The sequence below is a fragment of the Desmodus rotundus genome, chromosome 3 (genome assembly GCF_022682495.2).
Source record: "Desmodus rotundus isolate HL8 chromosome 3, HLdesRot8A.1, whole genome shotgun sequence".
NCBI classification, from domain to species: domain Eukaryota; kingdom Metazoa; phylum Chordata; class Mammalia; order Chiroptera; family Phyllostomidae; genus Desmodus; species Desmodus rotundus.
Genome location: NC_071389.1, coordinates 35,280,931 through 35,394,928, shown reverse-complemented (window position 1 = coordinate 35,394,928; position 113,998 = coordinate 35,280,931). Strand labels below are relative to the sequence as shown.

At 38.7% G+C, this 113,998-nt stretch overlaps 2 protein-coding genes, 1 non-coding gene and 1 pseudogene across 3 annotated transcripts in view; 3 read left to right on the top strand and 1 right to left on the bottom strand.

The window, feature by feature from the left end:
* The first annotated feature begins 488 nt into the window (after positions 1-488).
* LOC112314677 (U6 spliceosomal RNA) lies at positions 489-595 on the top strand. Its single transcript, XR_002975812.1, has one exon. It is a non-coding gene; the product is annotated as a U6 spliceosomal RNA (small nuclear RNA).
* A 10,670-nt stretch (positions 596-11,265) lies between these two features.
* On the bottom strand, positions 11,266-84,915 carry ZYG11B (zyg-11 family member B, cell cycle regulator). The gene is made up of 14 exons (XM_024571034.4): positions 84,699-84,915; positions 63,124-63,289; positions 54,588-55,342; positions 47,180-47,320; positions 44,236-44,412; positions 43,063-43,127; positions 35,357-35,456; positions 35,097-35,147; positions 31,348-31,509; positions 31,187-31,234; positions 30,412-30,609; positions 30,227-30,279; positions 28,572-28,669; positions 11,266-15,922 (listed from the first exon to the last, which is right to left on the bottom strand). Exons 1-14 carry the CDS (start codon positions 84,726-84,728, stop codon positions 15,732-15,734), a joined length of 2,235 nt encoding a protein of 744 aa, XP_024426802.2. The 5' UTR covers positions 84,729-84,915; the 3' UTR covers positions 11,266-15,731.
* Positions 18,744-19,292, top strand: LOC112314460 (large ribosomal subunit protein uL23 pseudogene; annotated as a pseudogene).
* A 23,288-nt stretch (positions 84,916-108,203) lies between the features above and the next one.
* Positions 108,204-113,998, top strand: part of COA7 (cytochrome c oxidase assembly factor 7) — a 10,977-nt gene continuing 5,182 nt past the window's right edge. Inside the window, exons 1-2 of the mRNA XM_024571218.4 lie at positions 108,204-108,353; positions 110,314-110,454. Of these exons, the coding sequence (XP_024426986.2) occupies positions 108,248-108,353; positions 110,314-110,454 (247 nt within the window). The 5' untranslated portion in view covers positions 108,204-108,247. The remainder of the gene's footprint in view (positions 108,354-110,313; positions 110,455-113,998) is intronic.

Here is a 113,998-nt window from a genome sequence, read left to right as displayed (position 1 = left end):
ACCTCTGAAGCTCAACCTCCCAAAGTAAAATGGGATGAGAATTCCTCACCTCTGGAGGTCATTGTGAGGATTAAATAAGATAATGTATGTAAAACACATGACAATGCTTACAAAGCAAGTCCTTGATTAGTGGATTCAAATGTTAAAATTATTTTTCAAGTACAAATAACTCTACAAAATGCTTTTCTTTCACATTTATTATTTTATTTAGTCCTCATACAAAAAAAATTCTGGACTATAGGTATCTCCATTTTATCCATAGAGAAACTGAACACCTGAGAGGTTGTGTAGACAAATTGTTTTACCCTCCTGATGGGTGGAAAATCTGGGAGTCAAAATCGAGTTTTCTAGACTCCAAGTCCAAATCACTATTCTTTATTTTTTAAGTGGACTATTTCATAACCTCCCCTCTGTCCTCAAACTTGCAACACCTCCTCTCCCCACCAAACTCTCAACTTCCTCTTTCCCTGAAAAAAAGAAAAGCAATCGTGCTGGTTTGGGCAGCACGTATACTACTATTGGAATGATACAGAGATTATTAGCATGGCTCCTGCACAAGGATGATGTGCGAATTTGTGAAGCATTAAAAGGAAAGAAAGAAAAACAATCAAAAAGGAACATCTCAAACTTCCCTTGCATCTACCCACCAGTATAGGCTCTTTGTCTTTGCCTTCCCTCCCATTACTATGAACAATTTATGCTCTTATCTAAGGCCAACCCCTGGACTTGTGCACTAAGTCTCATCCCCTCCTGCTTGTTCGAAGACATCGTCCAGCAACATTCTTTTTTTTCTCCTGCATTATCATCTTTTCCCTCTTTTTTTGGATTATTGCCGCCGGCATATAAACAAGCTGATATTTTCCATAATTAAATAACAAAAGAATGCTTCTTTTTCTCTAATTTTCCTCTTCAGGTATTATCCCCATACCTCTACTACCTTGCTGTCTTCAATTTTTCTCCTACCAATTTCTTTCATCCCCACCATTCCACTAAACAATTCTTGCCAAGAACTGCCATTCCTCATCTTATTTCACTGATCTGCAGCATTTGACCCAAATGGTCACTTTTTTTCCCCCTAAAGTTCTCTATTTAGCTTCCAGGACACATCTTGACCTTCTCCTTCCCATCGCTTTCTCTTTCTTCTTTCTTTCCCTTCTCTTCCTACCTCATGGGCTGCTCCTTCTCACCCTCTTGACCCTCTACCACCCAGACTCTAAATCTTTGGGTACCCCAGGAATCTAACCATTCTCTTTTACTCATGGCAATTTTATCTAGTTTCATAACTTTAAAGTCAGTCTGTGTGCTCATATATTCTTATTTTATATGTCTAGCCTATAGCTCACTTTTAAACTTCAGAGTCATATATCCAGCTGTCTATTCAACATGTCCACCTTGTTATCTAAATGGCCTTAACATATCAAAAGTAGATTCCCGATGGTCTCCCCTCAACCTGCTTTTCCTACCAGTCTTTCCCAGTTTAGTGTATGGCAACTGGTATAAGGGTCCTTTCAGTGTCTTATGACAAAAACCTTGGAAATCATTTTTAACTCCTCTCTTATTCTTATATCCCATATCCTTTTAGGACATCTTGTTGGCTCTATCTTCATTTTTTAAAATTGATTTTAGAGAGAAAGAGGAAAGGGGAGAGAGAGAGAAACATCAATTTATTGTTCCACTTATTTATGCACTCAATGGTTGCTTCTTGTATGTGCACCGACTGGGGATGGAACCTACAACCTTGGCTTATTTGGATGATGCTCTAACCAACTGAGCTACCCAGCCCAGGCTTGTTGGCTCTGTCTTCAAAATATATTCAGAGACTGTCTATGTCTTATCTCTTCCATCATTGCTATTCAGGTCCAAGCTTCTGTCATTACCCACTTGGATTTTTACAGTATTCTCTTGTCTGGTTTCCCTGCTTCCGCTCTTGCCCCATTAATATGTACTCTCAACATAGGAACTAGAGTGATCAATTTAAAAGATCATGTCACTCTTCTGCCCAAAACTCTCTAATAGTTTCTCACACAGAAATCTCACACAGAATTTTTAAAAAATGACAATAATGCTCTACAAGATTCTATATAATCTGTCTTCTCCATGCCCTTCTCTCACCTCATCTTCTGTCACTCTTTCCTTTGCTTATTCTGCTCCACACTATTGGATTCCTTGCTATCCTTATGGACAGCTCTTATTTCCTTCAAGTTTTTTTTAAAAAAGATGTTATTTATTTTTCAGAGAGAGAATAAGGAAGGGAGAAAGAGAGGGAGAGAAACACTGATGTGTGAAAGAAACATCAATCAGTTGCCTCGTGCATGCCCCCAATTGGGGATCTGGCCCAAAACCCAGGCATGTGCCCTGATAGAGAATCAAACCAGCAACCTTTTGGTTCACAGGCTAGTGATCAATCCACTGAGCCACACCAGTCATGGGTTAGTTATTTCAAGTTTTGCTCAAATGTTGCCTAATCAATAAGGACTTCCCTCATTATGATGCATTAAATGGAAATCTTCGCTACCATCAACACGCCCTCCCCATATTTCTTATCCCTTTTATCCTGCCTGCATACTTAACACTATTTGTCATGCTATATATTTATTTTATTTCTGTTTATTTTCTTCCTCTTCCCACTACGAAAAAACTGTAAACCACAGGAAAGCAAGGACTTTGTTTTATTGTATCCCCAGGCCTAAAACAATGCCTAATTTATGCAAGGTGATCAATAATATTAGTGTAAAAAATACATAAAATTGTTAACTGGAACAAATGAATTGTAGCTGTTGGAGGAAGTTTCTCTCTGAAATCAGACACGGTTGCATCTATTTAGAGAGGGGCAAAAACCTGTTTTTTTGGGAAAACCTGTTCCTCTACCCTTTCCTTCCATTATCTCCATATCTATCTCATACCTATTCTCCAGTTTTCCCCTTCAATCTAACAAATAATTTCTGAGGATTTAGTTCATGCTCTTAATTGGCTTGTTACCAGACTCATTCCTTCCAATCTTCTACCTAAAACAAATCTGATCTGTTCTCCCCAGTTTAAAACACTTGCATGGCTCCCCATTATCTTTAAAAACGAGAAGTGAATGTCTTAGAATGGTTTCAGATGGGCCTTCATGATCTTGACTCCTGCATACCTCTCTAGCTTAAACCATCAACATTCTCGTTATAACCTTTCTTTTGGTCATTATGTACTGAAATTGTTTCAGTTCTAGAAATGTACTTTTGTATGTTCATTGTTGTCTGCTCTGCCTCCCCCTAATAAGTAATTCCTATTAATCCTTCAGATCTCACTTAGATGTCACTTCCTCTAGAAAGCCTTTACACACATACCCCACCCTCTTCCAGCCAACTCTCTAGAATAGGTAGATTAAGTATAGTGCAGATACAGATAAATTGGGAAGTTTAAGGAAATTAAACTTCTGAAATGAAGTTAGAACACAGTAGTTAAGATCTCTTTAAATCATGGTTAGAGTTCTTTAAGAACTTTGTATAAAATTTTTCTTTATTGATTTTACAGAGAAAGGAAGAGAGAGAGGGAAACATCAATTTGTTGTTCCACTTATTTATGTATTCATTGGATGGTTCTTATCTGTGCCTTGACCAGGAATTGAACCCACAACCTTGGTGTAGTAGGATGACACAATAAACAACTGAGCTAGCTACCTGGCCAAGAGATGAACTTCATAAAGTTTTTAAAGCTTTGTTGCCATGAAGTACAGGGAAAGATCATGAGCTTTGATGTCAAAAATCCTGAATTCAAATTTTATCTCTACCTCTCCTTTAGGTAGTTACTTAGCCTATGAGCTTCAGTTTCCTCTTCTGGAAAATGAGATAAATAATATCAAAGTTGCAGAATTTCAAAAACTAAGAGACTGTCTAACGCCTGATGTGTTATTTTTGTCTTCTCATATGGGATGCTTTCTAAGGGAGAGGGTTCTGTCTTTGTCTCTTTCTGGGCAACAAAAACACAAACACTAGCTGTGAAGATTTGTGATTTGTGTTAGCTTTGGTTTATTTCTCCCATTGTACTGATCAGCAGTAAAACCTTTATTGTAGAAAGGGCCTGCCCAGGAAATGAAGGAACTGGAACCTTACAGGGGTGTCAGCAGCCCTAAACAGGAAAGGGTTAAGAGGTCTTCCTGGAGGATTATTGGTAAAGGCAATACAATAAAGTAATGAACTTGAAGAAAGAGAAAGGGCTCCTGTGGAACCAAATTAACTAGGGAAATAGTTCCCTGAGGCTATTTCATAGATTCTTGCTGTCCTTAAGTTATCACAGGTAGGTAGAAATGAGTAAAATAAGGACAAATGATACATATAAAACTAAATGCATATACAGGTATTTAAAGGATTGTCCTGTTCCTGGCTGGTGTGGCTCCGTTGGTTGGAGAATGGTCCCCTACCCAGTCAGGTCCTGTACGGGGAGGCAACTTATTGATGTTTCTCTTTCTTCCTTCCTCTCTCTCTAAAATCAATAAATTAAAAAGAAAATTTAAATAAAATAACAGATTGTCCTTTATTCTGACATGATGTCTTCCTATCTATTGGTGTTAACAATTTTTTTTAAATGAACTTACTGTGAGCTCTGTTGGGAGGACACCCCCCCCCCTCCAATTTACCGTATTTTTTGGACTACATGACGCACCTAGGTTTTAGAGGAGGAAAATAGGGGCACAAAATTTGAAGCAAAAAATGTGGTCCTGCTCCTGCCTCCTGTGACCCTGCTCCACCCCGCCCCCCACCAAGCAAGCTAGGTAAGCTACATTCGGACTGTAAGAAGCACCCCCATTTTCCTCCCAAATTTGGGGGGAGTGCGTCTTGTAGTCCAAAAATACGGTAGGTCCAATTGGTGGATCTTAAATTAAGTGACAATAAATAAACAGGAGAAAAGTTTGTTTCTAGCAATGCCCTATAGAAACTAGCTCCAAGAATACATGGAGGTAAAGGTTTATATGCTGGTATGATAAAGTAGGAGAGTGGTTTAGAGTTTCAAAGGATTGCTAGTTCTAATGAGTGTTGTTGATACCATCATTTTGGAATGTCCCGGTGCCTGTGGTCAGTGCCTCCCTGACTGAAGATCTCCCTGAAGGTACCTGGGGTTTGTGGCAGCTGATTCACACAAAGATCGGTTCTAGTCAGGTAAGGTATGTCAGATAAGATTTCTCTCTGTAACTTCTATAACTTAGATGTTTTCACATTGAGGTGATCTCTATAAGGAGTTTCAGTTTACAGAGTTGTCGATCTCTTTGCCCAAGAAATTTTCTTCCCAAATATGTAAAATGGTATGTTTTATTGTAGAGCCAGTAGGGTCAAAAAATCGTAAATTTGGAAAGCTGTCAATGGGGTCAGTTCTTTGAGATAGGCCAATAAAGTGCATAGAAATAGCCTTAATAGTTAAATTGGGTTTTTCCCCTTTATAACACAGTGGTTTAAGAGCGTAGATTTCAGACTTGGCCCCTGGCCAGCTATCTTGGTTAGAGCGCCACGCCAATACGCCAAGGTTGCAGATTCAATCCCAGTCAGGGCACATACAAGAATCAACAAGCGCATGAATAAGTGGAACAACAGATTGATGTTTCTCTCTGTCAAATCAATAAATAAAAGGTTTTTTAAAAAAGAGCATAGACTTCAGAGTCTGACAGACATGAGTCTTCTGTGTGACTCTGACACCTCCTAGCTTGTGACTATGGCAAAGTTATTTAATAACTCACAATTTCCTTATCCACAAAAGAGAATAATTATCTTCTTTTCAAGGCTGTTGCAAAGCTTAGGTAAGAAAATATACACATTTGCACATTAAAAAGGCTTAGCATAATGCTTGCCTTGATATATTGTACTTTTTGGCTACATTGGAACTCCAAGTCAACTATTGGCATTGACTTAATATCTAGTGGTATTTGAAATTATGGACCCCTTGCAATAGTACCTGGTCCATAGTGCTAACTGATTGACCCTGTTAAAGAAAATTCAGAAGCACAAGATCACTTGTGTTAAAACTCATGATACCAAACAAGAGATTTAATATCTGACCTAATTGCTGTTTCAACCTCTCCCAGAAACATAATCCTAATCAACCAGTCTGGAGTTTTCTGGTCAACATCAATGAGGTAACCTGTCAGGTAGGCCCCCTCCATTTCCTGCCCCCTCCCCTCAAAGGAAGACCAGATAATATGCATGATAAAAAGCCAAAAGAATGTGTCCTGGTCTAAATATATATAATCCTTTCTTGGCTTTTGTTAATAACTCCCTTGCTTCACCCTTCTTCCTATAAAAACTTTACATTGTGCACAACCCTCGTGGAGTGCCCTTCTAATTGTCAGATGGGATGCAGCCTGATTCACAAATCATTTAATAAAGCCAATTAGATTTTCAAATTTACTGTTGAATTTTGTTCTTTAGCCACCCTTAATTTAAACTATAGTTGATCTATTCCCATAGGTTTTAAAAAATATATATTTTAAAAAAGATTTTGTTTATTTTTACAGAGAGGGAAAGGGAGGGAGGAAGAAAGGGAGAGAAACATATAGACTGATTTCCTCCTGCACACCCACAACCGGGCGGGGCTGCAACCCAGGTGTGTGCCCTAACCTGGAATCAAATCGGTGGCCTCTTGGTTTGGGGGAGGACGCCCAACCCACTGAACCACATCAGTCAGGGCCCCCATAGGTTTTTAAAGGGGAAGACTCTTTAAATCCACAAACAACAATGTGATTTATTTCATGAACCAGTTTCAGAGGGCTCTTGATTACACTTTTGTCTTCACATACAAAGACATCCTTACTGAGATTGAACAAAGCAGCGAAAGGTTTTACAAAGAGTGGAGATTCTGGTGTTAAAACAGGTTGTCTAGGTTGTAATCTACAAGTTCCTCTACTTATTATCTGTGTGAATTGATGCCAGTAATTTGACACTAGGCTTCCCCTTATCTGTAAAACAGGAGATAATTATCTCCCCTTATAAGATGTTGGAGGGTTAGACTGAACACAGTACTTGGTTCATTATTCATTCATATTTGTAGTTTTGAATTGATGAGAACACAAATTAGGTAGAAAATTCATTTGGTAACTCAACCTCCATATTCAAATATGATAATCACATTCTAAATATGTGTTTGAAATGGTTCCTTTTTCAAAAAATAAAAATAAAAAATTGCCCTGGCTGGTGTAGCTCAGTGGATTGAGTGTGGACCTGCAAACCAAAGGGTCACCAGTTCGATTCCCAGTCAGGGCACATGTCTGGGTTGCAGGCCAGGTCCCCAGTAGGGGGTGCACAAGAGGCAGCCACACATTAATGTTTCTCTCTCTCTCTTTCTCCTTCCCTTCCCCTCTCTCTAAAAATAAATAAATAAAACCTAAAAAAAATTTTTTTTTTAATTTCACCCTGGCCCGTGTGGCTCGATTTGGTGGAGCATCATCCCAAACCAAAAAGTTTGCCGCTTTGATTCTCAGTCAGGGCACATACCTAGGTTGCAGGTTCAGTCCTCGGTTGCGGTATGTACAGGAAGCCAACAGATGTTTCTTTTTCTAAAACAGTGATGAAAAAAATGTTCTGGCATAAGCATAACATTTTTTAAAAAATTACAGTTGACATACAATATAATATTAGTTTTAGGTATACAAGATAGTTATTAGACACTTATATAACTTACAAAGTGATCACTCCCATAAGTTTAGTACCTCATCTGACACCATACATAGTTATTACAATATAACTGACTATATTCCCTATCCTTTACTTAGATCCCTGTGACTATTTTATAACTGGCAATTTGTACTTCCTAATCCCTTTACCTTTTTCACTCAGTCTCCCAAATGCCCTCCTATCTGGCAACTGTAAGTTTGATTTCTGTGAAAAATGGTTCCTTTTATGTGTATTAATGTAAAGTGAAGGGAAAACAAAGTGTTTTTTTTGTTCTTAGTTCTTATATTTGCATCCCATTCTAGGAGAGACACTCATTGGAGATGGTCCTTGAGTGAGTCATTGCAAGATGATTAAAAAAAACCTGTCTTATTCAATGCATGGGAGAAAGCCATTCATCTGCAACTTCTAGTCGCTGGTGCCATTTCTCCAAACCTGCTCCGAAGGCTGGCTTCTGGAAGCCAAGAGCTCAATGTGGGTACTCCCACTCTATGACTTACTCTTTCATAGATTGTGTAAAGGCTGAATTTTGAGACTGCATTAGAATCAAATCAAATCATAGCCCTGGCCAGGTGGCTCAGTTAGTGGGACCATCTTCTGTACACCAAAAGGTTGCAGGTTTGACCCCCAGTCCAGACATATGCTTGGGTTGCAGTTTTGATCCCCAGGGGTGCATGTCTGAGGCAACCAATCCATGTTTCTATCTCCCTCTCTCTAAAAGTCAATGAACATATTCTTAGGTGAGGATTTAAAATATATATATATATGAGACAAAAATGACCAATATGAGTGCTCAAGATTACTGCCTTTTCACCTCCTCCTTTCAATTTGAGGAGCTATGCAGTTAGTCAGACTAGTTCATTGGAATATTATGATGCAGATTAAGAATGGGGAGTTGGAGGTGGCAGGATAATCAGAAGGAAAGAAAAAAAATAGCCAAGACAGAGTAGGTCATACAATAAAAACAGTGAGGAAGGGTAGGAGAGGGTGAAGAATGGAGGCAGGCTTTTAATTTTTAATTTTTGAAGTGTTGGCTATCAACAACACAGCTCAACAATTGGTTGGTTTAAATATTAACCAAAGATATTTGTTGTCTTCGTTGGTATGTATCACCCATAGCAACACTATGTAACTTTTGAGTGAATTATTGGTGAAATAATAAACAGTTAAGAAAAACCAACAAACTCCTTTTAAAACCACTATTACTCCAACACATCTAAGCTGATGTTTGTGTTGTGAAGTCATAGTATTTGTAGTGGCCATTCATTGACAATTCTATAGCATCTAAACACTGCCCAATCATACCATCCTTAAAGGACAGTTAATCTCCACTCTGACAATTTGGTGCACATTCTTTTCTGTACCAATGCTATCTATGTAAATAGTTGTTATACTCTATTGTTTAGGGAATAACAACAAGAAAAATAAGTCTGTACATGTTCAGTACAGATACAATCATCGTAGGCCTGATTACACAGTACACACATCAACAAAGTAATTTTTTTCCAAATATTTTCCACCCAGTGTTGGTTGAACCCGCAGATGCAGAACCTGCCATTACAGGGGTCAACTGTACTGCCTAAGTCTAAGAAATCTCATACTATTATGCAACAATATGGTGTGTGGGCGGGGGGAATCCATTGGATTGGGGGTTGGGATATAAGAATTGTGCTGGACTTTGTTACTAACTTGCTATGACACTTGGACAAGTTCATTTTACCTAAGACTTAGTTTCTTCAAATATAAAATGAAGTTTCTTAAAGTAAAATCACTAAGGATTCTTCCAGGTCATGGGGTTCTTCTATAATATTATACTTGGTTTTTTGGTAATCTGACTAAATGTACTTTAAAAATATACATACTATCAGTTAATTATCTCAATAGTTTTGTGAATGAATGTCAACCCGGACATTATGTTCCCTAGTAAGTCTTCTTGGGCAGTGTAATGGGTGCCCCATTTGGTTTAGGTGTAGTTTCTGTGCCTCTGTAACAAGCACTGTAGACTGGTCTGTAATATGACATTAAATAATATTTATTTATCTACTTATTTAATATTTCTTCTTCACAAATCTTTTAATTTCTGAGGGATTTATAAATGATACAAATTCCAACACTTACATAGTACCTAGCATACATATTTAATGAAATGAATAAATGGAGCAAGCCCTGACCAGTAGCTCAGTTGGTTAGAGGGTTTCCCTGATACATCAAGGTTGTGAGTTTGATTCCTGGTCAGGGCACATGCAAGAGTCAACCAGTGAGTGCATGGATAGGTGGAGCAACAAATTGATGTTTCTCTTCCCCGCCCCCCTCTCTCAAATCAACAAATAATATTTATTTTAAAAAAGGGAAAGAAATTATCTTTACAAACTGAAGCAGAATAAGCAGCAGCCAGGAAAATTCCTTGGCAAGTGGAATGGGGAAACTGAGACAGAGAGCTGATTCATCAGGCCTCATATCCAGCACCCTGACTGGCTTGCCTCCTTCCTTCTTGCATGACCACTTTCTTAAGCATTAACCCCTCGGGACAATGAGGTTCTGATCAGCATCAAACCATCTTTCGGAACAAAACCTGGGGTCTATTTACCATAGAGACAGAGTTTTGGTCAAACTAGAGATAACATCTAGGCTTCATTTGTGTTTCAGCTCCAGGCCCAGAAAAGCAGCAAAACCAGAGGAAGCAATGCCATGGCTGGCATTAGGACCAGAAGCAATGGCCAATAAACCTCTGTGACCAATCAGTAGAGACCACGACCCTGACCTATAGACTACCTGGAAAGTTAATGAATATTCTGTTGAGATCCTCCTCTGAGACCTCCCCTAAAACCCTGCCTTTGGAAAACAGATAAAAACCTTTAAGACAAAGGACCCAGCGTGTTCACATGTTCACTCAAGTTCTCTCTCCCCACCTCCCACCTCTCTCTCTCTCTCTCTCTCTCCCGGATGTCCAACCTGCAGCCCATGGGTCACATGTGGCATAGGATGGCTATGCATGCAGCCCAACACAAAATCATAAATTTACTTAAAACCTTTTTTTTCTTCATCAATTTTGTTAGTGTTTGTGTATTTAATGTGTGGCCCAGAGACATCAAAATGTTGGACACCCCTGTGTCTAGAGCAAGACATTTCCTTCTTTCTTCAGGCATGTATCTTTGCTTTTCTTTCTCCTAAACAATAAGGGTCCCCATAATACTTGCAACCAGGGGAGCAGGGGGCAGCAGCAACTTTCCTGGGCTAACCCCCTGAAAAGGTCTCCAAAGGTCCTTTTTTTTTGCCTCTGTCACTTGTTTCCTGAGTCCCTGCAGCACAGGTGCCTCGTTTCCTCTGCCTCTGTGACTTTCTTTCTAAAAGGCCAAGGCAGCTCTCTGAGCAGCCCGCTTGAGGCGTCTCTTCAAGTGTACTTTGGCTTTGCATGTTAAATAGACTTCCTCTTACATTAGAGTTCTTGGCTCTGAATTCTTTCTTTGCTGAACTCAAGAACCAAGAGCTGACAATGCCGGAAACAAAACCATTGGACTTTTTCAGAAAGTAATTGTTACAAGAGGATAACTCAGGAATCAGAATCTTTCATTAGTATTAAATTTTAAAGCAAATGTCTAGAATCAAAGTAGACAAGACACACTTTACATAAAATTTATAACATTTATTTAGGCAAAAAAAAATTCCGAAAACAAAAATCTGTACACACAACATTAAAACCTAAGTGATGTCCTGATTTAAAATATAGCATGATTCATGGACAGAACACTGCCATTCACCTGGCCAGTGTGAGAACGGTGCCAGCAGTCCAGAAAACTAAGAACCTTTGAAATGTATACACATTATACTTTCGAATAAATTTTTCAAATCCTTTGAAAGGAGTTCAACTAAACTCTTCCATTAGAATTCAAGCTAAAGATACTTTTATCATGCTCACAAGTCAGAATTTGACAGTAGGGTTTCTACAAAAGTCAGGGATTTTAAAATTTTATTCTTGCAGGTTATCTGAGAACACGAATCTTGATATAATATCTTCCCATTGTTAAAGGAAGAAACCACTCTGAACCCAATTTGAACAGTTTTTCCAAAAGTGAGTCCCAAACTGAGCACATACTATTAATGAACTAGATTTACAATTTCCCACAAAATAATTTTGATAAATTTGATTTTCTAAATATTCTTAATAGTCACTCTGTCTAGCTATAAAGTTAGGTTGTGCTGTCCAAAAGAGCACTGCTTCATCCAGAGAAATAAGAAACAGCATCAATTTTCTCATAGATTACCCAAAAAAACTGGGGGATGGAAGAAACAGGCAAAGAAAGCTCTTTCTTAGGCTACCTATCAGTTAACATAGAATGTCTTTCATTAAGATTTGGAAACTAAAGAATGCATAATTAGGACTGTACCATGTCATGCAAAGATTATGTAATACTAAAATAGATAAAGCAATTACTCGTTTAAAGCACATTCAGCAAATTTTCCTATCATACTGCTATTCTCATCACTGGATGAAGGCTGGATATGTGTTATTTCTAAAATAAACAGTTCATGGGTTAACACTAAAAATTAAAAATGTGTCAATACAAAGCAAACAGTCAAGATTAAACATCCAATATCCACACAATCATTTGAAACTGCTACAATGGATTTGAGAGGGAAACCATAAGTTTGCAAATCTCTCTGTAAGCTTAGAATACTGCTCTGAAGCCCTAGCCACAAAGTCCCTAAATAAGTATTCAATAACATACAGATAAAACTGCCCACAGCAGCTGACAATGTGATAGTGCCTTTAACTTACACCTTTAGTTTAATAATACTGCTTATCCCAAGATAAAAGTTGCACAATAACCAAACAATAAGTTTGTTTTCCCTGCTACTCAAGACCTCTTTTCAAACTTGGGTCCTGCTGCATATTGTTCCATGGCAGGGAAGGGGTGGAGGATGGTAGTGGGTATATGTCATCCATGCCTTTTGAAACATTAAGCCAAAACCACAATCCATTCATCTAATCTACTACCCCCATTTAGCACATAAAATATATTTTCATTAAAACATGGTTCAAAGGGCTAGAAGATGACCCAATGCTATCTTAACACGCAGCATAATAAAAAAGTCATCCAAATGAAAGTGACTGGGGAGAAAAAGGACCAACTCCAATGGTCCCACTAGTGAAAGCAACTTCCTAGGCTGGAGATATAAGATTAATGTTTTTAAATATGGGTCTCTCTTTGGATGTTCACCATCAAAAGATAAAATTACATTTTCACAGCGGCCTATAGTGATTCACCGCCACCTTGGGTAATTCACTTAAATTGACTGGAGCCACTAAATAGCATTTCTATCCAGGAGTGAGGAGCTGCAATATTAAAGTTAATTCCTGGAATTGTGGGTCTCATATGATTTTTTAAATACTCAATTAAGATCAGTAGCCACTGAGTCCTTGGCCAGAGAGTAAACTAACCTCTTATTACTACTTGATTTATATTTCTTTTCAACTGCAAAAGAAAAAAAATGATTTTTTAGAGTACAAAGATCACAGCAAAACTTACTTGATGGAAACAATGAAATGGCTTAAATATTTTTGCTTTAATTTCAGAATGTTCTTGTGTTAATGATACCAACATCCATCAATATACTCTAAAAAGCCTAATTCAATTTCCTTTAGCTCTAACTCTTGCTGTTGCTTGCGGACTGATGTAGTGATATTTTACAATATCTGAGCACACCTACAATTTGAGCAATGAGTGGTTCAACCCTAGTCTAAATTGTGCTTGAAACAGTACCTTTAAGCCATGGAAGAGGTAACCCTTGAAGGCACCAGTACTGTTAAATTCTATTACACAGATGTAAAAGGGAGGCCTAATAGATGCTAACTGTAGAGACAGGCCAGTTATGCCTTATAATTTTGATATACACATCTATCATATTTTAGCCAGATTCAAGACCTTAGAAACAATTCTGAGACTTAATTAGATATACAATTTAAAGAACCATCCCAACAATAAAGGCACTACAATTTTTATATATTTGGGATGTGATCGATTATTTTGCTTTTAAGAATCAGAGGTATCTGGCCATCACCAGTGTTCAAAGTAGTAAATTAAAATATTTTTGAGTCTTCATCTATCAACAAGTTATTCTGCATAATGAAGAGATTTATTATTTTCTGTACATTTATAGCCATTTCTAAAAACAATCTGTTAAGACAAAAATCTAGGATTAGCACGTAAAGACATGCACTTTTGTCTTGAACAGGATACAAGAAGAGCTTGAGGCCAAACTTTTCAAATAGGCTCTCCTTTAATCACACAAGCTAGGAGACCTGGAAATGGTCACTATAGCTACTAGCAACTTCCAAGCTCCTGTAGGCTGTCATTTTCTACATTTTGCCTTAAACATTAAAATTCAAAATAAAAGTGGGGGAGGGTTTTAAAGAACTTTCCATTTCCTCTGAAACAGACTTAATCTGTGAAAATTTATGCTGTACCTGTAACATTTTCTTAAACCAATTAAGTCAAAATTAACCCACAATTTAATTTGATTTTTAATGGTTCTAAAAAGCTATTCAATACTTTTTTAGTTTAAGTTTTCATCCCTGTGGAGGAGGAGCAAATAATTCAAGTGTGATTATTGTAATAGTGGTATAAAATGTATACATCAAAAATGTTATCAGCATACTAATAAACCAGCTCCTTTCTAAATTGTTTCTGAATTATCACAATAATTTAAACATACCATTTAAAATCTCTATTGAAAAAATTTTGGTCATCTATGAAAAGAAATGCAGTCATATGAGATTGTGATTAACCTTATTCACAAACTAGAATTTGAAATGGGAATTAGGTTTCTTGGTGATTTGCTGCCTCCCCACTGCCATTATTGATATAATGATAACTGATTCTTTACTATATTAAAGTTATATTACCTTTACTTTAATATACCTTTACTATATTAAAGTATATTAAAGGAAAGGCAACTGTCTAAAAAATAAAACCATCAAAAAGTATTTTCTTTCATGCACTGCACCTGCAATCACTACATTTAACAACAGTCTAATTCTTGTTATTCATTTTTGGCAGTGAGATGTGCACATTTTTTCCCAGCATGAAAACATTAAGATACACATAACTTCTTGTGGCAAAATTTACTGTTGTTAACTGTATTTTAACTGAGCAGGTAACATCTTGGGTAGTCTCCATTTCACTGAACAAAATGACTTTGAAATAGAGTTGGGACAAGAATGGTCAGTTCTAAGGAGACAGTTTAAAATTCACATTTTCACAACAATGTGACAGATTCGGACAGTCAATCTTTAACACAGAATGCTGTAATATTTTACACTGTGATGGTTAGGGAAATATTTCCAGAGAGTAACCAGCAGTCTGTGTAGGGAGCAGAAGCCCATGCTTCCAGGAATAAATATGAAGCAGCAACTACTGTTCACACCCTAGGACGACAGGTAAACTCCAGAAGGATAGCCTGCTCCAGTTTAAAAACGATACCATAAGACCAGACCTTTCCCCAATTCTTAAACTCTGTTTTCCCTTAATAGTTTTTCTTTTTAATATATTTTTCTTCCAGCCATCCAGACTCCAGCCAGTGAGTAGCTTTCCCAAGGAGAGGATTCAGATTTCCATTCTTTCACACTAAGAAGGGCATCTTAAAAAACGTACACAGATAGAGAATAAAGGCATTTTATACAGACGCAGTAAAAAATTTACAACTGAAGCAATGTCAGAAATCAGGTCAACAGCTTATCTGAAGCTGCAAACTGACTGGAAGGGTCTTTAAGATCAGAAGAGTCTGGCCTAAAGGTTCGTGCAAATTTTATCATAAAACTGTAGAATTTCAAGCACAGGTAAGTGCAAACACTGAAAGATGTGGAAAATTTCCTAAAAAGCAATGATGAAGGAAGAGACCCTTCTTACCTCATAAGTTAAAAATCACAAAACAAATTAAGAGACCATTCACATGGGCAGTACTGTACATCATCAGTCTCAAACTGATCTAAGATTCTTGTCATAGAAACCCCAAAACATCACAGAGGGTAAAGATATTCCAAATGAACCTATCACAAAAAGGATTGTGATTCAATTATCCAATTGCCTATGGCTATCAATTTAGTCTGGCCTGGGGCTGCTTTTTACAGGGAGGGGGTCTCCCATGGCGTACAATGTGTTTTTCTAAGCTGTCCAGAATGGCCACAGCAATCTGCTGGACATGGGGATCAGTCTGTTCATGTTCTTTGATGTTGTATAAATGCTGCAATCCTCCTTCCTCAATCAGCATGCTGCAATACCTTGAGGCTGAAAGAAATTAAGAGAAAAAGCTTTTCTTAAATTACTTAAAAATTATTCCACAAAAAAAGTTTTTTTCACTTAAATTTTAGCTGTTTTGTTATAGACTACTAACATATGCTACAGCTTGATAAATACCTTTGCAATGATGTTATGTCTACACTGCAAGGGTCCACAGGTCCAACTAATACACATACCATGCATACATTTACATGTATATTTTAATCATAACCTTAAGACATAGACAATCTGGAAAAAATGTTTTTAAAGACTTTATTTATTTTTAGAGAGAGGGGAAGGGACGGAGACAGAGAGGGAGAGAAATGTCAATGTGTGGTTGCCTCCCACGTGGCCCCCACTGGGGACCTGGCCAGAAACCCAGGCATGTGCCCTGACTGGGAATTGAACTGGCAACCCTTTGATTCACAGCCTGCGCTCAATCCACTGAGCTACACCAAGTTGTAAAAACTCTTTACATGAGTATATTCTAAAAACAAGTCCCTCATCAAATATATAATTTGCAAATATTTTCAATCATTTTGTGGGATATTTTTTACTTTCTTTTGTTTTAAAAAGGTTTTATTTATTTATTTTTTAGAAAGAGAAACAATGGTGTAAGAGACAAACATTGCCATGTTGCGTCTTGCATGTACCCCGACAGGGCACCAAACTAGTAACCCAGGGATGTGCCTGACCATGATGCCCAACCAACTGAGCCACACCAGTCAGGGCTTTTTGTTTGTTTGTTTGTTTTTTGTTTTTTCACTTTCTTGATGGCGTCCTTTGAAGTACAAAAGTTAAAAAATCTTTTATTACATCCAATTAAATTGCTTTTTTGGTCACTTACTCTTTTGGTTTCCTTCTAAGAAACAATTGCCTAATTCAAGGTCATAAAGATTTATGCCTGTTTACTTCTAAAAGTTTTATATGTTCATGTTTATATAAAAGTAGCTCTTACTTTTAGGCCTATAACCCATTTTAATTTTTATGTATGGTATGAGGTAAGGGTTCCAGTTACTTCTTTTACATGTGTCTATTCATTTTTTCCTGCACCATTTGGAAAAACACATTCTTTCCTCACTGAACTGTGTTGGCACCCTGTCAAAAATCCACTGACCACAGATATATGGATTTATCTCTGCATCCCAATTCTTTAAAAAGATTTTTTTATTGATTGATTTTTAGAAAGAGGAAGGGAGATAGACATTGATTTGTTGTTTTACTTACTTATGCATTCATTGGTTGCATCTTGAATGTGATTGACTGAGGATTGAACCTGCAACCTTGGCATATCAGGACAATGATCTAACCAACTGAGCTATCAGGCCGTGACTGTATTCTCAATTCTAATGCATTAATCTATATATTTATCCTAATGATGTTGAACACTTTTCATGTGCTTATTCACCATCCATGAAGGATCTGTTCAACTCTTTTACCCATTTTTATAAACTTCTATTGTTTTCTTATTACTAAGCTTTGAGAGTTGTCTATACATTTTGAATACAAGTGCTTAATCAGGCATGTAATTCACAAATATTTTGACCCAGTGAGTATATTGGCTTTTCATTCTCTTAACAATGTCTCTTAAAAAGTAGAAATCCCAAGCCTTGGACTTCCAGTCAAAGTGGAGGCATAAGTAGGCAGGCTTCGCCTCCTTGTGCAACCATAGAAAGAATTACAACTAGATCTCAGAACAAAAAACACCCAGAAAAGCGAGCTGTAAGGAAGTCTGACAACCAAGGATTTAAAAAAGCCACATTCATCCAGATGGGTAGGAAGGGTGGAGTCAGAGAGATGGGTGGAGAGGCGTAGAGACGCACTGTGGTGCAGAGAGCCAGTGGTGGCGGAACAGACAGTGCCAAATTCACGCATGGTGTATAAAAATTGGGAGGGATACCTTGGGAGAGAGGGATCCCAGCGCCAGGCCAGACTACACAGCCCAGGGTTCCAGCACAGGGAAGATAAATCCCTGTAACTTTTGGCTGTAAAAAACAGAGGCGGTTTGGGCAGCGGAAAAAACTGCTAGATTTTCAGGGGACTCCATTTAAAAGGTCTGCACAGACTTAGAACATACCCACCCACTCTGGGATTCACCACCAGGGCAACAGATGGAAGTGTGCCAGTCGCATATGGGAAGTAGGTGAAATGACTGGAAATGGTGAGTGCTGGGAAAACCTCTAGATGCTAGGCACTGGCACTGTCCCCTCTCCGAGCCCTCTTCCCACACAGAGCCACAAAGTGGTGAAGCAGGCCCTGCCCTGGTGGACCTAAGGCTCTACCTCACACAATTTACAGGTGCCTTTTCTACAACAGGCCGTGCTACTAAGACAGGAGTCAAAGAAGTTCTACCTAATACACAGAAACAAACAAAAGAAGACTGCCAAATTGAGGAAAAGACAAAGAAATATGGCCCAAATGAAAGAACAGAACAAAACCTCAGAAAAAGAATTAAACGAAAGGGAGATAGCCAACCTATCATACACAGAGTTCAAAACACTGGTGACCAGGATGCTGAAAGAACTCAGTGCGGCAACAACATAAAGGAAGAAATGAAGGCAACACTAATTAAAATAAAGAAAAATCTACAGGGAACCATCAGTGGAGGGGAGGAAGCCAGGATTGAAATAAATTATTTGGATCCTAAGGAAGAAATAAGCATTGAACCAGAATAGCAAGAAGAGAAAAGAATTAAAAAAACAAACAAAAACAAAAAACAAAGATAGAATAAGGAGCCTCTGGGACATCTCCAAACATACCAACATCCGAATCATAGGGATGCCAGGAGAAGAGGAAGAGAAAGAAATTGAAAACTTATTTGAAAAAACAATGAAAGCTTTTCACGAAGATGGCGCCCAAAGCAAAGAAGGAAGCCCCTGCCCCTCCCAAAGCCAAAGCCAAGGCAAAGGCTTTGAAGGCAAAGAAAGCAGTGCTAAAAAGCGTCCACAGCCACAAAAAAAAGAAGATCCGCACGTCACCCACCTTCAGGAGGCCTAAGACACTGCGGCTCCGGCTCTGTAGGCAGCCTAAATATCCTCAGAAGAGCGCCCCCAGGAGAAACAAGCTTGACCACTATGCCATCATCAAGTTTCCCCTGACTACTGAGTCAGCCATGAAGATAGAAGACAACAATACACTTGTGTTCATTGTGGATGTCAAGGCCAACAAGCACCAGATCAAACAGGCTGTGAAGAAGCTGTATGATATTGATGTGGCCAAGGTCAACACCCTGATCAGGCCTGATGGGGAGAAGAAGACATATGTTCGACTGGCTCCAGACTATGATGCTTTGGATGTTGCCAACAAAATTGGGATCATCTAAACTGAGTCCAGCTGGCTAATTCTAAACATAAAAATTTTATACTAAAAAAAAAAAAAAAAAGAAAGAAAAAATAATGAAAGAAAACTTCCCTAATTTGGTGAAGGAAATAAGACATACAAGTCCAGGAAGCACAGAGTCCCAAACAAGTTGGTCCCAAAGAGGACCACACCAAGACACAACATAATTAAAATGCCAAAGATTAAAGATAGAGAATCTTAAAAGCAGCAAGAGGAAAGAAGAGAGTTACCTACAAAGGAGTTCCCATAAGACTATAAGCTGATTTCTCAAAAGAAAACTTGCAGGCAAGAAGGGGCTGGAAAGAAGTATTCCAAGTCATGAAAAGCATGGACTTACAACCCAGATTACTCTATCCAGCAAAGCTATCATTTAGAATGGAAGGGCAGATAAAGTGCTTCCCAGGCAAGGTAAAGCTAAAGGAGTTCATCATCACCAAGCCATTAATACATGAAATGTTAAAGGGACTTATTTAAGGAAAAGAAGAAGGTCAAAACTATGAACATTAAAAGGGCAACAAATTCACAGCTATCAACAACTGAGTCTGAAAAAACAAACTAAGCAAACAACCAGAATAGGAACAGAATCATAGATATGGAGATCATTTGGAGGGTTTTCGGCTGGGTGGGGTAAGGGGGGAGAATAGAGGAAGGTTGCAGGGATTAAGAAGCATAATTGGTAGGTATAAAATAGACAGGGGGATGTTAAGAATAGTAAAGGAAATGGAGAAGCCAAAGAACTTACATGCATGACTCATGGACATGAACTATAGATGGGGGAATTATGGGAGGGAAAGGGTGTACTGGGTTGAGGAGGGCAAAGGGGAGGAAATTGGGTCAACTGTAATAGTATAATCAATAAAATATATTTTTAAAAAGTAAAAAAATAAAATAAAATAAAAAGTAGAAGTCCTTAAGTCTGATGAAGAACAATTCAGCAATTTTTTTCTTTTGTTCTTCACCATTTACTACCCCTGGCCACACTTTTGTCTCTTCAATTCTTCACGAGTTCAGTGTTTCTACATCTAAAAGGTATAAAAGATTCCTGCTTTGGTCACTTTTTCAGGTCTTCATTCTCTTGTGCAAGTTCCCATGGACTTGTAAAAATTCAATAAAATTTGTGTGATTTTTCTCTTATAAATCTGTGTTTGTTTGTTTAATTTTCAGACCTGTGTATTCACTTGAGGTAGCCACCTGGGTCCATGAAATAAGCGGATATGGGGTACTGCACCACTGGAGAGAGAGACTAAATCTGGACTTACTCCCCTTGCACCCGCTGAGGCACAAAGTGCTGGAGAGCCAAGAACTTTTTTCTGCCTTATAATGGGTAAGGTGATATTGTTGTAAGAGTAACAGTTTGATAAAGAATTAGAATTGGTAATTGAAATATTGGTTGTCTAAAAAGGGGAGTGGAAACCTAGCTGAGTAGCTTAGTTGCTTAGTGTGATGACCCGATTCTCCAAGATTGAGTTCGATCCCCAAACAGGGCACATACAAGAGTCAACCAATGAATGTATAAATGAGTGGAAGGGCAGGTTGATGTTTCTCTCTTTCTCTCTCTCTAAAAAAAAAAAAAAAAAGTCAGTAAATAAAAAGGGGAGGGAACGGGTAGGGGGAGATATACACCTGAGAGGCTGGCTTACACACCATCCCGAGTGTATGCTCACAACTCAATATGAGTGAGACCAAGGAGTGCCACCACTAAATATTTTTCTGTTTTTATGGTGGATCTGGGGAACAGGGAGTGGGAAAGGATGTGGGTATGACTATGTAATTCTTGCCATGGGAGAATATTGGTAATGACTTTTTTGTTTTCTTCTTCTTTATCACCCTATCACTTCAATTTTGGAAACGCCGCTACATGATGCAGTGGTCCCAGGACCAGAGCTGCAACTACAAATGCTGAAAACAGTGATGATACTGAAGAAGAGCAGAACAGGCCACTCCAAAATGTGCCGCTCTGGCATGTGGATTATTTTGAGCTGAAGGTAATCAAGACCCAATCAAGAAAAACTTTTACCTGTCCTATAACTACCAAAAGGAGTTTAGATAGGGGGTCTGGCCCAGAAAGAGAACTATTACCACAGACAACTTTTATCCAAACAACCTATCTGAAAAGGGCAAACATCTTAATAACAAACCTGAACAACCCTCCTCCCCTTTGAAGCCTCAGGCCCCTTCCCATTCCTTAGCTTAGGGTGGCACATAAGCCTCATGCAAAACTTGTCCTTGAGTCTCATGTTTTTATGGGGCTCCTGTACTTAAGAAATTACACATATTTTTCTCTTGTTAATCTGCATTATGTCAATTTGATTATTATACTAGTTAAAGGACCTGTAAGGATAGAATAAACATTTTTTCCCCTCCAACAGTTTTGGCAACTACAAAGGGACCTTCTCTAACCAGACACTGTTCACTCTAGGGCTACTGAAGCTGAGAGATCCTGGGAACTCTGACAAAAGACTGCATAAAGTAAGAATTCTGACCCTATCAGTCTCCCAGACCTCTGCTTGCAGGATCTGATGGAATCTAGGCTGGTGAGAGTTCTTTTCTTTTAAAAAATTTAGATTAGAAGAAAATATTTGTGTGAACTGTTCCTTGAGTACAATGACTTGGTAAAAACTAGTTATGAGTACTTTTGTTTTCTACTGATCCCTTTCTTCCCAGAGATGTTCATTCTTTAAAAAATTGATTTTTATTTTTTTAAAGAAGATTTTATTTATTTTTTGGAGAGAGGGGACAGGCGGGAGGGAGGGAGAGAAACATCAGTCGATTGGTTGGTTGCCTCTCACATGCCCACCAACCGGGGACCTGGACCACCACCTTGGCATGTCCCCCTGACAGGGAATCTAAATGGCAACCTTTCACCTCACAGGCCTGCACTCAATCCACTTATCTACTCAATCCACCAGGGCTGATTTTGGTTTTTTAGAGGGAGGGAGAGGGAGAGAGAGAGGAAAACATCAATTCGTTGTTGCACTTATTTATGCATTCATTGGGTGGTTCCTGTATATGTCCTGACCCTGACCGGGGATCAAGCCCGCAAGCTTGGCATATCAGGACGACACTCTAACCAACCGAGCTACTCAGCCAGGGCCTGGTCACTGTTTGCTTTTGTCTGTCTTGTTCTGTGTCATGAGAACTTGGCTTTATGACCAGTGAAAATGTTCTCTCTGGTCTCTGCCAACCAGCAGATGCAAATACCGGTATATATTTGATGGATAAATAACAGGCTGTGGCTCCAATAAGCCCTGTGACTGACTGTGCCAGCTCTCAGGGGAGTTTGTTGTACAGGGTCCTGGTCCATAAGGAGCCTTTGTTGTCTCAAGCTCCACTTGCTCGCTCTCTTTTTAAAAAAAATGTCACCAGAGGGCATGGTTATTAATTTTTTAATTTTTTTTTTAGAGAGAGGGCAAGGGAGAAAGGGAGAGAAAAACATCAATGTGAGAGAGAAACACCGATCATCTGCCTCCCATATACGCCCTGACTGGGGATCAAACCCACAACCTGGGCATGTGCCCTGATTGAGAATCGAATCCATGACCTTTTGGTATATGGGACAACGTTCCAACCAACCGAGCCACAGCAGCCAGGGCAACCCTTGCTACCTCACTGGTGCTGAAAAAAAAAAAAAGTCCCATTCCAACAGTACCTGTCTGGCATCAAAAATTAGCAGTTCTGTGACAAAGGAGTCTCATGTTCTTGTGGGAAACTAGAGATACTGTTTGTACTACACCATTCCTACCACCTGTGACAATGACATATAATTAATGTCTCTCAGTAGAGCTCTGTTGTTTTTTCCATGCACAGTCTCGCACAACTTGGTCAGATATATCCCTAAGTATTTCACAGTTTTTGACGTAGTTGTAAATGTCATTTTTTTCCATTTCTAATGGTAGTTGCTAATAAACAGAAATGTACCTGATTTATATATATTGATCTTGTATCCTGGAACCTTGCTAAACTCACTTATTAGATCTAGTTGCCCCTTTGCAGATTTCATGGGAATTCTCTACATAGATAACCATATCATCTGTTAATGGAAACAGTTTTACTTCACTCTTTGCATTCTGATGCCTTTTGTTTCTTTTTTGATCATACTGGACAGAACCTCCGTTGCAATGTTCAATAGGGGTAAGACTAGACATCCTTGTCTTGTTCCTGATCTTAGGGAGGACACATTCCCATTTAATTTTTCACTCAATTGAGCTGTAAGAATCCCTTACATGCCCTTTTTAGGACTGTATCTTGAATTTTGTCAAAATGCTTTTTACGCATCTATTGAGATGATCAGATTGCTTTTCTTTTTCTTTTTAAAGGTTTTATTTATTTATTTTTAGAGAGAGAGGAAGGGAAAAAGAAAGAGAGGGACAGAAACATCAATGTGTAGTTGCCTCTCACGCACCCCAAACTGGGGACCTGACCCGCAACCCAGGCATGTGCCCTGACTGGGAATCGAACTGGCGACTCTTTGGTTCGCAGCCCACACTCAATCCACTGAGCTACACTAGCCAGAGCCAGACTGCTTTTCTTTCCTGGTCTGGTAATAGAATGAAACACATTGATTTTCAAATGTTAAACCAACTTTGCATTCCTAGAACAACTTCCCTGGTCCATTGTGTTGTATTGTTGGGGTCCATTTGTTAAAAAGTTGCTAAGAATTTTCTCATCCATTTTCATGAGAGATATTATTCTATAATTTGCTTTTATAATGTTTTTGCCTGGTATTGATATCAGTGTAATTCTGATACCCTTTTTCTTTTTTGCCCCCCCAGCTTTCTTTCTCTGAGTTTCAGTTTGGGTAGTTTCTATTGCTATATTCAATTTCACTGACTTTTTCTTTTGTGTTATCTACTCTTAAGCTCATTCAGATATTTTAATGTCAAATATTTAAAATTTGGCTCTAGTATTTCTATTTTACTTATTTTTTATGTTTTCTTTTTTCTTCTATTAGTATTTATGGGGTTTTTTTATAGATTTTATTCATTTATTTATTTTAGAGAGAGGGGAAGGGAGGGAGAAAGAAAAGGAGAGAAACACTGATGTGCTAGAGATACATTCATTAATGGGTTGCTTCTCACATACCCCCAACTAGGTACTGGCCTGCAACCCAAGCATGTGCTGCGACTGGGAATCAAAGCAGCTACCCTTTGGTTCACAAGCTGGCACTCAATCCACTGAGCCACACCAGCCAGGGCAATATTCATTTTTTCTTTAAAATCTTGAAAATGTAGCTGTAAAAAAATGTTTTGAGGTTCTTTTTTGTTAATTCCATCATCATTATCATTTCTGGGTCTGTATTAATTGCCTGATTTTCCTCCTGGTTCTGATTTTCCTGCTGCTTCTTCTAGCAATTTTATCAGACACTTAACATGTCATTGAGTGTACAGATTTTGTTTTTTAAAAAAATGCCTAATTTTTCTCTGGCATACAGGTCATTTATTTGCAGAACAGTGTGACCATTTCAAGAATTGTTAAGTTTTGTTAAGGTTGCCCTAGAGAAGCCTTTATTTTAGGGCTAGTTTAATCTTTTCTGGCTCTTCTGACATCTGTAGTGAATGCCCTCGGTATCAGGTTTGTTGCACTTTTGGGAACTCAAATATTTCCCAACCTGTGTGAGCTCCAAGTGTTGTTCAGTTAGAAGCTCCTTGGTATGTATTCTTTCTCAGGCGTCAAGAAGTCTTACCCTAGGCATATATAACTTAGTATTCAGCCAAAGACTCAAGTAACCCTTATAAAGATTTCTACAGTTCTTTCTAGACATAGCTGGCACCTTTGCATCACTTTGCCCCCAAAATTCCAGACACCTCAGTCTCGTTGAACACTGATTTCTGTCTCCTCAGTTCAATAAAATTGTTGTGTTGTGCTTAGTTCCCCCACCCTATGCTGGGGTCTAATAAACGCCTCCGGGAAAAAAGCCAGTGAGACTGTAGAGCTCATCTCATTTGTTTCCCTCCTTTCAGGGATCGGAATCCTCGGTGCCTTTTGTATAATGTCTCAAAAGAATTGTTTCAAGTTTTCCCCCCTCTTCCCCCAGTTTTCCACTGTTTGTGGCTACAAAGATAGTCTGGTACCAGTTACTCATGACCCAGAATGTAAGCTTCTGCTTATATAATTTTCTATTAGGTCTTCTTAATGACATGTAAATATTCCATCGTCTACATTATTTCAACATTATTTACCCTTTCTATATTGCTGGGCCTCTAGGTTATTTAGAGTTATTTGCTATTACATATAATTATACAATGAGTATCTCTATAAAAAAAAGTGTTTGGGTATAGTTAAAATATTAAAAGGTAGATTACCTAAATGTGCATCCACAGGGAAGTAGCTACATATATTACCAACAAGTTCATTTAATAAGTGTACAGCCATATGTTTTGGGTTGAATTGTGTCCCCCAAAAAGACTGGTTAAAGTCCTAACCCCCAGTGCTCCAGAATGTGACCTTATTTATAAATAGGGTTGTTGTTGATGTAATTGCTTAAAATGAGATTATTAGGATGGGTCCTGATGCAACATGACTGGTGTTACCATGAAAAGGGGAGCCCTGGCTGGTGTGGCTCAGTTGGTTGGAGTGTTGTCCCATAACTGAAAGGTTATGCATTTGATTTGCAGTCAAGGCACATACCTAGGTTGTGGGTTCAATCCCTGGTCTGGGCGTGTACAATACTTGTTCTGGGTGTGTACAGGAGGCAACCAATCAATGTTTCTCTCATATCAATGTTTCTTTCTTTCCCTTCCTCTCTTTCTGAAAGCAATGAAAAAAATATCCTCAGGTGAGTGTTTAAAAAAAAAAAAAAAAAAGGTGAGATTTAGCCACAGAAACAGACACGCACAGAAGAAGATGATGTGAAGATACACATGGAGATGATGGCCATCTGACTAGAGTGATAATCTGCAAGCCAAGGAATGTCCAACAACCAGAAGCTAGAAGAGGAAAGGAAAGATTCTCCCTCAGAGCTGTCAGAAAAAGCAAGTCCCTAATCGATACCTTGATTTTTAGCTTCTAGCCTCCAGAGCTGAGAGGCAAATTAGTCCTGTTGTTTTGAACAACCCATTTGTGGTACTTTGTTATGGTAGCCCTAGGAAACTGATGTATCATATCAGAGAGATACTATGTGATTATTATAAATCACGTTGTCAAAAACTTTCTAAAATATGGAACAATGCAGCCCTGACCTGTGTGGCTCAGTCGTCCTGCAAAGTGAAAGGTTGCCCAAGCGAATGGATTCGTGGTCAGGGCACATGCCTGGGTTGCAGGTTTACATGTATGAGAGGCAACAGATCTGTTTTTCTCTCACATTGATGTTTCTGTCCCTCTCTTTCTCCCTCCCTTCCACTCTCTTTAAAAATAAATAAATAAGCCCTGGCTGGTGTGGCTCAGTGGCCAGCCTGAGAACCAAATGGTCACTGGTTTGATTCCCAGTCAGGGGACATGCCTGGGTTGTGGGCCAGGTCCCTGGCGAGGGGTGCACAAGAGTCAACCACACATTGATGCTTCTCTCCCTCTCTCTCCCTCCTTTCTCCTCTGTCTAAAAATAAATAAATAAAATCTTTAAAAAAATAATAAAATATTTTTTAAAATAGGAAAAATGTTCATTATAATGTATGAAATAGGTACTACTATTATTGCCATTTGACAAATCTGGAAACTGGGCCCACCACCTTAATAATTTAATTTGCTCAAGATGACATACAGAGAAAGTGGTGAAATATGATTTGATCTGGGTAGATTCCTGTGTGCTCATAACCACTATGCTATACTATCTCTTAACTGTTAAAAGCTATAAGCATTAAAACTTTTTATAAATTCTATTTAAATATAAACAAAATACACCAGGAAAGTAAGAAAGCGGGTGAGTTGGAGATAAAATATTCTAACATTCCCCAAATTACAGTACATTTTAGAATAAATTCTTCAGAGTGGTCATTCCATAGCATAAACTTTAAAAAAACACTGACATTTAAAAGTAGTCACAAAAACAAACACTTATATGAAAATGAACTATTATTTACTTATTAGGTTTTATTTGCTCCTATGGAACTGTGAAAAGTCCATTCCTTGAATAATAAGGAAGGAAGCCTAGAGATTAGAGGCTGAGTATAAGATGGGATAGAGTGTTCAGAAGCTAGGGAGTTCTCAGAACCTGTGTGTACAGTGAGAGAAGAAAATGTTTATAGCAGAGGCTGTTTAATATAGGCAATAAGACAGTCTTATGTTTATGAATGAACAAGTCTGCTTCTGGGGAATGTAGTAGGAGGGGTGAGAAAAGCTTCCACGTGGATGTTTGGGTGGGCACAGAGCAGTTTTTCTCTGTCCCATCCCATTCCCTAAACCATCCTCCTCTGTCCATCTAATACAGAAGAGCTTTCACTGAGCTGTCTTTCTGTGGTATGCCCTGAGTTTTCATTAAAGAATGCAAAGAGAAAGACTCTGACAAAATGTTACTGTTATTTGCTGTAAGATTATTGTTGAAAACAACTCCCACATTTCCTATATAAGGCTATTTATAATAAGGCCACTATTAAGGTCCTATGAAAGAAATTTAATTTGTAGTTAATTGCTTAGAAAAGTTTTACTTCTTTCTCAGGATATGGAATGTTTTTTTCCTCTAACACGAAAAAAGAACCATGTAGCTGATTATCTGAAGCTCAGCCATAAAAAGTATATGAAGCACTACGTACGGCCTGAGTATGCATCTATATTCTATTCCCCTCCACTCCATCCTTTATTTTCTTTTCCAAATTATTTTTCCTTGGTCCTAATTTTTAATTTAAAAACCTTTAATTTATACTTTATTATGAGCATTTCTATGTATTTCTTGTGCCATGTTTCAAATCATTTATGGATGGAGCTTATATTAATAAATAACTGACCAAGAGTTGCATCACAACCTTCAAAAAAGAGTAATATAAAACCTGATCTAAATGTTTCGCTTCCCCACAGACCATGGGTACAGACAGCAACACCTTGAACAAGAAAATTTTATGTAGATGAGGACTGGGCACTGGAATGTACCATAAACACTGGATCTCCTTAAGACCTTTTGCTCAACAAAGGAACTCACTGTAGGCCCCTAATCTTTATAGTCCCTGATGTGAGAAGAGTGTAAGTCTCATTCACCAGTGTCATTCAGTATCTACTATTATCAAGCTCATTCTGAAATAATAAATTTAGTTTATAACCTAAGATTCTCTTACATTGTATTTTTTAAAGTCTGTGTCCTTCAAAATCACTTTAATACACAATTTAGAAATGGCTTCCCTATGTAAGGAGAATATTCTGTGAAAAAGAAAACCAGTTTCTTTCTGGTACATACGATTCTTGCTGCAGACATGCTGCATGGCCCAAACTGCCCACAGCTGCACTCCTGGTGTTGTGAAACAGCCAAGTAATGGGAAAAACGGATTAAAGGACCTAAAAGTTCAAAAGAAAGCAATAAAAGTTACATCCTAGCCTTAGTGTCATTTTCTTTTTCTTTTTAAGATTTTATTTATTTATATTTAGAGAGAGGGAGAGAAACATCAATGTGTGGTTGCCTCTCACCCCCCTCCTGCACTGGGGACCTGGCCTACAACCCAGGCATGTGCCCTGACTGGGAATCGAACCAAGGACCCTTTGGTTTGCAGGCCCACATTCAGTCCGCTGAGCCACACCAGCCAGGGCTTTAGTGTCATTTTCTAAGCAATGATTCCTGAGCTTTTAATTTTAGAAATTTCATCCAACTATTTTTAAACTAGTATGAACGAGCTATAGTACATCTTTCCTTTGTCTTAGCCATTTGAAAAAGGACCATATTCTGACAAGTATTGGTAGAGAAGATGGAAGGTGACTAGAACAAGGTACTAACACAGAAATTTATTTTTTTCAAAAGTATTATTTTGGCCCTGGCAGGTGTGGCTCAGTAGATTGAGTGTAGGTCTATGAACGGAAAGGTCACTAGTTTGATTCTCACACATGCCTGGGTTGCAGGCCAGGTACCCAGCTGGGGGCCTACCAGAGGCAACCAGCTGATGTTTATCTCCCTCTCTTTCTCCTTCCCTCCCCTCTCTCTAAAAATAGATACACAAAACCTTAAAAAAAAATTTTTTTTTGTCTTGAAGATACACATTTAAAGAATAGCAGATCTTGATTAGAAAACTTAGAAAAGAAGTTAGTTGATAACTAATAGAACACCATGAAGGAAGTCTAGAATTAGCCTTTCCATTTCTACTGATCTTTTGCCCAAAAATGGCTAGAACATAATTTGGGGGAATCAAAAATGTTGGCAGCATCAGCATTTATGAAGCAGACAACAAAATTAAGTTGTAATAATATTATTTATGCAACAATATGAAATACTTCAGGTAATCAGTAGTTAGCTATCAAGTCACCTAATTTTCACAGAGTTAGGCATCCAGTATGCACTTAAAAAAATTATTACAAACTTTCCCTAAACTAATCTGGTGCTATTTGTAGTTCTCTTAATGTGTCATCTTGTTTTGGACCTCCTTGCATTAATATATTGTTTCCTGTTCCTAAGATCTTCCGTCACTACTAAATTATCTCTCAAAACTCAGCTCACTCAGTTCTTCCTCTGGAAGCTTTTAACCATTTTCCACTGCATATTTATGTACTGTCATCTTTAATTGTATAGCATTCTATGAACAAACTGGAATAATAGTGAATTATCTCTGATTCATATTTAGTCTCCCTCACTGGGCTGTAAGGTTCTTGTGTACAAGCACCACCTCTTATTCCTCTGTGTATTTCAACAGCATAGAACAAGTCCCTGGCACTCATCTTCAGTAAATGTGGAATGCAGGAAGGGCTGATGAATGAGGGGTAACAGAAAAGTATAAACACTTCGCTTCATCTAAAGCCAGTAGAAAGAGAGATGCCTGAGTGAAAAATTATAAATCTAGTAAGAATGACCTTTCTAAGCAAGCAAAATGAATACATTACCGTCTTAATATTAATTATCTTGCTAATTACCTGTATGCTACCATCTCACACTCTGGGGTTGGCCATTTCAAAATAGCTGAATGCTGTAAGACACAAGACACACAAGAAAGGATTACAGTATTTATTAGCACTGCATTATTGCATTCTAAGGCTTTGACAATTTAACCACTCTGAATATTATTTGTATGTTTCCAGAAAACTCCAAATGATCCTACCAGATCATCCAGAAGAGAATTCCTCTGGCTACGGCTCAATGTCCAAGCTTGTTCACCTCTAGATATTAAATGGGCAATAATTCCTGCTGCAAAGTAACTGACTTCCACTTCAACACTATGTAGGAGACTACTGATATGGTCTATAAAATCCTTCCACATTAATTCAGAATGCAATTCTTGTACTTCAGCTATGTTGTTCTGGAAAAAAAGATATAAAAAATTTAAAGTAACATGTATAGTAAATGCCTAATGATGCTTTATATCCTAAGAAAGAATAGAGACTGCAATGATTTAAACGTGCATCTGCATATGGACAGTAAGTGAAGACTGTTGCTCTCTTAGCATTGTGGGATTATAGGTGATTTTTTTTCCTCTCCTCTCCACACAAAATAATGAATAAACAGTAGTTAGTTCCTTTTCAGGCAAAATGGCAAAATAGATAACCTAAAATTTTCCTAACATAAAATACCTAGAAGTGCTGGGTAAAAAACAGCTGACGACCTTTGAATATGTAACTTCACTTGTTGGGATAAAAAGCACACAGAGAACAGGCCATCACTAACCTGCAGGAGCAGAGGACTGGGTTTTAATAGCCATGAAAGGGCAGAAGGTAAGGGCTAAAAATTAGAACTAAGACTTCACATACAAAGGAAGAACTTTCAAGGTGTTACACATCAGTAAAATATTAGACTGACATAGATATATGAAAAAAAAGACCCTATAAAGACAAATATAGGTTAAAAGTAAAATCTAGCCAGAAATGCTTATATCTCACCAAAAGTCCTAGGACTTTCTGTTGAATGGATGACTCAGTTGGAAAAGACTGTAAAAAGAAAGGGAAACCTATAAGCAAAGAACCAAATGAAATAAATAAATTCTTAAACCAAAAAATCAATCAATAAATGTCAAAACTGTAGGCTAAATTCCCATTCTAACCTCTAGAACCCTCATGAAGAGTTCTAACCCTTGGTTTTCAATAAAGTGTCTGCAAGTGGTTGGAGATTCATCTGTGAGGTTCCAAAGTGCACTCAAGGTAAATTTCAAAGTAGTGTCCACCGAGTTTTGATTGGTTTTCTGCTTCACTATTTGAAGAAGTTGCTGAAAGAAGAAAAATTGAATTAATTTATCATTAATGAATTATTATTGCTATTGCAATTATTAGTGGCAATAACCACAAGTCCATGAGGTTTCATCTCATGGCTTAAAACATTTCCTATTAAGGTTTTTATAAGTACAACGAACAACCTTTTGGATCAGACTTTTCCTTCAACAAGAAAAAAGCATAGGGACTTCATAAATACTTCTATATTATTTTGATGGTACCTATAGTCTAATCACCTGTAAATAAAATGAAAAGCAGAATGATTAAAGCTTAGAACCAACTATCTTACCAATTGGTCCAACATATACTCATTTCAAATTCTGGAATAAAACAGGTGAAGGAGGAAAAGGGGAGATTGAAGCAAACAGTTATTTAGCAGCAGCGAATTATATCCTACATTGTAGTAGTGCTACCCCCATTTTTAGAAGGACTTGAGTCTGAAAAGTATTAAGTAATTTGGTCATAATCAACTTACTAAGAGAACACAAGAATTGGAAATCTAATTCTAACTTCAAGTTTTCCTTAAGAAAAAAAGAATGAATGAAATATAACAATAAGAATTACAATTTATATTGGATTTAAATAAGATATCTTTGAAATTCTACTTGTAAATGATCTCTATATCAGAGCTTTAACCTAAGAAATTTAAAGTCTGAAAGATAAATATTTAAAAACCTACATAAGGCATCCATAATTCCATTTTTAGATTATATTTTGGGGGTAAGAGGGAGTTCTGCTAAAACAGATACTAGAAAACATTAATGAACATTTGAAGTTACATACAATTCAGGAAAAATTTTTTAAGAAATACAAACACTGCCCTGGCTGGTGTGCTCAGTGGACTGAATGCTGACCTGCAAACCAAAAGATTACCGATTTGATTCCCAGTCAGGGCACATGGCTGGGTTGCAGGCCAGGTCCTTGGTTGCGGGGGATGCAAGAGGTAACAGATCAATGTATCTCTCTCTTGCACATTGATGCTTCTCTCCCTTTCTCCCTCCCTTCTCCCTCTCTAAAAATAAGTAAATAAAATATTTTTAAAAAATAAAAAATAAACTAAATAAATATGAAAGTAATAGGTGATTAAAAAAAAGAAACACAAACACTTAGGCAAATTATTTAACTTAATAGCAAAGTGGCTAAGAGTGTGGCATTAGAATCAGGTTACCTGAACTTAAATATAATCTCTGCATCTGATTAATTATGTAACCTTGTTTGCCAATTCTTTGTTTCCTCATCTGTAAATTACAGGGGATAATTAAAAGCTAAAAAAAAAAAAAGCTAACTATCATCATGATTACTACTACTACTACTAATTTCTGCTAATTCCTGCTTAAACTAAGCTTAATTTTCCCCAAAGCATATGAGAGGGCTATTTCCTTAAAATCTTTGAATGTATCTCCAGCCAAAATTACTGAAATACATATACAGCAATAAAAAAATATAACTCAAATGTCATCCCTGAGAATAGTGAAAATAAATAAATCAATATTCTTTTCCACTCATCTAATATATATTGTATTTTATGCTAGGCACTTAGCATATATATTCCTTCAATTACTTTTTTCCTTTTAATTTTCTTTTTTTCAAATATTTTTTATTGACTATGCTACCACAGTTTTCCCAACATTCCCCCTTTTATGCCCATCCTCCCCGCCCTCTCAACCCTCCATCATTCCCCACCTTAGTTCACATCCATGGGTTGTAGATGTAAGTTCTTTGAGTCCTCTGTTTCCCATACCATTTTTTATCTCTCCCCATCTGCCTTATGCCTACTAACCATGCTTCTTCTTCCCTGTATCTTTCCCCCCCACTCCACCCTTCCCCTTCCCCACTGAAATCCCTCCCTGTGATGTCCATTTCTCTGATTCTGTTCCTATTCTGGTTGTTTGCTTAGTTTCTGTTTTCGTTGTTTTTCTTTTCTTTTAGGTTCATTTGTTTATAGTTGTGAGTTTGTTGTCTTTTTACTGTTCATATTTTTAATCTTCTTTTTCTTAGTAAGTCTCTTTAACATTTCATATAATAAGGGCTTGGTGAGGATGAACTCCTTTAACTTGACCTTATCTGAGAAGCACTTTATCTGCCCTTCCATTCTAAATGAAAGCTTTGCTGGATAGAGTAATCTTGATGGAGGTCCTTGCCTTTCATGACTTGGAATACTTCTTTCTAGCCCCTTCTCATTCAATTTTCATAATAACTATAAAAAGTATTTCTTATCACTCTTAAGAAAATTTATGTGACTTGTCCCAAATCACATCACTAGTAACACAATTAGTAATAAACTTAGATATGCCAACTTACAAATTCCAACCCTAGCCCTGGATGGATAGATAGCTCAGCTGGCGTCCTGATACACCAAGGTTGCAGGTTTGATTCCCAATCAGGATACAAGAATCAACTAATGAATATATAAATAAGTGGAACAACAAATCAATATTTCTCTCTCTCTTTAAAATCAATAAATTAAAAAAATTCAACTCTTTCCACTTACCACCACAGCCTTCTCTTTATATTATTTTTTTCATTCATATCTTTATTATTATACTTATTATATTATATTACAACTATGTCTACATAGCTGTTTACTATGTTATGAGTTTCTTATGGGAGGTTATTAGAGACATAATTCAGCGTGAATCCCTAACATTTTAAGATGGTAGGTGATGAGTATTATATAATTATCAAATGAATGACTTACTTTGTCATTACATACATAATTTGTAAGTCAGAGAAAAAGGGAGTCTCTCACTTGACTTTTTTTTACATATATTTTTATAAAGATTTCAGAAGTTTTGGTCTTTTTAAAGAATGTTATTTATTTTTAGAGAGAGGGGAATGGAGAGAGAGAGAAAGGGAGAGAAACATCGATGTGAGAGAGAAATATTGATCAGCTGCCTCTCACAGGGACCCTGACCAGGGACCCGGGCATGCGGCCTGACCAGGAATCAAACTGGCTACCTTTTGCTTTGCAGGACGATGCCCAGCCATCTGAGCCACATCAGTCAGGGCATCTCACTTGACTTTTCTATCTATTATAGTTGTTCAGACACCTCATGCCAGGATTATAACAGGAAGTCCCTATGTGGACTTTTTGCCTCCAATCCTCCCTCAGACACGATTGATGTTTATTCTCTTTAAAGCTTTTTGACTTTTCACTGTTCACTATGTCATTTCCTCAACTGTGTAGGCAAGCAAAATAATATATCAACCATTTAAATTATCTTCTTCCCCAAAGCATCTAGCATAATCTTATGCCTAACAATAATCTTTACATTTTTTCCATAAATTTAACAAAAAACACAGAAATTTAGAATTAGATAGGATCACCCCAGTAGTTTAGGTAATTTGTCTAAATTCACAAAATGATATACAAATTAAATCCTAGGTCATCTGTCTCCTAGTTTAGGGCTCTTTGCATCTCTATTAAGGAGTACACCTGCCTCTATGAAAAGAAACAAATACGCCCACTTAGAAGTAACAAAAAATTTTTTTTAAATATAAAACATCAGAAGATACATAACACTGCCTGAAAACAATGAAAACGAAAACTGTTAGTGGTCTGCATAGAGGAGATAACACTTACCCTGACAATGAAGAGCTCAGCACCGAGTTGTGCAGTTTGTTCTGTAGAAAGCTGCAAGCAAGCAGAGAGAGTAAATGTCCGAGAACCTACAAGTGTGACTTTACTATCATTCACTGTGTACTAAAATCTCTGATCAACCTGGAATTCTGCAATATTGAATGCAGCTTGAATAAGCAGGCTGGCAGAGAGACTTACTAATCTTTGTGGCTCACAGATTTTGGGAAAATAGTTACTATATGGTGACACCTGAATTCAGGTACCTTGGCAGCCAGGATGGAAATGATAGCAACTGCCATCCTTTGCATGTTTTGATCCTCATGGTTGCAGAGCCACTGCATGACAAGCTTGGCTGCTTCAAACCTGAAAATACACAAATGGGTTCATGAATTAATCCTGGAGGCCCAGGCACAGTTTCAGAGCCCAGGCTGGAAACTGACACTACAGTTTAAGTGGGTGAGAGGGAAAGGGAAAGTTACTGTTAAATAATAGAGAATAATAATTATACTTAGTGTTCTGGAGATGGTACCTCATTATTAACTGACAACACTTAGTAAAGAAACAGAGTCAAAACTATTTGGCATTCATCTTCTAAAATTATAACACATTTCTATTATATAGTGATTTCTATACTATAATGTTGGGGACCACTTTGTGTGGTATCGGGAATTGTAGCCCTGAGCAAGCCAGGCCTTGAATAAGGGCCTATAAGTCTTGACCAGAACACTGGGAATGCTGGGAGGCAGGCATGACTAGGATTCCTGTGGGAAATCAGGTCTAAAGAAGGCATTATACTCCTTGAGGTTTGCTTTTCTTTGCATAGTCCTGTTGCCAGTATCTGTTATCTAAATCCAAAGCAAAAGGAATGAACTCCTAATCTCATGATCCATGCATTAAGGACCCTCTGACATCAGCACGTATAACAGACCCTGACCTGAGGCAGATCCCCGTGTTTCCTCAATTGTTATCTATAGATAACATCTGTTTTATGTAAGTATGGTCTTTAGACATTGATTGATGAGCTTTGCATGCATGCTGCATACCCCTGCACATATCACTCTCAATAAGAGCCTCAGGAGAAAGGACTGTGGGGCTCTTCTCTGAGAGATTAGCCAGCCTTTTCTCCCCAAACAGATCTTGTGTTGGTAGCCTCATTTCATCCGTGACTCTGGGGGACACTGAGGGACTGGGTCCCCCACACTATAGTAATAAGTTAAGTATCTTTTGGGTTCCTCACAGTACCTAACACAATGGGAATTCATTCATACATAAACATTTATTGAGCTCCTGCTTTATGCCAGGCATTGTTCTTGGTGTTAGAGATAGAGTACTGAATAAATTAAAAATATCTCTACTCTCACAGGGCTTAAAATCTAGATGGGAAAACAGGTAATAAATCAGATAGTAAGTAAAGTATGTGGTATAATTAAGTTCTGACATATGATACAGAGGGAGAAAAGTAGGGAAAGGGAAGATATGAAATGTTGAAATTTTAAGTAGGGTGGCTAGGGATGGTTTCACTGAAACTTTTGACGAAGTAAGATCTAGACATGTAGAAATCTAGGGGAAAAGTATTCCAGGCACAGAAACCAAGAAACTCAACAAACTCAAAGTAAGAGTGTGCCTGGAGGTTTTGAGAAATAGCATGGAGGCCAGTGAGGCCAGGGCAAGTAGAACAAAGGAAAGAGCAGGACTAAGAAATGACGTCAGAGACTTCCAGTCAAGATGGCAGCGTAGGTAACCTGGCTCACCTCCTCACACAATCGCATCCAAATTACAACAAAAATATAGAAGAACCATCATTCAGAACTGTCAGAAATCAAGTTGAATGGAAGTCTGACAACCACGGAATTAAAGAAACCACTGCCCGAGGGAGTGGGGGATGCTGGGAAGAGGGTGGCAAAGGGGGAAAAATTGGGACAACTATAATAGAATAATCGATAAAATATACCATATTTTGCCAGGTATAACGCACCCCTGAGAACGGTGCATACTCATGCTTTTGGCCCAAACTTTCAGGAAAAAAGCCTTTCATTTTAATTTTTTAATTCAATTACTTGTTTATTTGTATTTAGATACTTGTTCTTTGTATTATAAAGGAATTTTAGCATTTCTTTTTTAACATATTATGGTACAAGGAATTTTATGTAACAATTACAGAACAGAAGAACAAATACAAGGTATTTGTATAATGTGCATCCTTATTTTTCCCTCAAAAATTTAGGCAAAAAAGTGCACATTACACACAGCAAAATATGGAAATTAAAAAAAAGAAAAATAAAGAAATGAAGTCAGAGATAATGGGAGAGCCATATCATACAGTAACTTTTTAAAAATCCTCACCTGAGGATATGTTTATTGACTTGAGAGAGAGAAAGAGAGAGAGAGACATTGATGTGAGAGAGAAACATTGATCCATTGTCTCCTATATGCACCTCAACCAGGGATTGAACCCGCAACTTTTTCAGTGCATGGAATGACGTTCCAACCAACTGAATCCCCAGCCAGGGCAGATCATATAGAACAAATTAACTTTTACTCTGAATGAGATGAAATGCCATGGCAGAATTCTGAGGAGAGATATGACATGAACTCACTTATGTTTTTAATTAGATTATTCTATCGGTAATATTTAGAAAACTTCACAAGGGCAAGGACAAAAACATGGATATCAGGTGACCACAGTAATTCAGTAGAAAAATCACTTTCAATCTAATTCAAGTGACAGAAATGGAAGTGAAGACAAATGGCAGGATTTTGGATATATTTTGAAGATAGAGCTGGTTTTGTCAAAGGACTGAATGTGGGGTGTGAAATAAGAGAAATCAAGGATGACAACAAGTAATATATCTGATTATCATACCCATAATTTTATCTTTCAAGACTCAGGTCAAATAGTGTCACATCCTTTGAGAAGCTTTCCTTGACAAGGCTTATCGCTGTCTTCTCACTACTCCCTAGCATTTGTTTAGAACTCTGTCAGACAGTTGTGATTATCTGCAGATTCACCTGAATCCCCCATTGGCATGTGAATTTCTTAAAAAAATTTTTTTTTAATACTCTACCTAAGGACTTTTAGAGAGAGAGAAGAAAGGAGAGAGGAAGGTAGAGAAACATTGATGCGAGAGAAAAGCATCAGTTGGGTACCTCCCATACAAGCTGGGACCAGGGATTGAATTCGCAACCTAGGTATGTGACCTGACCGGGAATCAAACCCACAACCTTTTGGCCATGGGCTGACACTCCAACCAACTGAGCCAAATCGGCCAGGACTGGCACATGAGTTTGTTGACAAAAAGGACCATATCCTATTTAGCCCTTTATATCCAAGAACCCAATATAGTGCTTTACACACAAACATTGTTTAATACATTTTGGCTGAATGATTAGAGTGAGTAAATAACTCCTCTGCAACTTTTTCAAATTTCCTGTTACCTGTTTCTATTCTGAAGGCCATCTCTGATCAAGCCCATTACTGGCATTCTTCCCCTACCCTGCCCCAGCCCAACATTACAGTACATTGACACGTCCTTTAAATGCCTTTTAATCAACAGGTTTCTTTTACAACTCCCTCCTCTCCTCCATCTCTTTGCTAATTATTTGATAAAGAAATTGGATTATTTGCCCTGTAGAAATTCCCAGTCTGGATTTTACAGATTGTAGCCCTGTGGAGCTATTTTTTGTTTGTTTGTTTATTTTTTATTTTTAATGCCATTAAAAAAAATTGTTGTTCATGTAGTTTCTGTGGAGCTATTTAACGTGTCCTTTTACCATCAGTATTTCCTATAGATTGATAGATTTAGACATTTAATCAGATTTATGCTTGATTTTGGGGGGCAAAACTACTTCACAGATTGTGTTGTACTGTCAGAAGGCACATAATGTCTAAGTTATCTTTTTGTGGTTTTAGCAGCCATTGGTGTTTATTACTTATATCCATTAGTTAATTAGGAATTATAAAATACTGATGTTCTTATCCTATCATTCTTTCTTCATCTATTAGTTGAAATACAAATAATTGAATATATCTACTATTTGATTATCTACTAATAGAGTTCATACAGGAAAGACAGGATAAATGTTTGTTCTTTCCATTTATTTGCCAGTTTTCAAAATAATGAGTGGTTTACTATAATCTTCTAATGAAGACTAATTGTTGCGGGTGTTTTGGGTTTTTTTATAGCATATGCCAGGGAGTTTCATACTGAGGCATCCCAGAAAGCTGTTTTGGACTCCTTAAATATCTTGTACTTTACTACGATTAGGGTTGGTGATACGGAACATCACAGGGCTGAGCCTTCAGGACCCCAGCTATGGGGAAAGGCAGCTGCAGAGGTGGAAAATAAGGTAGACCTTGATAGAATCAGTCCATCAACATTTAAAAAACAGTTATTTTAATTCCTACTCCTTACTCCCTCTCCTTTGGCAACCATCAGCTTATTCTATGTGTCTGTTTCTGTATTTTTTTGTTTATTAATTTATTTTGTGTTTTTTAGATTTCACATATAAGTGAGATTATATGACATTGTCTTCCAATGTGTGATTTACTTCACTAAGCATAATATCCTCTAGGTCCATCCATGTTGTCACAATGGCAAGATCTCATTTATGGTTTATTTTTAAAGATTTTATTTATTTATTTTTAGAGAGAGGGGAAGGGAGGGAGAGAAACATCAATGTGTGGTTGCCTCTCGCACACCCCCAACTGGGGGCCTGGCCCGCAACCTAGGCATGTGCCTTAGACTGGGAATCAAAACAACACTTTGGTTCACAGGCCAGCACTCAATCCACTGAGCCATACCAGCCAGGGCTCATTCTTTTTTTAAAATAAAATTATTTTATTTTTAAAATTTTTTATTTTATTTTTCAATTACAGTTGATTCAATATTATTTTATGTTAGTTTCAGGTGTATAGCATAGTGATTAAATATTTACATAATTTACGAAGTGGTCCCTCTGATAATTCTAGTACCCACCTGGCACCATACATAGTTATTTACAGTATTATTGACTGTATTCCTTATGCCGTACTTTACATCCCCGTGTCTATTTTGTAACTACCAATTTCTACTTCTTAATCCCTTCACCTTTTTCACCCAGCCCCCCAACCACCCTCCCATCGGGCAACCCTCAGTTTGTTTTCTGTATCTAGAGTCACTTTCTGTTTTGTTTGTTCATTTATTTTGTTCTTTGATTCCACATATAAGTGAAATCATATGGTATTTGCCTTTTTCTGTCTCACTTATTTCACTTAGCATAATATCCCCTAGGTCCATCCATGTTGTCACAAATTGCAAGGTTTCATCCCTTTTATTTCTGAATAATATTCCATTATATAGATAGATAGATAGATAGACGGACCACATCTTCTTTATCTATTCATCTATGACAGATATGTAGGTTGCTTCCACATCTTCGCTTTACTAGTAATGTTGCAATAAACATAGGGGTGCATATATCTTTTTTGCATTAGTGTTTTTGTTTTCTTCATATAAACTGACATTCATTCTCCTACAGTAGATTCCTAATGGGTATCTGCCTCCATTGCTTTCCCTTCAATTTGTGCCTACACATTGGTAATAAATAAATCTGTCAGAGGATTTAGGAATGATGTCACTCCATATATTAACATTATTTTAGAACTCTAGCAATAGGCCGATACACTCAAATCTTTTTTTCCTGTGTACCCTATGCTTACTGCAAAGTGGACTGCTTATTAGTCCCCAAATATACCCGCAATTATGAGGTAATACAGCTGGTATTTAAGAACACAGATTCTGAAGTTCTCTGGATCTTGGGGTTTAAATTCTAGTTATTCCTAGCATCAATGGTAATAATAAATTATTTTATCATGTAAGGCAATATAGTCAAGTCATTAAAAACATCATAAACTTGCTCTGGCTGGTGTGGCTCAGTGGATTGAGCATGGGCCTGTGAACCAAGGGGTCACCAGTTCAATTCCCAGTCAGGGCACATGCCTGGGTTGTGGACCAGGTCCCCAGTAGGGGGTGTGTGAGAGGCAACCACACATTGATGTTTCTCTCCCTCTCTTTCTCCTTCCCTTCCCCTCTCTCTAAAAATAAATAAATAAAATCTTAATAAATAAATAAGTAAATAAATAAATGATATCTTAAAAAAAAATCATAAACTTGCCCTGACTAGTGTGGCTCAGTTGGTTGAGCATCATCCTGCAAAGCAAAAGGTTGCTGGTTCAATTCCCAGTCAGGGCATATGCCTGGGTTGTGGTTTTGGACCTCAGTCAAGGTGGTGCTGCATACAAGAGGCAACCGATTGATGTTTCTCTCTCATATCGATGTTTCTCTCCCTCTCTTTCTCCCTCCCTTCCCCTCTCTCTAAAAATAAATAAATAAAATCTTAAAAGAAAATCAAAACATCATAAACTTTGGAGTCAGCCTGGATTCAAATATCACCTTCTACTACTTACTAACTTTGGGACCCTGGACAAATTCCTTAGTCTCTCTGAACTTCAATATTCTCACCTGTAAAATAATAAAATCTCCATAGGATTGTTGTGAGGATTAAATAATATCACATATCATGATTAAGACTTAGTACAGAAGTTGGCACACCCAAAGCTTTCGATAAAGGTTACTTTTTACTAGTATTACTGTTGACTTCCTCTGTGCCTTTATTTGTGCAGTTCCCAAAATATAAAGCAATTAACTCAACCAGCTTCACCGTTAAAGCAGTATATAGCATGGTATAAAAAGTAGAGGCCCTCGGTCACTCTGGATTTAAATCTAAATTCTGCTACTTACTACTTTGTCATCTTGAGCAAGTTACTAAACCTCTCTGTGCTTCTGTTTGCTCATCTATAAAATGAAGATTACAAGAGGAACAATTTCACAAGACTGTTGTAAGGAATGAATAAGCATATGTAAAATACAGCACAATGCCTGGCGATATCAGTGTTTCATACATGTTAGTTCTCTTTATTATCTCAAAGGCCATCACCAATATGAAATCTTTAATCAGATGGAATCTCTCCTTCCTTATTTGGGGGCCCAATGTATTCTGTCATCCTCTTCTAGGAAAAATTCTGTCTTCTATTATAGTCATTCATTCATTCATTCATCCTTCCAACCATTAAACACCTACTTAATCACTAGAAACAAAGAGATTAAGCAATCACAATCTCTGACCACAAAGAGACTCAATTCTAATAGAGTGCATTGGCTATAAAATAAAATTAGTAATCTACATGAGATATATATAGTTATAGTTTATCCAAACTATTTATTTAAAATGGTAAATGGGACACCTCATTCCTCAGTCAGGCCAGATAACAGTGTAATGTTAACAAAATAAATGTAAATCACAGTAAAATTTCTGCTTGAGAAATATACTTTTCATTAAATAATAAAGTATAAATTTCTGTTTCAAAATAGCATCATTAAAAAATTACATTTTAAAATAGTAAAATAAAAAAATCACCTTTTCAGGTTCCAAATTATAACATCTTAGAAAACAAAAGAACCCTTTATACTTACTGAAATCCAGTATTCCTTTAACCTCTGTTTAAAAGTTTCTTCTTAAAAAATTTCTTCTATAATTCGGTATCAAATGGAGGTATGATACAAAGAAAAGAACACTGGACCAAGAACTACAAGTCTTCTAGCCTGGCAGTTACTAGTCACAAGACCATGGGCAAGACACTGACTCTCTGTATGCTTCAGTTTTTTCAGCCCACATTATTGTGTGGACATTTTAAAAACCATAATCAATAGAAATTCTTAAGCAAAAAGCTATGAAAACAGGAACCAATCTGCTATCATGCATGTGAAGGCACTAACCTAGAGTAAGTAAATTTGGCGTTCCATTAGGCAACACGTAATCCCATCCACTTTATTAATCATACACCAGGGATATCCTAACTGGTAAGAAATGAACCAAAACAAATTTCTATAAATTGTTTTGCCCCAGTTTAACTTATAGGACTATCACTTGCCTGTTAAATGGAACATCTTGAAGGATCCGGTCACTGCAAAGTGAAAGGAGGCAATTCTTCTGTAACTAAAAGAACCAAAGGGAGAAAAAAGTCCTGAATAAAATATTGCTTTGTTATTTTTCTAAACAGGGGTAGTCTTTATTTTTAAAAAATAAAAAAGGAGGAAGACTGATGAAACACCACTTATTTCTTTATTCTGGCCACCTTCTGTTGGAAGATTGACTTCCACCAAACCCATGTAAGTTTACCAGCACCTATTCTTATTTCTTTTCCATTAGGTGAGAAATAGGATAATAGAATAATTCCAGGTAATTTCCCTTTGTTCTGGTAGACTTTGGGTGGGTCCTGCTTTGTCTTCTGTCCACTTGGCTTCCAGAGGCCATAAAAAAGAAAGCCTAAAGTTCATCTAGTTTGAGGGAAGCTGGCTTTAATGATCCACTCACAAATCTGAGTTGACATTTTTACTTGGTTTTGGACCTTGCGAGTATTTTTAATTAACTTGCCAACTCACTGCCAAATTTTAAAAGTTAAAATATCATTTAAGCAGTATTTTGAGTTTTCATCTGGAGGATAGGCTAGGACCTAGGGGTGTCAAACTCATTTTCACCGGGGGCCACATCAGCCTAGCGGTTGTCTTCAAAGGGCCAAATGTAATTTTAGGACTGTATAAATGTGACTACTCCTTAACAGTTAAGCGAGAGCTCAGCACTGCCACTGGGTACAAACAAGATGCAGGAATGGATAAAACAAGGTGGAGGGCCGGAGTTGGCCCGCAGGCCTTGTTTTTGCCACCTGTGGGCTGGGTTATGTAGCCTACCATACTCTAGAAATAGAAAATCCATGTCTTCTTCATTTCTTTATCCTAGTACTTGATAGTGTCTGGTCTAGAACAGATTCTCAATGCCTGTTTATTGAAATTATCACAAACTCAAGATCTAGGTTGAAGATGAGTGTTATATGGCTTGCACTATTTCCCTCAAAATGTTCGGATTTAAATCCTGTTTCCTACTTCTCTGTTTACCTATACTCAGTCATGCCACAAACTTATTACTTTACAGCTTCCAAAGGCATGTGAATTTCCAGCCTTGGTCTACTAAATTGAATTATGTGGAGGCAGGAGATAGATAGAAGACACTAAAAGGACTATTTGAATGGAGATTCCCATATGCTTACCTGCTGATGATTAGGAAAATGTTCCATGGCTTTGAGCAGTAAATGGGTCACATCGGCCAGGAGTCGGACAGGCATTCCTGCAGCAAGATCCTGCTTGGTTAAGTTAAATACACAGGCGCTTGCAGCAAGTTGCACTGGCAAATTCATAGGGTGGTTTCTCATCCCAGTGACCACAAGCTGGAAAAAAATTAGTTTTCTTAATCTACCTTATAAAGCCAGGCCCTCTTCATGTAACAGCATTATTTTGTTGATGTATAATAATTTCTAATATGTCTTAAGTATCTTTTTTATCCACATGTGCCAAGAGCCTAGGATATAGCAGTTACTCACTAATACTTAGTTCCTGACCACCTGGTGGAAATAGGCATCAAGTTGTTCACATCCAGAGATTTTTCCGTAAGGCTAATGAATCTTTTCTATTCAGGTCATTTCCGAAACCTAGTACAGTACCTGTCATTTGCTTAACACTAAATAAATTCTTACTGACTTGAATAGAATAAAACAGATGCAAACTTCACTTTCAGACAAGATTAGGCACATTCATCTGATATGGCAGTAGACTAAACTTCACTTCACTTTCTTTTTTTTTTTTTCTACTTTTACTTTTATTAGCATTTATTTTATGCGAAATTTACTCCTGAGCCATAGTTTTTTGTTTCTTCACTTTCTCCTGGGACATATTTTTCTTTCGTGCAACTTCCTTTTTCAGCTTAGGAACAATCTGCTCTTTTGCAATAGGATCATCTCAAGGTGGCAGGGAGAGCTCATGCTGAGGTTAATCCACCCATGAGCTCCATAAGTTCTGCACCCCATCTTTGGAGCTTTGTTTCCCTGGATGTGCTCAATGACCAGAGAATCTACATCTAAACCCTAAAGTTCAGTGCTACTCTCTGCATTTTTAAGCACGTGCAGTAAAAATTCAGCACTCCTTTTGGGCCACTGACCCCGTGTCCTGTTTTCTCCACTGTTTGGCCTGAGCAAACTTGCCAACTCCATCATTCTAATGACAGAATGACTCACATTGCATCTGTAAAGTGACATCCTTCAGATACTTGGTGGCTTTTCAGATAAGCATACCCTTGATGGCCTGGGCAATTTCATGAGTCTCCTTAAAGTGAACACAAGGATTTGAATCTCTTGATTTGCATGATTTCCTGGGGTTCTCTGGGTCAAGTGAATAGCAAACCATTTTCGGAGGTCACTTCAGACCACTTAGGGGAAGAGTTAAACTTTACTTTCAAATTCCAATATTCAGTTCCTTGAGAACACTGCTACAGGTAGCGTACAATAAAATCCATTCACTTCGCTCTAGTCTAGATAATTATTTTTCACCTTTTCCTCTCTAATCTAACCCCCAAAAAATCTTCCCCATTCCTCACTGTCAGCTGAAAACCTTGCTTGCAACTACACTGAGAAAACTGAAGCAAGCAGAAAAGAACCAGATTCTCACTATCACATGTACCCTCTTACCAGCATATACACATGCTACCTTCCTGCCTGTTAACATAAATGATTTTTGTGAGCTCCTGCTGAAAGGTAATCCTTCTAGTATGTGATAGACCCTACCTTTCCTATCAATTCAATATTATTTTAGCAGTTCTCCCCTCTCACTTTTACATCACTTTAAAATTCTGTACTAGATCATTCATATCACCATATAAACTATTTTGAAATTTATTTTCGTGTGTATCTACGAGTATATTGTTCTTTACTTTTATTGTTGACACTATTGCAGATGTCCCCATCTTTTCCCAAAACAAGCTATTCTGTTTTCCATCCTAAAAACAAACAAACCCACTTCCTAGCCAACTACTACCTTTTTTCTTTGCTCCCTTTTGCAACAAATTTCCTTAAAATAATTGCATATGTTATTATACTTATCTGTGTATCATTCTCTGAATGAATGACTAAGTATTTCAGATCAGGACTAGAGGTCTAGTCCTTTGTTGCTCCAGAAAAAAACAAACAAACAGATAATGCATATACTTACTAAGTGCCGATATCCTCTGGTATGTATGGAGGGGGTGACAGGTGTTGGGGTTAACATCCTAGGGACTGAAATGTACTTGGTTCCTATCCAAGCACTCCATTCTCAAAATTTAAGATACCTGAAGGTTAAGTCACTTCTGGTTGTGCCACTAATTTATCATTATTTAATCTCACAGACTCTCAGTTACAAAATTTATAAAATAGAAGATACAACTTACCAATTGGGATTGTTGTGCCCACTAAATGAGGTACCAAATATGATATAGTCCTCTACTCACTGGCTTCAAATATAAATGTGCATAAAGATTATCTTGGTAGGTTATTAATGCAGATTCCTGTATATAATCTAGTCTTATTGAATCTACATTTCTTGGGGTGGGGTTCACAAATCTGCTTTTTAAAATAAGCAATATTCCAGACTTCTGGTGGACAAAGACCACATTCTGAAGAACACTACCCTAAGCAATCAACAAAATTAAGAATCTTCCTTTCTTACCCTTTAAAACTGTCTTGGTTAAAATAATATGGACTAGTTATGAAACCACAGGTAAATGGCATGGAAAAGTGCCTTACAGAATTCCAATACTATATTTCTTAAAAGAGCCTTTGTAGAAGCAATGCAGGGCTAATACAAATTGCAAAGTCCTGATTCCAGTCACATACTTCCATTTTTTACTACAACTGGTAAAAAAAAAATACTACACTGGCCACTGGTCTTAGGTAGTTAAATATAATCTGGAAGGCATTTATATTGCTTAATGAGACCACTATAAAATGTCAATAACATTACGCAACTATCTTCTCTCTGTCATTTACTGCTAATAACTGAAATCACACATCATCGATCCTATTACCAAAAAAAGTCAAAGACTAAATGCAAATTTTCATCAATTTTCTTTACAAAACCATCAGGCAGATAACGTCAAAATTTTCATATCCAGTTTCTTATTCTTACCTTTAAAATTTCTGGCTTTGTTTTTTCCATCACATGTGTCAGGCTAAAAAGGTGAAACAGAGCTTCTCGGACAAAGAATGCCCGTTCGCTGTACCGCTTCAGTGCTTCTGCAATCTGAGTTTCATTGGCTTCTCCAGACACCTTTGAACACACCCAGAAAATTAGCTTTCAGGATTCCTTGCAACCCTCTAACTTTCTCTATCTTAACATCATTTGTTTAGATGCTATCCAGGACAGCTATGTAAGGCTTAAAACAAATAAGAATGATAACTTTCCAACCTACCCAGAATAGTCATCCTACAGATGTGTACATATGCTAAAGAGATATATTTTAGATAGGCTCAGACCCTACTCTAAGCCTATGGGTAAAATTTTCTACACTCCACCTAAAATAAACCTCAAGTTACCTAACACTATCTCTAAGGTCTTGCTTTAAGATCAGGCCTTTACCTGCCTCTTAAGGTAACCCTTTCCCCCAAAATACAATGTTATAGCCACACTGGTTTTTTTCCTGATTTTTCAATAAGCCAAGCTGTTTCCCAGCAAAAGGCCATTATATGTAATATCCTCTGACTAAACTTTTCCTCTCTTTCTTTGACTAATTTCTACTGACTTTTTCCAATTCCAGTAAAATAATACCTCTTTAGAGAGGCTTTCTCTGCACTACCAATCTAAATCAGGTCCCTCTGAAACATCTCCTTCAAAGCCATTATCACAAACCCCACACTAGACTGATCTATTCACCCCATATCCCAACAACTAGCACTATGTGTGCCTCACAATAAGCATTCAGTAAGTATTCATCACATAAATGTATCAATTAATTTCCCCAGATTTATCAAGCTCCCATTTAGCATTGAAAGGTTCTGTTCAAAATTAAGTCCATCTAGGAATTCCCCATTTATACAAGGCAATACACTTAAACTATGGTTCATGTACCACTGGGTAATCAAATGCATATAACAAGAAGTAGCTCTTTATAAAAGTAATCCAGTAAATGAAAAAGAAATTATTAGACTAGCACCATGATCTAATTAATGGAACTAGATATTAAGTATCAACAACTATAACATCACCAAAAGAAAACACCCAGACATTATGTACTTCCTTAATGAAAGAGCACAACACTTTAAGGGTCCTGCCAAAGATATCAAACATGAGTGTGATTAAGCCTTCAAATCCAGCTACCAATTTGCAGAAAATTCAAAGACAGAAAAATATGCACCAAGAGAAAACAATCCAGAAAATCCAGATTGAGGGAAACTCTACAAGTCCAAAAGGCTAGCTTCTTTAATAGATAAAACATAAGGAAAAGGAAAAAATAGAGAGGGAACCTATAAAGATACTCAAAAGATATAATTTTGTAAAATGGGTAAGATTAATCACCTAGAGATAAACAGGTGGGTCATAAAACTATAGAGAAAAGCAAGGACATGATTATTATCAGAGCCAGGATCGAGGTTACTTTTGTGGGGAAGAGGAGAGCTGTAATCAGGAGTGGACACATGGAAGAGCTTCAGGGTAGCTGACAAAGTTCTACTGATTAACCTGAGTGATGGTCTCAAGTGTATTCACCTTATTTTCACTCACTAAACTACACATTTGTTATTTATTATCTTCTTTTAAAAGATTTTTTAAAAAGATATATTTATTTTTAGAGAGAGTGGGAGGGAGAAAGAGAGGTAGAGAAACATCAATATATGAGAGAAACATCAATGCGTTGCCTCTTGGCCTGCAACCCAGGAATGTGCCCTAACTGGAAATCGAACCAGTGGTTCAATTTCGGTTGCAGGCCAGCCAGCGCTCAATCCACTGAGCTACACCAGCCAGGGCCATTTGTTATTTATTTTATTAGAAGGTTTAAAAACATGTAAAAAACTGTCATTCAGAGAGATGTAATCTCATTAAGTTGGAAGACTGAGTCCTTTTTGGCAGAACCATTACACAGAGGGACACAAAAACAAATATTTAAAAAATACTACTCAGCAACTAGGTTTTATATGAACAGACAGTATTCAGGTAGGAATATGCAGCTTTGAGGAAATGAAGGCCTGCATCATGACTGACATTTCAACCACTGATATGATATGCTATCAGGTCACGTGCGAACTAGAGTACAGATGTGTGCCAAGTGACACGTGGGCACATACTGAGCATTTGTAAGAATGTATAAATAACAATGTTATTTGGGGTTTTTTTTTAAAGATTTTATTTATTTATTTTTAGAGAGGGGGAAGGGAAGAAGAAACAGAGGGAGAGAAACATGGATATGTGAAAGATACATCAAATGACTGCCTCTCACACACGCCCACGTGGGGACCTGGCCCAGAACCCAGGCATGTGCCCTGACTGGAAATCGAACCGGTGGCCTTTCAATGTGCAGGCCAGTGCTCAATCCACTGAGCCACACCAGTCAGGGCACAATGTTATTTCTTTACAAATGCTTTTAAAACTATTTATGCATACATACACATGGGTTGTGACTATGTATTCAGATATATAAGCAGTAATTGAATAATAAAAATTTCCTAAGTGTTCACTTCTTTTTTAATCACCCTGAACTTTTTCTTAGATTCTCTTAGATCTGGAAAGACAGTGAAATACTATGTGAAACAAAAAGGATTGTAAGATGGAAATTATTTAACAATGATTTGTCAAACTTCATTATCCACATTTGGTTCATTCTTAAAATTTTTATAATATCTTATATGAAATAGAGCCTCAAGCCCTGGCTGGTGTGGCTCAGTGCAATGAGCACCAGCCTGAATACCAAGGGGTTGCCGATTAGATTCCAAGTCAGGGCACAAGCCTGGGTTGTAGGCCAGGTCCCCACGTGGGGGCACGTGAGAGGCAACCACACATTGATGTTTCTCTCCCTCTCTTTCTCCCTCCCTTCCCCTCTCTAAAAATAAATAAAATATTTTTAAAAATTAAAAAAAAAGAAATATAGCCTCAAGTTACCTTTGAATATAAAATTAAAGCATTTTTGTTACTGGAATGTTAAATACTCTAAACCAATTTCACTGCCTGTATGTTTTATTCAACAATACTTCTCTAGCCAGTGGTAAATCCTCAAATTAAGTAATCTGGTTCCTCAGACTGCAGCACCTTCAATTCAATCAACTTCATATGCTAGATCAAAAAAAAAAAAAACCAAAAAACAAGTGTCTGTATATACTAGTTTCTGCAAACAGTTTAAAACAGAGAAAATGTCCTTAACCACCAAATTAAGCCTTGTTAAGATTTAATATATGGATTAAAACTGAAATTTATATTCTAAGGAAGAATCTTCTTATAGCACTCTGTATATAATTTTATTGTAGCATATACACTGGGTTAAAGGTATTTTTAAATCTGCCTGTATCCTCTCCACTAGACTAGAATTCCTCAAGAGCAGGGGCACTAATTCAGACGTCTTTTTTTTTTTTTTTTAAGATTTTATTTATTTTTAGAGAAAAGGAGGGAGAGAAACATCAATGTGTAGTTGCCCCTCACATATGCCCAACTGGGGATCTGTCCCACAACCCAGGCATATACCCTGACTGGGAATCGAACCCACAACCTCCTAGTTTGCAGGCTGATGCTCAATCCACTGAGCCACACCAGCCAGGGCTAATTAAGATGTCTTTCAAAAGTGCTTGGCAGATGTTGTCTTAGAATGGATCAACTTCACTTGATGTTAATTACTCCAACTTGATATAGGAGTCTTAGTTCAAGAGAGAAGTCTAGGTTAGAGATTACATTTGGGAGTCATTAGTAGATAGGTTAAGGACTAAGGCCTGGAACACTCCAATATTTAGAGGCCTGAGACATGAGGAGGAACCAGCAAAGAAAATTGAGACTGAGTAGTCAGAAAGGTAGGAAAAAAAATACAAGACAAGTGTGATATCCTGGAGGTTAACTCAAAAAAGTATTTCAAGAAGGAGGGAGAACAAGATCAACTGTGTCAAATACCATTTAAGGCAAAATAAGATGAAGACTGAGAATTGATACTGGGTTTAGCACACTTCCAGTGATTCTCATGGGAACCGTGGCTGGGTAGACAACCCGAGTCTGGGAATGAGGTGGTCCACAAACCTAAGAGTCCTAGTTGTGGAGAAGTAGAAGATTCAGGAACTGGATGGTCACAAAAGAGCAAACTGGGTGGGGAAACAGTGACAACAGAGTTGGAAATTCTATGGTAAGGAAGCCCTCTGTGTTGGGACTAGAAACTGAGAAAAAAGGCAAGAATGAAAATACTCAAGTAGAAGCGATGAAGTGTAGTAGAAAGGACACACACTCTGGAATCAAACAGTCCAAGGGTACAGGGCAGGCTCTAATGTCATCTGGTTGTGACCCTTAATAAACCCATTCCTTTTCATTGAGCTAACAAATCAAAATAAGTTATACACACACACACACACACACACGCAAAAAATTGTTATAACCACCTCACTCAGAGTACCATATATGCACACTAGGGAGTCACGCTGTGTCTATTTCTTGCATCTTTTAGTGTGGCCTAAAAAACTCAGCAATGTAAGGCCAATAAAGCCAATCTAAACTAATGTAAAGCATCACAATACTAAGATAATCATTTCAGACAAGTTTTTCAATTTTGCTAAGTTAGACAATTCTAAAAAAGGTGACATGGCAATCTCAACTCTCCTCTCTTAATAAGACCTTTCATTTTTCAGTTGTCAAATCAGCAGTCAAGTAATTTAAAAGGAACATCAATTTTTGTACATAGTTGAATAAAGGGCAAAGATCCAATGATCTTTATTTTTAAAAATATTTTAAAACAATGATTCTCACTTTCAGCTGCATATTACAAACACCTACGTAGCTTTAAACAATACTGAAGCCTAAGTTCCACCTCCCTGTGATTCTGGTTTAATTGTTCAAGCTTCCCGGGTTATTTCTTTTTAATTAAAAACTCTTTTCCAGCTTTAGTAGGAATGACTGAAATATAACACTGTGTAAGTTAAGGTGTACCACATGGTTTGATGCATGTACATACTACGAAATGATTACAGTGGTAAGGTTAGTTAACACAGCCATCACCTCACATAATTACACTCCCGCTGATTTTGATTGTCGTCAAGGTTGAGGATCACTGCTTCAACACGTCCAGAGGAGGATATTAGATAACGATAACAAAGTGTTTGCTAGGTTCAAGATTTCAACATAATTTCAGTTGCATTTGTGAAATCAAACTTATTTCACGTAGGCATCATGGAATATGGATGCCTTAATAGCCTCAATTTTAAAATTTAGGCTAATTCACTGCTCTTGGATAACATCTTTTTAGGATCTTTATCTTAATGTACCAGTGACACATTCCTTTCATCCTTCAGGATGGAGGTCTAGCTTAACTCTTCCAGGAAATCCTTCCTCAATTCCCAGCACAAAGGGCTTTCTTCCTCTTTAAATTTTTACAATTCTTTATTATCTGATCCAGGGCCTTCATCCCTTTAATTTGTACAATTCTTAACTATCTGGCCCGTTGTTAGGCAGTTAAGTATAATATTAAAGCAGTAATTTACATTTTTGTGCTTCTTTCATCAACAAGCCATACGCTAGAAATGTAGCTTGTTCCACAGCAAGTCGTTAAGTTCCTCCTACTTCTTGTTGCCCTGCACCTGGCTGATGTGATGCTTCCAAGCCTGGCCCTGGCACCTACTTCTCCAACTTCATTTCATCACTCTCTGTCTTTTTACTGTTGCGCTCTAGCCAGTCACCTTCCTTCAGTTCCTTGGACGTACTATATTCCTTCCTACCGCACATCTATTGCATATATTATTCTCTCTGTGAAGAGACAGTAAGTTTCTTACCAAGCTACTCACCCTTAAGATCTTCACTCATTTTATTAGTTCCTCAGAGAAGGCTTAAATTAAGTTGTCTCTCTCTTAAACATTCTCATATACAGTATTGTGTATCTGCTAGATTCTTAGCACTACTAAACAGTTTAAGGTATATATATGTGTGTGTATATATATATAACATATAAATATATTTGCATATAATGTACATATTTCAAGTGCACACACACACATATGATATTTGATTAGCTGACTCCCTTGCTAAATTACAAGCTCCATAAGGCAAGATCTTGTCTCTCCGGCCTCACCATCAAATCCCCATGTCCAGCATAGTAATAAGTGTACAGAGGCACCTGATAAAATTTTATTGAGTAAATGAATAAAAAAGAGTAACTCAAAACCATTTCCTACATTCTATTTTTAAAGTCTAAATTTACAAATAACCTAGGAATTGAATGTTTATAAGATATTTATAATTAACCTTTCCTTCTCCTGTATGGAGGTCAATGACAGTTGCTCAAAAAAGGTGTCTTGCCACCTTGCCATTTAGCCACAACATTCACTTCTAGGCCATCCCTGACTCTGCTCCAGGTAAGATCAAAGAATGCTTCTGCTTAAGTTGTGTAGGTATTAAGGGGGAGGGGTGGGAAATGGGGCTCTGGAACTAGACATGTAGATCCAAATGTTAGTTCTAACTAACAGTGAATCATATAATTTCTGAGCCTATCTTTGGCATCTATAATATGGGGTTAATACCTATGAATATAAAGCATCTAGAGGACAGAATATATGTTAGAAAATATTAGTATTCCTTAAATTCGTCACATTCTATCCTTCAAGGTCTAACTCCGATACCATCTTCTCTATTAAACTCCAAATTCTCCAGCTAGAAGAAATTGCTCCTACTCTCCTACAGCAACTGCACATATTCTTAGCTTTATGGTTTTTTGTTGTTGTTGTTTCTGTTTTTTGTTTTGGTGATCATATCATTACCATTCCTATTAGACTAAGCTCCTAGGAGGCAGATCCTATATCTCATATCTTCGAATGCCAAACTGTATCACAGCTCAATAGATGTTTGCTAAACTGAATTTAAACTATGAGGCACAGGAAACCTAACAAAAGCAAAAATTGACCATTTCTGCAATAGAAATTCCCTTAGAGAACTTGATCTCCCACTAGATATTCAAATCAACAAGGAGTATCCCTAGTTTCTTTGAAGTGATTCATTAGAAATGGTTATATTTAAGTGGTTCAAAATATCTAAACATATCATCATGAGAACTATCCTATATCCAGGGTTTACTATGTGACTTATACTTTACATGTATAAATCTTCAGAAGAATTCTGCAAGTAGGAATGATATCTACTTATAAATAAAGAAATGGAAACTCAAAAAGTTACATCATAGCTTGCTCTGTGTCATAAAGTAAACAAGTCCTTAGGACTTGTAATTAGGACTTTGACTCTAAAGCAAGATCTTTCCTCTATACAATGCCCTGTTTCATGAATAGGTTCCATATATCATTACACATTCACCTCAATGTAGTCTTATACAACAAAACATTGGCCAGCCTGACAAAATAATACATTTTTAAAGTCTAACCTTCAAATGTCCTTCGCCTGTGAGGAATTCAGAGTAACCAGCATCAGTGGCCAGCAAACCTACAAACTGCATGCTGGGCCGTTGTTGTATAAAAGCTTCGACAGCTTTATCTGTCACATGCTTTCTCCCAGAAACATCCAGGGAGACGAGGTTAGGTAGGATGTCCTTTTGTTCAAGTAAACGAAGAGCTATGTCTGATGTAAACTGTTTATCATCTGAAATATCAAGATGGTTCAAATGTTTTAGTTCTCGAACAACATCCAGTATCTGGGTAGTTGTCATTTTTAAACATTTCAAGTGGTGCATGGTAAGAGATTTGAGTCGGTCTTTGCAGGCCAGCAGAGCTGTGATGTCTGTGATCGAGGTGTTAGAAATATCCAGGCTCTCTAATCTTGGCAATGAGGCAACTTCAGCCAGGTCTTCATTGTAAAAGAGAACGTTAGTGATGCTTAATGCTCGAAGGCCAGAAAGCCGGCTGAAACACCGCTCATAAGGATCTTCAAGGGACAGAGTTAATGAGTTCAGCACCAGGCACTGCAGATTTTGCTGGATCCATTTATTACTGCCAAGCCCGCTGATGATGTCTGTAATGGTGATGTCGGCATTCACACCTGTTGCATCAAGTTCCACTAACTTGTGGTGGCAGAACGCTTTCCGAAAAGCAACAGCAGAGATTTTGGCTTTGCGAATGCAAGCTCTCTTTAAGCGCATCTGGTTGCCCCTAAAAATACCTACAGTTCCATCATTCAGTAGACCTGAAAAAAAACAAAACAAAACAAGCAGCACCTTAACTTAAAAAAAAATGGTTAAAGAAAAGCTAAAATTTCCAGCATACTTTACATTTCCAAGGCACTCCCATGTAACAATATCTCATTTAATATATATAACAGTTGACTTAGGTAAAAATATTATTATCAACAGTTTACAGATGAGTAAACTGGGGCTGGGAAAAGTGGCCTTCCAAGACCACAGAGCTAGCAAGTGGCAGAATTAGGACTGAGGCAGACATTACTGATACTCACATCTGGTTCTCCCTGTCTCCCTGAACACATGGACAACTACATTTCCCAGTCTACCCTAGGAGTTAAATGGGGTCATGTCCCTAGTTCTGGCCAATAGGCTGTAAGCTGAAGCACCTGGAGTGCATGATTTTCCATGCTATCTTTTCCTGCTATGGCAAATGAGGAGCCTTCAAGTTATGGACAGTGTAGCTCTATGAGTGGAGCTTTCATCAGCCCAGGTCCTATGGTGACCATGGAGAAGAACCCTCCATGGACTTGCAGCGTTTATGCACCATGAGTGAGGTATAAACTTTGTGTTATGCTACTAGATCTGGGAGTTAATTTATTACCAAGGCCTTTCTAGCCTATACTTTAAATTCACTGTAACACATTATTATACACACAAACACATATCTACATACAAATATAGTTAGCATAACTGTCTATAGTTTATTATGAAACCACTAGCTAATGGGATCTAAAATATTATTAAAAGGATCTAGAGATTATAGTGCCTCCCTGTCAGATGAATTCAAATAAAGTGAGCACAGTAATCTTTTAAAGTCCCTAAGAGATTAAAAAAAAAATCACTCATCATACCAAGAACCAGGAAGGTCTCAAACTGAATAAAAGACAATCTACAAATGTCAACATGAGATAACAAAAATGTTAAAATTACTTGACAGCCCTGACTGGTGTGGCTCACTTGGATGGGTGTCATCCCACAAAGCAAAAGGTCACCAGTTCGATTCCGGTCAGGGCATATGCCTGGGTTGTGGGTTCTGTCTCCAGTCAGGGTGCATATGAAAGGCAACCAATTGATGTTTCTCTCTCACACTGATGTTTCTCACCCTTTCTCCCTCCCTTCCGCTCTCTCTAAAAATAAATAAATAAAATCTTTAAAAAATTATTTTACAAATATTTTAAAGGAGCCATCATAAGAATGCTTAAGTGAACAATTACAAACATGCTTGAAACAAATGAAAAATAGAAAGACTCGGCAAAAAATAAAAGATATAAAGAAGAACCAAATGGAATTTTAGCACTGAAAAATACAATAATTGGGTTCAACTAGATGGGAAGGAACAGGGGAAAGAATTAGTAAACTAAAAGATAAAACAATAAAAATAACTCAAATCTAAACAACAGAAAAAAATAATACACTGGAAAAAATTGAACAGAGCTATTTGTGTCGTTGAAATCCCAGACAGGGAGGAGAGAGAGGGCAGAGTTGAAAAAGTACTTGAATAAATAATGGGTATATACCTATTAGAATGGCTCAAATAAAAAACGGTAACAACACCAAGGACTGGCAAGTGCATGTAGAAAATGGATCAGTCACATATTGCTGGCAGGAGTGTAAAATGGTACTACCACTCTGCAAACAGTTTGGCAGTCTTCTTAAAACCTAAACATGCAACTACCATGCAACCAGCAAGAGCACTGCGGGGTATTTATCCCAGCGATGACTGGTTACACAAACCGATGTACTTCATGACATGGACTACTACTCAGAAATAAGAAGGAATGAACTGAGACACAACAATCTGGAGGAATCTCCAGAATAAATTATACTGAGTCAAAAAAAGCCAATCCCAAAAGGTTATATACTGAATGATTACATTTATATAACACTCTTGAAATGACAAAATTACAGAAGTGGTTGCCAGGGTGTACAGAGGAGGAAGGGGTAGGAGAGAAGTGATTGTGGCTATAAAAGAGCAACATGAAGGATCCTTAAGGAGATGGAAATCTTGATTACATCAATCTCAATAACCTGGTTGTGATAATGGTTTTACAAGATACTATCACTGGAGAGAGAGGATATCAACATCTGTATTATTTATTACCACTCCATGTGAATCAACAATTGTCTTAAAAATATGAAGTTTAATTTTTTTTAAAAAGAGATCACTGTAGAAAATTTTTAAATGTGTTGACATGGAATTAAGGAAATTCCATCTGATGGCTTCAATTTTCTTGCTAAGAGTAAGTGATAGGAAGTCTGAGTAGAGCAAAGAACATCTGAAACAATTATTAGGAGCACTAATGATGATCAGGGAAATACTCAAGAATTCCTGGGCTGAGGGGCCTTATCGTTATATTATTCACTTGCCTCCTTCTCATCATTCAGGTCTCAGCCTAATTATCACCTCCTTGGAGAAGCTTTCTTTCACCATCCACGCTGAAGTAGATGCCTTCTTTTTTTACCTTCTCTGAGAACCATGCTCTTTTTCCCTCAGAGGATCTATCACAATTTGTAATTCTACGTTTGTTTGCTTCTTAATTATGCCTTCCACTGGACTATACACTTAATGAGAGCAACATTTATGTTGTAGTCAATGTTGTATACTCAACACCTAACATAGTGCCTGGCATGCAACAGGTGGTCAGTAATCTCCTCTGGAACTTCCTTCTTATACATGTTACTTATATTGAACCTCTTGTGCACTTACTAGTAATTCCTTTCACACATATGTTAAGGATCTTCTGTTAAGGATGCTTGTAAAAAAAAAAAATGGGAATAGACCTTGAGTTAAGATCACTGTCTTCCTTGTTTATGCCACAAAATAAATTTTCACGTTTTTAAATGTTAATTTTATTTTTTACAGCTAAAACTTCAGACTCTTCAGTTAATTAAGACTGATTTTAATCTTAGTGACTATCGCAGCGCCTTACAAATTTTGCTCTTAAATTTTGACACTGTATACGTATATTTAATAAAATGGGTTAGTCCTGGCCTATTTTAGTCAGTCCACATCAAGTGAATTTTTCTAATAACTAAGTTTAAGTGTCTATATTTGAAAGTAATGGAATTAAAAGAGCAAAGAAATTTAAATTAAAAAAAAGAAAAAAATAGACCTGTGTTTGAGTTTTGGTTCCAATAATAATTTGTTATTTGACACTAGACAAATTAGTCCACAAGGCTGATTCCATATCTGTAAAACGTGAATAGTTATATCTCCCTCACAGGGATTGCTATGAAGACATACATAAAAAGCATTTTGCAAATTGAAAGCACTACACAAATGTCATTAACTATATTTGAAAGAAATCTTTCTATATCTTTTCCTTCTTTCAAAAATAAACACACTGAAGAATCATCTATCTTTTTCTATGACCAATAGTTGTACTTGCTACAACGTATTTAAGTGAAATCTTCCTTTGCTGTCATACAATCTACTTGGGTTGCAGCTGGCAGCCTTCGGATTACCAATTCTTAATTTGCTGTGGTCAAAGAACAAAGGTAATTAGAACTGTGTGTATTTAAGGGTCAATATTCTAAATGAAGGTTGCTCAAGGGATTCATTCAAGGAGTAAAGTACAGAAGTCTTAATGTGAGGATTTTGCCCCAAAGCATTTTTTAAAATTTCTTCCTGGTTTAGTCTATAGAGAGCTGAGGTGACCAGTAATGTGACCTCCAGGTTAAGTGACCCCACTAGACCGGGGGCATAAGCCCTCAATCATTTAGAAAGTCTATGTGGCCATACAAGGATGTAATCCATGTTCCAATTTAATCTCAAACCCGAGTATGTAAAGGTGCATCAGTTTAGGGTAGACAGACACATTATCATTAGATGGCAACATCCTTATCCTGATTCCTAGCTCTTCCATGCACATTTCCTGGAAAATTTTGAGCACTGAGACACAAATCGATAGAATGAGCAAAGGTTAGAGTAAGAGAATTATAGATCCCAATAAGTAAAACTTTCACATCAGGTTTATTTCAATAAAAACTATTACTAATATCAGTAATCCTTTGAATTGAGTAAATAAGTAAAAATTTTAAGTGTAAATATTATTTTCTAAAATCATGACACTATTAGAAAAATACAATATCACCAATTTTAAAAGAATTCTTGGAACTTTTTCCCCGTTTTGCTGAGATAATTTTTAAACACAGAGAAAAAGTTATGAAACAACTTTTTAAAAATTGTGACAAGAATTGGCAATAAGTTCTTTTTAAAAAAAGTATGTTTATTGATTTGAGAGACAGAGAAATGGCAATGTGAGAGAGAAATATTGCCCCAACCAGGGATCAAATCTGCAACCTGGGTATGTGCCCCAACCAGGAATTAAACTCGCAACCTTTTGGTATACCAGATGATGCTCCAAACTACTGAGCCACACCTGCCAGGGTGGCAATATGTTCTTTTGCACAGAATCAGTAGTGCCCACTCTTGATTATTTGAAGGTGAATATGATTTTTTTAAATTTATTTTTTTATCTTCACCTGAGAACATTTTTTTATTGCTTTGAGAGAGAGAAACATCAATGTGAGAGAGAAGTATTGATTGGTAGCCTTCCATATACACCCAGACTGGGAATCGTATGTACCTTGACTAGAGAGATCACACCTACAAGGCATATGGGAATGATGTTCTAACCAACTGAGCTACCTGGCCAGGGCCTATATTTAAATTGAATATGTTCATATATATATTTGAATAGAATATGTTAAGCATAATCATTAAATTGAGACTAGAAACCTCAGTTTCCTTATCTGGATTATAAATGGGATAATAGCTTCCTTAAGAGTTTTTTGAGAAAATTCAAGGAAAACATATAAAATGCCTGGAATGTAACAGGCAATCAATAAATGGCATTATTATTGCCACATTTTTATTCTACTTTATGGTTGTGGACAAATTATTTTTCCTACTGTAAGAATTTATAAACTCTGCCCTAGCTAGTGTGGCTCAGTGGATTGAGTGCCAGTTTGCAAACCAAAGGGTTGAAGGTTTGATTCCTAGTCAGGGTACATGCCTGGGTTGTGGGACAGGTCCCTGGTGGGGCAGGTGGGGGGGTGTGATAGGCAACCACACATTGATGTTTCTCTCCCTCTCTTTCTCCCTCCCTTCCCTTCTTTAAAAATAAATGAATAAAATCTTTTAAAAAAAGATTTATAAATCCTATCTATAAAGGTATTATATCTCTTTCAACCTAAACAGAAGTAAAAAGAATCCTTAATGTACATAACCAGAATTTCACAGATGAGACACTCCCAACATATTTTTAGAATTTGTTTTTGAATAATGGAGGAACCAAGATGGCGGCGTAGGTAGACACACTGCGCCTCCTCGCACAACCAGAACTGACAGAGAATCGAACAGCAAGGGGGACCAAAACCAAGAGGGTGGAAAATAAACATTCATCCAGACTGGTGGGGGGGCGGAGACGGGCACCGGGGTGGAGAGGACTCGCGTGGCTGTGGTGGGACTGAGACTGGCGGAGTGTGGGACAAATGGCGCAGGCAGTCTGAGCACTAGCAGACCCTGCGGCCCCACATTTGCACAGATAAACCCAGAGGGCCGGACTCAGAGTGGCAGAGAACGGGGCAGGCAGAGCAGCGGGTAGCACCCTGCGGCACCACATTCATCCACAGATGAACCGGACGACGGCAGCGAAGCAGACCATGCAGCCCAGGGCTCCAGCTCCGGGAAATAAAGCCTCAAACCTCTGATTGAAAGCGCCCCTGGGGGTTGGGGCGGCAGCAGGAGAGACTCCCACCCTCACAGGAGAGGTTGTTGGAGAGACCCACAGGGGCCTAGAGTGTACACAGGCCACCCACTCGGGAACCAGCACCAGAGGGGCCCAGTTTGGTTGTGGGTATCGGAGTGAAAGATTGAAATCCGGAGGAGAGTGAGGCGGGCGCCATTGCTCCCACTCGGCCCCTCCCCCACGTACAGCATCACAGCGCACCAGCGTTACCCGCCCCCCGGGGAACACCTAAGGCTCCGCCCCTTAAAGTAACAGACGCGCCAAGACAAAAAAAAAAAAAAAAAAAGAAAAAATGGCCCAAATGACAGAACACTTCAAAGCTCCAGAAAAAATACAACTAAGCGAGGAAGAGATAGCCAACCTATCAGATGCACAGTTCAAAGCACTGGTTATCAATATGCTCACAGATTTGGTTGAATCTGTTCGAAAAACAGATGAAAAAATGAAGCCTATGCTAAGAGAAACAAAGGAAAATGTACAGGGAACCAATAGTGATGCAAAGGAAACTGGGACTCAAATCAATGGTACGGACCAGAAGGAAGAAACAAACATCCAACCAGAAAAGAATGAAGAAACAAGAACTTGGAAAAATGAGGCGAGGCTTAGGAACCTCCAGGACACCTTGAAACGTTCCAACATCCGAATGATAGGGGTGCCAGAAGGAGAAGAGGAAGAACAAAAAATTGAAAACTTATTTGAACAAATAATGGAGAACTTCCCCGATCTGGCAAAGGAAATAGACTTCCAGGAAGTCCAGGAAGCTCAGAGAGTCCCAAAGAAGCTGGACCCAAGGAGGAACACAACAAGGCACATCATAATTACATTACCCAAGATTAAATGCAAGGACCTACATCCAAGATTACTGTATCCAGCAAAGCTATCATTTAGAATGGAAGGGCAGATAAAGTGCTTCTCAGATAAGGTCAAGTTAAAGAAGCTCATCATCACCAAGCCCTTATTATATGAAATGTTAAAGGGAGTTACCTAAGAAAAAGAAGATCAAAAATAGGAACAGTAAAAATGACAGCAAACTCACAGTTATTAACGACCACACATAAAACAAAAACGAGAGCAAACTAGGCAAACACCTAGAACATGAGGGTTGTCAATAAGGGAGTGGGAGGGGGAGAGGGGGGTAAAGGTACAGAGAATAAGTAGCATAGATGATAGGTGGAAAATAGACAGGGGGAGGGTAAAAATAGTGTAGGAAATGTAGAAGCCAAAGAACTTATAAGTATGACCCATGGACATGAACTATGGGGGGGGAATGTAGGAGGGAGGGGGGTGGGCAGGATGGAGTGGAGTGGGGGGGAAATGGGACAACTATAATAGCATAATCAATAAATATATTTTTAAAAAATTTAAAAAAAGAATTTGTTTTTGAAAACAGAAGTACTAAATTAGCTATGATTTCCCATTTCAGAAATCAAAAACAGAAACTATTTTTGCTGTAATAGCATTTATTGATTTTCCTGCTGCCAAATAAAGATGTAAGGTAATTGTTTACACCAGCAGACTTCTAAACAGATATTTTGAAAGAGAAGTTCTTTTTGTCATGAGAATGGCTTCTCAAAGCAAAAAAAAAAAGAAGAAGAAGAATGAAAAAGTAATTTGCCCAGGCTTGGCCAGATAGCTCAGGTTAGTAGGAGCATTACCCTGTACACCAAAAGGTTGCAGGTTCCAATCCTCAGTCAGGGCACATACCTAGAGTGAAGGTTCAATCCCGGGTCAGGGCGTATATGGGAGGCAACCAATAGATATTTCTCTCTCACTCTCTCTGAAATCATTAAAAATATCGAGTGAGGGTTCAAAAAAAAAGTAATTTGCCCAGATTAGAAGAAAAAATGCTTATTTCAAAATACACGAAAGTGGCAGGGTAGGCAAAGATAAATACATTTCTTTTCCTGGAATCAGGCTCACTTGGCCTTTTCTGTTATTGCTAAGAAAATAATTAAATGACCACAGTAGCACTTCAAAATCCAATGTCAGTTAACAGCACAAACTTTGTTTCCTATGTTTATATTATTTTTTACCATGAAAGGCCATGGTCTGAAGTAGTCGGTCAGCCACTTCCTGTGGGAATACTCCAGGTTCTTGCAGACACAATGTTCCATCTTGTCTTGCTGAACAGAACTTCTCAAGGTGCGTAGTCAGGAAATTCAAGCAGATATCAAGTAAGGAATAGGGAGATGCCTCCTCCTTGCAGCCCAGAAAGAAACATAAAGGGAACACAAAAGCCAACAAGTTAGTTTCCAGAAAAGTAGAGAACAAAATATTCATTTCCACAATCAACAAGTATTTTTCTTAAGTGGGTACCATATGCTAGATACTGTGCTAGGTAATACATCATGTGATCCATGTTTTCAAGAAGAAGGCAAAGAGAAACATTTAAACAAATATTTACATAAAGCCTATTAAATACTATGATAGAGAGCATATTGGGTAGTATGTAAGCATATAGCAAGGTGCCCTAATAGGTCAAGGATGGTCAGGAAAGACCTCAGAGATCACAGCAGATTAATCTTCCTAAATTACCACCTATGACCTCTCCACTGCTCAAACCTTCAAAGGCCCTCCATGGGCCTGAAGACCAAAAAACAAAAAAAACAACCAAAAAGAAAAAAAAAAAACTTTTAGATTGTTAGATTGATGCTTGAGTTTGAAAATCTAGCTTCAATTTACTTTCCAACTTGATTTCCCACAAAATCCACATCTCAACCTATAGTTCAAATATGATAAATTTATTTGGGTAAAAGAAAATTCATGATAGGTGTTAATATTCTCAAAAAACAAAAAGTTAACCTGGCCCTGGCTGGGTAGCTCGGCTGGTTAGAATGTAGTCCCAATACGCCAAGGTTGTGTGCTCGTGCTCAATCCCTGGGCACATATAAGAATCAACCAATCAATTTATTAATCAACATAAATAAGTGGAACAACAAGTTGTTGTTTATTCCTCTCTTCCTCTCTCTCTCCAAAATCAATTTAAAAAAATAAAAAAGAAAGAGAAAAGTTAACCCAGTTATCCAGTTTCAGAAATACAGACCTAATCAAATAAGCACAAAAAAGTAAGTGTAAGACTTATTTATAAACACTCTAAAAGTCCCCGACAACAATAATTATAATATAATTATGGTAGCTACCATCCATTAAGTGCTTTCAATATGACTGTGTTGAGTGTTTTACATGAATTATTAATTATTTCACTTATTCCTCATCCCAAAGTAATTCCACTCCTAGGTATATGCCTAACAGAAATTAAAACATGTCACATAAAAACTTCTACATAAATGTTTATAGAAGCATTACTCATGATAGCTAAAAAGTTGAAACAACCCAAATGTCTATCGATTGATGATTGGATAAACAAATATAGTATGTCTATACAATGGAGTGTTATTCATCAAAAAAAAAAAAAAAAGGAATCCCAACACATCACATAATATGGATGGATCTTGAAAACATCATGCCGAGTGAAAGAAGCCAGTCACAGAAGACTACATATTATGTGATTTCATTTATATGAAATGTCCAGAATAGGCAAATCTATAGAAAGTATATTTGTGGGCTCTGGCTGGTGTGGCTCAGTGGACTGAGTGCTGGCCTGCAAACCAAAAGGTCACTAGTTTGATTCCCAGTCAGGGCACATGCCTGGGTTGCCGGCCAGGTCCCCAGCTGGGGTTCTGCAAGAACAACTGATCGATGTTTCTCTCCCTCTATTTCTCCCTCCCTTCCCCTCTCTCTAAAAATAAATATATACAATCTTAAAAAGAAAAGAAGAAAGTGTATTAGTGGATGCCTAGGGCTGGGGAAAGGAGGGTTCGAGGAAAATGGAAAGTGAATACTAATGAGTACAGGGGTTCTTTGGGGGGAATGTATGATATGCAAATTAGATTTCGATAAGAATGTCAAAAATAGTTTATAAAGCTGTAAATATAAGACAAATAAATACATCAAAATGTTAATAGTAGTTACCTCTGGGTAATGTGCTATTAGTTTCCTTCTCTGAATAAATTGAACTTTCTATACAGCATGTTATTTCTATAATCAAAAAGTTAGTAAAATATTTACGATATTTTAGTTTACAAAGTACTTTCATATTGAAATACTTAATATTGTAATGACTGAGTAAGGTGGGTAACAAAGACATTACAGATGAGGAAAGACTTCATAAAAGTTAAATGGTTGGCCTCAATGTGGTAAAGACTGTTAATTATTGACTCTAATTCTGTTCTTCTCTTCTTCCACATTAACGAAATCTTTTATTTTTACCCGAGCACAAAACCACCTGTAATAAAGACTATATATACCAGTCTCCTCTACAGCTAAATGTAGCTGAGACAAAAAGGAAAAGTTCAGAGGAAATGATCAAATTCAACTTCTGCCTCATAAAACTTTGCCTATCCTAATTTCCTAAATTGTAACAATTAATTCTTTTTGCTTTTTTTACTCTTCAATGTACCATGTTCCTAAATGTTTAAAATTTATCACTCAGATGAAACAAGCTACCCCATTACCTCAAATTTCACCTAAATTTCAAAGAAATCTATTTATTTTGTAGAAGAGAAAATAAAAGTTGGGTAACTGTCTGAAGAAGATGTATACCGGTAAGTCTTCTGAGTACACAATCTTTAAAAGTCATTTTAGTAGAATAAAACCAGGCAGTAATATACAAACACTTAGAATATTTAATTAATCATTCTAAAAACTTTTTTTCCAGTTGTTAGTTTGTTCAGCAAGCCCTGGCTGGTGTGGCTCAGTGGATTGACTGCCGACCTGCAAACCCAAAGGTCGCCAGTTAGACTCCTGGTCTGGGCACATACCCGGGTTGCAAGCCAGGTCCTTAGCTGGGGGTGTGGGAGAGGCAACCAATGGATGTTTCTCATACTTCTATGTTTCTATCCCTGTCTTTCTCCCTCCCTTCCCCTCTCTCTACAAATAAATAAACGAAATCTTAAAAACAATTTTGAAAATGAATGTTCAGCAATGAACAAAGGCAGGTTTTGGGACTGTACGAACTTTTCAAAGAAACTCTCCCTTATCTCTATGTTAATTTCTATTAGGAAGCATAAGACTTTTCTTCTGTTGGGAAGTGCATCTTCCTAATAGTTAATAACCTGGGCTTTGAAGCTAGAGTGGAAATCCAGACTTCGCTTGCTAACTGTGTGACAGTATACAAGTTACCTAACCTCAATTTTCTCATCTTATAATAAAGATAATAGTAATACCTACCTCATGAGGTTGTTTTGAGGATTAAATAAGATAAAACAGGAAGCACATGGCTTATACGGGACAGAGCCAGAATTCAAACCAGAAAATACGGCTCCAGAGCCTGTGTCCTCATCCACTGCAATATACTACCTTGCAACTTTACCACCTCCGAATGTATTATTATATCACCTGATACTCAAAGCAGGTTTGTGATGTGAACAATGATAATGATCCCCATTTAAGGATAAAAAATAGACAGGTATGTATTAAGCAAGTGACAGAACTTCACTAGAACTATACTCAGGTTATCTGAGATTTTTGCTGTCAGAAAGTGGAAAACCAGGAACCTGTAAGTGTAAACACTTTAGCAGGGTATTCAAAATGTTTTGTTAATTGGCCGCAACCTTCCTTTCTAGCCTCATTTTCCACTTTCTCGCTGCAAATGTGCCACCTACCAGATCCTCTAAATTGAGTGTTCCTTAATGCGGCCTCTTCCCTAAGCACTGTTAACAGGCATGTTCACAGCTCTAAGCCTTTTTTTCCAATTAGTTCTTCTACATGGCAAAATCACACACATCCTTCAAAATTCAGTCAAACCTCACTAGCTCTGCGATGACTTTCCTAATTCCCAAGGCAGAATTAATTTTACTCTCAGCACCTGAGAAATTAAACTGCCCATTAACAACAGCTATTATGTACTGAATGACAGCTGTGTGATGCCAGGCAGTAATTCAGCCACTTTATATGTGTGTAACTTCACTTACACATTTTTTTTCAATAAATACTGTAAAGGTATTTTCTTTACAATTTTCTTAATAACAAACTCTTTTCTCTCTTACTTTAAGAATACAGTATATAATACATATAACATATAAAATAAGTGTAATTGACTTGATTTTATTGGTAAGGCTTCCAGTCAACAGTAGGCAATTAGTTAAGTCTTTGGGGGATCAAAAGTTATACATGGATTTTCAACTGTATGAGGGGTTGGCACCCCTAACCTCCATGTTCTTCAGTGGTGAACTTGCAGTCTTCAAAACAACTTTGTTTTGAACAAAGTAGGTAAACTGAGGCTCAGAAGATTAATTTACACAGCAAAGATAAAAACAGCTAGCAGATAGCAGAGCAAGAATAAAAATGACAACTGCTATCTTTCATGAAACACTATGTTTCTGGTCTTGGTTCAGAGTTCTTTAGAAACATGAACTCTTTCAATTTCTACATCTTGTGAATTAAGAACTGTCCCAATGTGCATTTTATTTATTTATTTATATTTTTAGAGAGAAGGGAAGGAAGGGATAAAGAGAGGGAGAGAAACATCGATGTGGGAGAGATAAATCAATGATGTGCAATACATCGATCCGTTGCCTCTTGCACGCCAGAATGAGGACCTGGCTTGCAACCAGGAATGTGCCCTGACTGGGAATTGAACCAGCAACCTTTCGGGTTGCAGGTCGGCACTCAATCCACTGAACCACACCAGCCAGAGTCCAATATGCATTTTAAAGATGAGGAAACAGGTTTAGGTTAAATATATTCCCCATACTCACATAGCCAGCTTGTTGCTAAACTAGGACTCCAACTCAAAAATGAGGCCAAAATCTATATTTTTAATCTCTTAACCACTATACTATAACATCATAATCATTATTATTGATCTCATACTTTTTGTTAATATATGCTATGTTCTATATATATAAACTATGCTAAGTTATCAGTGTGTCTATTCTACAAAGATGAGGACACTGAGGCTTTGAGGGGCTGAGTTATTTGCCCAAAAATGATACAGTTAATAAATGGTAGAGTCAGGATTAGACCCCAGGCAATCTGATTCGAGTTAAATCTGTGCTTTTACCAATACTATATAAGTGGCCCTTTATGTCTGACTCTAAAGCCAGTTTTCTTTTACAATTCCATGCGATACCACCGTTATTTACGACTGTATCTATCTCCCCTACTAGATCATGATAGTTTTTCAAGTTCGAGGAAACTGTCCCATGTATATTTACCAAAACACAGGTAGATATAATCACATTACACTTTGTATATAGTCCTATTAGTTATCCACTGTATAACTTTTATTTGTTGATGACTGTCTCCTCCTCTAGACTGAGTTCAAAGAAAGTAGTTCTAAATGTTTTTTGTTTGTCCCACGTAGGTGGGGCAAGAAAACCTTTTAGCTTACCCCTCTTGGTTCCCAAGTTACAGTGGAAAACATTGTTAACAACAAAGTATCACTGCAAGGAAATCTTATAGATATCTGCTCTGACAAGAAAATGAATGTTTTCTATTTGAAAAACAACACATACATTGTCAAAATCTAAATTTGGAAATTTTTATGTCAAAAGTATTACTGAGGCAAATATACATCACCCACACTAGATAAACCAAATAAACCACAATAAATGATATCAAATAAAGTTAAATTAATGATAATTCATCATTAAGATACAAAACTAGCAACGATAAAAAACTACCAACTCAAAACAACACTGCTGATGTACTGATTACAAAGCTCTCTTCCGAGAAATTAAGAGACATTCCCACAAGTTACATTTGTACCTATGTAATAGGAGCTTTACAACATTTCCAAATGTCAGACTTTATAAAAGGCTAGAGTCCTCAGTAAACTCCAGTAATCTGCTAACTTTAGCTTTATGATTACTAAGTGATAGTAATTCTTAGTAACTCACTGAGTAGTTCTCTAGATGGAGCCCTTACTAGAAGATAAAAATTAGAAGTCTGGGGAACAGCATCATTAACCGGCCCACAGGAGTTAAGGCACAGGTGGCAAACACAAGGCCCAAATCTGGCCTTCCACCTTGTTTCTACCCGGTAGCAGCGCTGAGCTCTTGCTTAACTATTAAGGAGTAATTACATTTATACAGTCCTAAAATTACATTCAGCCCTTTGAAGGCAACTGCGAGGCTGATGTGGCCCCAGTGAAAATGAGTTTGACACCCCTGAGTTAAGGAAAGGATTTTCAGGACAGTTCATCATGCATCAGGAGGACCTCTGTGTCCCAGACATTGAAAACCACTAGGGTTAGGACCCATGCCTTACATACTTCCGTATTCCCTACTCCAAACACAGCAAATGCTCAGTATCTGTTGAGCAAGTAAATAAATGAACTACCTATAAGCAGATTCCCTGCTTTTGAACCACTGCCTATTACAGAAATAAAGCAGCACACCTGGGGGCATGGAGCAAAGAAGATAGGGCTCCCAGAAAGGAGTAGAAGAGCTCCCAAAACAGCTTTTCCACTTGACTTTTTGTGGCAGGTACCAATTTCTAGGCAAGAAAATGTCCAACTCAGAGATCTATCCCCCCCACATACACTACACACACTTACAACAGTACTGTATCTTTCCATTGGCCTTCCATTTCTTCAGAATCCAGCTCCTTACCTCCCTGACAACAAAGAGGATTACTTATCTATTGTTCATTATTAATCCAGGTCCAGTATTCCTCCATTTACTAAAAACAATGCCTCTGGCAAAGCCACTTTGTTTTGTGCCTCAGCTTCCTTATGTGTAAAGTGAAATTTGTTAATACTTTTCCTTTCACTTCTTAAGGTTATTGTATCACATGAAATACAGGACATGAAAATGTTTTTTTTTTTTAAGATTTTATTTATTTATTTTTAGACAGAGGGAAAGGGAGGGAAAAAGAGAGGGAGAAAAACATCAATGTATGGTTGCCTCTCATGTGCCCCCTACTGAGGACCTGGCCCTAAACCCAGGCATGTGCCCTGTCTGGGAATCGAACTGGCGACCCTTTGGTTTGTAGCCAGTGCTCAAACCACTAGGCCACACCAGCCAGTGGGAAAATGTTTTGTTTACTGTAAGATATTGCTACCAGCGTCATCCATAAAGTATTTTTCCTTATAATTAGCCAAGAGAGACTTCATTGCTCAAATTCTAAAGGCCACAGGGTCTGTCTTTGAGGATTATCATATCGACATTCATTAGCCCTATCTAAACCTTCTCATGGCTTTCTTTTAATCTCCTTTAAAGTTTTTTTTTGCTTTTATATACTCTCCTTCCTTGAAGTATTTAGTCATCTATGCAACACTCAGCTACAGGCATTCTCAGTTATTTCCCCATAATTTCGATATCTATTTTGTTGGTTGGTTTCTTTTACATGTTTAAAAACTTCATTCTGTTACTGTATTGCCAGGGTCATGACAAAGAAGCATTTTAACATTTGGGCTTGGCCCCTCCATTTCTACCAAGTAGGGAGGAGGGGAACACTGGGAATTGACTACATATTATAATTGTATTCTACTTTTAGAGGGGACAGGGAATTCTACTGCTGTTGATATGACAAAAATGAAAAGAATCCTCACAAATCAGGCATCGTTTATACCCAGAAGTAAAGCCCCATAAAATGCATCCAATAAATTCTTTGTTCAATGAATTTGTGAGTCACCAATTGGTAACCTGCCTCAAAACTCATTTTATTTCCTTTGTACTTTATAAGGACATACCATAGAGTTTTTTCTTTTGGTTTTTAGACTTCTTTGGCAAGTGGTATTATCTTGTGTAGGGAACAATCTATGACAGTAAATAAAAGTTCAAAACTACGAATTTTAATAAGGTTTTTAATGCATCTAGTTAATCATTCAAACTCTGGTGCTTACAATAGTCTGTTGTGCGAAATAATTTATTGCTTAAGCAACTGCTATTGAAGTCCTCAATTATTTGGAGCAAAAGCATTCTAAGTAATCCATAATTATATCATTGAAGTCATGAGGGAACATCACCTACTTTTCTAATATTCCATTCTAAGTACGCTCAAAATTGCATATTAAATATTTTTAGCAAAAATAGAAACTAGATAAAACTTTCTGATTATGATTTTTTAAATTTATGATTAAAAACTCATTTTTCTTCTCCTTGTAACACTATTACATCTGATATAAAAAGTATTAAAATTGTCTTAACTCCTCAAGACAGACCTTGACTTTGTGGACTTTACAATCACTGAGTAAGGAGGTCTCTCTTTTGGTTAGTTATAAGGAAAAACACACTTTATGGATGATGCTGGTAACAATGTTTTACAGTAAACAAAGCATATTCATATCTTTTATTTCATTTGAAACTCACAATAACCTTATGAAGTAAAAGGAAAAATATTACGACTTTAATTTTACGGATAAGGAAGCTGAGGCACAAAAATGAAGACACTTGGCCAGAGGCACTATGGTTAGTAGGAAGAATATTACACCTGGATTTGAATTCTAGTGGTGTTGCACTGCAGACATCTAGCTTTGCCGACCCTAAGCTCTGTCTTTGGTAGAATGGGGTAATATGGAACCAGTACTGATCTCATGATGTTATTGTAGGAGGAAGCTCGGACATATGTGTAAAGCCCTCAGCACAATGCCTGACAGAGTAATTACTCAATAAACGTTCCCTCCCCACCTACTAGACATGACATTGAACAAGTAATATAAATGTATGTTTCAGACACAGAGGACAGCAAGTTCATGGTTCTAAATCCTCAAGAGAGATTTTTCCCACCCAGAATCTATATCAAGACAAAAAAAAAGCCTCTTTGTCTCCCCACACCATCAGGCAGATATTTTTTAGGCTACCTTTTCACTAAGGGTGTAGGCATTTAAAGATCCTGATTTTATGTAGCTGTCACAGTTCCAACTCATGAATCAGGCTTAAAATCTCATCTCCTACCTGAAAGTTTCCTAAGACTGACAAATCCTCCAATAGAAAAAGATAATGGCTCTGATAGCGCTCCATTTTTCTGTATCTGTGGATGATTTTTTTCTAAAGATTGGGCCAGAAACCAGGTGACTACAAAGATTACAAACTTAACAATTTTATGATTATAAATACATTTTTTATTGACTTCTCTCTGCAGGGCTGTGTAAATACTGTGGGTGAAAAGTGTGAGGTTGGGATTCAGACCGCCTAGGTTAAAATGCCAACTCTACCACTTACAAAGCTACCTTGGACAAAGTACTTAATGTCCCCAAACCTCAGTTTCATGATCTGTAAAATGCAGACAATAACAGTAACTATATCGTTAAGATTATTATCAGGATTAAATAAACTCTAAGTGAAAGACACATAGAATAGTGACTGGCATATATTAACTGCGAAAGAAATGTTGGCTATTATTACAAAATATAAACTCCATAAAACAAACACTATGTTTTTTTATTGCTCGAACCTAAAACAATGCCTACTACATGGTGGACACTAAATGTTTATTGAATGAATAAATGAACAAGCAAGCACAAATTTATTGTTAGGTATGTTTAAATTATTTCCCCCTAGAGAAAGAGACTGTATGTCCAGAGAGAAATATAAGCCCCAAGTCCAGCCCTGAAATTGAAGAATGGAATTGATGTGCTTGCTTCAGAGCATGTATACTAAAGAATGGGACTGAATGGCAGACAAGTGTCATTTGAGTTCATGGGTATAAGAAACTTCAGCTATTGACAATTTTTCACTCTTCATTTCTATAGTACCCCATGGGAAATCTCTCCTTTGTTTATGGGTGTTTTCCCCTTATATTTTCTGCTACTAATTCAATCAACTCAGACTTCCAGGAATAAATACTAATATGACTTTAGATATACCTAACCTTTTCCTTCCCCAAACACAATCACTTCACAAATGAGGAGGAAGGTCAAGAAGATAGTACTAAAGGCACAGATATATTGTGCTCAAGGGTTCAGAGACAATGAACTATTTGGTATGGACAAGGGGACAGTATTCTTCCTTTTTAAAAACCACCAACTACTTTCAGAGATCCCTAGATGTCAAATAATGCAAGTAAGGCAACCTTCTTGCATATTTTACTACAAGGCCTGGCCAGTGTGGCAAACGACTCTATGTGCTAAGGCCTATGAGGCTAGAGTTCCATCTATGAGAGATCAAGGCCTAGAAGGGTAAATAAATCTCCTTGCCTTTCATCATACCCCACGTAACTAGTCCAAGAAACAAAACTAAAATTCAAGTCAGTAATCACTGAGCTGATGAGCAGATCATAGGAATCACTAATTCAAAGAGATACTTTAGAATCGTTCTCCTCTTAACTTACTAGCATGAGTTTTGAAATATAATATGGTAAACAGAGAAGACAGGTTAATAATGGAAAGAGCACTGGGCTTGCAGTCAGTCCTGGCTCTGTTACTTACTAGCTGTGTGACCTTAGGAAAATAAATTACCTTCCTAGTTTTCTTATCTGTAAAACTGATGCTAAACCTCTGTCTTGACAATCACACAAAATGGCAGTGAAGAATAAATGGGATGCCTATGAAAATGCCTTTAAAATACTAGAGTACTATACAAATATTAACGCAATTGAATGAATAGTTTCTGGTATGAAAAGTTGGGTAGTATATTCATGGAGGTAAGAGCTCAAAAAATTTAAAGCTATAAAAGCAGCCTGCCATAGTACAATAGCTAGTAGGACACACCTACTCTACTATAATGCTTATCTTTAACTTACCAAAATTTTACTACACTTTTTTTAAAAGATGTTATTTATTTTTAGAGAGAGGGAGAGAGAGGGAAAGAAACATCAATGTGTGGTTGCCTCTCATGTGCCCTCTAGTGGGGACCTGGCTGGCCTGCAACCCAGGCATGTACCCTGAGTGGGAATCGAACTGCTGACACTGGTTTGCAGGCCTGCACTCAATCCACGTCAGCCAGGGCAACTATTACACTTTTTTGAGAGGCAGAAGGGATCACACAGAGGATATAAAATAACCTTTTCACTTTATAGATTTAAAAATGGAAGCATAGAGAAGTTAAATTATTTGCCAAAGTTTGCAAGTCCCATGAAATGAAACTGATACTATTACATAACCAAGTACATTCAAACTTTTAATTTTTTTATTTATGGATTTTTTTGAGAGAAAGAAATCTATTTGCTGCTCCACTTATTCATGCATTCACTGCTTGATTCCTGTATGTGCCCCGACCTGGGATCGAACCTGCAATCTTGGCATATCGGGACAATGCTCTAATCAACTGAGCATCCCAGCCATGGGTGGTCTTTTATATATATCTTCCATGTTTCTACTAAACTTTTTGAACATATAAATATATTTGTAATAACTGCTTTTACTGTCCTCTGCTAATTTTAAGATCTGAGTCAGACCCTGGCTGGTGTGGCTCAGTAGATTGAGTGCTGGTCTGCATACCAAAGGGTCCCAGGTTCAATTCCCAGTCAGGGAACATGCCAGTAGGGGGCATGCAAGAGGCAACCACATGTTGATGCTTTTCTCCCTCTCTTTCTCCTTTCCTTCCCCTCTCCTTAAAAATCAATAAATAAAATCTTTAAAAAAAATCTTTATTAAAAGAAGAGATCTATGTCAGTTCTCAGTCAGTTTCAAATGACTAATCATTCTCCTTTTTCAGAGTTGTGTTTTTCTATCACTTTGCATACCTAGTTTTTTTTAATATATTATTGTTTTTACTGATTTTTACAGAGAGAAAAGGAAGGGAGAGGGATACACAGAGAGAGAAATATCAATTTGTTGTTCCACTTATTGATGTGCTCATTGGTTGATTATACTATGTGCCCTGACCAGAAATCAAACCCACAGCCTTGATGTATCAGGACGAGACTCCAACCAACTAAGCTACCAGGCCAGGTCCAAGAACATTCAAACTTTTAAAAGGCATTTTATTTTTTTTAATTAAAAATGTTATTTATTTATTTTTAGAGAGAGGGGAAAAGGAGGGAGAAACCAGGGACCTGGCCCGCAACCCAGGAATAAAACCAGCAACATTTTGGTTTGCAGGCCAGTCCTCAATCCACTGAACCATACCAGTCAGGGCTAAAGGCATTTTAAAAATGTGTTTAGGAAAGGAGACTATGATGTTGAACAGGCATTAAGATACTGGAGAGCTAAGAAAAATGTTTTTACAAAAGAAAAATGGAGATAGGAAAAAAATAAAAACAAAAGATCTTCACATAAAGTTAACAAAATGTTTAAATGATTAACCATCCCTCTAGATTTATCTGTAACTGATTCTTTACTATCTGTTTAAATATTCTATTCTCTGGAAGGACACCTCCACACATTATAAACAAGTAATTTGCAAGTATTTATACAAAGGGATATTGTTTTGCAATTCATCTTGAAATCACTTTGCTTCCTTCTTAACTCCTTCAGCTCAACTCTTCTGGACAGAAACATGTATCCTAGGTAAAAAGTACCATTTAAGGTAGTAAGAGAAACTATCTGATCCAACATTTCTTACCCATCAAACCTCTTTTTTCCCCCTCAGGGGACCTGTACAGAGTGTTCACCTTTTTTTTTTTTTAAGGTTTATTTTATTCTTATTCAAGAAAGGTCAAGGAAGAGGGAGAGAGAGAAACATGGATATGAGAGAGAAACACGGATCAGCCACCTTCTGCACGTGCCCCAACCAGGGATTGCGCCCACAACCATAGTATGTGTCCTGACTCGGAATCAAACCGGTGACCCTTTGGTTATGGGATGACCTTCCAACCAACTGAGTCACATAGGCCAGGGCAAGTGTTCACCTTTTTTGTCCTCTTTTATAACTCACATCCCAGTTAACACCACCTTATTCAATTCTCTACAAAATACACACATTCTTTCACTGAACAAATATCTTCTTACTATGCCTCAGGCATTATGCTAAGTGCTTAAGATGTGAAGTTGATAAAACACAGTACTGTCCTTGACCTCAGGAAGCTCACAAATTGGAGAGACAGCCTTGTTAACAAACAATACCACCACCACAGAATAACTGTTGTAACCAAGACATATGCAAAGTCCAGAAAAGCACATGTAAAAAAGTAACACAAGGCTACCTGGAGGTAATGAAGGCTTCAAAAAGCAGGTAACGTTTAAGGCAGTGATTTTCAAACTTTCTCATCTCATGGCACATATAAACTAATTACTATAATAAAATTTTGTGGCACACCAAAAAATTTATTTTTTTGCTGCTCTGACAAAAAAAATAGGTATAATTTTGATTAATTCACACTGGACAGCTATTGTTGTGTTGGCTGTTGTCATTTTTTAATCTGACAAGCTAAGGGAAAACAGGTCAGTGTCCCTGACTAAATAGGTATTCCATGTTTTAAAAATTCTTGGAGAACCAAGATGGCGGCGTAGGTAGACACACTGCGCCTCCTCGCACAACCAGAACTGACAGAGAATCGAACGGCAAGGGGGTCTGACACCAAGGAAATAAAAAATAAACATTCATCCAGACTGGTAGGAGGGGCGGAGACGGGCACCAGGGTGGAAGGACCCGCGTGGCCGTGGCAGGACCGAGACTGGCGGAGTGTGGGACGAACGGGGCAGGCAGTCTGACCACTAGCAGACCCTGCGGCCCCACATTCGCGCACAGATAAACCGGACAAACAGCGGGGAGCGAAGCAGACCTCGCAACCCGGGACTCCAGCTCGGGGAAATAAAGCCTCAGACCTCTGATTGAAAGTGCCCATGGGGGTTGGAGTGGCAGCAGGAGAGACTCACAGCCTCACAGGAGAGGTCGTTGGAGAGACCCACAGGGGCCTAGAGTGTGCACAAGCCCACCCACTCGGGAACCACCACTAGAGGGGACCAGTTTGATTGTGGGAAGCGGAGGGAGTGGCTGAAAACTGGCAGAGAGCAGAGCAAGCGCCATTGCTCCCTCTCGGCCCCTCCCCCACGTACAGCATCACAGCGCAGCGACCAGCGTTACCCCACCCCAGTGAACACCTAAGGCTCCGCCCCTAAAAGTAACAGATGCGCCAAGACAAAAAAAAAAAAAATGGCCCAAATGACAGAACACTTCAAAGCTCCAGAAAAAATACAACTAAGCGAGGAAGAGATAGCCAACCTATCAGATGCACAGTTCAAAACACTGGTTATTAAGACGCTCACAGAATTGGTTGAATTTGTTCGAAAAGTAGATGAAAAAATGAAGCCTATGCCAAGAGAAACAAAGGAAAATGTACAGGGAACCAATAGTGATGCAAAGGAAACTGGGACTCAAATCAATGGTGTGGACCAGAAGGAAGAAAGAAACATCCAACCAGAAAAGAATGAAGAAACAAGAATTCGGAAAAATGAGGAGAGGCTTAGGAACCTCCAGGACAGCTTGAAACGTTCCAACATCTGAATTATAGGGGTACCAGAAGGAGAAGAGGAAGAACAAAAAATTGAAAACTTATTTGAACAAATAATGAAGGAGAACTTCCCTAATCTGCCAAAGGAAATAGACTTCCAGGAAGTCCAGGAAGCTCAGAGAGTCCCAAAGAAGCTGGACCCAAGGAGGAACACAACAAGGCACATCATAATTACATTACCCAAGATTAAACGCAAGGACCTACATCCAAGATTACTGTATCCAGCAAAGCTATCATTTAGAATGGAAGGGAAGATAAAGTGCTTCTCAGATAAGGTCAAGTTAAAGAAGTTCACCATCACCAAGCCCTTATTATATGAAATGTTAAAGGGAGTTACCTAAGAAAAAGAAGATCAAAAATACGAACAGTAAAAATGACAGCAAACTCAGAGTTATTAATGACCACACCTAAAACAAAAACAAGAGCAAACTAGGCAAACAACTAGAACAGGAACAGAACCATAGAGATGGAGATCACATGGAGGGTTGTCAATAGGGGAGTGGGAGGGGGAGAGGGGGGAAAGGTACAGAGAATAAGTAGCATAGATGATAGGTGGAAAATAGACAGAGGGAGGGTAAGAACAGTGTAGGAAATGTAGAAGCCAAAGAACTTATAAGTATGACCCATGGACATGAACTATAGGGGGGGAATGTGGGAGGGAGCGGGTGGGCAGGATGGAGTGGAGTGAGCGGGGGGGGGGGGGGGAAATGGGACAACTGTAATAGCATAATCAATAAATATATTTTAAAAAAAAGAAAAAAAATCTTGCCAGTGTGCCTCTTGAGGCACACCAGTTGAAAATCACTGATTTAAAGTAACACATAAAGGTTAAACAGTCAGGAAGGAGAGAAGAATTCTAGGCAAAAACAAACAGTGTAATCAGGAAAAAGAGCATAATGTGTGCTATCACAGAGCATAAAATGCAAAGACTTTTCCTCATAAAATGATTAGATCATTAAGTGATTAGGTTGTTGAATGATTAGATCATAAGGGTCCTAATACACTATTCAAAACACCTGCATTCGACAACTATTTGTTGAGCCCCTACTATGTGCTAGACACTGACAAGTAAGTACACAAGACACAGGTCTTTGCAGACCCACTGCTGTCCATATGCATGATTGCCACTTCAGTTGTGCAGAACAGCCTGTGTGGCCACAGCCCCCCATAAGAACACTGTAAACTAGCTGGGTCTAACCTGCAGGCTCCTTAAGTCTCATAAAAAGTACACAAATTCACATTCATACCAAGTATGCTCTCTATATAATAATATCTTGAAATATACACTGTTTTCAATGCATGATAGATGCTGTTAGAATTAAGAACAGTATCATTTAAAAATAATACTTAATTCCTACCAGCCTTTTGCTTTTCCCCCTCATTAATGTATTCTGCAAGTGTATTCCCATCATACATCCCAAGCATTCAATGTTAAAAAAGTGTTTAAATACTAAAGACAGAATGGCATCAACATCTGATATTCAAGAGCTTTATAGAAGGCAATATGGATCAAGAACCATAAAACTGTACATACTCTTTGACCAATTTTCTTTCAATAAATAGAAATTAGTTTTATAATGGAAACAATGATACAAATATTCCTACAACCTCATAAAAACCCTGGGAAGGTGTTTGAAATAGCACCAGCTTTGGGGTCAGACAATCCTGTGCTTGAATCCTTCTCTGTCACTGATCAGCTATATAACCTCAGGAAAGTTACTTGATTTCTCAAAGCCTCACTATTCTTATGTGTGCAATGAGAAAATATCATCAACCTCAGGAGACTGTGAAGATTAATTAGGACATCATCTGATACATTGTGTGCTCACTAAATGAAAGCTATTGTATGAGATCATTCTCCTCTAAATAAATGTCCCAGTATTCAAGAATTATGTTTTAACATTATTTTTCTATTTTAATTACTACTAGCATTAAAAATGTTTCATTACATTGTAAATAATGAGTATTTCTTCCACTTATTGGTTAAATGTGTTTTTAAGGGCTAGCTTTAGAACCTATGAAAAAAGTAGTGTTTTAGCCAGCATTTCCCAATTGCTCAAGTCATTAAATTCAATACTGATGTCTATCTCAAATTTGTATATTTTTAACCATTTAATAAAATAATTATTAAAAATTTCCCCCTTTAAAAACAGAATAGTTTGAAAGTATCCAAAATTTTATTTGCTGCACATAAGTTAATTAATGGAAACTAGGAGACTGGCTCATGATATAATCACTCAATTACTTTAATTTTTTAAAAAAGATTTTATTTATTTTTAGAGAGAGGGGAAGGGAAGGAGAAAGAGAGGGAAAGAAGCATCAACGTGTGGTTGCCTCTTGCATGCCCCCCACTGGGGGTACCAGGCCTGCAACCCAGGCATGTGCCTTGACTGGGAATCCAAGTGGCAACCCTTTGGTTCACAGGCCAACACTCAATCCACTGAACTACACCAGCCAGGGCTAGTCACTCAATTATTATAACTTCATCTGAACACTGAACATCGTCACTGTAGTTTAAAATTATTTTTACTCTTATTATGAACTGTTGGTTAAAAATAAGAAAACATAGGCTACACTGATGATGAAACAAATAAATGAATGCATTAGTTGATCAGGATTCTTTTTTTAAATTTTATTTATTTTTAGACAGAGGGGGAAAGAAGGAGAAAGAGAGGGAGAGAAACATGAGTGTGCGGTTGCCTCTCACGTGACCCCTACTGGGGACCTGGCATGCAACCCAGGCATGTGCCCTGACTGGGAATGGAACCGGCGACCTTTCAGTTTGCAGGCCAGTGCTCAATCCACTAAGCCACACCAGCCAGGGCCGATCAGGATTTTTAAATGGTACTATATCAAGACAGCTCAGTATTTTGAAGCATTAAAAAAAAGAAGATAGAAATGTGGTAATAATTATCTCCAATTAGGATTTTCATTTATTGGAAATAAACTACAGATACTTCCAATGTTTTATTTGTGGAGATAAGCTTTCAAGTAGCAGCCTGGAACTATTCCTTTAATTTTGTCATTGAGAAACGAAACAGAACTATTATAAAAACCTGTTGATTTTTCTAAGTACGAAAATGCAATAATTCCAAATTTAAGGTTAGAAAGTAATTTATTATCTATTTTGATACCATAAATGTAATTAATTTCAATCTACATTGTAATATATGTCCATTTCAAATATGACAAATAATGATTTAGCTCATGTTAATGTGTCATTTCTAAAACAGGAAAAAGAATTTTGTTTTAAAGTATTTTGTTCAAAGTATTATTAAATAAATTACATATGTAATTTAAAATAAAATATACTTTACTTAAAATCACTCCTTTATCATACCATACAATTTTTAAAATGTGCACTGTCTGGTGTGGCTCAGTGGACTGAGCACTGGCCTGCAAACTAAAAGGTCGCTGGTTCCATTCCCATCAGGGCACATGCCTGGGTTGCAGCCCAGGTTCCCAGTTGGGGCATGTAAGAGGCAACCAATCTATGTTTCTCTTGTACATGATGTTATCTCTCTTCTTCTCCCTTCCTTTCCCTTTCTCTAAAAATAAATAAATAAAATCTTTAATAATAAATATGTTTTTAAAATTAAACCAGATTGGGAAGTGCTGATTCTCTCTACGTGACCTCATACATGACCTTTGGGAGACCAACTATTTGTAAATAAAGGACTTTGGTATAGTAAATGTACTTGAACATTCTCATGCATCCCTAAAGGCAGTACATATGAAAACAGGCCCTAAGAGCAAAATTGCAAAGCTATTATCAATTCTTTGTTTCTTATACAATTCCATAGCAATGTCTCTATGGAGAATTCACCAAAAGTGGTGTGCCAGATCTTCATATTTCATTTCCCTATATTCTCCTTCCTCCAATTAAATCACCATCACCATAACAAGGCTAGGGAGAAAGTTCATGTACTTATTTTTTCACTAAGACTAGTGCAATAGCTCTTCCCACTCCTAATCATGCTTCATATTGATTTATAGTGATCATCCTCCAAATCTCTTAATTGTGACATCCCTTCACACACACAAAAACCTTTCAAGGTACTCGGGGTCTTTACAATGAGACCAAAACTCCAGAGCCTGTGATTCAAGTTCCTCCACAATCTGACTGTAGGCTCACCTCGTCTCATTTTCTACTGCATCCTCAGTGCTAGAGTCACATATTTCCCAGAATACATCATAACTGCTTCTGTCTCAACTTCAACACTCAGGCTGGTCTCTTTGCCAAAAATGGCTTTCCTTCCCAAATATCCAATAAAACCCCACCTTGTTAAGACCCCCAGTTCAAATGTTCCCTCCTCAACCAACCTTCCGTATCTTTCTGATCATACCTAAAGTCATTCATTCATTCAACAAATATTTACTGAGCATTTATACACAAGACACTAGGTGTTAAAGATTCAATGATGAGCCAAACAAATGTGGTCTCTAACATTCACAGAGCTAGTACTTATTTCATTAGGTTGCTATGAAGATTACATGAGAAAAGTACGTAAATCAATTAAAGCAAGGCCTATTCAGTCATATTAGCTATTAGTGTTGCTACCCAACCATCCTATCTAAAATATCTGCCACATATACACATACATCACTTTATATCTTACTCTGATTTATTATTTATTTATGATTTTTATGAGTTTACTTGAGCCAAACTGACAACATATAGTGAGAAGCAAGATCTCAAATTTTCCCTGATTTATTTCTTCTTAGCATTTATAATTACTTCTCATTACATATTTGTTTATTTATTGTCTACCTTCCTCCCTCCCTAGGGACCATGTCTTTTTTTTTCAATCATTGTAATCCCAGTATCTAGAATATCACATGGCCCTTACTTAGAGCTGGTAAAAACCCACCTCTACATCAATGATTTGTATGGTCTGGGGTTGGATACAGATATTAACCAAATAATCACATCAAGAAATATAAAATTACAGTTGATATGTATTCCATGAAAGAGGGTTATATGATAACAGGTATGTGACTAGTATTGTTTTGTTTTGTTTTTGAGGGGTAGGCAGGGCAGACGGGTTTCCTTGAATTCCTTTAGCTGAAACCTCTAGGATATGCAAAGTTAAAATGGCCAGAGAGAATAGCACCATTGGTCGTTCACATGTGCTATTGCTTCTATCTGGTTTTCCACAACGCAATTCCTATAATTTAATACTTGTTTTCTTCCTCAAAGGAAGATCCTCTAGGAAACCATCCCTGACTATCCCATACCTTGATCCTGCAATTTTTCCATTATAAGCACTCTTCATATTTAAAATACTCTTTCTACTTGATGTCTATATTGTCCACACATATAAGATACAAAAAGGCAGGGGCCATATCTGTTTTATTATTTATAATATCCCAATGACAGCAGTCAATGGCACTAAAGAAATTGTTAGATGAATAAAAAATAAGGATTACATATTAGACTAGTGGTTCTCAAAGTGTGGTTCACGGACTAGGAACGTCAGCATGATATGGGTTACTGGTTAGAAATCCAAACTCTCAGGCCCTACTTCAGACCTAATAACTCTGGATGAGGCAGCCTGAAAGCTCTCCAGGTGATTCTGGTTCACGGTGAAGTCTGAGAACCTCTGTCTTACACATGTCAACTGCAGTCATGCATTGCATAATGACATTTTGGTCCATAACGGACTGCATATACAATGGTGGTGTACCATAAAGCCTAGGTGTGTAGTAAGCTATACCTAGTTTAGAGTAAGCGCACTTACTCTATGATGTACAAACAATGGCAAAATCACGTACCGATGCATATATCCCCATTATATTTAACTGGGCACTGGGAATACCAGGAAAAAGTAAGGCACAGTTGCTGCCTAGAAGAACTTATGTCTCAGGGGGAGAAGAGGTTAACACAATTGACAGTGTGATGGGTTGTAAATGTGAGAGGTTGTTGTGGAGGCAGACACAGGAGAATGACAACCCAAAGATGCAGAATCAGTGAGTTACAGAAAGTTCACAAATAAAATTATTTCATTATAAACCACTTTCCTAAAAAACAGATGGGGAAAAATATAGAAATTAGCTGACCCTTAAGAGAACATGATTACCAGGACGTAGATTTGACTAGAATGTCTTATTTCTCCCAAAAGCCAAAATATAGATTGCTGCATATGATGGAGAAATGTGTTGCGTGACCCAACTCAATGAAAAACCACCTGAAGCCTCAACCTATTTCAAAACAGGAAGGAGAAAAATTGCAAACGTAAGGGCCACTCAACTAAATTAAAAAAGGTCAAAACCATGAAGGCATGGAAGGTATTAAAGAGTACTGTCACAATCTGACTACCAAGCTGACTTTCAGTCTTTAGAAGCCCTGGTCGCTGCCTCCAAACATACAACAAACGATTTGCTCTGAGTAATAGTCAAATCTATAAATAAATATTTTTAAATTTTCCAAATTGTACATCCACATTTAAAGTCCCGCAAGATAAAAATACATTCCAAAACATTTTAGTTATTTCTGTCAAAAGGCTACATATCTCATAAAGTCATAGTATGCATGCTGGCCTCATTCCATCACTCCAAAACATACTTTCACTCAGGTTTTGCAATGACACTAGGTGCTAAGGCTTCGAGACTCTCCTGCAGTAACGCCTTTCCCCTCCACAAAACAAGAGGGAGAAGAAAGCTAACGAATCCCCATCTGCGCCTCTCGGGAAGCAATCGCCCTCAAATTGCTCCTGCTTAGATCCCTGAAACCCGGGGAAGGCAATGGGGACGGCTGTGAGAGCCGGGGTGAGAGAGGATGGCGGATAAAGGGGAGACGAAATGTGGATGGTAGAGGTCGAAGGGGAGAAATGATACGGAAAGGAGGGGGCAGTGGAGATAAAATGATGAAAGGGGGTAAGAAGCGGGAGCATAGAGCAGGAACGAAAAATGGGGAGGAAAAGGGGTAAGTAGCAGAGATCCCAAATGAGAGATAAAGGCAAAACGGTAGAGAAGAAAGGAAGGTCGGGTTAAAGGACGAAGGGGGGCGGCAAAGGGGAACGCGAAAGACGCTGTCACTGGGGGTGATTTAAAAAAAGGGTGTCACCAGGAAGGAAAGAGAAAAGGGGGAAATGTCACCCCAGCAGGTGGCCGGTGAGCACCGGGAAAGGAGGACCGGCTGCCGAAGGGGCGGAAACAAGCGGGTGAGGGAAAGGCGGGGCGCAGAGGGGGCACCAGAGCTGGGGAAGGGCAGGCCTGCGGGAGCCGGGGTGGAAGGCGGCTGCGATTCGGGCAGGCCTTGCTCCCTCACCATGGCTGTGCCGGCCTGGTCCTCGGGCATGCAGCCTCTGTCCTGGGCTCGGCGGCGGGCCGGGCCTGAGCCCGCCCCCAGGATGAGCCGGCGCGGGGGCTCCAGGAGGCTCCGGCGAGCGGCGGCTCCGGGCTCGGCCCAGGCCTCAGCCTCCTTCCCTCAGAAGCTGGAAGTGCAGCACCCGCAGCCGCAGCCGGACCCGGAGCGCAGACTCCGCCCCCGGGAGGCCCCGCCCTCGCCCACGAGCCCAAGTTTGGCCCCGCCTCCTCTATCATTGCGCAGACTCGGCTTTGTAGCCCGAGCTCGGCTGCCTTTCTGGCTTCTCCCAATCCATTGCCCTTAAAGGACTCGCACCCCCTCAAATCCTATCCTACCTTTAAAAATAAGAACTTTAAGTATTACGTCATTACGGGAAACTAGAGCACTGTCTCATTTCAGTCACCTTTGGCCCCTAGTGCTTGTGGTTGTCATTCATTAGTAGTGTCATAATTCTTCGTGATTTCAGTTCTCTTAGATGATTCTTCTAATGCCCTGGCCTCTCAGGTTCCTTTCCTCTAGGGATTGCCCTTGCCTCAGCTTCTCATTTCCACGTTCATACCTTCGATCTCTTCATTACCAAATTGTAACCACTCTAAAATCTCAATTTGAATCATCCAACTCTCTCACCACAAACCCCTTCCTTTCTAGCTCTGTTCCTCTAATACCCAAGTCCAAAAATTCTTCAAGTCCAAAAACTCTACCAAGACTTGCAACCCACTGATCCTACCTACCACCTTTTCACTACTCCTCACACTACCCTACATCCTCACCTCATTTTGAGAACAGCTTAGATTCTACTGCCCCTCATGAAAATCATTCCTAGGTTAACCTTCCTTTCTCCAGTTCTGCTTTCCTTTCCTTGTACTCACCTGACAAAACTCTAAACCTGAACCTGCAGCAAAACGGGGTGGGAGTGGGAGTGTTTGAGGAGTGGAGAAAAATTCAAGACCATACTGACTGGACTGATTGGTCTCCCTTTAAATGTATCATTATCCTCAAATAGGCCCCTAATGCTTGGCTATACTACCACATTTTTCTAGTTCCATACACCCTTCCATCCTACTAGATAACTATTTTTTTTAATTTTTTATTGTTATTTAATTACAGTTGTGTGCCTTTTCTCCCCATCCCTCCACCCCACCCCAGCCGAACCCCCCTCCCTCCCCCACCTCCACCCTCTCTCTTGATTTGGTCCATGTGTCCTTTAAAGTAGTTCCTGTAATCCCCTCTCCTCACTGTCCCCTCCCCACTCCCCCCTGCCCATTGTTAGATTGTTCTTAACTTCAATGTCTCTGGTTATATTTTGTTTCCTTTTTTCTTCTATTTATTATGTTCCAGTTAAAGGTGAGATCATATGGTATTTGTCCCTCACCGTCTGGCTTATTTCACTTAACATAATGCTCTCCAGTTCCCTAGATAACTATTTCACACCCTCTCTTCAAACCTTCCTTCCTCCTTTATCCTCACTTAACTGATTATTTTACTACTAATTCACTGAGAAATTGAGGCAAAAAAAGAGAGAGAACATCTTCAATTTCTCACTTGCCACCATGACTTCCAACTACCTACAAGTCTGCTCTGCATGTAACTCTGCTCCTATACACTGTCTTCCTTTCTTTCCTACTAATGACTTGTCTTTTATCAGAGGTCTTCTCAAACTATGAGCTAAAAGACTTAGTTTTTTTTTTTAATTCACAATCAGTTACAAACCATATATATGTATATTTAGATTATTTATTTATTTAATTTTAGACAGAGAGGAAGGGAGGGAGAAAGAGAGGGAGAGAAACAGCAATGTGTGATTACCTCTCACCCGCCCCCTACTGGGGACCTGGCCCACAACCCAGACATATGTCCTGACTGGAAATCGAACCAGCGACACTTTTGTTCACAGGCTGGCACTCAATCAACTGAGCCACACCACACAGGGCATGAACCTATATTTTTTAAATGCAATAAAAGTTATTAGAAAATAATATTAAAAACCAATACACAAAATGTAAGCCCAGATTTTTTTTAAACCATCATAACCACTTTTCAATGTACAATTCGGTAGTATTAAGTACATTCACATTGTTGTACTACCATCACACCATGGAGCTTCAGAATTCTTTTCATTTTGCAAAAGTGAAACTTCGAACCCATTAAATAATAACTTCTTGTTGCCTCCTCTCCACAGCCCCTGACAACCACCATTCTACTTTCTGTCTCTATGAATTTGACCACTCTAGGTCAGATTTTTTTATTATTAAATCCAACAGACACAAAATTGCTATACAATATTTAAAATTTTTAAATTTAAATACTTACTCTCTATTTCTGCCATAAACTGGTGACAAATTGTTCATAGACCATCACTAGTCCATAGGTCCCACTTTGAGTAGCACAGTGCTTGGTCCGTACTGTTTCATTGTCTCAGAGACAACTATCCAGCAATTCTCCCTCTCTTCTACGTCATCATTTTTGTGTTTTTACTTCCCATTGACATACCAACGTGAATTTATTTCTACCATCTCAAAAATAAAAAAAATATACCTCTTTTGGCCCAGCTTGATCTTCCAGCTAGTGCCCCATTTCTCTGCTCTCCTTTACAGCAAAAAATCTCACAAACGTGACCTGTACTGTACAGGATGTGTTGACCTCCTGTTTCTCATTTTCTGTGAGACCCTGTCTAGTTAAGTTTTCATCTCCACCACTCCACTGAAATGCTCTTGTCAAGGCCACCAGTGATGTCCGTTTATTAACAATGGTCAATTCTCAGTGTTACTTGATCAACCAAGAGCACTAGACACACGTGATTATTTCCTCTTCCTTGGCTACATGATACTCCCCTCCCCTAGTTTTTCTGTCTCACTGGCCGATATTGGTTTCTCCACGATATCGCCCCAGTCAATACTTTCACCTTTTAACCTTTTCCATTTATAGTCACTCCTTGATAATCTTATCCCATCATATTACTTTAAATGACACCTCCATTCCAGACCTCTCTTCTGAATTTCAGATTTATATATTCAACTGCCAACTAAACATCTTCCTTTGTATGTCTAATAGATTTCTATTATTCCTGGTAGCCACCAATAAACTTCCCTTTAAGACCTGGTGGCCATGAATAAGCCAACAAACAGCAGATGGAATAAGACCACCAATATTCATTTAGACCACCCATGATTTACTCTCTGTCTGATCTGGGAGTCACCCTTCCTGAGGACCTGGTGGTAGTAAAAAAATATCACCAGAAAAAAACAAACAAACAAACAGGGTTTTGCCATCCAGAAAGAATGAAGGCACAGTTGCTCTGTAATCAGTGAGATAGAATAGAAAGTACAAAAGTACAATCAAATATACTTAGGAATTTAGTATGGTAAAGGTAAACTTTCAAGTCAGCATAAAAGAAGGTGGAATTATATTTGGTATTAGAAAAACTGGATACCTATCTAGAAAAATTTAACTTGGATCTACACCTCACATTATTCACCAAGATAAATTTCAATTACATCAAAGTCTCAAATGTAAAGAATATATACTTTAAGGAACCATAGAAGTTTTTTTGTGTGTGTGTGTGTTTTACTTTTTAAATTTTTATCTGCTTAAAGATTTATTTACTTATTTATTTTTAGAGAGAGGGGAAGGGAAGGAGAAAGTGAGGAAGAGAAACATTAGTGTGTGGTTGCCTCTCACTCGCTCCCTACTGGGGACCTGGCCTGCAATCCAGGAATGTGCCCTGACTAGTAATTGAACCGGCAACCCTTTGGTTCACAGGCTGGCGCTCAATCCACTAAGCCACACCAGCCAGGGCTATTTTTATTTTATTTTTAGAGAGAGGGGAAGGAAAGGAGAAGGGGACAGTGAGAAGCTTTGATGTGTGAGAGATACATCCATCAGTTGCCTCTCACATGCCCCCATCTGGGGACCTGGCCTGCAACCCAGGCATGTGCCCTGACCAGGAATCAAATCTGTGACCTTTCACTTCACAGGCCAGCACTCAATCCACTGAGCCACACCAGCCAGGATGGAGAAGTTTTTACGTTAAAATGAGGAATGTCTCTCAAAGTACAGGGTATAAGACAAAACCCAGGTGCTATAAAAGACTGGTAAATTCAACTATATAAAAACCAAAGAGGTCTATAAGGCATAAAATTATCTTAAGAAGAGTAAGATGGCCCCAGCTGGTGTGGCTCAGTGGATTGATTGAGCGCCGGCCTACAAACCAAATTGTCACCTATTCCATTCCCAGTCAGGGTACATGCCTGGGTTGTGGGCTGGGACCCCTTTGGGGGCATGCAAAGAGACAATCACACACTGATGTTTTTCTCCCTCTTTCTCCTTCTCTTCCCCTCTCTCTAAAAATAAATAAATGAAATCTTTAAAAAAAAAAAGGAGAGCAAGATGACAAATAACTATATGTATGCTTGCATTTTATGTCATAGGAAAGTGGATAATTTTTATATTTATATAGAGAGCTGAAAAAATAAGAACAAACACCCAAGGTGAAAAATGTATGAAAAATATGAACTGGTAGTTCACATAGAAAGAAGTAGAAATGGATCTTAAATGCTTGCTCTTACTCATAATAAAAAATGCAAATCACAATTTCTATGAAATAGTATTTTTCTCCTCTCAGATTGACAAAGATCTATAAGAATTAAGGGGTGGTGAACACACAATACCATATACAATTGGTGTATTTTAGAATTGTGTGCCTGAAACCCATATAATTTATTAACCAATGTCACCCCAATAAATTCAATTAAACAAAGACTGATAAGACACTGTGTGGTGAGGGGGACATTTGACAAGTACTCTCATATTTTGTTGGTGGGAGTGTAAATTGTAAAATGTTCCATGGAGGACAATTTATCAAGTGTTTAAACAGACATTCCCTTTGACTCAGAATTTTACTACTAAAAATTTAATCTATACATATGCTCAAGTATATGTACAAGCCTTGCAGTTGCACAAGATTGAAAACAAATGTTTATTAATAAACATTCATAACATTTTGCTAATAAACTTGTCAAATAATAGTGTAATTCTACCATGCATACTCCGCAGCCATAAAAAAAAAGGCGATAGTTCTTTGTATGCTGATATAGAATCTTCCAGGTCTGTTGTTAAGTAAAAAAACAAGGTCCTCAACAATGTATATTGCATGCTGTTGTTCTTGTAAGAAATTATGGTAGCAAAATATATTCATAATCACTTTATTTCTGCAAAAATATCCTTGGAAAAAATTAACAGAAACTAGTATCATTGGTTACCTGATTGCTGCTAAGAAGGACAACAGCATGGCAGGAAATAGTAGAAGGGAAACTTTTCATAGTATAACATTTTGTATCTTTTAATTTTTTAATCATGAAAATGTATTACCTAACCTAAAGGTAAATAAATAAAAATTTAAGAGGTAATCATTTAGAGCCACTTCTTTATTTTACAAGTAAAACAATGTTTTACAGTGAAGAATGATTTTATTGATGTTCCTAATTTTAAGAGATTCTGTACACTATTTTATTCTTGTTGAATTATTAGAACTAGATTGGTAGGTAGTTATCGTAACTTTGGTGAATATAATCAAACTCCTTTGGCAAACACAGTTTATAACTTCACGTGGACAAATACTGTTTTCTACAACAAACACTCTAACAATTCATAATTTCAGGTTACAAATTGAGATTCTTTGGAACTACTAAAATAAACCTTTACATATTATTGGGAAGCACTGCTCCTCTGGATAAACATAGAAACTGAACCTTATGATCAAAGATTCAGAGTAAGTATAGCTGTAACTTAAATTCAATGATAAATGGTACATAAGTATACACTAGTCTTTCATCTTATCTATGGAAACAGAAATTAATGGTTAATTCAGTGCTCCACCCTCTCAAAACCACTTGTATCCTTTAAAAATTCCTGCTATTAAAATTTTGGGCCTTTGTTCTCTAATTATAATCAAACTGAACCTGAGGTTTCAGGACTTATAATAATTTATTTCTCCAAAAATTCAATTGTTTACAGAAATTGAAAGATTTCTTCATAATTTTAATGATGGCTGATTATTATTATTATTATTATTATTAACAGAATATCAATTCCATTTTGCTCTAGAATGTAAAGCTAGAGGCAAAGAGGGGATGGGAAGCTATAGGAAGGTAGAATTCAGTTCAGCAAAGGGTAGAGCATTCTAAGAGCAAGAACTGTCCCACATAGGACGGGCTACTCACAGTAGTAAACGCCTGGTTACCAGAGAAGTTCAAAAAGGGGCCTATTTACAAAATGTTGTGGATACAATAGACAGGAGTTCTATAAGGAGTTAAAAAAATAGAATCAGTGATTGTTTCACATTCCTCCTAATTCTAAAAGTCAGTGGTTCAAGAAAGTTAACTGCAACAGCAAAGGAATAGGAATTTCAATACAATTCACTTATTTCCAAGGCAAGATTTTCTGTTACTTTTAATATCCAGTACCCGGAATCTTTACGGGAGGGAACCATTCTAAAGTTCCACTGTCTTTTGTACTTTGTTGAATAATGAAAAAGGCTACCAGTTAAAAATAAACAAGCTCCTCCTTAGCAATTTAATAAGGGGAAAACAAACACTGAGTATGGTGAAATTTCAGCGGGCTGCTCCTGAGCATGAGGTGCTGAGCTCCATTCCAGCTATTCTTCAGAACCCAAGACTCGGGGCAGACATTTCCAACAAGCACCATCTATGAAGAGTTTGCCCTGGTTGGTTGGCTGACTACTCTCCATATAGAGCTAGACAATATCAAAGAGATTTTTTTTCAGGGCTAAAAGTAGCAATCCAGATACAGACTCTAGCAATTCCTCACAAGGTCACAGCACACAGTTTTTTAGAAAGCAGTTCATCGGGCAACCTCACATTTCATCTTCAGGACAATCCCCTGGGACTGGTAGAAGGGATTATTATCCTATTTGATAGATGAGAAAATACAGGCTTAGCGATTGGAGACCTCACCAGTCAGCTATGGAAGGGCTAAATCTGACCCCAGAGCTCATCTCATTCCATGACCTCCCAGCCTTGGAGGAGACTGGAATTTCTAAGATAGGAAGAACCAGGTGAACAAGGGGTCTTTCTAATGCATCATTTTCTACTATAATTCACCATCAATTTCTGGTGTTTATCAGAATCAACTGGAGCACTTCTAGGTTCTTCCTCCAGGGTTTCTGATTCATTAGGTCAGGGTCGGGGCTCAAGATTTTGCATTACGAGCACATTCCTAGAAGATGCTGATGATGTTGGTCCAGGAAAGAACTGGGAGAACCACTCTCCTACTCTATCCTTCCTTCTTAGTGTCTTCTATCAGATGTCAGAAGGCAAATGAGGATGATTTGAGCAGAAAAACAGAAGGGTTTTATACCTCCCTGGACTGCTGCCGAAGGAGAAGTGTACTGTCTCAGGATGAGACTGAGGAGCGCTGTACCAGGAGCCAGAGGATTGCATTCTAGTTCCCTGGCTCTGACACAGGGGAGGAGGGATTTGTACCTTTAATTAAGGCCACTTGGACCCTTGAGATACGGAGGCCTTGGGCAAATCTTTCTCACTGCAGCAGTGGGTTTGATCATCTGTAAAATGTCTGAGGGGATGAGTGGTCAGGAGGGGTAAACTCCAAGGTCTCTACCAGTTCTAACATTCTGGCTCTGTGCTCATCTAACCAGAGTCTTTATTTCTCTAGGTACCTTTGCCTCCAAGGTATACAGAGAGTAACTAATATTAAACATGGGTCACAAGAACTCTGAGAAATCAAACTGTGTTTAGGAAATCCTCTTCCTACGAAGGCTCCAAGACCTCATGTCCTTTGGAGCTGGTGAAAACTCCTGACTGTGGAATCAGACATGATGTCTCCAGAGAGGAGAAATGTAGATTTAAAATCAATTAGCTATCTTCTCATCCTGTCTTAATTAAAAAGGAACCGTGGACAGAGGGATTTGTACAGAAAGGAAATAAACTCTTTGGACCTATAAGTACAGTGATATAAAATAAACCTTCTCACGTGACTAATCAGGCCGAGACAGAGGTCTCTAATAAGATTATATTCTACCATGCTCTGCTTTTTAATATAAGTTACAAGTTCTTCCTGTATTTTCCTTTTATTGTAAATAGACAAGGTTAACTTCTAAACCTTGTAAAATGTTTCAGAGAGTTGCATAGAGGCACAAAACATGTTTATTGTGAGAAATAGTATTAGTTTGAAAAATCTGCCTACTATTATTCACTTAATCTATAAATGACCTCTTTGGAGTTTTCTTTTCCATTTCTTTTCTTTTTTAAAAACTTTTTTTGTTGTTGTTCAAGTACAGTTATCTCCATTTCTCCTCACCACTCCCCCACACCCCAGCCATCCCCACCTTCCACCCCTGACCCCCCCCTTGGTTTTGTCCATGTGTCTTTTGTAGCTGTTCCTGAAAACCCTTCTCCCTTCCCCCCCATTACTCCCTCCCACCTCCGCTCTGATTACTGTCAGATTGTTCTTTATTTCCATGTCTCTGGTTATATTTTGCTTGCTTATTTGTTTGGTTGATTAGGTTCCACTTATAGATGAGATCATATGGTATTTGTCTTTTACCACCTGGCTTATTTCACTTAGCATAATGCTCTCCAGTTCCAGCCATGCTGTTGAAAAGTGTAAGAGCTCCTTCTTTCTCTCTGCAGCGTAGTATTCCATCGTGTAAATGTCCCATAGTTTTTGATCCATTCATTTACTGATGGGCACTTAGGTTGCTTCCAGCACTTGGCTATAGTAAATTGTACTGCTATGAACACATAGCACTTGGGTGCATAGGTTCTTTTGGATTGGTGTTTCAGGGTTCTTAGGGTATAATCCCAGCAGTGGAATTGCTGGGTCAAAAGGCAGTTCCACTTTTAGTTTTCTGAGGAAATTCCATACCATTTTCCACAGTGGCTGCACCAGTCTGCATTCCCACCAACAGTGCACAAGGGTTCTCTTCCATTTCTTTTCTTCATTCCCCAACACACAGTGAAGCCTCTGGGGGTAGAAAGCAGTTCGGCAGTTAAGTCTTGTTTTTCTCCCTGAGGTTCCTGGGTTTAGCATAAAGATGGCTTTAGCTATTTCTGATTCAAATATCAAGGTGAAGTGTATTCCACAGAACAAGAATCAAAGCAGAGCTTAAAACTTTAAACCAAGGAGGGGAGATGAAGGCTGTCCAAACTTCTAGTATTGAGGGCAGGGAGGAGTATGTGTCCAAGGTAGACAAAGACCTGACCATTAGGTGGGGTGTCCAAGTGGCAGGGCCACATTCTAGGTCAACTCTTGAGGGCTGGTATCCCTCCCTCTTCACTGCTCTCATCCACTAACCACATTCACGGAAGACCTTGGCACCTGACCCAGGCTTTACTCTGCGGCAGTAATCGTCCAAGTGTGGCCCTTTAGACCACTAGCACCAGCCTCACCTGGTAACTTGTTAGAAATGCAAATTCTTGAGCCACCAAGACCAACAAAATCAGAAATTTCTGGGGCCCAGAAATTTGTGTTGTAACAAGCCTTCCAACTGATCCTGATCCATAGTAAGGTTTGAGAACCACTAGGCTACTGCAATCAATCCTCCAACTTGGGTGACTTCAATATTCACCTCAGTGACCCATCTAGCACGCTGGCCTCTCTGCTCCTTGAGCTTCTCACTTCTAATGACTCTCCCTTCCACTTCAGCCACCCACTCCCATGTTCCAATCTTATCAAATTCAAAATGTATTATCTCTGACGTCTGAAAACATCCTTCACACACGTCACAGTCTCTTTATCTCTGTACTCTCTGTGCTTTCCTCGAATGGTGGCAAACCCTCTGATAACTTCATGTAGACAGGGAGAGACCAGCCCTATATTCTGATGAGTCCAAAACTTTTCTCCCAAATCTTTCCTCCAAGCTTCTGACCTGTGCATCCAATGCCAAATGCAAACTCTATCTGGATAGCCCACTGGTATCTCATAGCAAGAGGTTCAAAAATTAACTCTCTATCTTTCCCCAAAACTTTTCCTTTTGTCGCGCTCCCTATCTCAGGAGCACAGGGCCACAGATGAGTTTTTAAGGGTGACTTGGGTGTCATTTTTGACATCTTCCTCTCCTTTACCCCTTACAGCCAAGAAATCACTCAAATTCTACCAATTTTACCTCCTGCGGGTCATATGTAAGTTATTAACTTGTTCTTCAACAGATATTGAGGCCTGCAAAGCCCTCACCAGACCAGGAATTCTATAGGTGATTTATTTCTCAAATATTTTCCTCCTTGATATCCTATTACCAGTGCCTTTGTTTAAATGGTTCTCAATCCTGACTTCATATTAGAATCATCTACAGATTTTATTTATTTACCTTTAGAGAGAGAGGAATGGAGGGAGAAAGAGAGGGCGTGAGAGAAATACATCAATCAATTGTCTCTCACACACCCCTAACCAGGGACCTGGCCTGCAACCCAGGCCTGTGCCTAGATTGGGAACCGAACCAGCGACCTTTTGGTTTGCAGACTGGCACTCAATCCACTGAGCCACACCAGCCAGGGCAGAATCATCTAGGAAGCTTCCAAAATTACACAGCCTTGGCCCACTACCTAAATAAACTAATTTAACCAGACTGAGCCAGGGCTCCAGAACAGGAGTTTGTTTTCATTTTTTAAGACTTTTAACTTTTTTAAGGAAATTTTGGATTCACAGCAAAATTGAGAATTACAGAGATTTCCAAAATACCTCTTGCCTCCACACATGCATAGCCTCTTCCATTATCAAATCCCTCACCACATGGCCAAAGCGGTACATTTGTGACAATTGATGAACCTAAACTGACACATCATAATCAATCACCTAGAGTCCACAGTTTACATAACAGATAATTTTGGTAACAAAAAGGTCATTGAGTTAGAGGTTTAAAACTGGAGACAGCTTTCAAGTACTTGGAAAGTTGCTCAACATCATTAGTCATTAGGGAAATGTAAATTAAAACAAAAATTATCTTTTTAATCTATATTTCACTTTTGTTTGGAACTTTTCAGTGGCCCTAGATCTCCTATAGGATAAGGTCAAACCCTTTAATCTGACGACTGCAGCACTTTCCCATCGAGCCTGTGTCTATGCCTTGGGCAACCACACTTCCATTTCATGTTTCCTAGCTCTGCTATGGCCATACTGAACTGTTATAATTCTTGGCATATATAGTACTATTTGAAGCCCCTTTTTGTTTGCTCATAGCATTCCATCTGCCAAGAAACCCTTCTTGCTTTCTTCAATTGTGTCTTCCATTTGCCTTTAATACTCACGTGTCTTCTCCTTTGGATGGCCTTTACTGATCAATCCCTCGGTAAATAAGTTAGATGTCCCTTATGAGCTTCCCTCTATAGCAGCACTATACGGGGTTGTCTCCCAAATAGGCTGTCTTTAGGGCCCAGAACACGGCCTGACTGGAGGAATTAATTTTGTAGGATCCACATGTCCCTTAAATGTCCTCTGGCTGAAGTGCTAAGACCTCAGGAGAAGCCAAAGCCAGATCACCTTTAGGATATCTTAAAATAGCCCAGACTACTCAGACAAAAAACCTTCTTTCGTTTTCTTTTTAAAGATTTTATTTACTTATTTATTTTTAGACAGAGAGGAAAGGAGGAAGAAAGAGAGGGTAAAAAACATCGATGTGCGAGAGAGATGTGCAAGAGACACACCTATTCTATCAGTTGCTCTTGCAGAGCCCCAGCTGGGGACCTGGTCTGCAACCCAGGCATGTGCCCTGACTGGGAATCAAACCGGCAACCTTTCAGTTCCCAGGCCAGCACTCAATCCAGTGAGCCACACCAGCCAGGGTAGAAAATGTTCTTTCAATCACAGGAGTATGTAACAGTTGAAAGATAAAACATTTTTAAAAGGAGTAACGTAGTACTTGTTAAGAGCAGAGACTGGAGCAAGCCAATCTGTCTGGGTTTCACTCCCAGCTCATACTTACTAGCTGTATGATCTTGGAAAGGTTATGTGACATTTCTGTGTCTCAGTTTCTTTATTTATAATATTTCTATGAAAATTCTACTTATAGAGTTCTAGTGCAGATTAAGTTACTAATGTATTTAAAGCTCTTAGAATAGGACTTGGCAGGGTATAAGTATAATATAAGTATTAACTATTATTACAAAATCCTCCTGCCAATCCTGCAAGGTAGATATTATTATTCCTATTTTACAGATGAGGAAACTGAAATTTAGAGAGAGGAGTGACTTGCTCCAGGTTATAGAGTTAACTTGGCTCCCAGGTTTGGTAACTAATCCAGATCTCATACTTGATATGCACATTTTTTTTTCTTTGTCTTTAACTCTTCTGTTACTTTCTGTCAGGGTGGAATGGGAGAAAGAAAGATGTGGCAGCTAGTTTGGAACAGTCACCCCAATCAGACTATTGGGGCCTTGTCTCCAGGGTACCCTTCTGCAGAGGGTCATCTCTCCACAGGCTACAAATGTTGCATCTGTCATGGACAGTGTGTGTATATAAATTCCAGTTCTCCAGGCATCCTTACCTGTCATCTGCTATCCGCCAGTGTCATAGGCCTTTCCTAGGAAGTCATATGCATGTAAATAATTTATTCTTCAACAAATATTAAATGAGGTTTGGCTAAGTCCTCATTCTTTTTTTTTAATATTTTATTTATTTATATTTAGATAAAAATAAATAAAGGGACAGAGGGAGAAAAAGAGGGAAAGAAATTTTGATGTGTGAGAGATGCATCAATTGGTTGCCTCTCTCGCACCCCCAACCAGGGACCTGGCCCACAACTCAGGTATGTGCCCTGACTGGGAATAGAACCAGTGATCTTGTGGTTTGTAGGCCAGCACTCAATCCACCTAGCCACACCAGCCGGGACCAAAGACCTAATTCTTAATTTAAAAATTTTTCAATTATAGCTTATACTCAATATTATTTTGAGTTAGTTTCAGGTGTAACAAAGCCCTTCTTAAACCTGGAATTCTACGGGTGTCAAATTCCCTGGCTAATGATAACTCTTCTATTCAACAATCTCTCCACTGGACCAGGTGCCTCTTTTTTGTGTCATGCCATATGCTGGACACTGAGGGTACAGAAATAATTAAGACATAGCTTTTGCCCTCAAGGTGCCCAAGTCTTGTGGGGAGAAAAGACAGACAACAGCAAAACAATGTGATCAGTACTTTAAATTTTTTTTTGTTTATCTTTAGAGAAAGGGGAAGGGAGGGAGAAAGAGAGGGAGAGAGACATCGATGTGCAAGAGAAGCATTCCTCGGTTGCCTCTTGCACATGCCCCAGCTGGGGACCTGGCCCGCAAACTAGGCATCTGCTCCGACTGGGAATCGAACAAGCAACCTTTCCTTTTGCAGAACAACTCCCAGCCCATTGAGCCACACCAGTCAGGGCTGATCAGTACTTCTCTAAAAAGAAGCATAGTACCTACCAAAGCACAGAGGAGGCGTCCAGCCCAGTGGAGCCTTCAGAGAGGGCTTCCTGGCAGGGATACTACTTGACCTGGGCTTTGAAACACAAATAAGAATTACCTAAATTAAGAGGGAAGGAAAGAGTATTCTAGATATAGGGAACAGTATGTGTGAAGGCACGAAACCGGGCTCTACAGATAGTTTTGGATGATGCACGAAGAGTATGTAGAGGAGTGGAAGAGACAGCTGGAGAGGCAGGCTGGGGCAGTTTATAGCACAGCAAAGGTAAGGAACTTATACTTCATCTTTAACACTACATGACATTTGGTCACACTGTGTCCCTGAACCACTGCTTCTTACTGACAGTCATCATTTGGTCATGAAGAAGCGCAGATCAATTTACCCGTTCATTTAGTCACTCATCAACATGTACTGAGCACCTACTTGTATCAGTTCTTATGTAGGGACTGGAAGCCTCAGGCTCACGATTTGAAATCTTGTGAGCTTTTTAGAAGACACTAAATCTCAGCCCAGACTTGAGATGATTTTCCCCGAAATCGGATCCCTTCTTTACCCTTGGTGTTGCTACCTGCTGTGTCAGTTAGGCATCCCTGAGCATGCTGCAGTGAAGCAGTGAGGGGGCAGGTTATGGGAATGACTACAATCGCAACAACTAAGCCAGTCAGCCTGAGTGCTGCAGGAGTGCCTCCTATGTCCAAGCACAGGGAGAGAATATGAAGTCCCTGCTCTCTGGGAATTCACAGTCTCAAAATGCAGAAAGTTATACCTGGAAGACACCTTAGAAATCCTTAGTCACATGGGATAAATTGAGCTCTTGCAAAGTGCTTGACCATGTAGGGACCTGAGACATGATTTCCACCCTTAAGGCGCTCACAGTCTGGTAAAACAGGTATTGTAAAAACAGGTGATCACAGAGCTTCAAGAGGTGGAGGAAAATTCAGCTGGCTAACCACAGCCCACTGTCAACCAGTAAAAGTTAGGAAAGTATCCTAAACAAAGACTGGGGGTGTCATGTCTGAGCTGGTATCAAGGGTGTCACAGTCTGAGCTGAGGTTAGAGAGAAGTGGGAAGGACAGCCCACACAGAGAAAATAGCTTGAGGAGTTCAGAGAAGAGGAGAGCATCAGAGGGATCGGCTCATCTCATATAGGTGGAGAAAGCATTCAATATCAAGTGCAGTGGTAAGCAGGGGTCAATGCTGAGCTAAGGATGTGGCAATGTAGAGCCATTGGCTTCCAACATGGGGGTGACAGTTAGATCTTCATTTTAGAAAAGCAAGGCAGAGCTAAGCCCCTTTCATTGCTGAGCTCCAATGTACTCATCTGTAAAATGAGGCAAAGAGGATCTTCAAGAGGGTTTTCAATGGATGTGTCCTATGAGTCCTATTTAAAGCAGTACTTCTCAAACTTTGTTGTGCCTCTGAATCCCCCGAGGATCTTGTTAAAATGTAGGTTCTGCTTTAGTAGGTCTGGGCGGGGCCCTAGAGTCTGCATTTCTACCAAGATTTCAAATGATGCTGATGTTGCAGGCCACACTTTCAGTACAAAGGATTTAGAGTTGTTTCCAACCTGTAAATTCTGTAAGTTGTAGATTTTCTGCTTAGAAGCAGTATCTTAATTTTTACAGTGTTTGAAGATTTACGAAAAGGTCTACCTTCCTGATCCCCTTTTACTGCTTTCAGGAATTCTTCCTGAAAAGAATTATTTAGTGGTTGTGTGAAGCATCCTTAAAAGTTAGGTATTAAATTTGGTCTGTCTCCTCACAGACTCGTGGTGGGCTAGTGATTATGAGTTCAATGTTACAGATTAGGAGACTGAGGGTCTGAAAAGAAAATGGACTTAGCCAAGGCCAAATACTGTAGAAGCAGCAGAACAGGAATTAGAATGGAAGCTTTCTGACCCCTATTCCACCGCTGTTTCCAGCATACATCTGTGCTCCTTCAAGCATCCATTCACTGAACACAGATTTATTGTCTACCAGCTACATTTCGGACCCATCGCAACGCACGAATGTGGAGAAAGTTACCTTTCAGTGCTGGAAAGAGTGAAATGTACACACGCAGGGGGAGAGGAAGGCTTATTGGAGAGTGTGGCTTATTGCTGAGATGTCAGTTCTAAAGATGGATTATAAAGTAAACCCAGTCGGTATTAATTTCTGACTCTTGCACATACATTCATCGAATATTTACTGTACCCTAATCTGCACCAGGCCCTGTGTTAGATTCGGGTGACATAAGCATGAGTCAGACGAGTCTCAGAGAGCTCACGGCTTAATCAGATTTGGCATTTCACTGTTTACCAGTCCCTTCTCCACCATGAGTAACTGCTGCCAGTTGCTGAGTGCTCAATATATGCCAGTGTTGTACTAAGCCTTATACATCGTTATCATAATTATTTTAGTGAATCCTCAAAAATCTCATAAGAACAAATACTAACTGAGGGCAAAGGTTTTTGTTGTTTTGTTCATTGATGTGTCCCTAGAACCTAGAATAGTGCCTGTGATGTAATAGGCCCCTAAAAAAATTGTTGAATGAATAAATAAACAATTGTTGTGAAAATACAACTATCGCCCCCATTTCACAGATGAGTAAACTAAGGAGCAGGTAGGTAAAATGCTTTGCCTCAGGCTTCCCAAAGAGTAAAAGTCAGAACTAAGACACTTTTAGAAGCCAGAATTGTCTGACTCCAAACCCAGTGGGCTTCATGCATTGTATACCAGTGATTCGTAAACTTTAGCATGTGTCGCAGTCACCTAGAAGGTTCGCTTATACACAGATTGCTGATCCCCAGAGCTTCGGTTTGCTGATTTGTGGTGGGGTCAGAAAACATTCATTTCTAACTTCCAGGTATTCTGATTCTGCTGGCCGAGGGACCATACTTTGAAAACCACTGCTCTATGCCAAACTGCCTCCCAGTTTCTTATTTATTTCTATCAGGTAAATAGAGATTAATATCCCATGGAGAATGAGGACAATAAGGCCAGAAAAGTAACACAACTTGTTCAAGTTCCCACAGAAAGTATGAGATTCCAAGGTTAGTGTGATTCCAAAGTCCTTATTATTTTTGATGGACGTTGCTGCCTCAGATAATGATGTATGGGCAAGGGACACAGAGGTAACAAGAGACAAAAAAGAGGGAGGGTGTTTGTCAGGAGGAGGTGAAGATAAAGTTGGAAAGGTCACCATCCATCTTCTTGTCCTGAGGAAGGAGACCATGGCTTCCATGGCTCTGTCATTAACTTTCTGTGCCCTGGGCCAAGCCTCTTCCTCTGTCTGGACCTCAGTCTTCTTCTCTGTAAAGCAGGGGCCTTTCCAGCTTGAAGCACAGCCTGGGAGCCTCAAAGACAGGCAGGAATGTAGAGGTTGCATTGAATCCTGTTTCTGATAGCTTTGCACTGGTTGGAAGCCATGCAAGTCATGTGGGGATTGCGTGATGTGCAACCGTGCTGCTGAAATGCAAGTCTGAGCAGAGCTGGCACCTGTCATGGCCTTTCCCTGTTTTCATGGGAAGAAGGATGCAGGGAGGCAGGGCTGGAGGCTAAGCAGGCTCGAGCTAAGGGACTGGCCACAGCAGGAAGGGCAGGGCACCTCTATGACTGACAAACCCAATGCTGAGGGTTCCCAGGGTACCTGTAGAGGATGAAGAACTGGTGCCTCCAGGGCAACCCTAAGAAAGCCTAAGCATCCTGAGCCTTTGGCTGCCCACAGCTGCACCAGGCTGCACCACCCTGCACCAGCCACTGAGGACCCCTTGCTCAGTTTAGACACAAGTACAAATCCCAGGGCTTCAAAGTGACATCACAGCAAATGTGATTGGTCTTGTCGTTCCCCATTGGGTGAATCCTGTCTTCTCTCAGATATGTAACCTTTGGGAGAGGCTTGTTGGGCCATGTTTCCTTTAAGAAATCACTTTACTTCTCTGAACCTTATTTATAAAATGGAGATATTAATACCTGAAATGACCCATAAGACACTGAACATGTCTAGGGAAGACATCATGTCTTTAAAAAACACTTACAAAAGTAATATATGATTATTATAAAAATAAAGATAGCCCTGACTGGTGTGGCTCAGTGGACTGAGTGCTGGCCTGCGAACCAATCAAACAGGTGGGTTCCATTCCTAGTCAGGCAGGGCACATGCCTGTGTTGCAGGCCAGATCCCCACTAGTGGGCATGCGAGAGGCAACCACACATTGGTGTTTCTCTCCCTCTCTTCCTCCCTCCCTTGCCCTCTCTAAAAATAAATAAACAAAATTAGAAAAAAAAATAGAACACATACGCTGCAAGTCTCCTATACACTATTCTCTCTCTCTGTTCCCCAGCCCATAGCTCACTATTAAGAGTTCAGTGTATTTTCCCTGTTTTTTTTTCTACTATACCAAAGGTTATTTTTTAAACAAAAATTAAGTTATACTATGCAACTTTTTTCACTTAACAATACATTTGAATATCTTTCAATGTTGACATCAATAGACTTATTTCATTCTTTTAAATGTTTACGTTGTACCAAGTCCCCTGTTCTTTTTTTAAAAAGATTTTATTTATTTTTAGAGAGAGGGAAAGGGAGGGAGGAAGAGAGGGAGTGAAACAGCAATGTGTGGTTGCCTCTTACCTGGCCCCCACCTGGGACCCTGCCTGCAACCCAGGCATGTACCCTGACTGGGAATCAAACCGGCGACCCTTTGGTTCACAGCCCATACTCAATCCACTGAGCTATGCCAGCCAGGGTCAAGTCCTCTATTCTTGGATATTTGTTGCTTCTATTCTCATAACAACACCATCAACAAAAACAAAAACTGCAGCAAATATTTATTTGTATAAGAATTTCTAGAGGATACATTCATGAAAGTTTAATTTCTGGATCAAAAATATAAGCATATTTTAATGACATCAAAAGCATAGGCAAGAAAAACAAAAATAAACACATGGGATTATATCAAACTAAAAAGCCTCTGCATAGCAAAGGAAATGATTGACAGAATGAAGAGGCCACCAACCTAATAGAAGGAAGTGTTTGCAAATCAGATATTTGATTAGGGGTTAATCTCCAGGATATGTGGGGAACTCCTACAACTCAAAAGCAAAAAAAACTAATAACCTGTTTTAAAATAAGTTAGAAGCAAGTCCCTGGCCCTATACCTCAGCTGGTTAGAACACTGTCTTGATACACCACGGTTACAGGTTTGATCCCTGGTCAGGGCACATACCAGAAGCAACCAATGAATGCATAAATAAGTGGAACAGCAAATTGATGTCTCTCTCTCAAATTGATAAATTAAAACAAATGAACTAGGGACTTGAGTGGACACTTCTTCAAAGAAGATGTACAAAAGGCCAATGGGTATATGAAAAGATGCTCAAAGTCACTAATCATCAGGAAAATGTAAATCAGAACCACTATGAGACACCTGTCAGGATGGCTATTATTAAAAAAAAATCAAATACAAGTGTTGTTGAGGCTATGCAGAAATTGGAATCCTTGCACACTGTTGACAGGAATGCAAAATGGTACAGCTATAGAAAACAGTATGGGTGTTCCTCAAAAAATTAAAAACAGAGTCAACATATGATCCACCAATCCCACTTCTGGACATTTATCCAAAAGAACTGAAATCAGCATCATGAAGAGATATTTGGATAAATGGTCACTGCAGCACTATTCACAGGAATCAAGATGTGGAACAACCCAAATGTCCATTGACAGGTGAATGGATAAAGAAAATGTGGTATATGTGCATACATTGGAATACTATTCAGCCTCAAAAAAGAAGCAAATTCTGCAGTATGGTACAACTTGGATGAACCTTGATGAAATTATTCTAAGTGAAATGAGCTTATCACAGAATGACAAATACTGCATAATTCCATTTATACGAGGTGTCTAAAATAGTCAAATTCATAGACTTAGAGAATGGAATGGTGGTTGCTGGGCCTGGGCAGGGCAGAGGAAATGCAAAGTTACTAATCAAGGGCATAAGTTTCAGTTAAGCAAAATCAGTAAACTCTAAAAATCTGTCCAATAAACTCTAGAAGTGTATAACACTGTACATTGTACCAATATTCAACAATAACATATTGTACACTTAAAAATCTGTTATCAGGATAGACATGTTAAATGATCTCACTAAAATAAAATAAATCAAACAAACAAAACTGCGAAGTGGTGCCCTGGTTGGTGTAGCTCAGTGGATTGAGCGTGGGCTTGTGAACCAAAGGATCACCAGTTCAATTCCCCATCAGGGTGCATGCTTGGGTTGCTAGCCAGGTCCCCAGTAGGGGGTGCATGAGAGGCAATGACACACTGATGTTTCTCTCCCTCTCTTTTTCCCTTCCCCTCTCTAAAAAATAAATAAATAAATCTCTTAAAAAATGCAAAGTGGCTGCAGCATTTTGCATTCCAACCAGAAATATATAAGGGTTCCAGTTTTTTACATCCTCATCAATACTTGGTATTGTTTGTTGTTGATTATAACCATTCTAGTAGCTGTGTACTGGTATGTCATTGTGGAAACATATTTGTGTTTTACCATACTGGGTGAATTTTTTTGTGCTTGTTGCCCATTTATATGTCTTCTTTGGTAAAATGTCTACTCAAATGTTTTGCCCATTTTTTAAACGTTGTCTTTTTATTGTTGAGTTGTAGGAGTTCTCGTATACAAGCACACTGTGAGAGAGACGGTTTGCAAATATTTTCTCCCACCGCCCCCTAAATATATACGCACATTTTATTTTATTTTTAAAAATATTTTATTTATTTTATTTTTAGAGAGGGGGAAGGGAAAGAGAAAGAGAGGGTGAGAAACATCAACGTGTGATTGACTCTCACGCGCCCCCTACTGGGGACCTGGCGGGCAAACCAGGCATGTGCCCTGATTGGTAATTGAATGCGCAACCCTTTGCTTCCTACGCCCGTGCTCAATCCACGGAGCTACGCCAGCCAGGGTATATACTCACATTTTAAATGTTAATAAATATTACCAAATTGCTCTCCAAAGAGGAAGCATCAACATATATTCCTACCAACAGTGTATGGGAATGCTGGTTTCTGAGCATCTTCACAAACATGGCATGTCAATCCTTGTTAACCTATAAAATGAAAAATGATACCACACTGTTTCTAATTTGCCTTTCTTTTGTCATTAGGGGGAGCATCTCATCTTGTTTATTTACCAGTGCTTTTCCTCTTCTAAGGAAAAGCACGTTCTTGTTGAAACTTTGCATTTTTCAATTTTGCGTCCCTTAAGCCCTAATCATTATTTAGCATCCAGGAAGTGTTTGTTGAATGAATGAAGAGTAATACTGTGAAGAATAAATGAAATAAAGTACTAAACTAAAGTACTAATTAGAGATCAATTAATATTAGTTGAATCTATGTCTGGAGTCAGGATGTGAGGGCTATAATGCTCTTGACTTCTTCCCCTTCAGGATCTGGGGTGGTCTGCTGAACTCCAAGGTTCCAAGAGGCCTGGTTTCTCTGGAGCTTCTCATTGTGTGCTTTTTGGAAAATAACTCCTTTGACCCTCCACTTCCCTGCAACAGTCTGAAAAGTGTATGCAAGCTGCATCATGTTTATCAAAAAGGGTTATTAGACTGAAAACATTATATTAATTTACAATAAGTACATATTCATGTATTTCTTGAATAAAAAATAAGTTTAAAAAGTAAATGAGAAAATTTATAAGAATAGGGAAAATAAACATGCATAGATAAGCAGGACTAATAAAAGATGCTGGCTGTCTTTGTAATGACCTTAAATTTCCTTTTAAATATGTGATTTTTACTTGGCCCAGCTTCTCTTCCATTTTTTCCCCAACTCTCTGTCTCCCTCTACTGCTCAGGTATTCTCATTTCAGTGTATTTCAATTTAGCAAATAGGATTAATGTAAATTATATTTGTGGCCTGTCCCTGACCTTAATTACCTATATCACCCTCACTAAACCTTGCTCTATTCTTAGCTGTGACCAGCACAAGGGACATATTGCTCACAGGTGGGGGACACAGATTTTCAAGCATTATAACCATTCTGAGTATAACAAGGAATATTTTGAGCCAGGCACTCTGCTAAGCACATCGCATACATGAACTTTTAGTTCTACTGACAGCCATACAAGGGATCTCATTTACAGAAAAGGAATCAGGGTCACAAATGTGACTGGTTCAAGGTCACAATTTAGTAAACATGGAACATGGTTCTGATTACGATCTGCCTGCCCTCCAAAGCCAGTCCTTTCCTGCTGCAACAGAATAATCCCAGTGGTGTGAAACACGGAAGTGGGAGCATCTAAATCTGCTTTAGGGGTGTGTAGTTGTTGTGCCTGGGAAGATTTTACAGAGGAGAGAATCTCTGATTTGGGCACAGAAGGGTGATCCACACATCAAGAGCAGCAAACCTGCGACCTATTCAGTGAATAAAAGGTTGGGTGGGGTGTGGGGGAACAGAGGCAGGAAATGAGACTAGAATGAGATTGTACATGGCCTCAAAGGCTAGGCTAAGGAAGGTGGGCTCAAAATCCAAGGTCAGGGCTTCCCTACCTGGGGCATGTATACTGAATGACCTCCCATTGTGATCAGGGTATGAGAAACCACAGGTGAATGTGGCACATCACCTGGAATTTCAATTTTTACTCAAAGGCTTGGGGAAAAAGCAACCTTGTGTTTTTCTAGGAAAGATGTATTGTAGAGCCCTGGCCAGTGTGGTTCAGTCCGTTGGAGGGTCTCCCGTTAACTGAAAGGTAGTGAGTTTGATTCCCAGTCAGGGCACATGCCGAGGTTGCAGGTTCATTCTTAGTTGGGGTGCATGCCAGAGTCAACCAGTCAATGTTTCTCTCTCACACTGATGTTTCCCTCTCTCCCTTCCTCTCTCTCTGGAATTCAAAAAAAAAAAGTATTGTGAAATTGGATGTAATATCATGGATTTTAAAATTAAAACTGAGATTTCAAAGACATTTCCCAGTTGCAGTAAGCTGTTTCCCAATGAGGAAGTGTTTGGAAGCATACACTCTCTGATGCCCTTAGGGATAGATATTTGGGAAGCATTGGTGTAGGGGCTGGACTGGAAACTGTGCATTGAACTCCACTTGAGCGCTCTAGGCTGGGGCTGGTTGGGACTCAAAGATTAATGGGAACTGTCTTTGGAGAGCTTTTAGTCTAGGCTTTATGACGCTGATGATTCTGAGCAGGAGAACAAATTAAAAACCAGGTGAAGTTCCTTTCCTCTCCCCTATCTCCTTGACACATTGCTCTTCTAACTCAACCATTCTTTCATTAAAAAAATATTTACTGCACAACAACTCTCTTACTTCCTGTGTGATCTTGAACAAGTTACTTAACCTTTGTGTACCTGTTTCCTCATCTGCACAGTGGGAAATAATACCTATCCCATAACATCACCAGGAATGTCATAGTGAGAATTAAATGAGAATTTGTATAGTGCTCTTAGAATAGAGTGTGGAAAAAAGTTCAGCCCTGTTTAAACATTAGCTATTATACCAATATTATTTGTACAACCTCTACAGCTACCCTGTCCCAGTCATCACCTCGCACATTCCTTAGGTCATTCACGTTGGGAGCAGGGGTTGGGTCTGGCAGGAATATAGAAATGAATCAGACTTCTTGCAGTTGTACAGCCTTACAAGTATCTGGCACATAGGAAGTGCCCAAATTGCTTGTTGAATAAATATAAATAAATAAATGTCTTCCTACTAAACTGCAAGCTCTTTAAAGGCAGGGACCATTCTTCTAGCTGTGAATTACCAGAAGGAAGCACTTGGTGAGTTGAAGGGATAAAAGACTACAGGCAAAAAAATCATTTAAGGCCACAAAGCTGGCACAGATAAAGTGCTGCAGAAAAGCTGCCATCAGTTTTTAAAATGGGCAGAACAAAGGAAAACCTGTGACCGCCAAAGGCTTTCACAGCGTGAGAATTAGGGGAAAACCCAGGCTTGCGGAGACGACTCTAGGAGGCGCCCGCGAGTGCAGACCTCCCAGGCTCCTCCCGCCCAGGCTCCGCCCCTTCGCCGGCTAACGTAACTGTGGGCGGGACTCCGGCGGGGCGACTGGGTAACCCTATCTGGGAGAGCAAGAGCCATGGCTGGCCTGGTGGACTTCCAGGATGAGGAGCAGGTGAAGTCGTTTCTGGAGAACTTGAAGGTCGAGTGCAACTATCAGTGCTACCAAGAGAAGGACCCGGAGGGTGAGCGCCCCGGGCGCCCTGGGAGCACGTGGGAGATCAAGGAGGAGGGGGCGGGGGCCGGAGGGGTCAAGTGAGCGACCTCTGAGGGACTCTGGAAACGTTCACGGGCTGAGGACACGTCCGGACTGAGTCTGACCGAGATGACCTTGCGTGTTTAGGGAGAGTTGGGTTTCCACGAGGACTCTCCGGGCTCGCCGTAGGCGAATGCTCCGTGGGTTTCAGCCTGGAGGCCAGGCGGGAAGGAGAATTGTAGCAAGGTACATTCATCCAGGAAAGGACCGGAGACATAAATGTACCTTGTGTGCTCCTGGCACATTGAGTTGTCTTGAGAGTGGGGTGGATGTTGGTGTCCAGAAGGGGCCACCCAGAGCAGTCAGTTTTTCCTACTTTATAAAGGAAAAGAAAATGGCACTGGTCCTAGTAGCTTGCAGCCTAGTTTCCAGAGCATGATATACCTACATTTTGATGCTGACCAACTACAGAGTTGCTCTGCAGTATAATGGCTTAAAAATAACCCAGGGTTGCTCTTGGAGGGCTGGTCCATGTCCTGAGTGTAGAAAGAATTCAAAGGACTTGGAGTCACTGCGGAGCAGGACGGCTGGGAAAGATTTCTGGGGTTGGTCAGAAGGAACAGGACTTCCCTGATAACCCAGTCTGTTAACCATTTCCCCAGCATGCACAACAAAATGTTATAATCCGGTTTTATTTCAGTCATGACATTTATTACTTTCTGTTTTTTTATCAACAGTTACTTTATTTTTAAGTACATTTTATTGATTATGCTATTACAGTTTTTGTAGTTTTCCCCCCTTTATCCCCCCTCCATCCCCTAACCCTCCAGCATTATCCCCCCCACCCTTAGTTCAAGGGTGATAGTTGTGAGGTTGTACATCTAAGTTCTTTGAGTTCTCTTTTTCCTATACCATTTTTGACCTCTCCCCGTCTATTTTATGCCTACCAATTATGCTTGCTTCTTCCATGTACCTTTCCCCACTATTCCTCCCTTCCCCCTCCCCACTGAAATCCTTCCATGTGATGTCCATTTCTCTGATTCTGTTCCTGTTCTAGTTGCTTGCTTAGTTTTTGTTTTCATTGTTTTTCTTTTCTTTTAGGTTCATTTGTTGATAGTTGTGAGTTTGTTGTCATTTTACTGTTCATATTTTTTATCTTCTTTTTCTTAGGTAACTCCCTTTAACATTTCATATAATAAGGGCTTGGTGATGATGAACTCCTTTAACTTGACCTTATCTGGGAAGCACTTTATCTGCCCTTCCATTCTAAATGATAGCTTTGCTGGATAGAGTAATCTTGGATGTAGGTCCTTGCCTTTCATGACTTTGAATACTTCTTTCCAGCCCCTTCCTGCTTGCAAGGTTTCTTTTGAGAAATTAGCTGACAGTCTTATGGGAACTGCTTTGTAGGTAACTGTCTCCTTTTCTCTTGCTGCTTGTAAGAGTCTCTCTTTATTTTTAATCTTGGGTAACTTAATGATTATATGCCTTGGTGTGTTTCTCTTTGGGTCCAACTTCTTTGGGACTCTCTGGGCTTCTTGAACTTCCTGGAAGTCTGTTTCCTTTGCCAGATTGGAGTAGTTTTCCTTCATTATTTGTTCAAGTAAGTTTTCAATTTCTTGCTGTTCTTCTCCTTCTTCTCCAGCGGAGTTTCAAAGCCACTGCATCTTTGGGCTGGGCTGGCTGACAGGGAATAGAAGGGCTGCTGTGAGAAGGAGTCAGTGCAGGAGCCAAGGTCTCCCCAGGCCTTACATCGCTCAGTCCCTGCCTAAGAGCAGACAGTGCCATTTGTAGGAATGGCTGAACATCACCTGCATTCCTTGTCACACCTCAGGAGAACAGAGGCTGGTCCTAAATGAAAGATACATCTGGCCAATCATACCTGGACCCTCCCCACTGATGGGCAGTGGTCCCAGACATGAAGAACAGCTGTTGTCCTTTTTTCATAGGTTGTTACCGGCTGGTGGACTATTTGGAAGGGATCCAAAAGAATTTTGATGAGGTTGCCAAGGTCTTGAAGTTCAACTGTGAAGAAAATAAACACAGTAATAGCTGCTACAAACTGGGAACCTATTATGTGACTGGGAAAGGTAAGGAAGGCCTCCTTTCTTTGGTCTTTGTCATTGATAGTAGTGCTGAGCTCATACTGAGCCTTCTTTGCAGAAGGGCCCTCATGGGCTTTGGGGAGGCACATTGTAGGAAGATGTGGAAAGGAGTTCAGCAGAGTGGTGAGGGGAAGATCATCACAGCCTTTTGAGGTAGGGAGTCTTAGGGAATGCTGTTTGCACTTAATGCCCATCACTTGAACTCTGTGTCTGTAGGATGTAGAAACAAAATAGTACTTGCTGCTTTGGATGGTTGTGAGGATTAAATAGGACAATGTAGGCAAAGGCATCAGCACATGCCTGGCCCAGAGAAAGGGATCAATAATGACTCATTTCCTTCCATCTGTCTTTTTCTCCCCATGCCCTAATCGCAATTATCGCTGGAGTAGTGTTTAAGTTACCTATTGCTAAATAGCAAATTATCACAGCAAACTTATTTCACAAAGTTTCTGTGGGCCAGGAATTTGGATGTTGGCTTAACCGTGTGCCTCAGGGTCTCATGAATTTGCAGACATTAGCCAGGAAGCTAGGGCTGCAGTCATTCGAAGGCTTGACTAGAACTGGAGTTTCCAATTTAAAGATGACTTACCTCATGTGGCTGTTGGTAAAGGCTTCTTTCTGTTCCTGCCACCTGTTAGGAGGAGACCTCAGTTCTTTGTGACATGGATCCCTCTCTGTGTCCTCATGCTATGGCATCTGACGTCCTCCAGAGTGAGTGATCCAAGAGTAAGAAAGAATCCTCACTGACTTTTTTTAAAAAGTATATTTTATTGATTATGCTATTAGAGTTGTCCCAATTTTCTCCCCTTTTGCTGCCCTCTACCCAGTACCCCCATTCCCTCCAGCAGTCCTCTTCTTTAGTTCATGTCCATAGGTCATGAATATAAGTTCTTTGACTACTACATTACCTATCCTGTTTTAACATCCCTGTTTTGTACATACCATTTGTACTTTTTTAAAAAAGATTTTATTTATTTATTTTTAGAGGGGAAGGGAAGGAGAAAGGGAGAGAGAAATATCAATATGTGGTTGCCTCTTGTGTGCTCCTCACTGGGGACGTGGCCCACAACCCAGGCATGTGCCCTGACTGGGAATTGAACCAGCAATCCTTTGCTTCGCAGGCTGTCACTCAATCCACAGAGCCACACCAGCCAGGGCCAATTTGTACTTCTTAATCCCTGTACCTTTTCCCCCATTCTCCCCTTCCCCCCACCACCACCCCCAGCCAATAACCCTCTGAATGATCTCCATATCTATGATTCTGTTCCTGTTCTGCTGGTTTGTTTAGTTTGTTTTTTAGATTCTGTTGTTGATAATTGTATATTTGTTGCCATTTGAATGTTCATAGTTTGGATCTTTTCTTATATAGTTCCTTTTAATATTTCATATAATAATGGCTTGGTGATGATGAACTCTTTTAGTTTTACCTTATCTGGGAAGCCCTTTATCTGCCTTCCATTCTAAATGATAGCTTTGCTAGATAGAGTCATCTAGGTTGTAGGTCCTTGCTTTTCATCACTTTGAATACTTCTTGCCAGTCCCTTCTAGGCTGCAAAGTTTCTTTTGACAAATCAGCTGACAGACTTATGGGAAATCCTTTGTATGTAAGTATCTTCTTTTCTCTTGCTGCTTTTAAGAATCTTTATCTTTAACCAAACATTTTAATTATATGTCTTGTTGTGGTCCTCTTTGGGTCCAACTTGTTTGGGACACTCTGTATTTCCTAGACTTGTATGTCTATTTCCTTCACCAAATTAGGGAACTTTTCTTTCATTATTTTTTCATATATATTTTCAATTTCCTGCCCATCCCCTTCTGGCACCCTTATGATTTGGATGTTGTTAAGTTTGGAGATGTCCCAGAGGATCCTTATTCTATTCTCTCTCTCTCTTTTTAAATTCTTTTTTTCTTCTTGCAGTTCTGATTGAATGCTTTTCTCCTTTTTTCTTATGTTCAAATTGTTGATTTGAATTTCGGCTTCATCCCCTCCATTGTTGGTTCCCTGTAGGTTTTTCTTTATAACCTTCATTTCTGCCTGGACCTTTTTTATGCTGTTTCAGTACCCACTGAGTTCCTGGAGCATCCTGATAACCAGTGTTTTAAACTATGCATCTGATAGGTTGTTTATCTCCATTTCATTTAGTTCTTTTTCTGGAGTTTTGTTCTGTTGTTTTGTTTTTGTTTTTTAAGAGAGAAGAAGGGAGGAAGAAAGAGAGGGAGAGAAACATCAATGTGTGGTTGTCTCTTATGTGCCACTCACTGGGCACCTGGCCCACAATCCAGGCATGTGCCCTGACTGGGAATCAAACCAGCAACCCTTTGGTTTGCAGGCCAGCACTCAGTCCACTGAGCCACACCAGCTAGGGCTGTTCTTTTCTTTCATTTGGTCCATATTTCTTTGTCTCCTCAATTTGGCAGCCTCCCTATGTTTGTTTCTGTATATTAGGTACAGCTGCTTTGACTCCCTGTCTTAGTACCTTGGTCTATTGTAGAGAACGCATCTGTAAATTATGTGGGACAGAGCCTTAAGCAGTCACCAGGTCGGGGCAATTTGTTTCACTTCTTTGTGTCTCTGTGTTGGGGGAGGGCTCAGAGAGGGCACAGTGCCACTCCCTGGCCTGTGGAGATTGCCTGAAAGGAAGCTGTCCTGGCACTCACCCCCTTGCCAGTCACTTCACTTTCTCCCCTTTTCCTGATAAGACACTTATGCCCTTCCAGCTGTTGTTCTGGTGCTGAATCCCAGAGGGGTGGGCCTATGTGAGTCTTTAGTCCATTGCAGGCCCTTTAATAGAAATCTCTTGACAATCCTGCAGTTTCTTTTGCTGCCCCAATCCCCACTGGTTTTTGCAGCCAGAAATTATGGGTACTTACATTCCTGGAGCTGGAACCCTGGGCTGGGTAGTCTGGTCTGGGGCTGGGATTGCTTGCTCCCGAGGTGTCCCTCCCGATTTTTATCCACTACACATGAATGTGGGACCTTCTGTTCAAGCGCCTCTCTGCGCCTCTCCATGTCTCCACCCCTCCTACCCATCTGGATGAATGTGGCTTCTTTAAATCCTTTGTGGTTGGACTCCCATACAGCTCGATTTTCAGACAAATTTGGGTGGTATTTGTTTTGTAGTCTGGTTGTAATTTTAGCTGTAGTTGTGCATGGGGACAAAGCGTATTTACCTACACCTCTATCTTGGCTGAAGTCTCCTCAGTATCTTTTGATGAGTCCTCAATGACCTACCCTGGGATGTCATATATTTTTCATTCCCGTCACATTCTGTTTTTTTGAAGTGAGTCAGTAAGTCTAGTCCACACTAAAGGGAGTGAACTTAAAATTCCACCCCTTGAAGGCAAAAATATCAAAGAATTTATGGGCATATTTTAAAATCACTACAAATAGGGACTATAACCTTTGATGGGCAGCTGTCTTTTTTCTTTGCTCACTAGATTATGAGCTTCTAGAAGATGTTATGATTCATTCATCCCTTGTTCCCAGTGTCCAGCCAAGCCTGGTTAGAAAGATGTTCAGTGAAAGTTT

What these genes read in the sequence shown, in the direction of transcription:
- ZYG11B (XM_024571034.4), bottom strand. Translation starts at nt 84,728, where the DNA reads ATGCCCGAGGACCAGGCCGGCACAGCCATG. An exon ending in ACCAGGCCGGCACAGCCATG is followed by an intron (nt 63,290 to 84,698) that starts GTGAGGGAGCAA and finishes CTGGGCTGCAAG; the next exon opens with GAGGAGGCATCTCCCTATTC. An exon ending in CAGGCGAAGGACATTTGAAG is followed by an intron (nt 47,321 to 54,587) that starts GTTAGACTTTAA and finishes GTGTGTTCAAAG; the next exon opens with GTGTCTGGAGAAGCCAATGA.